Genomic DNA, 144,179 nt, shown 5'->3' on the forward strand with positions numbered 1-144,179 from the left:
GCCCCCTTACAACTTGGTGGCTTACTTCTTCAAGGCCAGCAGGAGAATCTCTATTTTCAGGGAAAGTCTAGGCTCATCTCTTCATTTTTGCCATATAATGTAACATAATCAGGGGTGATAGCCCATTACCTTTGCCATGTTGTATTGCTTTGCCCCTACCATGGGGAGGGGATTGTGCAAGAGTGTGACTCACGGAGGATCACCTTCAGGTGTGGCTGACACACCTGTGTGGTCATCCTTCCTGGATCTGCTCTTTGCAAGCTTTCGATTTCTTTCCAGTTCCCTTCTTTCCATACCTGGAACCCAGCACCATCACCATCACCAGGACCAGCACCATCTCACCATTGCGATGGTTGCTCCCGACGGAAAAAAGTACCAACGCCACGAATGTCTTGACTCTTACATTTTTGGACATTTAAAGAGAGAAGCTCAAAGGGATAGCTTTTAGTGGGAGAGCATCAAATAATCTGCCAACCCAGGAAAGAGGGCCAGAAGTCCAAAATCAGGTTTGGATCCTTCTGGAGGCTCTGAGGGAGAATCCACCCTACGCCCCTCTCCTAGCCTCTGGTGTGGCTGGCAACCCTTGGCGTTCCTTGGCTTGTAGACACATCACTTCAGTCTCTGCCTCTGTCTTCACATCACCTTCTCCCCTGTGTCTCTGTTTCTCAAATCTACCTCTGCCTTTCTCTTATAAGGACACCTTCTGTTGAATTTAGGATCCAGCCTAGATCCAGGATGATCTCATCTTGAGATCCTTAACTTAATTACATCTGCAAAGATTCTTTTCAAATAAGGTTGCATTCATGGGTTCTGGACTTGGGCATATCTTTTTGGGGACCACTGTTCAACCCACTACTACTATATATATATATATAATATATATATATATATATATATATAATATTTTTCTTCGTGTTCCAAGATAGTGCCTAGCTCTTTGATGCACCAGATGCATATGTGTATGTAGATATATTTTATACTTCTAAGGCAACGTGACTAGAAGTAACAAGGCCCCCATTTCTGTTCCCAGCTTTACAATATATTAGATGCTGACCCTGGACTCCAAATGCAACTTCCTGCACCTTAATACACCTTTCTGAAAAGTGAAGTCTCTAGGTTATACTTCCCTTGTCATAAAGAATCCTTTCACTGTTGGAAGTCATTGGAACAGGCTGCTTTTAAAACCCTCTCTGTGATAGGAAGGAAGTGTGTTTGAAAATGCTTTGAGCTGAGGACTCAGCCTGGTGTCGACTGAGCCAAATTAAATGATGGGGTCATTCCCAGTGATCTCTGAGGACTTTTCCAGCTCATTTATTAAATAAATAATTTGTATGAGGATTAGAAGTCACAGCCTTTGCTTTTATTTCCAACGCTAACTTTCCAGAGTAAATTTTAGCAAGCTCCAAGCTGTCATTTACTACAAACAGCTTCCATTCCCACCATCTGAATTGGGAAGGCTGGACCCTGGATGCCAGGAAGTCCAGGGCTCTGGGGACAACTGACAGAGGACACAAGCCCCCGGCAGGTGAGACGCGAGACCCCCAGGAGGCTCTAGATCACAGAAGAGAGGAGAACGGAGGAGGCAGTGTTGCACGAAACTGCATGTTGTTTCAGAAATTAATATGTTTTATGGAAAAGCAACACCCAAAAATGTAGAAACTAGAGTAGAGTGAGAAGAAAACCCTTGAAATGATGAGAATAAGATTACATAAATCAGATGTGTGTGTGTGTGTGTGAGTAGATACACAGAATTTGGTAGAAGTAAGAACAAATGCAAAATGATCTGTGTTATTTCAAAAGGGGAAAACTTGGGAAAGTTGTAGCTAGAACTATCCCTTAAAGTTAGAGATTTAAAGGCTATTTTAGGATTGACTTAGTATAATGTTTTAGTGACACAGGAAAGTAATTGATCATATTTAAGTAAAATCAGATTAGAACAATCAATTATGCTTTCAATGCCCGTTTCCTATCTGTAAGCTTGGCACGTACTGCTGCTAAATCTACCTGAACAGAATAAACACGATCGATTGAAGCTCCATTTTGGCAAACATGTTGTGTATATGTCTGCCTCAATATCTCTACCATTTTCCAGTGTTTAAGTAAAAATAACTTGTTTCCATAACTTGTAGCATTTATTCTGGCAGTGATACAGAACTCTTTAAAACAAACACTTGAGTGACAAACAAAGCAGAGGTCAAGAGCATGCAGTTGATGCAGTTTTGTTCAGTCCCTATCCTACTGACACAGAGACCACATCTTGAATTCTTAGTGTTAGGGTCCAGGCGCAATCCTGTTGGGTCTTTTACTTTTGCCTTAGAAAAAACTATGTCCCTGGACACAGATTACCCAAGCCACCGCAGTGTTCCCACTCAGCTGGGGTTGGATACACTCTTGGGAGAATGTCTGATTGGGCAACCATCCATCTCCATCGCCCAACAGAAATCCAGAGTCAACACGCTATTGATGGAGGATCTTCCATGTCTTCGCCCAAAGGAAAGGATGCAGGTTCACCCAGGATGAAACAAACAGCCAAAAGCAGATCCTGACAGCCAACTCAAGCTGTCAACTTGGCTGTGCCAGATCAATCTTATTGTTATTTTCAAAATACTGTTTTGAGTATCAGTTACATGCTAGGCACAGGGCTTCATGTGTCCTACATATTGCCTCAAAAGTAGATACTAACTTCCTAAGTTTAGTTTGGAAAGTGGAAACTGAGTGTCTGGGAGGCTAAGTTCCTTATTCACATGTGATAAGAGGCAGAAGGGATTCAAGACTGATCAATTCCAAAGTCTTTTCCTATTCAATACCAAAATAGTCACATTTTCAGATTTTAAAAGAAAAATGTGCTCTTGATCAGAAAATGATCTCAAATATTGACACAAGGGCTGAGAAATTCCTCTGATAAACAGTTTAAAATAAAAACTGAAAGTCAACTTATTTACTAGTGTGAAAAGTTAGCTGAGTACCTTTTAAATAAATTGAGCTTAGTGTACATGAAAATCGTCACTTTCTAGAATTACTACTCTATAACAGCTTTCCAGAGAGGTATCTCTGTAATTCAGTATCAGTTTAGGCTACAGTATTGTGCTAAGCACACAATTTCAATTATGTTGAGACACTTTAATGGGAATCTTTGGCAAACACATTTACAAATCTTTATAATGTAAATGGCAGCTGAAGGAGAAATCTTCTAAATCACACTGATGCTTAACTAGATTTGGTTCAGTTACATTTCATTGATTTTTATAGAGAATACCCATGACATGCTTCAAAGTTTTCATTTGGCAAACCACAAATAATCAAAGCACAGATCAGAGGACACCACGTGACATAAAGCCACCCACAATGGGCCACAGGGGGTAACACAAATGGAAACCCAGAGAAATTCCGACAAATACTGAACATAGACCATGCAAGGATGCAACAAACATTCCGTGGAAAGACATTTATTGGTTTTAAAGTCTTGCTTTTCAGAATCATTGTTTTTCTCATTAGGACAGTGCCTCTAGGTGGTTAGACTCATGCATTCACTCTCTTCCAATAGTCAACATTTCTTTCCTATTTATTTTATGTCACATGCAATTTTCCTCCTCTCCTTTTGAGGATCACAGACTAGGACAACTTTGGAAAGAGTACACCTCAAAGTCTCAGTGTGAATTGTGGTGACAGTCTGAAAGTTTACAGTAGCCCACGGTATATAGATCAGCATCCTACCATGGTCATAATGGCGACAACGTTCATGAAATAAAATCACACAAGCAGAGGAGGCAAGCAGGAATGAGACCATGCACATCAGGTTACAGCAGTTCTATTTTGGCTCAATTAGTGTCATCACCAGTGCTTGCTCAAGATCTAGAGATGCAAAGTGATTGTGTGTCTACAAAGTAGGACAGCCACCTAATTTACCTCCAGGAGAAGAAATGGGAAGCATCCTTCTTATTTTAACTCTGCAGGAGAAGCAGGGGTGAATCTGCAGTGAGAAGCAGTGCAGGAATTTATTCCCTCACTACATGCTGCCTTACTGACCCAAGAGGATGACCTTGGAGCCCAACCTTCCCAGTTCACTCTGCTATTTGTCTAGCCCTGCTCTGACCTTAAAAACAAAATCTTGCTTCCCCTTGGATCTACATTCTATTCAAATGTCTTGATCATGTCTCTGCCCAGCACACTTTTTGCTCCTGTGCTTCCTCTGGAACCAAGCTAACATTGCTTATTGCCTTCTTGGATGTCAACAGTGTTTATTTGGCTTTTCCAGTTCGTTGGCCACATCTTGAGACTCAGATGGCCCTGTGGTTGAATGATACTCAATGCTTAGTAAACTGGAGGCTGCAAAAATCAGAAAGATAAGGTAGAACATAGCATAAAGCTAAGGAATGGAGCTGTATATTATTTTAATGTCTTTGGAGAAAAAAAAATGGATTATGACCACATGGGCTGAGTTCCAAGCTCCTTGCTACAACTTTCCAAAGCAGTTTGGAGTGGAAACTCTGTCCTTTGCACCGACTTGCTTTTGGCAATAATGTTTCCCAGCCAGCTTGGAAGACAGACCTGTGGCTCTACTGACCCAACGGTGGGCTGAAAAGTGTGTGCTTGGATGTGGACCACATGAATTGCTGAACGGTCCATGGGAAGCATCATGGAGGATCAGAAAGCACCAAGAAGACAGGGACTTTGGCTTCGCCCCTCCAGTTTACTTTGGAAAAGCCACTCAACCTCTCTGGGCTTGTTTTCTCCAGTACAGAGTGTATAAAGTTAGACTAAGTGGCCTCTCAGATTCAATGGTTTTACCCTCACTCTAGTTGGGAAGCAAGTTCTGCCTTTTTAGGAAGCAAATTCCATTAAAATTTTGCATGCTGTTAGAAGGGTTCAGACAAAACTCTGAAACATAATTCTTAGGTAAGGGGCCAGCCCCACACACCACGTTAGGTTGTGAGGTTGGACTGTTTCTTGCCTCCTGAAATCAGATCTATAGACAGAGTTCCTGCAGGTAAGAAGGGGCAAGGAGCTGCCCAAGTCTCCCTTCCAGGGCCGGTGTGGTTGAAGACCATGTCCTCTACAAGGGCGTCCTCAGCCCCTCCCCATTTCCACACCTGTCCTTCTCCCTTCGTGCCCAGCCACAGCTCAAACCTGACTTACGCTGTGAAATATTCTCTGCTTATCAGTCAGAAAACCTCTGGGCTTGTACAGAAGACTGCACCTTCTGCAATGCGATTAAGCATTTAGTTATCTTTCATCTCGTTGCTTGTTCTTGTGCGTTATTCTTGTCTTATGAGTTCCTCCAGGGAAGGAGAGTGTCTTCAACTTCCACATTCCCTATATCTGAGTGAGTGGAGAGACGGTCGATAAGTTTGGTTGATTAAGTAGGGGGTTGCGGACAGAAAGCCAGTATACGATTACAAGGTCATTGTCTTTGAACCGTTGTAATTGTTCAATCTGAGCCTTTATCCAAGTGTGTTCTAACTAAAGCCTGCTGTAATATAATTTCCCAGTACTATAAAAACAACATGTGCAGTTCCTATGACAATCTTTGATTTCCCAAGCACTTTCCCTCATTGTTTTGGTCAATTCTCACGCTGACCTTGTAGGAGTTTACAGCCAGAGAACTGAGGCTCAGGGAGGTGGTGTGAGCTGCCAGAGTCACACAGACACCATAGGCGTCTGTCTTTCTATCCTGGGTCTTTTTCACTAGTCTACAGAGTTTCCTCTCAAAAGATGAGTTTGAATTTTGATAAATAAAGTAAACTTGGGAGCTGGAAAATTTAGGCATAAACTCTGTTTTTTCTGAGTAATGGGTTATAGAGATTGTGAGTGTTCTAGGTACTGTGTGAGTGTGTGTGTGTGTGTGTGGTGTGTGTGTGTGTGTGTGTGTGTGTGTGTGTAGGTGTGTACAGAACTGGAGTAATCACCTTGCTGCTCAGCTGGAACTTCCTAGAGCAGAAGCAATTGTCCACCTTCCGGAAAGCTAGCCAATAAAACACGTGCAGGTCTTACCCACAGTGGAGGGGACACCCAACAACAAGGGCAGCCAGGCCAGGAAAACCATTGGATGGGAAGGAGATTTGTGCTGATGGGAAGGAAGCACGTCTTCATATTTTTTTCTTCCTTTGGTTCCATGGCCTCTGGCTGGATCTGAGTTCATGCAGACAGGTGGGGTGTGGAGCTGGAGGGACATGGACATCGGTGCCCTTGTCTGATTACTCCCCTGCTGTCTGTCTGAAGAGGGATGGATTGCTCGGCCCCTGTGGGAACAGGACCCCAGCCAGCAGGCTCACTGGGTCCAGAGCGAGCCTCCCTCCCACCCCAGGCTCTGGAGGCAGGCGCCCATTTCAGAGGAGGGACGAGACTTGGTGGCAGGCAGGACCCACACGTGGTGGGGCACGGTGGCATGTCCACAGCCGGGCTCGGCTGTTTGACAATACCCCGTGTTTGCCTACAATGCCTCCAGCCACCAGGAAGAGAGTTCTTGCTTCCAACTAAAAGTTTAAGCAATAGTCAGGTTATAAATTATTCCCCACTGCTTTTAAAATGACAAATTATTACCAATTTAAATGAAAATGGTATTTCTTTCACTAAAGAATAGATTTCTTCTATAACTTCTAGTTTCTAACAAACCTAATGGAAATGCCACGTGAAAGAAATCAAATTCAAGGTGTACGGAGAGGTCGAAATGGAGCCAAATGTCTCCCTGCTGCTGTCGGCCGTCACTGAGTGCACCCTCAGATTGTAACATCTCCTGGCTGCACCTCGAGTAGGGCAGCCAAACATCTGTGGACAGGCTCTCCGACCAGCTCCAGTACACAGCACTGAAGTGACCCATCTTGGACATATAACTCCAAATATATATGTATGGCTCCCAAAAGAAAGTCACTTTTAATTTTCCATTAGACAAGGAAAATATCTGGAAAAAAATAAACTTGGGTGCTTTCCCTAGCAAGCTGTTTCTCTCCTAGCTCTTTAATACCCACAGTGTCATTCCATTACGACGAAGAGCACAAGGGTCCAAGACCATCCACTACACGTCAGGTTTCCAGGATGGAGAATTCTGCTGCGGAGGATCAGAGGAGTAAACACTGTAAGTTCATTGTCATCAAATTTCATGACTATTATTACTCGGAGGGAACATGAGCAGGAAGTCACGCATTCTCAATACACTGCCATTTCGGCTGGACAGAGCTGCCTGTGTACTTGGGGCAGATAAGAAAGTGGTAAAAAAGAAAAATAAAAGCAGCAATAAAGGGTAGATTTGGTGAATGGCCAATTGTGCTGGGAGTGGCCGAGCCCCATCCTTTGAGGCAAGGTCACTCAGATCTCTGACAACCTGGGAATAGGTCCCCAAGTACCCAAAACTGCCTGAAGAATTTTATATAATCAGCAAAGAAGAATTTTCTTCCTTCATAGTGGTAAAATAAAATGGGCAACATTTGGGTTTGGCTAAATCATCCCTTAATGATTCCAGTTAATTTCTAATTGTCCCCCTGGTCACTTCTGGGAACAATTTTAATCCACTGGCTTTTTGCAAAGACCAGGAGTTCCTAAAACTCGTTTCCTGTACCTTGCTGCAGAATGCTGCCGCAGTATTGGTAGTATTTGAGATACTAAATTTTTAAAATGGATTAAATATTTTAAAGGGAAGGATAGTCCACAATGACTGGATTCTTGAGGCAGTGTCTCAGGTATGCATGATTTTATTTCAAACATGTCCAATAAGATTTTCCACGTGGAATGAACATTTTACCTCTTTCCGCATATTATTATAAACAGTATTTCCTCATCTCACGGAGTTTCTTAGAAAGTTCTAAGTAACGTAACAGAAGAGAGAAATGAAACCGTGGGGAGATTAAATAACAGGAAGTTTATATCATGGCGAGGGGGCTCACGCATCCCAGCCTCAGGGGACACACTAGTGACTACTAGGTGAAGAAATAAACCCGGTCATGCAAATCGTCGTACGATCACTTGGTACCCTTTGGCAGCTCAGGCCTTCCCTGTCACTAGCACATAGAATAAAATGAGTCAGATGACTTCAGTGAATGGGAAATTGTCTTTGCTTTTGGTGGTGGGTTGACCAGTGGAGAGAAGACCGGAACACGATGCACTGTCGTAGGAGCATTTCAGAATATTGGAAGAGACTGTCCGCACCTGACCTCCGACGCTCTGAGCCCCAGGGAGCGTGCACTCGGCATCTGCACCGTCGTGGGCCCCGTTGTGGCCACAGCACCCCCTGCCTTTCATCTTAGGGCACTGGTTTCTCTGTGGACAGCCGCGCACCCAACATCAGCATGGAGAGCACACTGTAACCAAGTGGGCAGTTGTTGTTTTAAATCACTAGAACCTGGCAATATTCAATTTTTCTTTTCATGAGCCAAAAGTCATAGCACAAATGAGGTCTACATGTCATCACATGGGGCCACAGAAAGACACATGTCTTCAAGTTATGTTGACCTGCCAGGGAGAGAAACAGAGATACAAAGCACAGCAAACATGTACTGGCGATGCAGGGCGTTCTTATTAAATATGAACGGCGCCATTTACATGTAAATGGGTCGAGCAGCAGGCGTTGAGTTTCCTGCCTGCTCTTTGGAGCTGCTGTCATGGAAAGAAGCTAAGGGCGATGTGACTGGGGTTGGCGGAGGGGCAGGCGGGCTGGGAAATGTCACCATCTCAGCGTTTGTTCTAAAGTGACTTAGAGATGATCATTCATTTATAATCGAAACTTAATCCCGAACAGCGTTGGCTCCCTTGTGCTCTCTGTAAACACATCTGTTCATAAATAACTTAAACGTCTCCTTGGCATTCAGGATTCAGTTCCGGCTGGAGTAAAAAAGGATGGAGGATGCTCAGCGTTGAGAAGGAGATGTTGGGTATCTGTGTGTGTGGAGAGGCGGCTTTAGCGTCTAACACGCGTTGCAACCATCAGCCGTCAGAGACGGGAGGGGTGACCCAACCGTATTTTTCATGAGTCTTCACCAAACTCTTAAAGGTAGCTTCAGCTTCCTTGCGACTGAAGGACTTTTTTGATTTGCCGGCTTTTCTACAGATCCGCCCCTGTGTGAGAGGAAAAGAAAAACCAGGTTAGAACCCCAGCAGTAATCCTGTTCCCTGCCCTCTTTGTTAAAAACACACAAAGCTGTGGGAATTTCCGATGTCTGAGTCGATGTGATGTATTGGCCTGGACAGACATGGAATGCTACAGCTTTGGTACAAAACAGATGGAGCAGTCCAGTGGCCGGCAAACCTTTAGGGGAGGGGAGAGGAGAGGCACTCGGGGTGCTGTCTTCACAAACCCACAGATTGCCCCTCTGAACTCACTCATCCATCAGGCTGAAGAGCAACCTCTGCTCCAGTTCCCGAGATGGCGCTGGGAGGGCGAGCTTTATCAAAACAGCATAGACGGAGAACCAAGTGTGTTGTCCCTAAGGCAAAATATTGTTCTAACTTCCCTTCCCTCCCACTAGAGAATGCCTTTCATTATAACTTTCAGCTCCTCTTTGATAACAGTAGAGATATATATTTATACAGAGTTGTGCATATTTATATATTCACACACACATTTTAAAACTCTGACTTTTAAAATTCAAGTTCAGGAGCAATTAGCAAATTTCTTGTAAGTCATTCACTTGGGAGCCATTTCATGAGAAGACAGTGGAGCCATTTTCATGGAGGACGAAGGCTGGCCGTGAGTCCCGAGTGAGGGGGTAAAGGTGAGGGGCCAGTGCTTCCTTACACAATCCCGGGAGACTGGTGGGGGCCAGGGGAGAGTCCACTCCCCCTTGTAGTGACCAGAGTGTTCTGGTCTGAAGGATGGAGAATTTGGTCTGCAGTGGACAAGAGGGTCTGATTCATTTTAGGGTGGGCACAGAAGGCTCTAGACCACGAGAGAGAAGGAACCAGAAGACACTACTGATGTAACTGTGTCTCAGGCCACACCATCCTTCCAGAGAGCCTGGGAAATGAGATTTGTCTGGCATCAGAGGGAATAAGCAGACTGAAGACGACGAGGAGTTGGGCGGTGCCGGGCCCTCAGTCAGAGAGAGCTGTTGCGGCTCTCCCCATTCCAGCCGCAGTCATTCTTCATTACGCCTCCTGATGGCGGATCAGCTCAAACCTTCTCAGCCTCTCAGTACACTTCCTTGCACCTGCTTCCCTCAGCCTCTCCTGGAAGATCTGCTTGCCTTCCTGAGTGTCTCATGCATGCGTTTTGCAGAAACATCCCTGAAAGACCTGGCTGAGTTTCATCCACTAGCAGGCACATGCATACCATTCTCAACAATCTCCTACTGTTTACGGACTTTTACTAACAATTCTTTCTGAACGGGCCCACTGCATTCCCAGTATGTAATATTTCTGTTATAGTACACCTGCAGGCACGTGTCGTCTGTGTTGTGCGGTGACCTGAATCAGAAACAGGCCTCACCACCAGTGGCCTCGCTGGGCCACACTGCATACCTGTGCCCTTAGACAGGCACTGAGGGCCTCAGGTCTATGTGGTCATAGGCATGCAAGGTCCACCCAATCTTAGCTGTCTCTGATAACCCACTGATAATTCCTGGGGGAAGACAGCTGTACCGGCCTCTTACTTCTCAGGGAAAATGGTGCCTAGTCACTAGAAACTGGGAATGGAAGACCACTTTGTGTATTTAAATTCAGAGCATATGGTTCCTTTTCAATGACTCAGACCAATGCCCAGTTGAAGAGTCAGAACTCCAGGTTACTGTTGTGCTCTGACCCTCTGGACATCTCTCTGGCTGAACTTGTCCATCTGCCAATCAAGGGCAGTACCACTTCTTCTAATTTGCTGCGTGGTTCACATCAGATGAGCTGCTAAAAGGGCGAAGGGAGACTAGAAGAGAAGAAGACAGGAAACCGCCATTTACTGACTTCTAGAAACTTCCCTGTGTTTATCCAAGATATGATTCCTAGTTTTAATTTTATAACTTCCTGCTTTGCTTCGGTGGTGTAGTTATCCTTGATAAAAAATGACCACCAAAAGCTCATACATTTATAATCATTATCATCATGGGCTGAGATCAAAGTGCAAAGTTGCTTCATTAAACATATGCAAATACATCTTTGCAGGGATGTCAGCATCAATTTCTACATCAAGTAGGAGCAAATATCAAGGGCTATATTTTTTTGCACAAAACACAAATTCTAACCATCTCTATCATTCTTTTCTATAATACTAAAAATTTATGGTACGATTCCAGAATTCTGAGCTAAAAGCAGCCAGACAAATACAGGCTCACGATAATCTTGGAATAGTCTGTCCATTTTGGCATGAACATATACTTTGCCTATTCTTTGTGAAAGTCCCAATTGTTATAAAAAACAACAGACAAAACCCCATGAACAGACCATGTTTTGTTGCCTTTTCTTCCTGGGAAGAATTATGAACACAAAGCCTGAGCACTTGGTCAATTCAGCACCAGGAGACAGAGCCTGCTGTAAGCCCATCCGAGGTCTCATGCCTTCACTGCACTCAACTGGCCATTAAGAACTCTCCTCTCGTCTCCTGATCTTACACCCAATTTTACAGTTAACAAACATCTTTTCATAAACTGCCCGTCCTCCCCTGATTGGCTCTATAAATATCACCCAGTGAAACACTGGGCTTGAAAACCATCACTTACATTTTCTGGCTCTGCCAGGGTGGCTGGGCTGTTTTTGCTGAAATGCCCTCGAGGTGCCACTGCCCCAAGAAGGGAAGGATGGCTCCATCCATCCAGGGCCCCTGACTGTCTATGGCCATTCTGATGCTGAGCCGGCTCCCATTAGTCCTTCCAGGGCACAGTCTCCTGGAGTCTGGACATCAAGGAAACCTTCAGCCTAGCTCCTCTGACTCTGTATTTCCTCTATAAACTGGGAACGATACCTGCTTCACAGCATCATTATGAACATGGAAGAAGATATTGAATTTGGAAACACTTTGAGAATTTTAAAGTGTAAACAATTAATTAAGAACTGTTTTTCTTATTCTTATAGCATTCATATTTCTCCCTTGTCTGTTTCCACTTAACTAATAATCCAAGAGTTTCTTCTGGAGATCTTCTTTTGAGTAACTCATTTCTCCTAGAATACCTCTACTTGTATTTAATGCTAAAAGACCTGGATGTGACAATTTACTCAACTCACTGTGATAGCTCTGTGTTATCACCAAGAGTTTAGGTAAGTAACCAGTCTCTCTCTGGAGCCACAGATTGTAAACGTAGAGTTAGTTATGAGGAACTGGAGGATTTTGCCCTAACAACCTTAAGACTCTCACCATGACATTGATGTAGAAAGTGCTAATGAGATCGCCATCTGTCAAAGAAACCCATTAGTTGGTGGTTTGGTTTGACCTTTTTCTTTTCTTATGCCTTTTGGGGGCCAATACATTGAGTCAACATGAAGACATTTCCACACAGCTAATAAGAAACCCCAAACTCAAGTCCTCAGTTCAGTTGCCTGATCTCGCCTGGTTTTCATTACCCCAATGTGCACATTGAATTTCAGCCTGGCTTTGCAACTTCTGCATCGCTCATTCATTCATTTATTCAGTATGTTGGGCACTGGGTTTAAAAAGACACTGTGATCCCGGCCCCTGCCCACAGGGGCTTAGAGTCCACCGTGGGGAGATAACGGGGGTGCTGTAGCTGCTGAGACGGAAGGCGCGTATCAGGGTTTCTCAGCCTCAGCACTATTGACATCCTGGGCCAGATAATTCTTTGCTGTGTGATGGGTGGGGGAGGGCTGTCCTGTGCACTGTGGGATGTCTAGCAGCATCTCCGGCCTCCACCCACCAGATGCCAGCAGCACCACCCCCCCGAGTTATGACAACCAAATTGTCTCTGGGCATTGTCAAATGTCCCCTCAGACATAAAATCACCCCCAAATGAGAACCGCTGGTGTAGAGAATAAAGATGGCCTAGAGCAAGGAGTCAGTTCACTCTCTGCTTGTTTAGCAAACAATGCTACGTGTCTTCCCCGAGTTAGGAACTGTGCTGGCTCCTCAGACTGCAGGACTTTCTAAGGTGGATTCTGGTCCTCACAGAACTGACAGCTCAGAGGGGAGGATGGAGGCTACCATGGGGGAGAGGAAAAGAAAGAGCGAGGGAGGGGGTAGTGACCAGAATGATTTCTTCATCTAACGACACTTGAGCTGAGCCATGAAATATGGGGGGTAGGTGTTTACCAGCCCATGGTGGTGAGGATAACGGGTCCCAAAGCAGAGGCTGAAATATCCGGCTGTATTTAGAGAACAGTGGGCAGACACTTGGTGAAGTTGGAGCATGGAGCATGCGTGTGTCCGTGTGTGTGCTGGGGTGGGGGTGCAGAATTCAACAGACCTGGCTTCAAATCCCTGCTCCAACACTTCCTGGCTGTGTGACCTTGAGTGAATTACTTAACCTCTCTGAGTCTCAATTTCTTCATCTATAAAATAAGTATAATAATAGTATTATATGACACTGGATTTTTATAAGGATTTAATATGTTAAAACAGACAGGATGCTTGGCACCATGCCAGGCACAGGGTGAACACAATAAATAGGGCTTTTTAGTTTTTAAACTATTACAGAGGATCTTATCCTTTGGCAAAATTAGTTTCATTCTGTCCTCTTGAAAAAAAAGCACAAAATTTTCTGTCATTCCTGTGAATATTATGACTTGGTTTATCAGTCACAAAAATGTCTTCAGGCAAATCCAATATTTTGCATTTATGTGGCTAATTTCTCAGCCTTTTCAATAATGTCTATTTTAACAGGTTGACACAAATACATTCATTCTATATTTCTCACTCGATTAGATTGTTCTTCTTACTCCTTTTTTTTCTTTGCAAACATACTTCCATGGGATTTTTATGTTTCATTTGCCTATGAATTACAGGCTTTTGCTCGTTTAAAAGTAGTTAGAATTTCCAGACTCCTCATGTAAAGTTTTGCTGTTTCTTAACTCATTTCCTGGGCTGAATTACAGAGCTGCTACTTGTTTTCAAAGTCTTTGAAAGTGTAATTGTTAGTCTAAAACACTCAAAACCCTAACCCCTGCAATGCGGGTTTCAAATGTTTTAGATTTTCTCCGTAATACTGCTATTTGGAAGAGAAACTTAGAGGGAACGAGGCTCTGGGCTTGAAGAAGACAGACTTTGAAAGAAAATGTCTTTGAAAGAACGTCTTCTCAGAAAGACAGCAGTAATTCACCTTTCTTTTAAGGTCTAATGTTCAAAGCAGATCAACTTACAAGTTCTAGAGGAAATAAGACTCTACAACAGATGAGACTGCTTCAAAGAAACACGTTCCCCAATGAAAAACTGACGCTGAAGTCACAGACCAGCCAGGGAGGGACTTCAGCTGGATCTGGTCCAAGGAAGCATCAAACAGTAGAACAGCGGAAATGCACTGATTTAATTCTGCAGCCAGTACCACGGGCCTGAGAATGTGAGTGTGTGTCAGTGTGTGTGCATGCCTGTGTGCGCATGTGTGCATAAGTGCATGTTTGTGCGTGCATGTATGTGCGTGTTTGCATGCGCACACGTGTGCGCGCGTGTGTGGATGTGTGCGGCAGTGGTGGTGATGTTCAAACTGCAGGGAGAGACGGTGAAGTAATTTCCTGGAGCAAAGTGACCGCTGATGGAATCCAACAGGAACCTCGAGGGAAGCCTCAGGCCGTAGGAACCGGTTGGGAGGATGGTCAGTGTACAGTGGGAGACCCGCAGCCTGTCAAGGACTCCACCCCGCACCAGCCAAGGCAGGGGTGGGGGAGCGCCGAGGGGCTGGAGAGCAGAGAAGGGAAGGGGCAAGACGACGTGGTGGGAACATGCTGTCGGAGCAAACAAGCCCCAAGAAGCTCGTGTCGGGTGTTGTCAGAGTAAACGGCCACGAGATTGCCAGTTCCCCACCTGGCCTCTGCGGCAACAAAGAGCACGGTAACTGACCAAGTTCAACTCGTGTGGGCCAGTGGTCAGCGGAGGTGCAGCCATGTTCACACACACGATCTCGTTAAACCTTCACAGACAACGCTCCACTCGAGGTGGCTTTGGTCATCAAGGCTTGTCAGGAGAGTGGGCTTCCACTAATTGGCTTAGTCCCCACCAAACACAGCTGCCTCCCCCAGACCGCTGGGTGATGACCAGAGGCACCAAGAGGGGTGCGAGACCAAGGAGATATGGCATCCTGGGTGCGCCGGAGACGCAGAATCTGCCAGGGAAAGGCTTGTCCTAGCAGGGGTTGGAGGAAAACATGCTGGGCTTGGCTGGCTTGCCTCCAGGCGACCAGGATTTCCCAACCGGCAGAAGCTCAGGCCTCCCTGCTCCCTGCCCCTCTCCTCCAGCTGGGCATTCAGGTCCTTGTGTCCTCCGTGGGTTTAATCGGAAGCTCACGCCCAGGATGGCTTTGTTTGCTTCCATTACCTCAACATCCCTTAACAGACTCATTCACCCGCCATCCCCGCCTCCTGTGCCCCAGCTATTTGTAATTTAGTTCCTACGTCTTGTGGCTAGAAAAAAGTGTCAGGCAGATTCTGGAAATAATCAACTCAAATACTGAGATGGCTCAGAAACAATAAGCTAAATCTATCTTTCTTTTTTCTTTTTTTTTGGTGAGGAATATTGTCCCTGAGCTAACATCTGTTGCCAATCTTCCTCTTTTTGCTTGAGAAAGAGTGGCCCTGAGCTAACATCTGTGCCCATCTTCCTCTATTTTGTATGTGGGACGCCGCCACAGTATGGCTTGATGAGTGGTGTATAGGTCTGCACCCAGGATCCGAACTCGCAAACCCCAGGCTGCTGAAGGGGAGTGTGCCAGCTTAACCACTATGCCACCAGGCCGGCCCCATAAGTTTATCTTTCTTGAAGTTACACCATGAAGACATACCGTTTGTCTTATAAGTCTGAGATGGGTGCTAGTTCATGCCCAGGTCAAACACATAAAGGGTATTAGAAGAGCAAGTTTGAAGGAAGACGAGAACATTCCATGAGAACAAAAGACCCTGGGGACAGTGCACGAGTGGTGAGGGTCACGAGGGGCCACACTGCCATGTGACTGACTGAAACACCCCCATGGGTGGTTGTAGGTGGAGAAGACCACTCTCCTCCAGTTAGGGACCTGAGATGAAGCATACGAACATGAGTACATATAGATGGAATTTCTGCTGGAGACAAACACTGCCGCACCATTGACGTTTCTCTTTCATGGAATGTCCTCAGTCCATGTCCTCCTGTGTCTACAGGAGGTGGACAGAGCACCAGCAGGGGATGCGGTATCCTCAGAAAGACGGCTGGGTGGACCCTGGCAACACTGAGAAGGAACCTGTGACTCTCTCCCCATCGGAACACAATCTGTCACTCTACACATACCCTGGAGCATCACATCTGTGGTCTTCCCATTCTTAAAGATGAGCTTGGGTCTACCAAAGACGTTAATATGGAAGGGATTGTACACAACAGGTTAAACACATACTTGTTTCCACAGATACTGACAAGATTGTATGATGCTATAGACAAGGTTCAACCTATCACCCAATGATACAGAGAGGGTGGTGGCAGGCGTGGATGGGCACAGCAATGGGCGATCCAGTGCTCCCTCCCAGGAGTGGGGTAGACAAGTATGGAAACATCTGATATTTCTGCAGGAGCAAGTGTTCTCCAGATCAGAGAACCTCAATCTGGGCACTCTGGACATTTGGGCTGGATCATTCTTGGTGGTGGGGCTGTCCCGTGCATTGTAGGTTGTTAAGCAGCACCCCTGGCCTCCACCCACTAAATGCCAGTAGTAGCCCCATGCCAGTTGTGACAACCACAAATGTCTCCACCTACTGCCAATGTCCTCTGGGGGGCACAATCGCCCCTGTTGGGTGGTGCTGCTCTAGATCATGCAGGGAGCGTGCTGTGGGAGTGCAGATGGAGCTCCAAACCCAGCCTGGGGGCCAGACAGGCAGGGAAGACCTCCTGGAGGAGGTGGTTCAGGAGCTGGAGTTAAAAGACAAGTGGAATGAATGATTCAGGACACAGGAAGGGAGGCCAGCAGAAGCATAGGGAATATGTGTCTGTGCTCACCGGAGGAGACAGAGGGAGGAGGCAGTGATGGGAGGTGTATTAGTCCCTGGGGCTGCTGGAACAGAGTGCCATAGTGGGTGGCTTAAAACAACAGAAATTTATCTTCTGAAAGTTCTGGAGGCCAGAGACCAAAACCAAGGTGTGAGCAGGGCTGTGTCAAGAGGCTCAAGGGGAGAACATGTTCCACACCTCCCCAGGAGCTTCTGGAGTTTCGCTGGTAATTGTCAGCATCCCTTGGCTTGTAGATGCATCACCCTGATCTCTGCCTTCATGTTCACGTGGCCTTCTCCCTGTGTGGCTCTCATCTGTCCAAATTTCCCTCTTCTTACTGAGACACCGGTCATTGCATCAGGGCCCAGCCTAATCCAGGATGACCTCATCTTAACTTTGCATCTGCAAAGACCATATGTCCAAACAAGGACACATTCACAAGAGGGAGGAGGGTTAGGAATTCAATATATCTTCTAGGGGGGACACAACTTCCCCACAACCTCAGGAGGTGAGGTTGACAGAAGGGTCTTCAGCCCCCTCCTGCAGCACCTGGACCTCTCCTGGGGGTGGCAGAGCACCAGGTCAGGTTTTCTTCTAGAATGGGTCGCTTGGGAGGTGTTATGGCCAGTCAGGTATGGGGTGTTGACCAGTTAGGTTATTGTCCTCGTCGAGAGAAGACGGGGGAAGGCCCGGCCTGGGGCACAGGCAACAGGAGTGGAGAGAAAGGGGCTGAGTCCGCTGGAGGTGATGCCAATGCTGGCAGGGCTTGGGAGGGATCTGTCATTGCAGGTCAGGAGGCCTCGGCCACTCCGGGTTTCTGGCCCTGGAGGAAACCAGAACTTTAAAAACTCTTCTTGGCCTCATTTTTTAGCAATCTCTGCGTGCACGTACACACACACACACACACACACATTTGGTTCTTTAGAAAAGTACCACCTAGCTGTGAACAAGTCCTAAGGGAGTAACCTGTATTCCCCACAGATTTATTAAGTGCCTGCCGCCCAACAGGCCTCGTGTAGGACATTCCAGGCGAGACCAGGTGAGCAAGACGTGCAGGGCTTAACTCAGGAGCTTGGCGGCAGTGGTTGAATGAATGAATGAGTGAATGAATGAGTGCAATCGGCCAGATTCCAGCTCCCTCCCCTGGCAGGACCACTGACCAACTTTCCTATGGCATTGACACTCATCAGGGCAAAGTACAAGAATAATGCCCTGGGTGCACAGCCTTCACTCAAGAAGGAATGTTTCCTCAGTGGAACATTCTAGAATATTCCATTGAGAAATCTTATGTAACCACAGACTTTCTGTTACAGAATCTAAAATGTTTCCCCAATTATCAGGTAATAAACATACTCAGACATTTTCTCTTAAATTTGTGAAATGCTCAGGAAGACAAAGCCAGCATCAGTTTTGTATGAACTTGATAAGATTCAAGAGGAATTAAAGTGAAATCACTTCATGTAATATTACCATAAAAATCCTCAAGACACCGGCAGCACCAAATGCACAGTTCATGGATATTTTTGATGCTTGCAAGACACAAGAGTCCCTCCTCTCAACGTTGTACAAAAAATTCTAGCAATTATTCAATCTGTTTCGAGAATGATTTTATTTTCTTGGAAGAAACAAGCAGTGAAAAAGGAACTTTTTGCTAAAACTTTATATTATACCAGATAATCATTTCAATGTTATTTTTTTGGAGATTCCACTAACCCTTATACATCTGCTTCAGCGGCCGGGTCCCAGTGGGTCTCATTAGCCACACAGGAAGATGTTAAGTGACAGCTAGACATACTTATTAGAGGGACCCGTGGCAGCTCTGTGGGGTGCTTGCTGTGTCCCAGGCACTGTTCCCAGGACGGGGCTTGACCACACTCATTAAACCCTCCCTGAAGCCACACCAGGTGGGCTCCGCTATCATCAACCCCAATTAACAGAGGAGGAAACAGACACAGGGAAGTCAATAATGTGCTCGAGGTCACACGGGATTCCAGCACAGGACTAGAGGCCACGCTCTGAACCCCAAGGCCAGGCTGGCTCTAAGAACATGGGGAAGTGTCGAAGACGTAAGGAAACAAGATACTGACCATTCACTCCACAAAATGCTGCCTGCCTAGGCCTTCCCCCACCGGACATGGGGCGCCGCGGTCACTGAACCGCCTCTATCCCTCTGCACCCTCTTTTCAACATGGAGCTCTGGGCCTGCCATCCCATATTCACCAGAGTTTGTTTAATCCCTGAGCTGATCAGGGCACTGAATCTGCCTTCACCGCCAGGAGCCTGGTCCTTCCGCCACAGTGTGGGGACTCCGTGCCCTCCTCGACTCTGGCTCCTGTGTGATAGAGCAGGTGGGCTCCTCAGAGAGACACACAGTGACCCCCAGTCCTGCTCCCTCTGACGACCGGCAATCTGTGGTTTCCAGTTTTGCTAGACGCAGGATGCAAAAGGAAGCTGCTCTAACAGGCAAGCCAAGGACGCCGTATTCCACTTTCAGGGCTAAAACACTTCTTTAGCACAAAACAGCCACTGGTTCTGTGTTTTCTACTTAGGAGTTGATTCCAGCTGCCTCTGTGTGGGGTTCTGGAAAAGTCCGTGGAGCACACCCTCTGCCCCCGGTATCCTGGGCCAGCTCACGGACAACTCGTACGGTGGCACAGCTTCATTTACGTGAACACTTTCTTCCCTGGACCTGGCTCCATTTGGACAACCACGTGTTCACTGTATGAGCCTCAGCAACCCAGCCTTCCTGCTGCTCTGCGTCTGCCCTAAACTCAGTGAGGGATCTGCCAGAAACAGTGGTGTTTTCCTACCCAACTTGACCTCTTAGGTCAGAACCCAGGCCAACCTCTTTCCCTACACACTTGACCTTCATAGCACACCATAGTTTCCCTTCTTAGAACACATTTTGAAAGGACAAGAATCAAGCTTCTTTTCCACAGCACCCCACTGGAGCTTTCGTCCACCTGTTCATTCTTGGTGGCTTAATCCTCCTTGCAGCCCTCCTTTCTGGGGGTGGGACCCTGCTCATTCCGACCTGCGGCCACCCCACCCAATGCATGCCCCACGATGCTCGAGGCTGCCTCCGTCCAACCACGCAGCCTTGATTTGAGGATGGGACACTGGGGACTCAGAGCTGTCCTCCTGCGGCTGCATGTCAGAATGACAGAAGGGGTACCCCCGGGTGGGGGAGCTTTGTGGGTGAGGCCAGGTCTTCTCTCCTCCAGGGAGGGCAGAGACCCTGGACAGTTGGGAAGAAGTAGCAGAGCTGTTGGTTGACCAGGTCAACCAATAGAGAGCAGTCATGCTGACCAGGGTCACTCACTCCTGCAAGTGTCAACCCATGTGCGTGGGAGACAATCTCCCTCTGGGCAGATGCCCTTGGGTTTCCTGTGGATTTTACGGCCCTCCATAACGAGGTAATCTGGACTCTCTCCACTACCCACTCCCATGGACAGAAACAGTTCTGTGTTCACACGGACAGTCGTTTTGGCAACGCCATCAAAGGGGACTCCCAAGAAATGAGGGAGATCCAAGACTGTCACTAGAAACGGGGCAGGAATCAGCGCTGGGAATTAATCTGTCAGAAGAGAGGGCAGCCACGTTCCACCCTCTGCCTCTGCTAGCAGGGGCTTCATGAGTTTGACAAGATAATCCCAAACTGGGTTGTCCTGGAAAAATTACATCAAAAAGGAACCCAAGACTTTCACAGGCAAGGAAGGTAACACATGCTTTCACTCTTGAGACGGATTCTAGTTTCAGGAGGTGTGTCTGTCTTTGCGATTTAGGGTGACACTTCACAGCTTCACTGTCTTCCCCAAGCAGGACAACTTGTAATGACAGAGAACGTTCCCACCACGTGACTCAGTTGGCATGGGAACTTGCTAAGAGATGCTAAGGGAAATTCTGCAACACTCAATAAATAACGCTAATGAGATTTTGGAATCATTGGAAGTCTTGAGATATATTTTCTGGAAAAATTCAAACGTAAATATATTATGATTTGGGCACAAATTCTCTAAAATATGTACTACTTTTGAGAAGAGTGTTTTTGCTGTAAAAACATAGCAATAACAAAGACTCTGTGTGGATTATTTACTTTATCTCTTTACTGCTTTTTTGCTTTTTAATAAAGGAGTGGTGCTCATAAAGACGAGAAATTTTATTCCTGTCCCCTGGAGGTGCCCTCATGCCTGTCTTTCGCCTTGTTCTACTATGACAGGTCTGAGGAGAGGTCACAGTGTGACTTCAGCTTGGTGTTCTTTCTTGAAGTGCCGAGTAAAGATGGAACCCATTGTCACGGGGACATGGATGAAGCCTCCCAGAACAGCCCTGAATACTCAATTGGTTTCCAAAGAATCACGCAGATTTGGTCACCAGTCCACTCCATCTTTGGTTTTCATATGTCTTGTGTGTGGGCTCTGGAATTCACACGGTCAGCCACCACCTCAGTCCCAGATGTCAGTCCATCTCCTGCCAGACACTTCCACCAGGCCAGCCACTGCTGCCTCTGTGTGGACACTGCCAGGAGCAAACTCATCGCCTCTCTGCCCAAAGAGTTTCTCTTTGAACGAAGCCCACCCAACTTTCTAATCAACCATTTCTTCAAAGTCTGGGACATCACCAAGAGCCCTTCCCCTCAGCCAGGGAGGCCTGCTGGCAGGGGCCAGCCCCTCAGGTGTCGGAGTTGGGGGCGGTCATCAGCGGGGACTCCAGTCACATCTGTCCTGGGGGAGAGAAGGTGGGGCAGCTTCCTGCACGTCCCACCTTAGCCTATCACACCTGTAGCAAATCTCGGCAGCTGCCTCCAGTGTGAGGGCCGGGTGCACGGCTGAATCCATGAGCTTGGCCCAAGATGGCAGCTCCTCCTCTGTCAGTTTGACTGGGAGGGGGTCATGGCCTGGAACCAAGGTCTCTCTGTGAGGCCCAGTGAGGCCTGATGGGCGCACGGAGGTCAGCGTGGAGAAGCACAGGAGACGGGCAGATGCCAACTCAGTCTGAGGCAGAAGGCTGTGGGGGGCTAATCGGGGTGTATGGGAGGGTCTGCCGTCCTGGCCCTGCCCCCAGGGGAGTGGGACCCCCTCATGTGACCATGGGCCTTCAGCACAGAGTGAGCCGGTGGTCCCAGGGCTCCGGAGTGAGGCCACCCTGGTGAGGAGGGGTGGAGGTGGGAATTTCTGAGTCCCTGGAGTTGGGGTCACTGGTTTCTGTGGGGAAGAGATGTTCCCACCTCTCTACATCAGAGGGGGCCATGCCTGCCCTGTGCATGGCACATCATTTCTGTTGGCAATGTCTCCAGCGGAGACAATTTCGGTGTGCTTCTGCAGATCCAAAGTACGGTTTCCTGCTGAGGAAACCAATTAGCCAGTGGGCACCACTAACAGGACACGAAGGTAGGTCACCCCAAGTAATGAAAGGAGCCGGAAAGGTATCGCCAGGAGCACATCACACATTCACGGAGCACTTCGCTTCCTGTAGCACCTCCACACATAACAATCGTACATTTAGGATTGGGTTGTGTACACTGAGGAAGCTGCATGTGGCTCTGTAACTGTCCCCCCCAGAGTTTCCGTCACCTGGGGCCACCCCATCAGGAGCCAGCGCACGGCCATGCACACGCTCCTTTCCGAGGCAGGGCCGGGTAGGTGGCTCCGTGACCCCGACCGAGCCCAATGTCCTCTTACAATGGGATGCTTCCCCTGTGGGAAATTGGCCCTCCATGCGCTGAACAACTTTTAATAACTAACACCTCATAGTAAACTGAGCCCTGCTTGGTGCATTTGCCCTGAGGACACGATTTGGATTGGTTCATGCACTGGCTGCTGATGAGGCGCTAATGAGGTGCTGGGTGGTAGACACAGGAGGCACCGCTCTGCACAGAAGGGCGGCGCCCTCTCCTCTGGGCCAGCAGACTGCACACTGCTGGAGAGAAGAGAAGCAGAGGGGGAACCAGCTCCCCGAGACCTCCAGACACTCACTCAAGACCTGAGCAGGTTGTTCACCACCCAACTTCAAGGACCCCCAAGTGTTCTGGGCCATTTCAATGGGTGTGAGGTACTTGTCCTAACACAAGTAATACTAATGCACTTTACTTAAAAAACTAAGTGTGTTTCATAAAGTGTACATTCTGGCGGGTCTTTTGGTGAAATCCAGCCCCCATCAGAGAGGACGCTCTGGGAAGCCTGCTCATTTCCACACCATGAGCATGTGTCCATCACACGTCAGCATTTTGCTGCGGTGGCTGGAGTCTAGTGCTCCCTGTGTCTCGCCCCTGCCTCCTCTGGCTGCCCGCTCACTCCCACCCCTCCATCACACCCCACACCCTGCTTTCCTACCCTCCACCCTCTGCCTACACTGGTTTCTTATGAAATTAGGAGCTCTGAGCACTGAGTCCACCTGGCAGTGTGCTATGAGTAACTGGATAAAAGTAAAGAATTCCAACCATTTCAGGGGTCCCCACCATCATCTCACCTTCCCAGATTGGCTGGTGGTGTGCAAGCGATGATTCCAGTGTAGACGAAACCAACACACGCTTTTGCTGTTTGCCAAAAAATGCAGGGCAAAGATACGGCATAAAATAACTTAGTATTGAGAAAGCAAGGGGTGGGGATCTTTTTGGAAAACCTAGTGCTCTGTTAGCACAAAATAGTCTTAAGATTATAATCAAGAAAGGAAGTTGGCTCTAAATTCAAATTTTTAGTCTCTGATTGAAAAGCTTAGCAAATTGAGTGACTGATTTTGGCTGACCTAATAAAAATGAAAAAGTGATTTTCTATAAGCAACTGGTATGGCTATTATTACTTTTAGGTCATGACTTTGGGGATGTTCTGATTTCAACTCTTATTTGTATGAGGGTGTTGCTACAGAATCATTTCTTTTTGATTAAGTAAGAATTATAATAAGTAGAGAAAACAATTGAATCAGTGATTTTTATACACATCACTGGGAATCTTCAGACAATATATACTTTCTAGTACAATATAAGTAAAGCTTGTGCCAGTCACTGTTCTGAGGGCTTTACGTGTATAAACCTGCTCAACCCTCACCGGGGAGGGACTGCTGTAACCTCCCTTATGATGAGGAAACTGAGGCACAGAGGTCACTCAGCAGGTGGGCAGTGGAGCTGGAACCTGAACTCACACAGTTGGGTTCAAGACCATGCTCATAAGCGCTCCATTTTCCTAGAGAAAACAACAATGAGTGACTGAACTATAAATACTAGGTGGCCCACTCTAGTGGCCCACACTCAACTGTGCCTAGATTATCGGTAGGTGTGCACAATATTGGCACAATTTTTAAATGAGCATTTCACAATCATATTTAAATGCTAAATAAATTTTTAAACAAGATATTTAATTGTGCCAGTCCCTTAAAAAAAAAAAAAAAGATCACTTCATTTTATTTATTTATATCAGACTCTTAGGTCCTTCCCTAGCCTCATCCCCTCCCACCACATACCCCATCAGGATTATATTTGATTCATTTCATCGTTTCCCCAAATTAATTTTCCTCTTTCGTACAAGAGCACTGAACTCTGGAGCCCGAGGAAGAAGTCTTTCCCTTCCTCCAGTCCCTTCTGTGATGGTACTGACTTGGTGTTGCACGTGGGAGGGATCTTGCCTTTAATCAGAACGGTGTGAGCGCTGAGAAGAGCAGCCACAGACCCCGCGAGGATACCTGTGTAACACATCCTTGGTGCTGAATGAGCACGTTAAAGCACGACTGGCAGGCATTATAATGGAGATGAAACTGCCAGGCTTACTTCTGCGTCCTCGTGGGTTCCTTCTGCCTCACAACACTATGTAAGGGAGACACGTCTTACAGCTTGACTGTAATCCTTGCAAAGCTTGCTATAGTTTCGACATCATTGTCCAATGACCTTTCTCATTTGCATCTCGCTCCTTGGTGGGGAAGACAGAGCAACTGTCATCCACCCTGATACAGGAGCGGAAACTGATGCTGGTACGTGGGGAACATGGTCACCCTGCTAAGAAATGTGGAGTCAGGATTTGAACTGGAACACACCCAGATTCCTAAGCATTCCTTCCACATTATCCAAGATACTAAGTAGCTGCTTCCTAGAGTCTACCAAACCCCACAGATTTTGGGAATTTCAGGAGTGGGACCAAAATGAACCTCTAATTTATACATTATTAACTACATAATCTCCATATCAAGACTGCAGCATGCTGAGTCCAATTACTTTAGTTTTCTTTATTAAGATCAGGTTGGGTAACCATTTTGTCAATATAATTGTATACAATAACAATTAACGTAGCCAAGAAACCTCACTTAGCCACAGAGGGCCAAATGGTGCCTCTATAAAGACACAGCTTTGAAGAAAGAAATGAATTCTAGAGATAAGTTTGCACATATGATACAAATAAACAGCATGCTTTGCTGACACATGACTTTATTTAAATGATGAACTTGATAGTAAGCCTAAAAAAAATGATTTGAATTTGAATAAAAATATATTCTCAAGATACCTAAAATGTGATGAAAATTAAATGAAGCAACACATAAATAAAATATCTGATTAAAAAATATGAAATATTTCTAAGAATTCTTGGTTTCAAATTTTCTGGGAAGAAGGAGAATGCCTAATTGGCTGTCAGTTGCTAGGCTACTATAAATAAAGGAAATTATATTTCAATTTTGGATAGTTAATTTTAACCATGGATATAATGGATGGATCTACTCTATACGGCAAGTTCAGGTGAGTGATGGTTATTTATTTTATTCCCATAGTCATCTATTTTCACGTCTGTGAATTTAGGGCACAAACTTGAGGTGAAGAAAACCACTTCTCATTATGTGTCCTGGTGAAAACTCGAGGCTATGGGATCTTCACTCACTGTCTTGGGTACCTAGTCCTCATTGCAAGCATTGCACAGCACACATCCAGCGCCCAGGGGGTGTGAGGCATGCTTCCTGAGGAACGGATGAGGAATCTGGTAGAATTATCAGCACTGATCTGAAGGCTCCTTTATGTCCCAGCTAGAATTTCAAAGAAAAGGCAATATACATGTGTCGCCATTTCCCAAAACGTGTCCCTCAGGGTATTTTGCACATGTTAGCTCATCTAATCATCGCCCAGGAGGCGGACACATTCGTAATTATTCAAATGATCAAGTGGAGAATGAGGGGGCAGATAGCTTCTCAGGGGCAGTAGAGGTAATAAATGGCAGTGTCCCTCAACAATCCAGGCCTCTTCCTCGAGTTAGAATTGGAACCCTGCAATGCAAAATTTTGGGAAATGGTGCATTGTAGAACACGTGCCCGAACAGGCACAGGAAATATCTGCATAGTGTTGGCTCTAAGAATTTTTAATGTCTCTGCGTAAGGCAGGATATCCCAATTTTATTTGACCACATAATAACCTGTTCCCGCTACACCGCCCCCCGCGTGCACTAGTCACTAGTAACAGCTGAAGAACGAGTGCTCCGTGCTGGAGAGGTGACCCCCCATGATGTCACAGATTATGGCGGTGGACAGTACCCATTAGATCCCACGTGCACAGGCCAACATCATTTTAGCCCTGCAGGCTAACAACTTCAACCAGCACTCAAGTTCTGATCACAGCTTTCCAATAAGTATCTTTAATAAGGTAAATATTTTCAGAAAACTGGAATTTAAAAGTAAAAATCTTTCATTTTTACTGAAAACACTTCATGTAATGTGCTGTTACATTTGCAGTCAATAATTTTGTGGAGGGCCTATTGTGACAGGTGCTAATTAGATGTCAAAGGGAGTTAAGAAGTAAATTAGCAAAATGCCCTTTTCCTAGGAATGGAACAGTTAATCTCAGGTATATTTTGTAGTGATATTTTAAATGGTATAGGGACAACTTTTCAAATTAATTTTCTTGGCTTCATTATTTGATATTTACATTGGCTTGCATTGAGATTTAAATATACAAAAATCAAGCTTATTCAATCCTCATATTTGAAGTGGCAAAAACATTAGTTTTGTTCTGACTTTGTGTGCCTGCCTCTCGTGGTATTAAGCGTTTTTCTGTGCCACTGGAATGCAATATCCTGTTGACCTCATTATTTGTAGATGATAGAATCGCCTACACAGAAAATCCTAAAGGCTTAGCTATTTTTTTAAAACCACTCTTTTGAGGAATGATGGACACACAAAAAGCTGCACATATTTAATACATACAACTTGATAAGTTTAAGACGCAGCTGTTTTTGAGGAACTTGATGTGGTGGAGGGCGTGAGTGCTCCACAAATCGCCTGTGCTTTCTTATATGCCCTGTCTTCCCCGCAATTGGATTGTGGCCCTGTGGCTGGTTCCGGCCAGTGGACTGTGAGCAGAAGTGTTCTAGGGGCGGCAGGTAAGAGCTGATGAGCTCGCCCATTCCCATCACCTGTTACTGTGGACTCGGGCGCCACATGCTCCAGATGGGGAAGCTACAGGATGGAGAGGCGGCACCAAACCGCATCAGACCGTGGGCAAGAAGGACACGTTTATTGTGTTATGCTGAGATTTCAGGGTATGTTCTTTTGTGGAAACTCGAACTCACTACTATGAGTAAGATTCTTGACCAATAATTGAAAATTTACATGGAACACTGATGACCCACAAAGAGATAACAAAAGCAAAGAGGGGATGTTGCCGTCTCAGATGCTGGGCAGACTGAGAGGCCATTGTCCCAAAGACAGCGTACTGTTTCCATGGGAGCAGGCAGATGGATGAGTGGAACTGGAGAGAGAATCATATTTATATGGGTACTTGTACAGGATAAAATGGAAAAAACAATAAAAGGCAGTGGAGAAGGTCCAGGTGGTTCGGTAGATGCAGCTGAGGAAACCGTTCACTACGTGGAAAAGCTGGGCCTCTACCTAATGGCACACAAAGAAAACGTATTAGACTTAAAATGCAGAAAGTCAAGTTACAAAGCCAGTGGATGAAGATATGGGGACATATCTTGTGATCCAACGGTGAGGAAATGGTCTTCACATACAGCCCTTGTCATGAAAAGATACAGTAATGTAACAACTACAAAAATAAACACAATTTTTTCACTAAAGGATGAGAGAGACAGAGAGACTAATGGGCTGTGATTAACCTCTCTCTGCACTTGGGATAAAAAGAAAAAGTCACAATAAAAATGAGGTGTAAATTCACCTATATCTACATAAATATATTATGTATATATGAAAATTTGATAGTTTTCTTACGTGTCAATAATAGCTGTTTAGAAAATGTAATGAAAACCAGACCTCGTTGACACTATCAGCAAGTCCTCCATGCCCCTGTGGCGGCAGCCTCTACCCTGGTCCCAAGGATCCCCTTCCCGGTGTTCGCATCCCTGTGTGGTCCCCTCCCCTTGAGTGTGGGCGGGACCTGTTAGTTGCTTCTAATGAACAGGCCATGGCAGAAGCGATGGGATGGTATGTCTGAGATTAAGCTACAGAAAGACTGCAGCTTGTTTTGGGCACTCTCTCTTGTTCTCTCTCTGGGTCCCTCTGAGGGAAGCCAGTGGCCCTGTTGTGAGCTGCCCCACAGAAAGGCCCATGTGCAAGGAACTGGGGAGGCCTCCAGCCCTCACCTGCCAAGGAACCTAACGCTGCCAACACCACGTGAGGGATCTTGGAAGCAGATACTCCCCCATCAGGCCTTCAGATTCCTCTACTCATCTAAGCCCTCATCTCTAACGGGACTGTATTTGGAAATAGGGCCTTTAAAGAGGTAATTATGACTAAAGAGGTCCTTAGGGTGGGACCCTAATCCTATAGGTCTGGTGTCCTTATAGGAAGAGGAGATCAGGACACAGACACATGCAGAGGAAAGACCATGTGAGGACACAAGGAGAAGACAGCTGTCTGAAAGCCAAGGAGAGAGGTCTCAGGAGAAATCAACCCTTCCAGAATCTTGATCTTGGGCTTCAGCCTCCAGAACTGTGAGGAATAAAGTTCTGTTGTTGAAGCTGCCCAGTGTGTGGCACTGAGCTATGGCAGCATAAGCAAAGTAATAGAGATGCTGTACCTCAATAAAATAAGACGAAATACATAAGTTTAAAAGTAAGATCTGTTTTGCCAATGAGATTAGGAAGTACTAACTGGAGTAAGCCTGAGACTCCGGAGGAGGCTTCCAGCTCATGCTGTGGACACAAGTGTAACCTGGCAGAACCTTTAGGAAGGCAATTTGACAACAGGTATCCCATCAATATGTGGAGTGTCCACACCCTTCAGTAACCCACTTCTGGGAGTTCTCTTCCTGGTCACAGGCACAGGGGAGATGCTCAGGGCGGCCCGTGCAGGTTGTTTATAAGAGGGGAGTACTGCTCAGAGGACAGCTCAGCAATTCCTGGGTGCTCGACGGCCGTTTAAAGAGCGACCTTCATCTAGATCAGCTGACTGAAAGATGTCCACAGTGCGCTGGTGAGAAAAGATGTGCAAACTTAAGAACACCACAAAGAGCATGATCCCGTTACTGTGAAAACTGTTATACCAGTGTAATTGTGTCTGCGTGTGTCTGCGTGTGTGTTTGCATGTGTGCGTGTGTGTGTGTGTGGAAAAGCAGTTGTTACCTCCGGCAAGTGGAACCATGGAGCGCTTCATTCTCTACTTTGTACCTTCTGGTACTCCATGAATTTTGTACAATAAGCATGTACTACTTTTTATAATCAGAAAGAACTTTTTAAAATTTTCTGCATGATCACAAAGTCTATGCTTTTTCTGGCTCCTTCATGAGATACTGAACCATTGATACTCATGGTAAGAACTGAAAAAATTAATGATAATGACGATGATGATAAAAGCTATGCTATCATTATACAACTGGCTCACTGCAGGCCCTGACTTGAGTGGACCAACTGGAGACAGACAAAGACACACTCCCAGAACAGCCCTCTGGGGAGGACAGGGCTTCTGTGGGGCCCATCCCTGGTTCGGAGGACAGGATCATCACATCATCCTCTGTCTTCTAAGGACTTTCGAGTGGCTGGACTCAGTACTGGTGCACAGTAACGGATCTACAACTCGGGTCCCGGCCACAGCAGCTCCCTCATCATTTGCTGTGATGGCCATAGACCCATGCAGGGTTTTGCCTGAAGCTCTACCATAAAATGTCTCCTGTTTTCACTTTCATTGCAGAGGGCATTTGATTCCAACTCAATAATTGTTGTTAAATTAAACGGAATTAGAGCAATCTACTTCTCTAATAAATCATTATCATCATGAGGGCAGATCAAAGGTGGCAGTCATAGAGAAAATCCATTTGTTATTTTTCATTTAATTGGCTTTTTTGGGTTAAATGCATGTGGTGGAAGGAAAAAACCCCTACAGATCATTTTAATTATGATCCTGCGAAAGTCAGGGATGTCATCCTGAAATTAAAATGCAAATATCTATACTGTTTGAATAAGAAAATTATATAAATACTTTAAAGATACATTTTTAGTCTATGAAAAGCTTTGGATTATATGTATTAAGGACCAAGTTTTATGACATTTTGTTAGACTCTGATCTTTGTGAGGTTTATGGAAAAATCCCTCCACTCATGAAACATCTGAGGTCAGGTGGCCTCAGAGATCAAGTGTGGAAAAGATACTGAGAGTCAGCTGCCCAGCTTTGCATCTGGACATGCAGAAATAACATAATTGTGACTGAAGAGATGCAGGGAGGGCTCAGCCAGCGTTGCTGCCCTCTGCCTTGCTCTACAGGGTTCAAAGTTCCAAGAAGACTAGAGACACGAGGGATTGTGTAAGGTGGACTGGAGTGAACAAGAGGAGTCCAAGGAAGCTAGAAACAGAGGGGGATGGCTGTGCATCTAAATTCTTGTCCTCTGCCTGGAATCATCATGAAGGGCTGTCCTAGCCTGTTCTCCACCCTTTGTGGCAGACTGGGGGAGATATCTGGGGATATTTTAATACATTCCTCTACCTTTGAGTAAAACAAGAATGTATGCAAAGCGCAAATGGTGGAATAAAATTGTTCTCCCCAATAAACCTTGCGATGGATCTGACGTTATCACCAAATTCTCGTCGAGGGCTTCTTTCAGTTTGATCAACAAAATTACCAATTAAGAATTGTTTCTGATGTAACTATAAATTAAATGAGTAAAATTATGATAAAAATAGAATCGAGGGCTCTCAGAAAGCATTCTACATCTAAGTTTGGGAAGGACATCTAAAACGATAAAAATAACTTTCGATAAAGAAATGCATCAACTTGAGTGTATCAGCATAAAAACCAATCGCATTAAACATATTCCCTATAATTTCGACCTCAGTCGGTCCACTAGTGCAGCCTTCCAGGATCACCGGCTCTCAAGCTGTCCTTTGAAATAATCATCAACCAGCCAGCCCCTCTCCCTGTGGTCCACCTGGAACGTCTCCCCGCCTGCCCAACTCCACCCCCTCTGCACGGTGGCTTTGCCCGAAGTCCTCTTTCTTTGCAGGCCCCCAGGCAAATGCATGGAGCAGAGTGTCCCTTTTCTGGCCACCTACTCCCAGGGCTGAGATGACTGGGCCTCCCTGAGTGGGAAAGGTAGACCCAGAACCCTGGGTGAAGCGAGGAGGAAATAGGCTGAACCAGCGAGAAGCCACAGGACAGCTGACTAGGCCAGGGTGGACAGGGACATCTGAGACATGATGCAGGACAGAAAGGAGGGAAGGGAGTACTACCGCCAGCCTTGGACAACTTTGGAGAAGCAGCATGGGAGTAGGGGTGGGGAGGTTCTGGAGACTGTGAAAATGAAAAGTGGGACAAAGAATCATCAGGCACAGAGGAACAAAGAGGTGAAATGGAGGGAGAGCCACAGGAGATGGGTAGAGCCCCTGCTCACTGATTTTGATAAAAGCAGGGGTGGAGCCCACGGCAAACAAAGCCAGAAGAGATCCTTCAGGTGGAAAGGAAAAGGAAAGCATGAAAAAATAGAGGCAATTGTGATCATCAGGAAAAAGTGGAAAAAAAAGAGATTCTGGGAAAGCTAAGATAACGAAGAGACCTGGAAAACTTAAAGTTCGTGGATGGGAATGTGTCAATGCTGCAGGAGGGAAAGGGGGCTGAAGAGCTGGAGAAAAGTCTCGTTACTAATACAAGAGATCCGGAGGTAGCAAGGGCCAAGGGGCCAGGAGAAGGGGGTGGGGGTACAGACCCCAGGGCAGCAGCAGGAAGATGTGACATCTAAGATCAAAGTCACAAGAGGGAAAACTAACACGTGTTGTGAACGAAGGTTCTGCCAAGGGCTGAACTGTGTCCTCCCAAATACATATGTTGAAGTCCTGTGCTCTAGCACCTCAGAATGTGACTGTATTTGGAGATGGGTCTTTACAGAGGGAACGAAGGTACATGAGGTCATCAGGGTGGGTCCTGATCCAACAGGACTGGTGTCCTTATAAGAAGAGGAGATTAGGACACAGACAAGCAGAGGGAAGACCACGTGAGGGCACAGGGAGAAGATGGTCATCTACATGCCAAGGAGAGAGGCCTCAGAAGAAACCAACCCTGCCGACACCTTGATTTTGGACTTCCAGCCTCCAGAACTGTGGGAAATAAATTCCTGCTGTTTAAGCCACCCTGTCTGTGTGGTTCCTTGTGATTGCAGGAGCCCCCCAATAATCATACAGGCTAATATAGGCTCCAACAGTCACAGCCGAATGGAAGGAGGGAAGGGGAGGAGAGAGAAGGACAGGGTAGGGGGTGTGGAGGGGGAGAGAGAGAGAGATGGAGAGAGACTGAGAGGAGAGAATGAATTTACATGGTAGCACAGAAACCTCCACTCAGGGTAAGACCACAAAGAAACAAAAGAGAAGATATTTACAGAGAAGTTCTCCAAGTAACACCCTTCACGTTGCAATTACTCAACAAAATAAACCCCAAACCCTGGCATGCTGATTGATCATCTGAGGGCAGTGAGCAGGGTCCCTCACTCACTGTCTCTTGGACTCTAAACACAAGCCTCCGTCCGGTGTCTGCCCAGCGTTATTTTCTTACAAATATGATGATGGCATTTCAAGGGCACATGATTAAAAACAAAAACTCATAAAACCAATTCTTAAAACACCACGATCAATAAATTCAGTGTTTAGAGTAAAACAAAAATTTCAAATCGCGTGGGATGCACACAGTGCCGGGGATGAAATTATTTTGATACTCAGGGTCAACAAGAAATGTCTTTTGATCGAGTGTCTCTTTGTTGCTAAAAATGTCCACTTTCCTGACACCGCAATTGCAGTGCACTCAACACCCATAATCTTTCTTTGATGATTCATGATCCTGTGGTACCTGAAGGTCACCAACTCAATTTCATTCCACAATAGCTGTGGATTGCCTACTAGGTGCAAGGGCTGGGCTAGTCCCTAAGGGCCCATATGCCCCCTGGGAACTCCACTAAATTGCTCCCTCTGTGGGGAGGTGCTCCCTCTGTGGGGAGCATCCAGCCCAGCCCGGTGGGGAGAAACAGCATGGCTCCCATGAGGAAGCACATGCCACTGCTAGCTGGAAGCAGAGTGCTCTGGGGTTTGTACAGAGGAGGGAGCTCTCTTAGCCAGAACCTGGGCAAGAGGGAGAGCAGATGCTTCAAGGAGGACATGACCTGGAGATGGGCCTGGATGGATGGGTGGGATTCCAACAGGTGACTTGGCCTTGGGGTGCTGAACACTTCCCATGGTAGCTCACTGAATCCTCACAAGGACAGCAGGTGGAATCTTGTTTCAGTTTGCTGAAGAGGAAATAGGGAGGTGACAGAATGGGCAGACCCACTGCTGAGAGCTGGGTCTCCCTAGTCACAGTCAGAGTGCTCACCACCTTCCACCTCTCTGCCGTGTCCAGGGACTAGAGGCAGGCAGGGAGGGAGCACAAGGGAAGGATGGAGGAGAAGATGGGAGGATGAGGGAGCAGAGGGGAGGATGGAGAAACAGTGGGGAGGATGGGGGAGCAGAGGGGAGGATGGAGGAGCAGAGAGGAGGATGGAGGAGCAGAAGGGAGGATGGAGGAGCAGAGGGGACGATGGGGGAGCAGAGGGGAGGATGGGGGAGCAGAGGGGAGGATGAGGGAGCAGAAGGGAGGATGGGGGAGCAGAGGAGAGGATGGGGGAGCAGAGGGGAGGATGGAGGAGCAGAGGGGAGGATGGGGGAGCAGAGGGGAGGATGGGGGAGCAGAAGGGAGGATGAGGGAGCAGAGGGGAAGATGGGGGCGCAGAGCGGAGGATGGGGGAGCAGGGGGGGATGGGGGAGCAGAGGGGAGGATGGGGAGCAGAGGGGAGGATGGGGGAGCAGAAGGGAGGATGGGGGAGCAGAAGGGAGGATGAGGGAGCAGAGGGGAGGATGAGGGAGCAGAGGGGAGGATGGGGGAGCAGAAGGGAGGATGGGGGAGCAGAAGGGAGGATGGAGGAGCAGAGGGGAGGATGAGGGAGCAGAGGGGAGGATTGGGGAGCAGAGGGGAGGATGGGGGAGCAGAGGAGAGGATTGGGGAGCAGAGGGGAGGATGGAGGAGCAGAGGGGAGGATGAGGGAGCAGAGGGGAGGATTGGGGAGCAGAGGGGAGGATGGGGGAGCAGAAGGGAGGATGTGGGAGCAGAGGGGAGGATGTGGGAGCAGAGGGGAGGATGTGGGAGCAGAGGGGAGGATGTGGGAGCAGAGGGGAGGATGTGGGAGCAGAAGGGAGTATGGAGAAGCAGAAGGGAAGGCAGCCTTAGGGCCTGAACAGCAGAGGGAGACAGTTGGTAGTGAGCAGGGAGGTGATAAACACATACATGGGAAAGAAAAACGTATATTAGGTAAATACTCTGTCAGGGGAAAAATGAAAGATTTGAAAATAGGGAAATGACAAGTCAAGGTTCCATGTTCACTGAAGCCAATATGGGTTAAATCTGCAAGCATGAGTAGGGTTCCATGCCTACACTGGGAGCCGGTGTTTGGAGACCAGGTTCTTAGGCTCCTGCAGTGATTCCAAGCAGAGGTGAGCTGGGGGTCCTCCAGGTGCGGCATCCCTCCTCACCCCACACTGAGCTGCTGGGTCCCGCGTCCTGGAGGAGGGAGTAGTGGGCAGGAGAAGCATCACAGAGTGCCCCTTATGATGGAGTCAGAGTCTCCCACGGGCTCTGTGAGCGGAAGGCAAGGTGGAGAACACTGGGTCGTGAGACAGAGACTTGGTGCAAGTTATTTTTTGCTGAGTTCCTGGTTTTCTGTTACAAAGTTAAAATATTCACTCTTATTTAGACACAATCTAATTATTACCTGCCACTTCACCTTGCTCTGAAATTTCAATATGAATACCTGTTAAGAAAGAGTCTAAGAAAACTGAGAAAGCAGTCACATTTAAAAAGTGCCCCATTGTGGTGACCGCCCCTCACAGGTGGCACGTGAGGATGACACTATTAATCCATCAGAGGCGGGCCTTCTCATCAGGGCACTGGGCTAGGTGGCCCATCAGAGCTCTGAATGCCTGAGTGCACTTGGTTAAAATACCCAGAGCAGAAACAGCTGCACCCAATTCCAAACGAATCTCTATTTTTCAAACATCGTGAAGGCATTTACAGTCCGACGGGAGGTTATCTGAGGCACGTGTGTACTTAGTGCGTGCTGCGCAGCCCGCCAGTGAAGCCAGGGCAGAGGCGGCCTTTCCAGACCTGCCTGCAGGGCGGCACCCACTCTGACATCTACACAACCATCCCAGTCCAGCTCGAACTGAGACGGGCAGCCAGGCGCGGCCAAGAATCCTCACATGGGCAACAGTGAAATCAGCTACTTCTGATAAAGACCTTCAGAACCTCACAAAGAAACAAATAAATAAACAAACGGAGACGACATGAGCTGAAAAGTTCTACTGGAACTGACTGGGAGCCGGTCCCCATTCCTTTTCCACTGATGAAATGACTTACCACCTTGACTTTGGAATTTTGTCTCCTGCAGGATTTTAAATCTCTTGTAGCTTCATTGTTCCTATTGCAGAATTTAAAACCATGGTATATTATTAGAGAATTTACTTCGAATGGCAAGGGATTATGCCAAACATTATCGCAGCTCAGTAAATATCGCTGAAATCTGGGTTTACAGGAGAATGTGTGCACGATGTCTACTTTTTCCAACTCTGCTTAACTGTGATTCTACAAATTTGTTTAAAAAATACCTTAGAATATTCTGGAACAAAAATTCAGTTTAAAATTGCAGCACAAACGCTAAGCCTACCTGGGCTTTGGGGGATCCTCGGATCAAGGCCAGGCTCCTGGTCCCTAGGGGCCTCCAGGGCCTGAGGCCCAGGGACTGTGGGAGAAGGTAGTGGCCATGACACAAGCCAACAACTTTTGCAGTCTACACCAGCTTGGAAAAGTGGAGGGGGCGTCCCATCCAAGGCCCACACTGAGAAAATGCTATGCTCCTCTTCGTCTATTCAGGCTCTTTCTTTTCCCTTCCAATCACCACCAAACCTAAATTCTTTCCCCAGACTTTCTCTAGAATCACTGTATTATAAATTTAACATACGGAAGGGCTCGCCCCATGGCTTAGCAGTTAAGTGCGCGCGCTCTGCTACTGGCAGCCCAGGTTCAGATCCCGGGCGCGCACCAACACACCGCTTCTCCGGCCATGCTGAGGCCGCGTCCCACATACAGCAACTAGAAGGATGTGCAACTATGACATACAACTATCTACTGGGGCTTTGGGGGAAAACAAACAAACAAACAAAAAATATGGAATATGTTCAAGGTTGCAAGAAATAAGCTTTAAAGCTTAGAATGAAACCTTCTAGAATATTCTAAGGTATTTTCTAAAATGATACCTATATGTAAATATTGTGACTTACTGACTTAGAAGAATAGCAGAAACTAGTGAAACACATGAGACTGGCAGGAGATGAAGAAAATGAAGATTGGGTACAATGTAGCAATATTCACTGTAACTATGTAGAGAAAATAACATGAAAAGGAAAGGAAAATACTGAGTAGCAAATAAATGGATGATTTAGAGATTCACACTTCTGAAAGGCAAGATTACTTATGAAAAATTCTCCCTTCTTTTTGTCACTCACTCTAACTATGCTTGACTTATGACACTAGCTAATATCACTGCATTACTCTTGTTAAGACCAAACAACAAAATAACGGCTTTTCACTGTAGGACAAGGAGCTGGAAATGACAGAAGCATTTCTTGTGGCAGAGGTCTTAACATCGCCCTCAACATTTTGGGGCAACTTAATTTAATGGTACAGTATGCAAGTTTCCATTGAGTCTATGGGGATCGCCCCACAGGAATGCTGGATGAGGCTCACTCTGTCCTGAGTGCATGCTAAGTGAGGGCAGTCTCCTACTTTCTCAAGTCCTGTAACAAGCTCATTCTGTCCAGCCCTTCCTGGTGGACCGTCTTCTCCCTGATTAGTGGTCTCTCAAACTTGGATATGTGACTGCTCCTACTTGATGATGCTAAAAAACAAGACAATATAGAGGAAGAAGATGCCCCTCGGAATTCTTGCTGAGCCCCTAGTTCCTACTTGAGATGTACTGCTCTGGTTCAATCACATTACCCTTGGGAGCTGGAGAAAACGGGCACTTTCTTCGCCCCTTCTGTCTGCCAGCCCGTTGTGTTTCTCTCGCCTGAATGCCTCCCTGTCTTGGATTTCCAGAAAGTCATGCATATGGAAGTACTTTGTATACAGTAAAGCTGAATGCACATTACTCTGGGATCTGGGGTCTGTCTTGCTCTCACCAGCCCACCTCAATCACAGGTTCCTGGCTGGCATCTGCTGTCAGAACTCTCACTCCTTTCTCCATGCAGACCCATGCCTCTTAGGTCTGCTTGCTGGCTGCATCCTTCATACACCTCCTCCCACATTCGGGTTCTGAGTTCTGGACCACAGGCATCCTTCCTGGTTGGGTGCTGACCAAGACCCAGTTCTGAAGTCCCCGAGGGTCTTCTGGCCACAGGGACAGGGTGGGACCATCTACCCCTTTTCCAACAGGCCTGAAAGGGTTAAATGATGGTCACCTGCCCTTGTGCCATCTACTGGCTCCGTCAAGGGCAGCAAAGTCAAGTGCTGACCACCAGCTGCTGCAGAGCTGGCTGGGCTCATCCTTTCCAGCAAAACTGGGAGGGCCCTGGGGCTTACCTGAATGGGAAAACCAGCCAGCCTCGGAGACTCTAAACGGTATGCGGTTGGGACCAAGGTGCAGATTGAGGGCTTTTAGGATAGGGCGACTGAAATGATCTCAGTCAAAAGATTCAATGACAGCTAAATAATTAGTTTACAAGAGGGAAAAAGAGACATAAATAAACGTTGCAAGACAGTCTGAGCAATGCTGGGTAGAACTGTTTCTATTTGCTGACTATGACGCTGAAAACATTACCAACCTAAAGTGGTAGTTATGGCAACACCACTCAGGCCCATAAACTGATTTAGGTATTGTTATAGACTGCATTTCCATGCAGAAGATAACATCCCTTCTCAGAATGATACACACAGCAGGCTGAGAAACACAGGGGACAGGAGAATGTTTCATGTTTAATGATCTCAGAGGCTGAATTTCAGATTTCAATATTGCTAAACTACGGGAAAATCACTGAGAGTACAAGAAGAACAGCATAAAAATCCTGGAGGATCAGTGAACTGAATACCATTCCCTCTGCTTGTGAGAATGCTGATTCTACCCATTCAAGTCTGAAGAGTTGGAAAGAACCCTAGGGACATCTAGTCACTCTCCTATCAAGTGCAGGGAGCCCTACCCTAGATTCAGAGTCAATACTCAGGTCCCTAACTGACTGAGCAATTAAGAGAAGGTGAGCCAGGCGTGGGTGTTCCATTGTTGATTAGCCTCCAACTGTCATAATATCATATAATACCACAGAAGTTTCTGAGAAAATTCAATAATTCGTGCAGGTTGAATATTTCAACTAGATTTCTTTTGAATTCTACTAAAGAAAAGGCCTTTCCTAAAGGTATTAGGAAGGCAAAGGATAACTGAAGACAGTGAAATTCTCTTTCAACTGGTACTGAGGCAACTTGTGTTCCTTCTGGGTGACCTGTGATAACCGTTGGAGAACACAGTGTTTTATAACATTTTAAATTCGGCTTCTGAACCAGCTTTTCATCTTGAAACAAAATGGTAGCCAAAAAGTTTTCAAGCGGACATTGTATACTGTAATGAGGAAAGAATCTCAACAATATTTAATGCCTACCAAGGACATTGGGTGTGCATTTAGAGACAATAGAGGTAAATGTTTTAAATAATAATATTCTCCTAGATAATTTTCTTACTTAGCAGCAGCAAAGGAAATTAAGCTAATTTAGAGATATTACTAACAAATAGGATTCTTAAAAGAGTAAAGTTGTAAAGGTGAGGAAACAGCTATCAAATCTGTAGCTGTATCCAATTGTAGCATATCAAATCATGTATCAAATCACAGTCATTATCAGAAATCAACTCCTGATGATGCAAAATGACTTGATGATGGAATGCCAACAGAGGTAGTGACAAGAGTCCACAAGGAGAGGCAGTGGTTTTGAGGGGGTAAAAAGAAGCTTATCCTGTGATTTTTGTGAATATTTGTAAACTTATGGTTAAGTGTGAAATAATCTGAGCAAACTAGATGTCAGTATTGCCATGAGATACTAAAGGCTATGAAACCAGATCCCTCGTGTAATGGATGTTGAATGTATCCCTCATGTAACGGATGTTGAATGTAAGCCCCATTTTGGGTCTTTGATCGTACTTTTCTTGTGTATTTATTTCAATAAACATTCTACTTCTTTAAAAGACGGCACATCTATTGATCACCCCCTGTATGCAAGGCATTTGCGAACATCATGTCCTTTGAGCACCACGGTTCACCTGTGAAGTGGGTTATGCTCCTCATCTTCAGGTGAGGCACTTGAGGCTTGTGGAGTAGTTACCTGCCCAGCAGGGAAGCAGGCTCTGGAGGAGGGATGGTATTGGGGCCCTGCCCCTGCCTCCAGGCCCATGGCTTTATTCCAACCCCACTTAACAAGAGAATGACAGAACTGAGACAACTACTGGGCTCCTCAACCTGTTCCCAGTGGTTCTGGCCTTGAGCTGCACAATATGCTTTAAGATCTTTCCCAAGACCGCCATCGACACTTGGAGTTCTCAACCTGGGGCCCATGCCCCCCCAGCGTACATGAATTTAGATGGTAAAAGTGTCTATTTTCACTAACTCCCACCTGCAATTCAGCACTTTGTTTAAGTATGATTGAAAGTAACAAACCAGAGCAGTATTAGCAATACCTTCACTTTGTCACCAATAGAAATCCTAGATTTTTAAAAATCACATTACCGTTGTTGTGGACCTCCTGAAATGTCCTCAGAGCTTGTTACTACATCCAGCTAGGGGAGCTGTTGGATCAGCCTCTAGATCGTGATATTAAATATGTTAATTAAGACGTGCTTTTTAATTTCATATTTTAGTTCATCACGTTTTTTAAAAATGTGATAACTGTATTTAAGTATAATTACTTTCCTTTGAAATCCTGTGAATTTTATTTTGTGCATTTAAACACATTATTCTGAGGAGGGGTCCACAGGCGTCCCCAGATGCCAAAGGGCCATACAGTCCTCCAGGTGGCCTTGTGGGGTCAGAACTGGCAGGGAGGGATTCTGGGGTCTCCTGTTCCTCTCTGACTGATTTGTGAGAATAGCCAGCAAGAGACTTCCATCTCTCCTATCTATGAAAAAGGCAGATGCCAGGATCTCCTTTTAAATAAAATTACAAAAAAAAAAAAAAAATCATCCTAATTCAATCCAGCAGAGTTCAAACTCACTTTTTATTAGATTAGTTTTATTTATGAATTATAATAATTTCCTTTAAGCTTTATGAATTTTACTGATTGATCCTACAGTTAGAGAAACTGTCTTTTATGAGCTTTCGAAGATCATGTTTCATAATATACATTATAAAAGTGAAGAAAGGAAGAACAAGCAGGTCTATGTGTGGTGGGATCACAGTGGCCACCCAGAACCGCTCATCTGGTTAGTTTCAGGCATCTTCACATTGGATGAAGGTGCTTCCCGGAAGGACCCTAACCTGATATGATCTGCTTTCCCCAGGCCAAGCTGGAGAGGGACTCCAACCCTGGGGGAATGGTCTCCCACACTCGGCACAGGAAGCTTCAATGAGGAATAGTCCCCTTGCAAAGTGAGATTAAGGAAATTATGATTAATTTAGCATTTTGATGACTTTTAAAAAGTTAAATTTTAAAGGCTTATAATATTCAACTAGTTACAATTAATTAAAGCTTGTAACAAATTCAATTCCAGGTTTCCTCCATAATATTTCTACTATTCCCTGGCTGGGAAACAGAGTGGGGTAGGATATGTCTTTAATAGCGAAAGACCTCGACAAAGATTAATCCTTGCAGCAATTAATATTTATTTTGTGCAATTACATACAATTCCTGACTAGTGTCTCCTGGGAAGCAAAACAGGAACCCAGCCTGACACTCAAAAATTGCCCTTAATTCATAAATATTGGTAAGCAGAAATAATTGTTTTAATAATTATGTGCACAAAATAGCCAACTTTATAAAATAGTAATAGCTGCTGTTTATTATAACCATTATATAATAAATTCTGTAATTCCACATTCTGACTTTGTGGGAATGTCTGATTTTCAAGATCCAAAAATGGAAAGCACCCCCTCAAACAATATTTTTCTGGAAATTTTTCCATCACTTCCTAAGTGAGCCGAACACATTTCAACTTTAAGTGTAATCTGATCTATTATAAGATAGTGTTTCCTTATCTCTCTCATCAAAGAACTCTTAATAAAAAAAATCTTGAGAATGCTTGCCAAATATTTTGATGGAGAATTAGTATTTATTTCACAGAAATTATTTTTAAAGTAGTAATTTATTCAATCTAAGTGGTTTTACCAATGCAACAATTATGTTCCAAAGCATTTCTTTCTTGAGTTATTTTCAGAACCTTTAAAATGCCTTTCCCTTTTGTGTATAGAAGAAATAAGGCAGCAATAATTATCTTTCTCTTACTGTTTGAAAGAAGTAAAACATTCTTGCATTTCGCACAATAGATACAATGAACTTATGGTGAATTTGGACCAATAAAGTTGTCCAACTTTGCTGATAATTCAGTACCATGTTTTCCATTGATGGATACATTATTGCTCCTTTGGGGATCAATTCTGAGTGTTGTAGCAAAGCCAAGCACAATATCATTTCAAAGACATCCTAAGGTCCACAGTTACTCATGGGGAACAACCAAGCTGCACGCACTCCTTGGTTGGGGGACTGCCACTTGCCAACTTGACAGCTCATTGGAACCAGGTGGCTCTGGCACTGGACTGCCTGGTGGCGACTCAGCTCTGCTCTTTATTAGCCACCTGCTTCAGTTTCCCCCTCTGTAAAATGGGAACAACAACAGCACTCATCTTATAGGCTGTTGCAAGGATTTAATCAAATGACTCACAGAAAACATTCTACAGAGAAGCTGGCCCATCGAAAGCTCCTGATACACATTCACAGTCTTACTGTATTGCAAAGAGGGGCAAAGCGAAGGGGACGGGGTGTCTGCTCAGATAAGCAAATCACGTGACAAACACATTTATTTGGGGGACACAATGTGCTGGGCATTGTGTGAGGGGAAGGGGAAATACAGTTGTAAAAATGTAAATACAGTCTAACAGGATATGCATAGAAATGAATGTTTTCCAGAAAATTCAGAGGTGGTTCAGAGGAGGGAGCCATTGCTTTACTGCAGGAGTGGTTGAGGGGCCCTTTGCAGAGGAGTTTTTGCATCTCAGCGGGATTTTGAAGGATGGCCCAGGGCTTGCCTGGTGAATGGCAGGTGGGAGCCAGGTGAGGAAGAGGGCCTTCCAGGTGGGGGTAGACCTGTGAGCTAAGGAAGGGTGGACAGATGGACCTCCGTGGGGGCCATGGCAGGGCGGGGGAGCACTACGGGTGGGCAGTGCTCGGCAGCTTGGGCTGTATTCTGTAATGGTCACAACCAAGGGTATGAGAAAGCCAGGTCTGTGTTTTAGAGGAATCAGGAAGATGGCAGCAGGGAGGATGGGAAGGGGAGAGAGAGACTGGATGGCGGCATTGCAGGAATGCAAGCAGGAAGTAACAAGCGTCTAATGAGGCAGGAACACAGGGTGGAGAGGAAAACTAGGCTTGAGAACACAAAAGGAAGAGTCACAGTTAATCACGCTTCCTGACCACTCCGAGACCTGCCGGGTGAGGAAGGCACAAGTCCAGGCCACCTCTCCAGGCTCCCGCAGCCACGCCCTGCCCTGGTCCAATCCTTTACCACCTGACTGGCCCCTAATCTGCTTCCTCCCCCAACTTCCTCAATTTGGGGTTCTTGATCCTCCCGCCCAGCTTGCTTCCCCCAGCCTCCCAGGGTAGCCGGCTGGGGAGAGATGACCAGGAGGCGGACTGGGGATGACACACAGCATGGGGAAAGTCACCCCAGGAACGCCAAGAGCAAAGCAGCCACAGCGTCCAAGTCATGGTAGACCCTCAGCAGATGAGCGCCGGAGGAATAAATGAAGGACTGAAGTGTTTGACAATGAGGAAAAAACAAACAATTAAACCTTTTCCTAGTTTGCTGACTTGCTGGTAGGAAAGCGCAGATGTTGCTGGAAATATTTCTGCCATTACGACAACTCCTTTGTGTGTTTTGGGAAATGCCTGATCTATTCATTTATTAGCAATGAAGCGATGTTCAGAAAAACAGGCTGGCTCTCAACGTCAGGGTCAAGTCTCACTCACCCTTAAGCAGGGGGCTTCCTCTAGGAACTCTACAGAGAAGTCCCGAAGACCCTGCTGACCCCAGGGCCCCACCTCTCCCATGCCCCCACGGGCACACGCAGGCCACTGTCAGCTGTCAGGTCCATGTATATTCAACAAATGGGCATTTGCCCCAATATTAAGCAAGATATAATCTCGAATCTGCCTGGCATGCCAAAGACAAATACAAGTGGGTTTTGCATTATCCTTACTAGGTAGTCTGTTCTGCGTGGCAGGCACCTTATGAGTATCTTATTCACCACTGTGCGCCTAGTCAGTGCCTGGTATACTGCAGGTACTCAACACCTGCTGTGTGAATGAGTTAATTATCCACCCTTCTGGGTGGCCGCTAAACCCAAGCCCTCACACATTGTCTAATCCAGGGGTGAGTGAACTGTCTTGAGCCCATTTCCTTTTTCAGAGTTCACACTCTATCTTGGTCTATGCATGCTGTCAGGGGATGAAGGATTTGGTTTCATCATAGCCTTCTCTACAAACAGAGGGCTTCCAGGGGGCTCTGTCAAGTTGACAGAAGACAGTGATTCCAATCAAGGTGGGTGGGGGAGAAGGACCGGGGGGCGATTACACCCACCACCATCTGAGGCTTGCTGCCGTACTGCTGGTGGGACGATGCAGCCCAGATGGGCGGACGTGGAAAAGATGAGCAATTACAGGTCCAAGGCGATTTTTTCAACCCTGGCCATGCGTCCATTAGAATCATGTAGGAACTTTTCCAACAAGCCTCTACTAGGACCAGACCCTAGACCCATGAAATCTGCATCTCCAAGGGTAGGACCCTGGCAGTGGAACAACTTAAATGCTCCCCAGGGCATTTGACTTACCAGTGGGGCTGAGAACCACTGGCAGAGAGGAAAGGAGCTACACCTGTCACCCACTCTCCTCCCCTTGACCTTATTAACACAGCAAAAAACTAGGATTCGGGAGATTTGAAATGTGGCTGAAAGAACCCACTATTAGTGGCTGCTTTTTAAAAAAATAAATGCGAAAGCCATTTCAGCTGGTTCCTTAGCTGACCCCAAAGTGGTCCTACTGAGGCTGCCTTCCTTCTAAACCTGGATTCACACGTGCCTGTTCCTGGGGATGAGGAAGGGCATGCTGGGTTCGGGGTCTCAGGCTTTAAAATGATCTTCAACTTATTGTTCATGTCAACACTTTCCATTATAAAAATCCCAAAAAACTGTGCTATCCCTCAAAAAAAACCCAAAACCCACCATACCCCTTAATATAAATCAGAAAAACAAACAGAAATGCATTTACATCCCCTTACTGCAAGTTCGAATTCTCAAAAGTTGGCAACTCAGGGTAAAGTAAGTCGCTACTATTATTAACCGTCCCATCAGCCATGGGACGAGCGCACAGGCCAGGGAGCTGTGGGAGCCTGCCAAGTTGGCATGGGACTATTTTTAGGATGCAGAGTCCTGTCTGCGTCCTCCTGGTCGCCCTACTTGGTATCAGAACAAGCTATTTTTTCTCCAGTCAAACCCATGGACATCTCAAGCTGCAGAGTCACCCTGGGTGGGTAATTGTCTCCGTCACCTACACCCGGCACAGGGCAAAACGACACAGTGACTCCTAAGAACCCTCACAAATCCACTCTCCTCAGGTGAGTCACACATGTCACCTTCCCCTGGTTATCACAGTTTACAGTGTTGGTTCTCCCAGCTTCTGTCATCCCTCTATCCCCAGCTGCACTCAGGGTTGGCCATCCTGGGCCTCCTCAGTGTGGTCCTGTGTTCACACCAACTGGCTTTATTTACATTACTTTGCAAACCAGCGACAGACTCTAGAGAGACGAGGGGCTCAACTGGTTAAGAAATTCCTGTTTGGGCTGGTTATGAGCTGCCTCATGACCCTACACAATTCATCTGTTGGAGTCCTACAGCCAGTCCCTCAGAAGGTGACTATATTTGGAGACAGGGTCTTTACAGAGGTAACCAAGTTAAACTGAGGTCATTGGGGGCGGTGCCCTATCCAATATGACCTGTGTCCATGCAAGAAGAGGAGATTGGGACACAGACACGCACAGAGCGAAGACCATGTGAAGACAGGGAGACAACTGCCGTCTACAGCCCAGGAGAGAGGCCTGGAACAGATTCTCCCCCACACCGTCAGAGGACCCAACTCTACCGTCACCTTGATCTCAGACTTCTGCCTCCAGAGCTGTGAGACAGCAAATGCCTGTTGTTTAAGCCCCCAAGTCTGTAGGTTCTTTGCAGCCCTAGCAAACTCATATGGGGCTTTTAATGTTGTGTCAATTATAACAGTTCAGAAGCCAATAAACTTTAGGAACCCATAGGGCTGTCACCTGCATCACTGTTTCTGATAAGACCTGGTGATTTCGCAGTCATCAGTAAAAGGCCGTTTCTAGGCCTCATTCTTTGGAAGAAGTTCTGAAGACGGGCTTTGTGTGTGTGTGTGTGTGTGTGCGCGCGCGCACGCGCGTGTGTGTGCACGATTCTCAGGGACACCCATGGGGCAGAACCCTTTAAGCCCTAAAGTCGATCTCAGAGATGTACTTGATCATCAAACAAAGCTGATCCACAGAGCCCTTTACTTTTTCATCACATTCCGACAAGTGGCGACATCTCCCAGTTTCCTTTATTCCAGAATCCCAGAAACCAGCGTTGTCAGGCCAACATAACATAGCTTACCAATTTTTAATTCAAACACTAAGATCTGAGGATGTTTTAGTCCTGTGTTTCTCAGTCTTCTGCTGACAGCTGGCTGTGTATCTGATCTCTGCGGACACAAACGATTCTCATGCAGGCCACACTTAACAGACGACTGCCTGGACACAGCCAGGTGCTCAGATAGCCCTGGGCTTGACTTTGCCACTCCTGACGGCTGCGGGCTGGTTTTCAGAGCCGTGCCGCTCAGTGCTAGATTCGAACATGAAGTTGTATTAATTCACCTGACTGCGTGGAGCTGCAGGTTCCTCACGTGGACAGTGGCTATCGACATAGAACCAAGTGAGCTGAAACAGCCTAAGTGCTCATCTTGCCCAGAGCTCGGCACAGAGCAAACAGTCAATGGGTGCTGCTGCTGCCATGGTTACTAGCATTGTCTTCGTGCTGGCTGGGTCATGTGGTTGGCTGTGGGGGGACAGAGGAGGAGTGAGGAACTGTCCTTCAAGTGCCATCTGGTTCCCTGCCCCTGACCATGTCTAACTAATTAAAAGAGGACAGACAGGAGGTAAACTGATGTGGAAACAGAACCCGGAGCTAGTGCACCCTTGAGTGGCTTGTTGGGATCCTTCTGCTCACACAACTGCAAGAAGAGGGTGTGTGTCCAGTCATCCAATTGTCCCAGGCTCCAACCCCGGAGTAGGAGTCAGCAATCTCCGAGGCTCTTCCCGGGCAGGGCCCTCCAGTGTCGGTGCTAGTTTGTCCAGGCTTACAGAGTTTCTACTCTGAAATCTCTGCAAACGGACTTCTGCACCTCGGGCCACCTGCTGGGTGCAAGGACTGTGTTGACACTCTTGTTGACTTTAGTTTCAAGACCTACGTCTTTCAGCTTTTGACTGTCAAAAATCCTGTACAGGAGCTAAGGATTGTCTTCTTTTGGTTCAGTAGATGATAAGGGACATAAATAATGGTCTCAACTTTTAACATTTTCAGCAGTTCATTTTAAAAGCACAGTAATTTTCATCCAATTGCAGAGAACCAAAGGAGTTACCTAAAATGTCTCCATTTAGTCAAAAGAGGACTTAGTAATAGATAATAGACCAATAGGCAAGGCACGTATGTTGCTACCTCTACATAGAATATATCATACAAGAAACCGATGTTAATTTAATTTAAAGCAACCACAATCCATAAAGCAGCACATAAGATTTTGATAATATGAGCCAACAGTCAGAAAAAGCCCTCACAAAATGACTGAATTTATCATATCAAGCCATAAACCCAAACTTTTAATTTTGTACACAAAACTTTTAAGCAGATCTTTTCTTAATATTACCAGTGAAATCCTTAAAAGTATTTTACGATTCCTCTAAAAGTATAGAAACAAAATCAACTTAGTATATCCCCAGTTCAGAAAGTTAAGCTGAGCAGTTATGAAAGGGGAAAACGAGCCTTTTCTTACTTTGTCACTTAAGGAAAACGAATCCTAAAGAAGTGCCAGCAGATGAAGGAATGGAACTAGATGGAACAATTCTTTTAAAGTAATTATTGATTTGGTAGCAGTCTCTGTTCTCTTTGAATACCTAATCAGATATTTTGATTGCTTTCCCAAAGCCTCTGACCTTTAACTATGGAAATAATTTGGTAAGTACAGTATGTGCAATGAACAGTCTGTAGGTAGGGAATTCACAAAAGACGGAAGGCCACAGTCAGGCCCAGGTGCCTGAAACACTATTGGAATCCTGTCGTGCATGGAATCCTGAAACACTGATGACTATTCATGTCCCCTATTGTTACATGGCATTTTGAATAGTTCACATGTATCCTACATTACTCTCTTTTGGTTGCTGAAGTCAGCATGGAAAAGGCAAAGAAACTGAATTGATATTTTTAAAAGTTGCCAAGTTCTCACCTTCATTTCAAATATTTTTCATACTAGAATTTAGTATAGGTAATATAACACAAGATGCTCAGCGGAGGGCGCTGGATTCAATTAAGATTTTGAAATTAATAAATAAAAATGTTGATAATTACTGTCAACAGTGAAGTCTTTAACTTGCCAACCGTATGCAAGACGCTCAATTTGACTACAAAGAAAAGGAATACATACACGAGGACCTGCCTATTTTAACAAAGTACATGGGCACCAATAGAAATATTATTCATAGCATTAATGCCAACATGGAAAATATCTAATTTACTGAGACATCTCTCTTAAAAAAAAACTTCCTTACTTCTCACTTGAAATCTTTACTTTGCTGCATCTTTTAAAATGCAGGGCTGTGGCCCAGGCGACCTCTAGGATCTCTTCCAAACCTAAAATGTTACAATTCTGTGATGCCATAAGGAAAAAGACATTCTTCTTCCCTGATCCCCAAAATCATCTTCACTGTGAAGAATGAAAGAAAGTCAGAAACTGTTCCAGAGAGTTCTGATTAGCAATGATTTAAGAAACAAATACAAAGGCATTTCTGTATAATATTCTTCCACATCATTTGTATAAATTCTGTTTGAAAAATAAACTAAGACCCCCTCCCACCTCCGTGGCTTGTATCAAATCATAGGCACCTGACATCAGAGCCAGGATGGAACCATAGGATTCATAACGGACCCTGATGTTACAGCGTTAAACCTCACCCAGTGAAAGATGTCTTTCCAGAGCTGTTACAGCCTTCCTATCCCAATTCAAGACAGAAGTAGAACAGAAACCCCAGAAGAGAGAGATGAGCAGGACAGTCACAGGGCTAGCCTTGGTCACAGCAGACCTAGGTCAGGAATTAAGTGCCCTTCTCCACTGGAGTTAAAATGCTATCTGCTTGGAATCCCAGGGGTTCCACCTCTAGAGAAGCCAGCAGAACAAGCATTATTTGATTAGTGTGAAAGATGCTGCAGTGAAAGGGACAGAGGCAGGTGAGAGAGACTGATCGTTTCTGATATGCCTGGCATAGGAAGATCAAATCGAGGTCACTTAGTGTCTCCTAAACAAAACAATGATTCTTTGTAAATCTAAGGGCCCATATAAAAATATGCTTATTAAGTAATGCTTAATATTGATTCTGGAAAACATCGACCAACTTGAACGTGATCAAGAGCACGTGATGTGGGAAGATAAAACCATTATGCCCTTGTCTGCAGTCAGGTGGGAACATACTTCAGATGATTCATTCATTTTCTGCTCTCAAGTTCTCTGGGATTTCTTTTAGGTAAAGCCGCCACCTGGTACAATAGGTAAGAAGACTCAGGTGTCAAGCTCACCCCTTATTTCAGTATTTTGTTAAAAATCTTTAGCCCTGATAAAGGATTCAACCCCTGGGGGCATGAGGAAACCAAAGGAAGAAACAGGTCTGAGAGAGACCAAGATCTTGAACATCTACCCCAGAGGTCAGGTCCTGGAAGGGGGCAGGTACCAGGCATTTCCTTGACAGAGTCTGGCCTTATCACTTAAGGAACCACTCAAACCACACCTCTGCCTCTCCAGTGAAATTTCTCAAGAGCAAAATTTTCACCTTTGCACTAGATGCTGTTTAAAGAGAGAGCAGAGCAGGGCAGCAGATTCACCCGCAGGCTGCTGGCCCTCTGCAGAGCACCCCACCGGCAGAGCACCCACCTGAGACATCTGGGGAGGAAACCTTTGTGTGTGTGTGTGGGGGGGGGGGGGGAAGTGATAAACTAGGCTGGACATTTAGATCCTGAGGTACAGGTAAAGTTCCACTTTCACAGAGATTATGGGGACAGTACTGGGGAGAAGCAGACTAGGGGGAGAGGGAGAGGAGAGTCAGGGAGACTGAGGGGTGGAGAGGGAGGGGGAGAGAGGGGAGATGGTGGAGGGCGAAGGAGGGGTGGATAGAAGAATGGAGAAGGGGATAAAAGACAGAAGGTAGAGGGGACGGGAGGGCAAGAGGGGTGACAGAGGAGGGGGTGCGGGGGGAAGGAATAGAGGGGAAGGGAGAGGAGGATATGGGGGACCGCAGGAGAGAGTGAGCAAGTGAGAGACCAGTGGAGACGGCCCAGGTGGTGGTGGTGGTGGGGAGGGGACCGGAGAGACGGGATGGAAAGTATGAGAGGAAGAAAACGCTTAGGAAAAAGAAGCAGAGGCTCTGGGAACCTCTCCCCGCTGGAGGCAGGTTTAGAAAGCGCCCCGAGCGCGCACGACCAGCCCGGCCGGGAGCGAGACGGATCCAGCCGCCAGCCCGACGCGGGTGGGACCCCGGGCCGCGCGCCCCCAGGCCCCTCTCCGCTTACCTGGCCCTTGACCAGGCTGGCGGCGAACTGGCGCATGACGGCCTCCACGGTGTAGGCGCTGGACCAGCCGCGCGGCGTGAGCAGCTCCATGCAGATGGCGCCGCCGTCCAGCACGTAGCCGTTCTCCAGGCGCGGGCTGAGCACCCGCATGAAGGGCGGCGAGAAGGGGAAGTTGTCGGGGAAGGTGAGGTTGAGCAGGATGAACTCGGTGTTGGTCTCCTTCATGTCCTGCCACAGCACCGAGTCCTTGTCCACCTGGTGCAGCTTCACGTTCCAGTCGAAGAGGCTCTCGTCCACCAGCTCCACGGAGATGAAGCGGTCGCTGAGGCGCGCGATGTCCTGCAGCTCCTTCATGAGCCGCCGGCTGCGCACCTGCGTGCAGTGCTGCTGGCGCGCCGCGGGCACCAGGCTGCCGCCCGCCGCCGCCGCCGCCGCCCCCGCCGGGCCCGGCCCCGCCCTGGCGCCCGCCGCCCGCTCCCGGGGGCCCCCGGCGCCCGCCGCCCCCGCCGCCCCCGCCGCCGGCTGCGGCGGCTTGTCGCGCGGGGCCAGCTCCGGCGCGCGCTTACCCTTGCCCTTGCCGGGCCCGGGGCTCGCGTCGCCCGCGCCCCCGGGGGGGTGCTGCTGCTGGGGCTTGTGGCCGCCGCTCTTGGCGCCGCCCTTGCCGCGCAGCGACGCGCTCTGCTGGCCGCCGCCGCCGCGGTGGTTGTGGTGGTGCTTGGGGTCCTCGGTGTCCCGGTTGTGCAGGCGGATGAGCCCGATTTTGCGGAGCAGAGTGGCCATTTTAGGCTCGGTGCCGGCGGGGCGCTCCCCTCGGCTCCTGCCCCCGGAGCCCGAGAGCCGGGGCGCGAGGGGCGCGGGGCGGCGACGACGGGCGACCACTCAGCGGGGCGCGGCGCAGGCCACCCCAGGCGCCGGCGGCCGTGGCGCAGCGGAGCGGGCAGCACGCGCGCTCGCCGGCCGCTGTGTCGCCGCTGTCATATGACGGGGCCCGCTCTGGCTCGGGCTCCAACCGCCCGGGGAGGGGACGCGGCGCGGCTGGCCGTCCCCGGTCTGGTCCCTGGGCGCAGCCCCCGGAGCCCGGTGTCCACGGTCCTTTGTGCGCGGCCGCAGTCGAGCTGGCCTCGAGTCCGAGTGCCGCGCCGGGGCGCGCAGAGCTGCCCGCAGCGCTCCGGAGGCAGCGAGGTGGCCGCTGGCTCGCGCCGTGTGCTCCCGGCGGGCCGTGCTGCGCTGGCGGCTACCGCGGGGCCCCGGCCGCTGCCGCTCCCGTCGCCGCCGCCGCTGCGGCTGCTGACATTGCAGAGGCGGCTGCTCGGTCTGAGCCGAGCGCGGCGCGGAGGGGGCGGCCCTGCCGGCCGGGGATAGGGTTGGGGGGGGGGGAGCGGGGCGGAGCCGCAGGCTTGCCTGCGCCGTGCCGCCCCCGCCGCCCGCCCGCCGCCCGGCTCCCGCGGCGACACGCGCACGGCCGCTGGGGGGAGACAACAGCGCGCGCCGGGCCGGCAGGGCGTGGGGCTGCGGGGTGGCCGCGCGGGCCCGACCAGCCCGCAGAAGCCAGGTCGAGGGTGGGGACTAGCGGAAGAAGGGGCGTGAGCGGACGCGCGCAAATGGGGTCTCAGAGGCTCCGGTCCTTCTGCCCGCGACCTGGGCTCGCTGCATCCCGGGGACCAAGCCTCCGACCTCACTTAACCTTGTTAGAACAATCCGGAGGGGAAGGGATGCGGAGGAAGCGTGGAAAGCAACCGGTTTATTGATTCCCTCGGACCAGACGGAGCCCAATGTCCCACACAGCAGTCCTGGGCCGGCGGGGAGTAGGGGGGATAGGGTGGCCAGGGACTAGGGGACCAGCGCCGAGATCGCTTTCAAAAAGACCGATCAAAGAATCAGGGCCGGAGAGGAGGATGCGGGCAGCGTGCCCGCTGCCAACTCCCTAAAGAATAGCTCCCTCGCATCACGACTTTAAATGGTGAACGCCACACGAATTCACCCCCTCTATCCCGGCAGGGCTACTCTCCTGTCTGCCACGCCAGAGGGTCCCTGCATTTCGAGAAAGGGTCCCCGGAGGAGAGGACCGCCGAGCACTGGCTTGCGAGTCGTTTCCAAAAGGCTGCAGGGAGACGCGTCCAACGCCGGCGCCCGCGGGTGCTCCTGGCGGGGCGGGCCCCTCTGCGGCCCCCGGAGCCCGAGGCACCAGCGGCTGACCGCGCGGAAGAGGAGGGGATCCTCCTTCGACCTGGACGCTTTCATCTCTCCCCTCCCTTTCTGCCTTTACCCATTGAAACTTACTTTTATCATGTGAAATTTCAAGCAAAGAGTGTGTTCAGAGCCCCGGAAGCTGGAAGAACCTGGGAACGGGTGAAGCTTCGGTGTTCACAGGCAGCGCGCTGCCATGCACGTTCTAGAGCGTGTGGCCGAACCGTGCAGCGGTGAGAGGCTGTGACGAAGGCTGAAACACAGGAAATACTACCCCGCAAACTTAAATGGCTAACTCGTGTTCCCATGTTCCCGGTTTGGCTTTCAACTTGGGGAGCCTCCAAGCGTATCAGCAGAGCGTGTTCATTCTGATGCCCTCATGATGGTTTTTTTTTTAAACTCCTTTACCATTTTCACTTTTTCCAAAGTATTAAAAATTTTCACTGTGAAAAATAACTCTTTGGGCCTCTTTGTAGACGAGTACAGACCTAATGGGCCTGGGGTTCCCTTATCTGGGGTTGTCTACCAGGAGAGGGAGGTGTCAGCATAATCCTCACTAGCTTGTGGCAAATGAGGAGGAGTTGCCTGCGCCCAGGGACACCGCCCCCTGGAGAGACGACTATATACAAGCATGCACATCGGTGGAGGCTGTTTTCACAAGTGGGCGGAACTGGGCAGCTCAGTGGCCCAGGCAAGACCAGGGGTGGTGACCAGTTCTCAGCTGCAAGTGACTGAAGGTCTGTTTGTCCTGGTCTCCTGGGCTTCTCTGGTGACCCCTATCTTCTATCCAACTCTGGTTTTTAAAGACAGGTTGAGAAAGAAGATGACAATGTCTGTCTGTCAAGTACTGGGAGTTCATTTAACCTACAGGAAGAGAGGGTACGAAAGGGCTGACAGGTGACATTGATGGGGATAGTCAGGCATTATAGGCCCTCTCATTTCACGGCCACAGAAGCCCTCTCAGATTTTATCTGACCCATTTTATTCATGAAGAAACTGAGTTTCAAAGAGGCTCAGCAGCTGGCCCAGCTCAGCCATGTGCCCCAACCCACACTCCGGTGCCTGTGCCTCCAGGCCCTGTGCCCCAGGCAGCACACTGCGTTCCCAGGCCTCTGACCTGGTTAGGGGCACAGCCCCGGTCTCAGAGGAGACAAAGCCTCTACTGGTGTGTTGTCATCGCCATAGAACCAGTGGACCTCGGGCAAGGCCTCAGAGAAACATTTCCTCCCTGAAGCAGGATGTCATCCCGTGTGGTTGGGAGTGGTTTTACCCAGATCCCAGCTGTCTGTTGGCCTTTTTTTTTTTTTTTTGTGAGGAAGATCAGCCCTGAGCTAACATCCACACCAATCCTCCTCTTTTTTTGCTGAGGAAGACTGGCTCTGAGCTAACATCTATTGTTGGCCTTTATTTTTGAATGGAATTATTGCTAGGGTGAACATATAATTTATTGTCTGAATGCGGATATTTTTTGAGAGTGAAAGGACCACAATTAGTATTGATGCTGGGACACGAGGCCAAAGCAAGTGTGACCGACACATGAGATGGTACCCGTCTTATTGTTATCTACCTCTCGCACCTATAGCATCTCTGATCAGCTCTTCAAAGGGCTAAAGTGAGATGTTTGTTAAAAATTCGAAACAACCTAAATTTACAACAAGAGGGGAAGTGTTAAGTAAATTATACCTAGTCCACTTGATATTGTGCAGCAATAACTTTAGAGTTATGACGATTATATAGCAAGATGAAAATATTTATGATCTACATAATAATTTTAAGTGAGAAAGCAGAGTGCAAAATTATATCCACACTGTAGCTACAACAACATACAACTGTGCATAGGGAAAAAGACTAGAAGGAGAAAAATTTAAATGGTAACAATTATGATGTTAGTACAAGTAGGTATTCTCAACTTACTCCATCCTCAAGTCTCCAGTCTGCATTCAAACATTTGCTTCAGTGACAGGATGGTAGAGGTAGAGGTGGGGAGGAGGGCCTGTGTGGTTTGTAACTCTCCCTCCTTCTCCTATCCCAGAAGATTCTAGAAAGTTCCACTTCACCAGAGGGATGAATGGATACCTACCCAGTCCAGCAATGTGTAGAGGTTACATTTTGTTGATATAGTTATTCTCTTTTATTTGATTTTCAAATATTTTGAGAAGGAATATACTGTAGATATAATGAAAAAAATTGTCAGCAAATTAAAAAAAATTAGCTTATTGAAGATTAAGTTTACAACATTGGAACAGATGAATTGAGAGCATTTAGTTAAATAAAATAATCTCTAAGGACAGCTGTGGGTCTCTAGCTCCTCCTCCATTCACAAGTAGTGTTGGAGTGGGGAGAGGAATGGTTAGGGAATGTCTGCAGAGAGAGCCTGCGCCAATCTACCATGAAAGGAAGAAAGGGAGAGAGGAAGGGAAGCTGCTTATCACAATCTGTCCATCACCTGGGAATTGCGTTGTACCTGCCAATGACTCTCCCATGAGTGTTTGAATCAGTGGTCCCAGGGGCCAGCTGTCTCCAGTCGCAGCTTTTATGAAGATGTGCAGAATTGAGGTTTGCCCATTGATTCTTTGCCTCAAAGGACAGTATCCCAATTTTTCCAGTCAGTCCTATTTCTTCATGAGCCCCATCTTATAAAGTCACCAAGGCATCAACCAGACCACCTCTGTTACCTGCCCCCAATTCATACACACTGTTTATTCTCTTGAACAAGATGTTGAGATCACTATCAACATTAAAAAAGCATTTTCTGCTAGAAGAATTCACTGCAAGCCAGCATAGTGTGGATCTCTGATGTCAGCAGGTCACATGACCTATTCCGCCATTGATTTATCCATCGTCAAAGCTAACACTTAGGTGGCTCTTGCCATATCTCAAGTGCTATCTCAAGCATCTTATATACATATATATATAAATCCACTTAATCTTCATAGCAACTCGATTAAGTAGGTACCATGTTCATCCCCACTTTATAGATGAGTAAACCGAGGCACAGAGAAATTAAGTAACTGGTCCAAAGTAATGCAGTGAACAGTCAGCAGAGCCAGGATGCAAACCCAGACAGACAGCTTTGGCTCCAGATGGTGCTGTAACCATTGCTCCGTGAGCACCTACTGCACACAGTCACTGTGGAGCAGTGAAGGCACTCCTGCTCCCCTGGAAGCCGGGGCTCTCAGGAGGACATCTTTATCACCCTCTGAGTGCTCCACAGAAAGTTGCTCCAGCAGTCGCTAAAGGAAAGAGCTTCAGGACATCCTGGAACTAAAGGAATTTAGGTTCTGCTAAAGGAACACTCCATACTCACCTTTGTGTTTGTTCACAGTGTACAATAGATACACATTTTTGCTGTCATTGTTTTATTGAAAACTCAACCCTTCAATTTACAGCACAGACCTCTGAAGTCACAGCAGTCAGGGTCTTGTCCAAAGTCACACAGGAGGTTGTAGGAGAGGGACCCTGGGACCCCAGTCCTGATGCCTCATCCAAGGCTACCCTCTCTGTGCCACATTCCACAGGCTCTCAAGCCTTTATGGGAGTGAGAACAGGAGAGAAGGAAGAGCGAGGAGAAGGGGGTGAGAAGAGAGAGGGGAGGAAGGGCAGGAGCATGCAGCCAGCACTGCCAATCAGAAATAGATGGCGGAGGACTTTTATCATGCTTTTCGTCCACTAGCACTTCAGTACACCCTCCCTCTGTTTGCAGAATTGTCCTCCTGTGGCTGATTGGATTTCCCAGAGACGGCCATGCCAATATAGGGATCCCATCCCACATGTTCTTATTACTTGACTGTCGCTCCTATCATGGTGAGGTGCACTCTGCGATCCCTCCTGTTGAGTCGGAGTGGGCGAGGGCTGTGACTGCTCCCGTTGGTGGAGTAGGAACAAGCAATAAAGCCATGTCGCTTGCAAGGCTGGGTCATAAAAAGACAGGGCTCTGACTGCTTTCTGTCAGGATGCTTGCCTGGGGGACACAGCCTCCATGTTGTGAGGAAGTCCAAGCCACATTGGAGAGGCCATATATGTGGGTGTCCAGCCCTCAGCCCAGCTAAGGTCTTTGCAGACAGCCGACACACACAGACATGTGAGTGAATGTGTCTGCTGATGATTCTGGTCCCCAGGCTTTGAAGCTTCCAGCAGAGGCCCCAGACATTGGGGTGAGAAAGAAGCCATCCCCACTGTGCCCTGACTGAATCCCCCGCCCAAAGAAACTGTGAGAGAAAAGAAAGAGCATCAGTTATGGAGACCGTCACGTTTTGGAGCAATTTATCATGCGACAATAGGTAACTAATACAGCTTCCTATGATTCTCACCTCCCTGAAGTGAGAAACTCACTTTCCCAGACTCTCTTGCAGCCAGGCACAGGCATGTGACCTGGTCTCAGCCAATCGGATGCAGAGCAGAATTTAGGTTAGGAGATGGAGCCCAATGGGGGTTCGTCCTGGTGAGTGGACCTGTGACCCAGCTTTCAGAAGCAGTAACCACTCCTCGAGGGGCTTCGGAGCTCAGGATTGATGGTTCCATCTACAGTGCTTGTCCCATGGCCGGAGCAGGAGGGTCTCCCTGGGGGTGTTTCAGTGGTATAATTTGAGTGTCATTCAGCCCATGTAGCCTCCAAATCAAATGTCTGACCATTCTGGAGATTCTTCAAGGGACATCTATGCATTCCTTTTTGGTTGATGAACTCCATTGTTGGTAAGCAAGAACTCTGACGTATACAACTTCTATCCAGTTTAGATTGGCTCTGCTGGAAATAGTGCCTGCACAGAGCATGGGCTCTGTGAGTGTCCTCCGTTACTTACTACCCATCATTTCCTCTCTTATGGGGCCCTCACCCTGCCATTAGTTCTCAAAGCCTTCATTCCACTGACCACTCTTGTTTGCTGTTTTCCATCCAAACCTAACTTAGGATGGCAGGAGAGTTTTATCTCCTCACCAGCTTGGATCAGTAGAAGCTTCCAGTGGTGCTGTGTTGAGAAGGATTGGTGTTGGGCTTAGAGGAGAGTGTGGTCTTCAGTGAAGGACGTCTGCTGTAGGTGCTGGGCAAGTGGCCGTCCACATACCAGGCTGTCTGTGATTTAACTTCAAGGATCCTGGAAGAAAACACCTTGGTTAAACTAATTCATATGAAATTTTAAGTAACGTATAATTCCCTAGGAGTATTTCTATTTTAAAATAATATGTCTCAGGCCGGCCCGGTAGCTTAGCGGTTAAGTGCATGCGCTCAGCTACTGGCAGCCTGGGTTCGGATCCCCGGCGCGCACCGACGCACCTCTTCTCCGGCCATGCTGAGGCCGCGTCCCACATACAGCAACTAGAAGGATGTGCAACTATGACATACAACTATCTACTGGGACTTAGGGGGAAAAAAAAAGGAGGAGGATTGGCAATAGATGTTAGCTCAGAGCCGGTCTTCCTCAGCAAAAAGAGGAGGATTAGCATGGATGTTAGCTCAGGGCTGATCTTCCTCACACACACACACAAAATAAATAAATAAATAAATAAAAATAAAATAATAGTCTTGTGTTAGTTAGAGAACTGGTGAGGTTGCTTGAACAAAAAGTAATCTAGAGGCTCCAATAAGAAGTTTATTTCCCCTGCCTGTAATGGGATGGGGCAGTTACCACATGGGACGGGGCAGTTAACACGTCTTCCATGGTGGCTTCAGTTGCTGCCTTTTGCTGATCCCGGAAATGACTGTAATTAAATGCCCCAGAAGTTACATACACCACCTTTGCTCATATCCCGTTCCACACCCAGCTCCACAGCAGCCTGGGGAGTGCAGTCTTTTTCTAATAGTGGATGCCACCTTAAATTCACTAGAAAGAAACAGGGAGCTATGGACTGTGGGGGTCAGTTAGAAGTCTTTACCACATGTACTTTCCTAGCAGATTTTTAAAAGCTCAGTTTAGGAGAGTAAAACTGTAAAATGAAGGATTTCAAATCATGCATGCGATCTTTGTTAGGTGTTTCCTCTAGCCTGCACCCGAGCAATTCTCCAGTCTGCCCTTCAGATTGGGACACAGGTTTCCGCCGGTAAAAATTAACACTGTCTTACAATTCCTTTGGAGTATAAGCTCTCTCCTCTTGAGTCAGACATGGCATTTGTCCCCTTGGGGTGAGCTGGTCTCTGGTTTGGTGTAAAGGAGGAGCGGTGGGTGAGTGTTGAGGAGAACAGGCCTTCCTTTGCAAGGCAACTTCCTTGGGTAAGATTAGAAGGGGATCTTTAGGCAAAAGAAGGCTAGCATCTCATTCAGGAGAGGAGAGACTACTTCTGCTGGTAAGGGATGCTCAAGGTGTTTTAGGGTTGTAGGTTCTCAAAGTTTTCTGAGTCAACCCAAATGGACTCTTTTCAATTGTCAGGGTGCTACTTGCTCCTAATCGATGCTGTCTCACATCAGAGGGTTGGCAAGGCTGTGAATTCAATGTGCTTTATAATTCTGCAGCCTCAAGAATTGAATTTCAGGACTGATTTTCAGCTGTTGCATCCTGCAGCTCTAAGAGTTAGGATAGGCTTTTAGGACCACTATGGCATGTTCTGCCTGCTCTGACTCTTCTTGAGCCAAGAGTTTCACTCTCAGAGCTTGTTTTCCTTCTGCAAGCTCTCCGCTACACTCAGAAGCAGCCCATCCTGTGTCTTCCCACTGTCCTCATCATTCCGACCATAATGGTCAAGTACAGCAACTCCTTGCTCTCCCAAAGCTTTCCTTTCAGTATGTCCTCCATCTCAGGCAACCACAGGTGGTAACAGTTACAGAATAGCGATGCTGCTGCTTTACACTAACCACTGATTTTCCATTTCCACTGGCACTGAGACCATTACTGTGCTCAAGGTCAAAGCCGTTAGATCATCATCTCAATCTTTGAACCTACTCCTGTCCCCAAGCTCTGTATTAGTTAGGGTCCAATCAGAAACCCAGAGACATGCTAAGGGTTTCAACAGAAGAGATTTAATTCAGATAATTTCTTACAAAGGTGATGAAATGTTTGGGAAACAAAAGAAGAAATGTGGGAGTTGAAGAAGCTAAAAGAAAGAGGGGTATTCCCCTGAGGTCTTAGCTGCTAACCTCCCTGAGCCAGTATGCAGGAGCCTCCACATGGAGCTGCTGTCAGCGTTGGAGTGGCTGGAGAGGGCTCTCCCCACGACTGCCTCCATCTACAGCTGCTTCCCCTCTGCTGCCACTGCAGCCACTGCCAGGAGCTAGCGGATCATCATAACTCCCGTGTTAATTCCTGACCTCCAAGCCAGGTGGTCCAATCCAACCATAGGTCAGTTGGTGGACTACCTGGAGGGCCCATGTCAACTGTCACTGTGGCAATCTCTGGGTCCCTCTTGGGCTATACTTAGCTTTTTGAACGGAGAAGAAAGGACCCGAGGTGGCTTTCGTAATTACGGAATATAGATTTTCTCTGGCAGTTGCAGGAATGCTTGGGCAATGATGTGAGTCATGCATTCTTTTCTGAAGAAGAAACTGCTTGGTCCTAAAGAGATTTCCAGAGATAATAATCTCATTTTTCCTGTCGTTTTCATCTTTGCTTGAGGCAAAGACAGTTACTTTCTGGTTGTGTGGAAGTGTGAAATGACAGCTGATATTGTGTGTCAAGGTGGCATCTCTATTCAATGCTACCTTAAATATTAGGTCTAAATATAGGTCCAAATATAGTATTCCGAGAAAGGAAAGTCAATTCTGCTTCCTGGCACAGCTGAGGGGTGGTGAGTGAAATATTATAATTAGTTGAAACCAAGAACATGTATTATATTTATCTTACGCATTTTCAAGGCATTAGAATATAATGGAATCTTCTGAACCTTTTTGCTATTTATCTTACCAGCAGTATATGACAGTAAATGTCTTATTGCTCTCATGTCAGCTTTGAAAAACAATTAAAAATAAACTCTGCAAGTTTGGTACTGAAAAATAGTATCTTATTTTCAAAATTATTTTAAATAGAGGATTAATTTACATGCAGTGAAATTCACAGATCTTAATTGCACAACTCAGTGGGTTTTGAAAATTGTATGCATCCGTTTAACTTACACCCCAATCACGATATGGAATATGGCCGTCATGCGGGAAAGTTCCCCTATGTTCCTTTCTGGTTAAGCCTGCCCAGTCCCTCCACCAGGGGCACCCACTGTTCTGATTTCTGTCACCATAAAGTAGTTTTGCTTGATTTTGAACTTTATATGAATGAAATTATACAGTATGTACTCTTTTATATCTGGCTTCTATCAATAAATAATCAATATATGATCTCAAGTTGATATTCATCCATGTCATGTGTGTTGGAAGTTTGTATTGGGCAGTAGTAGTCATTGCATAGATATACCACAATCTGTTTATCCATCTTCCTGCCGAAGGACATTTGGGTTGCTTCCAGTTTTGAATATTGTGTGTATAGCTTCTATGCATGTTCATGCACAAGTCTTTCTGGACATATGTTTTCTCTTCTCTCGGGTAGATGACAAGGAACAGAATGGCTGCGTCAAAGATTGGGCATATGTTTAACTCTACAAGAAACTTCTAAACTCTTTTCCAAATTAATTGTACCATTTTATACTCCCAGCAGCATAACTGCTAGAAAACAAGAAAGAGGACTGTCAGCAGAGGTGAGGATCTACAGAATCCCTGAAAGACAATGGCAGATTGGAGCAGATGGTCAGAGAACGTAGCCCAGGGAAGCCTTAGCATGAGAGTTCTGCCACAGAGGTTGGAGCTATTTCAGAGTGCACAGAGATCAAGAACAGGATGAGGACTCCAGATAGCCACCAAGGGACCCTGCCTGTGCCAGCAACGGGCCATCTTGGAAGATGCACCCAAACTTAGGAGAAAGCGTGGGTGCAGCTGAAGACCCCAGGGTGCACTGGAAGCTGCTCACCTGGATGACCACTCCTTGGGGAAGCGGGCCCCTTACCCTCAATCGTGGAAGACAAGAACTTCAGAGTTAGCCTCCCGCAGCGGGTGAGCAGGGATTCCTGAGCCGTCACATGTTCACAGAGAATGAAACATCACCAAACGTTGGAGGAAGAACAACCTTAACCAAAGAGCTAACATCTGAGGAAACGAAGCTAGAACAAAAAAGGAGATTTTAATATATACAACAAATATCTTCAAGGCGGTGTGAGATAAAATTTAGTCTGTTCTCTTCCAGTGGATGGCCTTTCTGAATGCATTCTTACTGAATGATTGCAGATGTGCATAAACGAATTAATCCAGGAGTGAGTATTTAAATAGAAAAGCCCGTGTCCTGATCAAAGCAATCCCCACCAGTAATGCTGCCCTGTGAGAGATGTATTTGTGCAGACTTCCTTGTGTAGAAATGGGGCACTCAGGCAGGGAGGGGCAGCGGTCTCACGTAGCGGGCATTTTGTTGTGGTGGTGGTGATGTGGCCCCCACTGTTACGTACTTTCTTTCTTTCTAAGCGGGAGATTCTCAGTGCGTCTCAGCTTGGGCAGCTGCCCCGGAAAACCCCACATTGCTTGGAGGGATATGACTGCATGGACAGGCGCTGTGCCGGGGAGACCCCGCTGCTGACTGCCCCACGCTGGAGTGAGTCGTGACCACTCTTTGGCAGCCAAGACCATGGCAGTGCCCCAGGAGCTCTGAGCTCAGATGTTTTCCCGGAGGCCCTGACGTGGGCTTTAGGGAGGGCTTTATCTTTACTGCGTGATAGAGCCTCCTCAGGCAGACAAATCAGCCCATAGGAGAGCCCGACACGGAATTCTTTCAAATATGCAGAAAGGGCTAGGGATGGAGAGCAATACACTAAATTCCAGCTTAATTTAGTGTCAATGTTACCTAGGGAAAATAGGTGGGAAAAGCCAGTGTCCAACATGGTGGCAATGTTGATGGAACGCAGAGGCCATAAGTAAGGTATGTGGCTGTTATTGTCCTATGGTGATTTTAGAATCTGATATTATTCCGAAGTGCAAGAGTGTTTGTCTAATTGGATGAAAGCAAGATCTTGGGGGGATGGTGCTGGTGGTTCGAGACATTAAATATTTATTTCAGAGGCAAATGCTACTTTTGTATTGCCGCTGCTGACTCTGAGTTGCTTCTATACCTGTAAACCCATATTTGGGTTTCATTTTGTCCTTTATCTTGTTAAAAAATATAAATTTTAGTTATAAACATTTCTGCAAGAGATGTGTGTCTCTTAGGCACATGGGATATGTGAGGGGGCTGTAAAATACACACGCACAATGACAAGAGCAATCTATAGTAATTCATGAGAAGTAAATGGACCCTTTTGGAAACTGTCTACAGTGTCCCATTTTCATGTCTGAAAAGGTGGTGTAGTTTAGTACACACGAATATCGTGACGATCCTTTTCTCTTTGCCTCAGACTTGCATCTTTTTGTTGAAGCCAGCTCATGAGTCAACCAACAACAGCAGACGGCCTGTTTGTAGTTCTGTGTGCCCGCAGCAGAGAGAGTGTGGCTTTCCCGTCTGATCTCGGTCACTGTACCCCACAGGACTCCCTGGCACTTGCTGCGATGTGACACTTGCTGGTTTAAGTCGCCTCCCAGCTCCTCCAGTGTTTCTTGTCTTCGCATAAATGGCTCAGGCAGCACTAACCGTTTCTGCCCAGTGGGCAGGTGACTGGTGTGTGAACATCCAGAGTAAAGTATTGCTTAACCCCAAAAGGGTTAAAGGTTTACACAACAATGCTTATCTTCCTAGGCGCAGGGCACTGTGATATTTTATTTGTCCTGTCCTTATCCAGTCTAGTCTAGTTTATTATTTCCTTTTTTAGAAAATGCTAAATCGACTTCACTCCATCCTAATCAGCTTTGTCTTGCAATATTAAAATTCTTTCCCACATCATCTTCTACTAGTGCAATATAACTCCCTCTTTTCCCCCCACACCATCGAATACTTGTTTCTATGAAACATTTTATAGGTAGGAAAGCATTATTTAGAGCTGTAGGTGGAACACTCAATATGAAGCCATCTTTTAAAGAAAGAGAATGATCCTCTGCAATCTTGGGAGTAACCAACTCTAAGTTATTCCTAAAACGGCGAGAACTCTCCCTTCCCTCCTCCGTGGGGTGTGGCCAAGCCCGGAGGCCACCCCATCCCAACCGGCCCAGTGCACCCCAGCCTCAGTGGCAGAACAGCCAAAACCTTCATTGCTGCTCTTTGCATTCACAAGTGGCTGGGGAGTGAAAGCTCATAAGACTTCCCTCTGAATCCATCACTTTGCAATCTCATCTTTTCTGAGAAAATATTCTATTTTTTTAGTGCCATTTTTTCATCTAGGCGGCAATATTTCTCTGGAAAAGAGATTTTATTCAGAGTTAGCTTCTGCAGAATAAAAAATTAGGCAATTTAAAAAGATAGATATTACTTCCTCCAAACAGATAACTTAAACAGATAAGCCATGAGTTGTACACATATATATATTTTTTTAAAGCAATTACCATCTGCCTGATAGAGAAGAATAACTCTGTTGGAATTGAGGTTTATTGTGTAGCTTTATAATTAGGATGCCTCTGAATAGAATAATATCCTTATCAGAATTCATGAAGAACATCTTCTAATATTTCCCTTTTATTTTCAAACTCATTATATAAACAATGTTTTGGTTTTTGGAGACAGGAATTTAGAATGTAGAATGTTGTCTTGCAGGGCAGAGCATTTTTTTTTTTCTTTTTTTGTGAGGAAGATCAGCCCTGAGCTAACATCCATGCGAATCCTCCTCTTTTTGCCGAAGACTGGCTCTGAGCTAACATCTATTGCCAATCCTCCTTCTTTTTTTCCCCTAAAGCCCCAGTAGATAGTTGTACGTCGTAGTTGCACGTCCTTCTAGTTGCTGTATGTGGGATGCAGCCTCAGCATGGCCGGAGAAGTGGTGTGTCGGTGCAGGCCCAGGATCCGAACCCCGGCCACCAGTAGCGGAGCGCGCGCACTTAACTGGTAAGCCACGGGGCCGCCCTGCATTTCTAAGAATATATTTAGATGTTTTGAGAGGTGCAGGAACCATGCAAGCTGAGATGTGAGTCCTTTTCAACTGATGTTGGTCATTTGACTCACATGATGTGTAAGTGTTGAACTACCTGCCCAGTCCCAGCACCAGGACCAGTTCTGGGCTACCTGAGAAGCAGGTGGTATCCAGCTGTCATCTCCGCCTTGTGGCCCCCATTGTCCCCTCCCTCCTGCCAAGGTCCTCCATGCACTCAGTTTGGCCTGTCCCCCACCCCACCTTCCTCATGTTCTCTGTGCTTGAAAACGACCTCTCCTTCACCTGAGGCTCACCCCTCCCCGACTCGCCCTTGGCTCACCTTCCTCAGTTACTGGTGGCCCCCTGGGAGTGCCAGTGATTTGTCGACATGAGCATGGGTTAGGATAAGGGGAATGCTGTATCCTGCTTCACCCCACGACACACGTTCACAATTTTCTCCTGTTATGGGCTGAATTGTGTCCTCCCCCCATTTACATTCCTGAGGGTTGAAGTCCTAACCCCCAGGACCTCAGAATGTGACTGTGTTTGGAAATAGGGTCTTTACAGAGGTAATTAAGGTAAAATGAGGTCATTAGTGTGGGCCCTAATCCAATACAATGGGTGTCCTTATAATGAGATTAGGACACAGACATGCACAGAGACAAGACCATGTGAAGGCGCAAGAAGAAGACGATCGTCTACATGCCCAGGAGAGAGGCCTCAGGAGAAACTAGCCCTGCCCACACCTTTCTAGCCTCCAGAACTGTGAGAAAATGGTGCTTTGTTACAGCAGCCCTAGTAAACTAATACACCCACTGGAAGAAGTCTGTTGACCCGGAAGAGCCTGCGTTTGTGCAATGCACAGGGGGATACCTGAGCAGGGTTCCTTGCCTACTCTAGACGGCCTTCCAGCTGGTTTGGGAAGCACTGTGCCACCAAGACTGACTTTTAAGTCTGCTAGAGCACAAATCGTATTTGTCCTTAAAAGACAGTTATGTGCACTGATTAGGTGCCCAGACTGCCACATGGTGGCCTTTTAAACCTCAATATATGGCATTATTTCCTGGCCATTCATTGCGTGCCTTCTCTCACAACCCCTCAGGCACACACTTGAGCCCCACTCCCAGAGGGCTCACCTGTTTTCTGTTCCTCTGGTCCCACTAGGAGCTTTCCTTTGGGCTCATCCCAGGATGTGGTGCTGGAGCTCTGGGTGAGACCCTAGATGGGACCTGGGATGGGAGGGGACAGGGGAGGAGGGGAGCAGAGCTGAGTGCCACAGGACTGCCTTCATCCCTTTATTTGAAAGCACATCATTTTAATAGATGGTTTGGCTTGTTCTTTTCTCCAAGTGGGTTATGAGCTGCCTGTCATCAGGGACCTCACCTTTTCCTCTTCTGTAGCCCTCAACACCCAGCAGAACACCTGGCACCTGTACTGTACCCAGTGTGATAAAAACCCCACCCAGTGAGACAAGACCCCTCCCCTGACCCCTGCACTGTTATTAAAGAGTGGGGGCTCAAGCCCCAAGGGCTCTGTAAGAGAAGGAAGGGGGGAAGGCAAGAACAGGGAGAGGAGTGTCCCAGCTGACCTGAGGCTGGCACCTGTGAGATGGAGAGACTGGCACCTGTGAGGTGGAGAGGGCTGGCACCTGTAAGGTGGAGAGGCTGGCACCTGTGGGGGGTGGAGAGACTGGAGAGGCTGGTACCTGTGGGGGTGGAGAGACTGGAGAGGCTGGCACCTGTGGGGTGGAGAGGCTGGCACCTGTGGGGTGGAGAGGCTGGCACCTTTTGGGGGTGGCACCTTTGGGGGCCAGGAGCTGCTTGCTCCCCCATCTTCCAGCTGGACGAGCCTCAAAAGCACATCTAGTCTGACTCTGTATTTCAGAGGCAGGCTCCTAAGTGGCAATGCCTCATGGAGAGGCTTCACAGAAGGAGACAAAAGCAGTTCCATGGGCCTCTGGTTAGCTGCGGTGTCCCTGAGCCTCTGGCCGCATCAGGCTTGGCTGGGATCCGCAGTCTCCCACACGTCTCGGCCCACCCTCCAGCCTGGGAACCTCTCCAAGTGAATGTAGGAGCGAATGATGAGCCAGCTCAGGCGTGGAACGAAGGCGAGCTATTTTTAAAAGTAATACACAAAAGCTGTGCCTGTGACATAGTCTGTGTGTGAAGCGGAAAATGTGATCTGTTTTGTGACGATTTACAAACGTCACCGAGTCTGAGGTCACTAGGCCCTTTTTTAAAGGTCTAAGATTTGCTGAATGTTATAAAATAGTAAAACTTGTAAGTATTTAGATTTGGGACTAGTATTAAAATATCCAGATTTGAAAATAGTGTTAAACCAGAAATACATAAATGGAGAAAGTCTTAAAACTATGCCTGAAAATATGACAAGTAATATTCAGAGATTTCCTTGAATTTGTGGCTGAGATGTGTTTTTGGATTCCTAAATTAACTAGGCAACGCCCTGCCACTCCTGAGCTGAATTCATCCACTATCAGTTTAATTTCTCTTCCCTTCCTTCCTTCCTGCCTCCCTCCCTTCCTGCCTCCCTCCCTTCCTGCCTCCCTCTCCCTTCCTTCCTCCCTCCCTCCCTCCCTCCCTCCCTTCCTTCCTTCCTTCCTTCCTCCCTCCCTCCCCACCTCCCCCCCCCCCTCCTTCCTTCCCTCTCTCTTTCTTTCTCTCAGCTAAGATCACTAAAGGTAGAAATTGTCAAGCCTGGAAAAATCCGTGACCCATTCGATTGGATTTTGTCTTTGACCAGAGCAACAAGAATTTCAGATTAACTCAACAAGAATTGTTGATTGACTACTGAGGAAGAGTCACAGGATTAGGCCTAGTCTCAAGGTAGTTTCTGGAAGGATATGATTGTCCTTTCTGATGTCAGTTTCAGAAATGTGCCCCAAACAGCCTACTTTCACATAAGAATGCCATTAATAATGTTATTAATGAATTTATATAGCATCTTGTGAGGCTGCATTTATTCTTAGCTTGTACTAACTTTCATGAATATTGAATTCATAAGTTTACTCCAACCGTGTGAGGCGACACTTATTTTAGGAAACTTGTTTCCTCATTGATAAAATAAGGATAATATCTACCTCCCAATGAATGTGATGAGTGTTAGATATAATAAATTTTCCAAAATTCCCAGCACATATTAGCCACTCAATAAATATTTGTAGACCACCCCTGAGTGATCTAAAAGACATCGATAATGCTCTTTAGCTTTATTTTCATTTCAGATGTCTAAAGCTTCATTGATTCAACCCAGAGTTTTTCAGCTTTGAAACTATTAACATCTTGGGCCAAATAATTCTTTGACATGGGGCTGTCCTGTGCATTCTAGGACGTTTAGCAGCATCCGTGGCCTCCACCCACTAGAGGCCAGTAGCACCCCGTACCTCAGTTGTGATGACTAAAAATGTCTCCAGTCCTTGCCAAGTGTCCTCTGGGGGCAAAATCACCCCTGCTTGAGAACCACTGCTTTAACCTAAAAGGATTGAGTGTCTAGTTATGGAACTTCAGGCACCTAACAAGTCTGGCGATTTCTCCAGACTCCACACATACGGCTCCCTACCTTGTCCTATGTTGGCCTGTCTTTGCCAAGAGAGGAATAGATGCTTAGCACAGAAAAGAGACACTGCCAGAACTACTTTGCAACTGAATAGCATTAAGTTAGAAATTTGGGTAAAGGCATGTGGTTTTGAGGCTATGACTACCCCCAAAGAAGATAATTGATACTGAGAATTTGCTGCATCCTTAATTCCTCTGACCATTCAATTGTAGTCTGCTTCCAGAGAAATGTTGCAATAATTTTATAAACTGTAGTTGTATCAAACACGATATCCTTTATAGTGCTTCTGTATTACGAATGTCATTTGATTCAAGATATATGTCTGTATATCAATAGCTCCCTCCAGCCAGCCAGCCAGCCACCATCCATTCACCATCCTTTCATTCATGCATGCATGCATCCATCCATCCACCAACCATCCATCTTTCCATCCAACTGTCAAAGACGTTTAGGTGCAATCTAAAGACAAAAGGCTAAGCATGTCTTAGTCAAGTGCAGAGAGACTTTAGGGTCTCTAATATAATATATTTTTAAAGATTTTATATATGTACACATATAAATATAATTATATTATACTATAAGCATATAATATAATTATAATATAAAATTATTATGATGGTTATTATATAATAATTAAGTATAATACAAATACAGATAATTATATTTAAATGTAAATAGTTATAATATGCAATATATAATATATTATACAATATTATTTATATACATATACATACCTATATGTTGTTATAAATGATATAATTAAAATAAGATACTCTAGGTATATGCTCCTCAGTAAAGTGGCATTAGGCATAGAACTTGCATATGTTAGGAAGAAGAAAGATACAATTCCTGTTTTCAAGGACATTTTAATCCAGTGGAGCATAGCATATGAATTAACATATCGTATTTTTAATAAGACTAGTTTAATATAAGAGCATTATGAAATCTATATTTTCTTGTGAAGTCAAGAGATGGGTCAGTAATAGGGAGGCTGCTATCTTCCTTATGAAAACTTACTTCTCTTTGTTCTTGGAGTCAGTGGTTTCATTGTGCTGAGCCTCAGTTTACTCAGTTATAAGTTCCTTTCATTTCTGTCTGTTCTTGGAAGTTTTTGTTAAATCTTATTCCATGAAGAATGTGGGACTCCTACATTGGTTGATATCCACTCACTTATTCCTACTTTCCTTCATTACTTACACATTTTCAAAATTATTTCTTAATCTCTTGCTTGTCTGAAGGAGTTTTTCCTACTGTGTGAATGTTTGAGTCCAGTGGGTTGAATTTGGTGAGATGTTGCTTGTCTGAAGCCTGATAAATAACATGTCATTTAACTAGGGTTTCTACTGCACAAAGAATGAGCAAGTTGACGAGTTTCAGCACTGCCAATGACCAAAGCTCACTCAACGTAACAGCTACACTTACAGATGGCTTTATTAGAAACCCCTTTTACTCACCAATTCCCATTTTCACAAGTGGTGGCCTATGTCTGCCACTCTCCATATTTGATCTAATTCCAGAGTCAAATTACTCTTGGTTTATTTGAGTCAAATGAGGTCTGCTGATACGCAGTTTTACAGGTGTGAAAAATATAGTGTTCACTTTTCAACCAGTATTTCCCCTTTCCTATCAAATGATGAATCCCATCAAATCGAAATTTAACAGGAGAGTAACCTTCGTGTTGACATACTCAGAATCAGCAGATCAGGCTTAAAACTCTTCCTCTTAACCTGAGGAAGCCACATAAAGCTTTTTCATTTGTGGGAAATCAAAATTGGCCACCCTGAAATTTGTCTCTTTACCTTGATTATTTTCTCTGATGGACATTTGACCTCCCCCAACTGCCTAAAGAATTTAACATAGAATACCTGTTTCAGGAAGGAGCCACTACCATATGATGGCTGTAATATAATGTAAAATATATGTTACAATAGGAAAGGCACCAACAAGCCCCTCTTATCAAAAACTCTGTCTGCCAGGCCACATTCTCTAGGTGGCCCTGCAAAGAGTTGCCAGACAAACATTTACATTTATAAGGGAAATCTCCATTTGTAAAGGTATCTCCCTCTCTGTACTGGGAAGTGCGGGGGGATGACCTCATCTCTAGAAACTTATCATTGTGGAAGGTGAGGCCTTAAATCTGCATAATAACCTTACTCTTGTTTACTGTGCTTTTCTGGTAATCTCCCATGACTGACTCCTCCCCACCCCCAACATCCTCTTTTGTCTTTAGCTGAAGATAGTATTTAAGATGAGAATCTCTGCCATTTTGTTAAGAAACTCAGTTTCCCTGGCTTCTCCCATGTATACATGTTATTAAACTTGGTATTATTTTCTCCTGCTAACCTGTCTTTTAATTATTTAGCCAGCCATAATAACCTTAAGGGAAAGGGCGGGGGGGATTCTCCCTCTTCCACAATACATTCATTCATTCAATGAATGAACATTTCTTAAATGTGATAAAGACTGTTGTAGGCTTTTATAATTAAAGAAAAGAATAGGATGTAACACTGGGATTTAAGGGGTTTATATTTGGGTTCAGCCGTTCTCAACCTGGCTACATGCAGACTCACCGGGACAGGTGTGGGGCTGTCTTGGGAAAAATGGATGCCAGCCCCCTAAGGGCCAATTAAGTAGAACCTCTTGGGTAGGGCTCAGATACGGGTAATTTGAAAATCTCCCCAGGGGTAATGTGTAGCGGGGTTGGGATTGCTGGCCTGGTCAGCCAGGCTAAACAATCTTTCACTGTGCTGAGTGATCTAGCAGAGGTGGGGCATGCTGCCTGGAGGAGGAGGCCAGATTCCACCTGGCAGAGCAGAGGGGTCATGACTCACAGGCATGCTGGAACTCATCATCCTTGTGAGCGGCAGCCTTTCCAACACCTTTCCTGCTTGTCCTCGAGTTAGGCGAGCCTATCCACTGTGGAGCTGTGGACAGTGCCTTAAATGGCCAGTGGGGCCGACTGAGTGGCTGGAGCAAAGTGTGGTCCCATGTGGACAGTGCTCTCCTCCAGGGCCGTTCACTGGCTCTGAAACCCCAAGGGCAATTCAGTGGGCATGGGGCAGGTTCTGAGAGGGATGACCTGTGTCACTTGGAACAACAATCCTGTGAAATGTGGGTGCTGGTTGTGTCCCCAAGGGTCACTCCCTGTCTATACTCCGGGCCTTGGTGGTGAGTCAGGCACAATCACCCTAGATGACATCAGAGGGTTTCCTACAGGATTCGTGCACCCGGCTGGGACAGGGCAGGGAGCTAACCACTACTGCCCCATGATCACGGACTCCAGGCGGGAATTCCACTGAGAAACAGGGCTGCAGAGACAGCAGTCTCTGGTCACTGTTTAGAAGCCTGCTTAGAAAAAAAATTAATCAGAACTCCCTCCTTCCTCTGTTTTGTCCTATAGATTCAAATGATTAATGGCTATCAAGAAGATTGATAGATACACACCTGTTCTATAAAATTAACCCTTTCTAGGACACTAGAGGTTCCAAAGTATTCCAAAGGGGGCCTAGTGGGATGGAGAAGCATCACTGTAGATAACTATATGTTTCTGGTGTTAAAGGTTTTGTCTGTTTTCTAAGTGGCTTTCTCTTAGTCCCTCCTTGGCCCTCAAAGTGTGAGTCCAGATTCATTTTCATGGTCCACATAACCTCTCCCCAGTGTATGCTTTTTTTTTAGTGGAAGAAGTTGGGCCAGCAGCTGAACAATAACTCAGGGAGTCTGCTGAAGGAGAGACGAGGCAGCTGGCCAGCTGTGATAGAAGTGGGCACGGGCCTGCTGGCTGGCACCCACACTCCTCCCCCAGTGAGCTGGGCAGCCTCTGCCCTGTGCTGGTCTGTGCCATGGTCCCGGGTACCCGTCCGCCCTTTGAATGAGCGTGCTCATTCAAGTCCCGCTCTGGATAAAACAGGGGGGCAGGGATTGGTGGGAATATGTGTTTTGACCATAAAACTGACAAAATCATCCATTTTCAAAAGAGCATTTTTTTTGGTCTAAAATGAACTCAGCTTTTTACCACTAGCAAAATTTCTCTAGGGTGAATTTTAGTTAAGTGGTCTGTGCCTCACCACTGGACCCTGGCTGAATCATAGCATGGCAGGTGATTGACTAAAAGAAGGTGTGTTAGTCTCCTGGGGCTGCTGTAGCGAAGTACCACAAATGGGGGGCTTAAAAATAGCAATTCATTCTCTCACAGTTCTGGAGGGCAGATGTATGAAATCAAGGTGTCGGCAGGGCTGTGCTCCCTCTGGAACTCCAGGTAGACTCCTTCCCTGCCTCCTCCTGGCTTCTAGCGGCTCTGGCAGTCCTCGGCGTTCCTACGTTTGTGGCTGCATGGCTCTGTCATCACGTGGTGACCTCCCTGTGTCTCTGTCTTCACATGGCATTTGCTTTTCTTATAAGGACACTACTCTTCGAGTTAGGACTCACCCTAATGGCTTCCTCTTAACTTGAATACATCTATAAAAGAACCTGTTTACAAATAAGGTCACATTCACAGGTCCCGGGGCAAGGACTTCAACATGTCATTTTGGGGGGCACAATTCAATCCACGACAGAAGGTAAGAGAAAATAAAATAGCATGCTTGTATAAATGGTGGCAAACAATAAGTGAAATAGTAAAAAGGAGGTGGTGACAGTGGTGAACACAATCTTGGGGGACCAGGACGGGGCCCTTTGTTATATTCATACGCTGACTATCAGAAGCCTTGTACTTGCTACTGCTGCTCCAGGAAACACATTCCAGTTCCCAAGAGAGTGGTTTTCCATTTGTCAGTATGGTGTTATGTCACGGACACACTTTACACTGACAGAGTTTGAACGTCTTGATTGGTGGGACAGAGTACACTGTCCGCCTTCCAAGTCAAGTTTTGGCTAGACTGGGGGTGGAACTGGGTCAAGGTGAGCCGCAGAAACAGTGAAGGAGGAAGGATGACCTCATCTGGAATTTTCACTTCAGCCACATGCTTCAAAGTCAGGGTCCGGAACCACGCGGATACCCCGGGACCCCATTCATCTGCGGTCCTTGTGACAGTGCCCATTGTCCTGGGAGTTGTCCTCACGAGACAACAGCGTGAATTTACCCCCTGGACTTGTGCAACGCTACTTCCTGTTTCAAAGGCAAGAAATTCTGTATTTAGAAAAAAAAGGAAACAAACATCAGACAAGGTTCTCCAATACCGTAACAACAAGACTTAGAAAAATAACTACAAAGCTGAAAGGATGTACTTGTCTCCTAAATTGAAAACACAAAATCGTGGCAGCGAGTTTCCTGATGACACGTTTGTGACACGTATTTCTGGTTTTCTCTTGGGTAGCTGTAGCCTCTTAGATACTTATAAGAGCTAAATTAAAGCTAATGTACTTTAATTACAGGGATAAAGAGAAGCAATCGAAAGTGGCAGGTCAGACTGGGAAAGGGCATGGCCTTTAGAATCGGTCAGACCCAGTTTTCAGCCTCATTCTACCACACTCAGCAGTGTGAATGGATCAAATCATTTAAACGTCCTCTCAGTTACTTCCTACAAGTGGGAGTAACTTTGTGGAGGGGTTAACTCCGGGAATGAGTACAAAGGACTTTGCACGATGCCTGGTGCTTAGTAGGCCCTCAGCAAATGCATTTATCAAGGAACAAAGCAATGAAAGCAATGTTTTACGGGTTGAATTATGTCCTCCCAAAAAGATATGTTGAAGTGCTAACCTCCTGTACCTCAGAATGTGACCTTATTTAGAGATAGGGTCTTCACAGAGGTAATCAAGTTAGAGTGAGGTATGTTATTCAGCTCCGGCTGCTATAATAAATTACCGTGAACTGAGGTGCCTTAAACCACAAGCGTGTATTTCTCACAGTTTTGAAGGCTGGGAAGTCCAAGATCAAGGTGTCAGCAGATTCGGTGTCTAGTTCAGACCTGCTTGCAGATGGCCTTCTTCTTATTGTGTCCTCACATGGCAGAGAGCAGAGAGAGAAAGCAAGCTCTCTCTTGTCTCTTCTTATAAGGGCACTAAACCCATCATGGGGCTCCACCCACATGATCTAAGCACCTCCCAAAGGCCTACCTCCTGATACCATCACATTGGGGATTTAGGCTTCAACATATGAATTGTGGGGCACACAAACATTTTGTCCATAGTATGAGGTCATCAGGACGGGTTCTAATCCAATACTACTGGTGTCCTCTTAAAAAGAGGAAATTTGGATTCTGAGACAGGCAAACACAGAGAGATAAGATGGCCATCGAAAAGCCTTGGAAGCCTGGAACAAGACTCTTCCCCAGCACCTTCTGAGGGAGCACACCCTGCTGACACCTTGATCTAGGACTTCTGTGAGCAACGTATTTCTGCTGTTTAAGTCACCTGGTTTTGGGTACTTTGCTACTGCAGCCACAGGAAACCCATCCACAGGGGTCGGGGCACCACAAAAGCAGGGGTCAGTGCACAGAGTTAGCTCATGTCAGACAGGTTGGGGGCTGTTCCTACTGTGCGATCCACACAATGCCCAGCACCAGGTGAGCATCACTCCCACAAACGCCACGGCACTGAAGCACCAGTGAGGACCAACATTCAATGAGAAGGGAAGGCACCTTCAAAGGGAAGACAGCTTTTTTAGCAGCTGCCTTGGTACTTCTTTCTCTATTTTTATTAGTTAGTTCTGTAAAAACACTAGAACATCTTGAAGATTGGGAAAGCATTCGAGTGCAGCATAGCCACTGAAAAATCCCCCAAAAGAAGAGTTTTGAGGGCATCTGTGACATCACGTGCTGTAACAATGTATAATTACACGAGCTGTTATTAATTGTGAACCGTGAAGCTGGAGGAACACGTGCTTGGGTAGGCTCGGTCTCCCACTGGTGCAATTACCCACCTCTCCGTCGGTTGACATTGAATTTACAGGGCAATGTCACCTGGGCTCTTGCCAGCAAATTTAATATGAGACTCGTCAGAAAACATGCCAAGGTGACAGAGTCAGCCTCAAAAAGAACACTCATCTTATTTGCCACCTGAAATTTTATTTGCACTATGATGTGATAAGATTGATTGTTCAATTTTAATGAACGCCTACTGGAAAGGTAATGATTACTTATTTCCTTCCTTTCTACTTTCCTCCATGACTTTCTTTTGGTCTCTTTAATATAACTATTTATATACTTCAGCTAATAATGATTGGCTTAGCTGAATGAGTCTGGAGTTTGAAAACATTGTAACCACTGAGAACCTGAATCCCTGGGCCAGGGAAGGGTCATGCTTGGGGGAAGGAGGCTGTCCTGAGTGTTGCAGGATGTTTAGCAGCATCCCTGCCCCCTATCCACTGATGCCAGCAGCAACCTTCACCCTCAGTAGTGACAACCAAAAGTGTCCTCAGATGTTGCCAAGTACCCCTCGGGTGGGAGGCAACATTGCTCCCTGTTGGGAACAGCTGGGTTATTGGAAGAGGATGATGCAAGGATGGAGGAGTAAGGTCAAATCTGAGTGACCTCTTTGGTGCTGATACACGATACCCAATGCTGGAGTACGGAGGAAATCAAGAATGCTTATCTCCGGGCAGCTCCGCTTTCTGAGGTCAGTCATCGTGCTTCTTTTCCCAGGTCTGCGTGATGAAATCACATACAGACATGGAGTGATGATAAAGCAGAAATGAGAGCTGAATTAGTCTGCTCAGGCTGCTGTAATAAAATACCACAGATAGGGGGCTTAAACAACACAAATGTATTTTCTCACAATTCTGGAGGCTGGAAGTCTGAGATCCAAGTTGGTTTCTGGTGAGAGCTCTCTCTTCGGCTTGCAGATGGCGCCTTCTTGCTGTGCGAGCATCTGTGGTGTCTCTTCCTCTTCTTAAAGGACACCAGTCCTATTGGACTAGGGCCCCACCCTTATGACCTCGTTTAACCTTAATTATCTCCTTAAAGGCCCCATCTCCAAATACAGTCACAGTGGAGGCTAGTGCTTTGACCCATGAATTTTGAGGGACACAATTCATACACACACCATAACAAATGCTAAGATTGTAATTCTGTCCAGAAATTTCCAAGATAGAGTCAATCACAGGGAATCAGGAGAAAGAGCCCCCCTCCTCTTTAAATAACCTCTGCTCTTTCTAGTGCCCTCCCTCCCCCATGGTAACATTTATTGATGTCTCGTCGGGGGCTCCCTGACTCCCCAAACTGTGGCATGTTCCCTGCTTTGTGTTTGCTCATCTTGAGCAAAAGCAACCCAATACAGAACGAACCGAAACAGAACAGTGCCACCAGGCCGTGCGGCCGGCCCTTCTGAAATGGCAGCACCCCTTCGGCCCCTGCTTTTAAGCTCCCCTGTCTGGTGTTGAATGTCACACGTACCTCTCGATTTCATATGTAGCACATTCCGCCTTTTGGGAGGAGCCTGCCAGGATGGGAGAAAGGACACACGCTCTGTGGAGTAGGAGGAACAGCTCTCTTTTATTCCATGACTGTGCCAGCCACTGGGCCAAGCCCTGGGGATGTGAGAGGGAGCCACCCAGCTGGCTGTGCCCTCAACCAACAGAGAGGAATCAAATCACCCGGAAATCAAGGCTGCAGACTCTTGAGTGACAGGGAGAAAAGGTCTACAGAGTTCGGAGGCCCTTGACCAGGGGCTTCGTCTACTTTGGGGGAAGTCAGAGAGGGCTTCCTGGAGGAAGTGACAGTTGAGCAGAGATACTTTTAAGTAAGAATTTGCAGGGTTGTTTTAGAAATTTAAGTGGAGGCCTTGATTTCCTCTGGGTGATTCACATCCACCAGGGCACTTTAATTACAATGAAACTGGCTATGTTAAAATGCAATTTGGGATTATCTATTTTAAGGATTTTAATAAAATTGCCATAATTGTGGATGCCTCTGAATACAAACAGGGACCACTAAGGGGAAGAGATGAATCTCTCCACTCTCCTCACAGAAGCAAGAATGCAGAGAATGGACGAGCTTTGCTAGAGAGGTCAGGCAGGGAGGCTGATGTCACGAAGGCATTTCTCACAGGGGTCTTAGGTGTGCTGTGACCCAAGGTCCCAGGACAGGTGCAAGAACTGGAGGCTCATCTAAAATCACACTCAGGAGAGGTGGTCTGTGAGCAACTAAGACCCAAACCATCTCAAACTACCATGAAGAGTAAATTGCACTTTGAACCCAGGTGGTTCTGGTGGGATTTCCCATTCTGACACCCAATTCCAATGCTTGGGGCTTTCCCCACACCACCAAGTATTTCTGCGACACCAGCTGGGTGTCCTACAACTCAACTCAATTCTGACACTATCTGTCTGGAGTTAGAGCCCGATCCCACAGGTTAAAGACTCATCCTACGAGACTGCCCTCCTCCCACTTCAGATGCCAGCCTCGAGTCCAGGTTGTCATCTGTGCTTCTGACTGAACCGCTACAGATCGGACATTCCAACGACCCCCTCCTTGGGTTTGATAAATTTTCTAGAGTGGCTCACAGAACTTGGAGAAACATTTCACTTACTAGATTGCCAGTTTGTTATAAAAGGATATAACTCGGGAACAGCCAGATGGACGAGATGCACAGGGCCAGGAATGGGGAAAGGGTGCAGAGCTTCCGTGCTCTCTCCTAGAGCCCCACTCTCCCTGTACCTCCACGTGTTCACCAACCTGGAACTCTCTAACCCCTGTCCTTTTGGGTTTTTATGGAGGCGTCATCATATAGGCATGACTGATAAATCATCAACCATTGGTGATTGATTCCATCTTCAGTCCTTCTCCCTTCCCAGGAGGTCAGGCGGTGGGACTGAAAGTTCTAACCCTCCTATCACAGGGTTGGTTCTCCTGGCAACCAGCCCCCATCCTTAGGTGCTCCCAAAAGTCATCCATTAACATAAAAAAAGACACTTTTATTGCTCTCTTCACAGGAAATTCACAGGGCTTTAGGAGCTCCGTGCCAGCGATGGGCCAAGACCAAACATATATCTCTTATTATAAATCACAATGTCACAACACCCCAATCCCACTTCTGAGATCATTCAAGGTGTTGTTGGGAGAAGAGAAATTCTACCCAGACGAGATGGGGCCTGGGTTCTTAGCACTTGATTCTTAATCCTGGTTGCACATTAGAATTACCTGAGAAATAATAATAATAATAAAAAAATAAAAACAATTAAGTTGGAATCTCTGAGACCTCCCCAGATGATTCTCATGTTCAGCCAGAGCAGTAAACTCTGTTCTAGAACAATCCTTCTGGGAAAAATGAGTTTTTTGGACCTGAAAAACAGAGCAGCAATCCTGCAGTGCACCGAAGTCAGGGAAGGACCCAGGCTCAGAGCTTCTGGGTTGTTCCCGACCAGCACGTGTCCAACTTTGTTGCCCACTAGAATCACCCAAGTGGTTTTGAAAATCCCAGTATCCACGCCACACCCCATATCCATGGAATCATAAGCTCTGGTGATCAAGATGTCAGTCTTTTTCTTTTTTTTTTTTTTTTTTTAATGTGTAGCCAAGTTTGAGAATCAGAGTTGTAGACAGGGGTTCTTACAGGAGAGCGTGCATCAGAGTGACCCAGAGGGCGTGTTAACTCACAAGTCACTGCCCCCATCTCCTTCAGTGGGTCTGGGGGAGGGGTGAGAATGTGCATTTCTAACACTTCCCAGGTGACGCTGCTGTTGCTGGCATGTCCTTGGAGAACCTCATTCTAGGTCAAGCTAAACCTCTGGTCTCTTCACCTGGCTGCTAGCTGGTTCTGACTGGCCCCGACAAAGGAGCCCAGAATCACCCTAGTGGAAAAATGTCCACAATGCCCCAGACCTGGCAGATGTAAGGGCAGTGCTCCTGCTGCGAGGAGTGAAGTCGAGCTCTTGCTGTGGCTGCAGGGGAAGTGCTCCCGTGGCCCCTGGTTAGTGGCTCCTGGGTGGTTTCAATCTGTCCTAACTGACCTTGGCTGTGGGCTGTGACTGATGAGCGGCCAGAGCCAACAGAACATCAAAAAGATGACCACCTTCCAGTCACTGGACCCAGCACCACCAGCGCAAGAGGAGAGGTCAAGCTTTTGAGAATCAGAATGATTTACTCTGGATGCTCATTGCTGATGACATTTTCCCCCCAACCCTCTGGACATGCCTCCGAAAATTAAGTAAGGGTTAAGTTACTCAGGATAAGAAGTAGAGATAAATTATTCAGCCGGTTAGTTTGACATTTTAAAAGGTATTTATAAAAATGATCATTTCTCAAGAAAATAAAAATAGGGAGAAACTCGAAATTGGCAGTTCTAGCAGAAGGAGATAATGTATTCGGAAGACATTTTCGGGGTTTCCTTACAACGTAGTTTGGGTTTATTCACCGTTCTTTCTCCTCACTGACATTCAGCTGTTCCTCAGGCAAGATTCCCCAATCCTAAAAGTCTTTTTTCACCTTGTCAATTAAAAAAAAATGCTTATTTGTTCGTTGTTATGTCCACATCCACATCGGCTGTTTCCAGGGGGGGTTGGCTCCCTTCGGCTTTCCCCTGGCACTGGGCAGTGGAGGAGGAAGTGCTGGCATCTGAGTGTTCCACGTGTGGGTGTTTCGTGGCATTACACCGGAAGTTATGTGGCACCACACAAATGGGAGAACTTTTTTTAGCTCTCAATTCAAGTAGGAAGTGACTCTTCTCCCTAAAGAAATTTAAATCCCCTCCGTCTCTCCCTCCCTCCTGACCCATGCCTGGTTGCAGTCTATCAAGGACATAGCCAATGAAAACGTTCATCCTTCAGGGGCACTGCAGACAGAATGCCCAGGGTAGAAGAGAGGCTTGTAGCACTATGTGGTTCCTTATCGTGGTGCATAAGTGAAGGGCGAGAGCCCCCAAGGCCAACAGGCGTAGGGCCGCTGGGCAGCAGCACCATCTGAGCCAGTCCAGCCCTTGTGTGGCCAGAAGAACATGAGTCTTATAAGCCAGGACCCAATTGGACACTGTCCATCCTGATTTGGGGCTGTAGTTGGTTCTTTAGGGATTCTTTTTTTTAAAAATCTTTATTGGATACCTCTACAGCAAATATCTTCTCTCCTGTGATTTGCCTATTGATTCTCTTAATGGTGTCTTTTTTTTTTTTTTGCTGAGGAAGACAAGCCCTAAGCTAACATCTATTGCCAATCCTCCTCCTTTTTTTTTTCCCCTTTTTCTCCCCCAAAGCCCCAGTAGGTAGTTGTATGTCATAGTTGCACATCCTTCTAGTTGCTGTATGTGGGATGCCACCTCAGCATGGCTGTACAAGCGATGCATTGGTGTGCGCCTGGGATCCGAACCTGGGCTGCCAGTAGCGGACCGTGCACACTTAACTGCTAAGGCATGGAGGTGGCCCCTCTTGAGGGATTCTTATCAGAATCCACACTATTTCATCCCCAATTGGCTGTGAGCGGTAAGTATAGTCCATTAACACACTTCTGATGGCATGTGGGCAACATCCTCAACAGATACTTGGATTGGTTCATAAAGACCCAGGTTAAGGAGTCCCTTTGGGTGTTGTTAAACATGGATGCCTTACCTGGGTTGCTCCTGCTTGACTCTTATGCCCAAGTTGGTTTGCTGGGACAGCCTAATGTCACCGTCTCTCTGTGCTACACATTATCCTGCAGGTCCACGTGCACCTGGAAGACAGGTATGATAGGCTGACTGCTACACTCACAGGACCTGCCTGGTCATTGTGTCAGCTTCTCCCTTTCCTTTGCCAGGACATCACTATTCCATACTCTAATGAGGATATTGCAAAGCACCAACCAGAGCCTTTTTCTTTCATGAACTTTTTATTTTGGAATAATTTTAGATTTACAGGAAAGTTGCAAACGTAGCACAGAGAGTTCCCACACAGGGTCACGCAGGGCTGGCACACGTAAGTTAAGACACCAAGAAGGAGCACCTTCCTAAATTGGCCCCCTAGGTGCTTTGCTGGCAATCTCCTGGCCCCAGCCTGGTTCCCATATACCCATCACCCAGTTTCCCCCAATGTTAACATCTACATGACCATGGTGCACCTGCCAGGACTAGGAGATTAACACTGCTGCATTACTGTTGAACAAACCCCAACTTTGTCTGGATGTCTCTAGTTTCTCCCTCATGCCCTTTTTTTGGTCCAGATTCCCACCCAGGGCAGAACGTTGCATTTAGTTGTCATGTCTCCTCAGGATCCTCTGGCCTGTGATGGTTTCTCAGTCTTTCGTTGTTGTTTTTCATGACCTTGCCAGTTTTGAGGAATGCTGCTCAGGTATTCTGTAGAATGTCCATCAGTTTGGTTTCTCTGAGGTTTTTCTCATGTTTACACTGGGGTTCTAGGGATTTTTTGGAAGGAATACCAGGGAAAGGTGAAGGTCCCTTCGTATAGCATCATATCAGGGGCACATGCTATGGACACGACATCACTGGGCACGATAACCTGACCATTTGGTTCAGGTGGAATCAGACAGGTTTCTCCACTGCAACATTACTCTCTCTTCCTCCCACACTCTGTCCTTTGGAAGCGAGCCATGAAGTCGAGTCCACACTCAAGGGGGTCAGGGGCAGTGTTAAGCTCCACTTGCTGGAGGCAGAGGCATTGACATATACAATTTGGAATTCTTCCAATTAGGGCGTTTTTGAGAGGTGGGCCAAGCGTTCCCTGAACTTACCCCTTTGCAAATGACAAATGACAAAAACATCAGTGGCTCTGACAGCTCTCGTTTGATGATGCTGACGGCTACTGCTGATACTGGTGTTTGGTGTCCAGGGCGCGAGTGCTGTGGGGCTGGTCTAGCAATTGTGCTGACGGAACTCCTTGTCAGGGGCAAGAGGGGGCTGTGTGCATCTGAGCAGATGGCCTGTTGACCTCGCATCTTTTGGAGAGCTGCACTGACCTCTCCGTTGGTAAGGTTCTGTCCCAGAGACCCACCACAAGACTGGGGAATTGGGAATCTCCATGACAACACATAGACAGTCGTAATTAACGGAGACGTCACAAGACAGTTTCCTCAGTGAAGGTGGAACTGACAACCTCCTCTCTCAAGGCTATAATTAAAGAAGCAGTTGAGAACTGGTGTCTTTCCAATCCTGAATATTCAAACTTATCTGCCACAAACATATTGTTAAACTCCCTCTTAGGTCTTGTTGTCCCTTTCAGATGCCTGCTTGCCTGGATCATTGATTATGTCTTTATTCTTGAGCACTTTACTAACGGAGCCTGATGTCTTTAAAGGGCTATCCAGGTCTTATGGGGTATGATAGTTCAAGCCCAGTTAATGTCTTTGTCAATTATTTGTTATGCTGTTATAATTCAGTGTTCAGTGGGAAAAATCTCATTGAAAACCCAACCTTTTTAGGTGCATTTTTTCCTATTAGGTTTTTGCATGGAAATATCAACAGTGTTATCAAGAACTGGCCTGGGGTCTGGAAGTTTAATTGAGCTCTGCCCCAGGGAGCCTAGGATTTTGTTTCTCTGATTTGAAATCTCTGGATGCAGCAGCTTATACTTGCGGTATTCACCTATTGTTGAATCTGTCCATGGAAGAGGAAGCGCTTTCTACCCTCATGGGATCCATGTAGCCATAGCTGTACCCATAAGCTCTTGAAGGGGAAAAGAAAATCAGGCTGGTGTAATTGAGAGGATCAGCCCAGGGCTGAGATGCCCTTTCCTCTCTTTCCTCTTTAGGGCAAGGCAGTGACATCCCAAAGACAGGAGGCAGGATTTGTGCATCCACGCTGCTCAAAGCTGGCGACGTTGTGGGCATTCCATCGTCAGATCACAATCATAAGCCAACATGGCGGCTCTGTTCACTCCTGCTTACTCAACACTGATGGTCTGGGTTGACTTTTTTTTCCTCAAGTCAGCTTTCTCTGGAATTGGAGTATGGAGAGGAATCCATTTTATACCTGGTCCTTCAAAATCCTCAAAGGGGCCACCCTGATTGGGGAGAAGAAATAAACTTTGGCAGTTACAGAGTCTGAGGGGTGTCTTCATTTCATCCCTGGATCTCTTTTTTACTCCCTTTACCCATTTGATCTGGGTGTTGACGTGTTCCTCTGCCCCCCTCACCACCACTGTTATTGCTTTGTCCTGGGCACAGAATGGCCCAGAGCCCTGTGGGTCCTGAAGGGTTGGTGGGTGCAGGGCTGTGCCAACCCAGCTGACAGGGCAGGCAGAGCCTGAGGGCTCGGGGATCTGTGCTCCAATTATATTCACGCCTTCACCTGAAAACACACACCCTTCTTTTTGTCTGACCACCGGCTCATTCCCAAGAGTTTTCTGGGCTGATGTTAAAATAAATACTCTTTTCTTTTCAGACCCTACTTCTAAAACAGAATCCTGTGAACGCAGAATGAAATTAAGTCTGGGGAGAGATATCCGACACAGAGAGAGAATGGAGGCCGTTCCTCTTTGTTCTCACTGCCGGCTCCCGCCTGACTTTGCTGCATGTCGTCATGTGGAATCAGGTCACTGCCCAAGCGGCAGCTGGCTTTGTTTAACCTGTGTTTTTCCAGGGAAGCTTTTGGCTTAGAAGGGACATTCCTGGGGCCACTGGAATTGTGAGGGGGCAGGAGGCCAGAGGCCAGAATGCCTCTGTGGGAGTGTCCTTGCTGAGAAGCAGAGGTGACCACAGCTATGCGACCTCGAGGGGAAGGCGCCCAGTCCTGGGGCGTGGGGCCTTGCCTGTGAATTATGTCCGTGTATTTCTGCAAGTCAGCTGTCACATGATCAACTTGGAGGATGACTGACACCAGCTGCCTAATGCCCGGGACTCTGTCAAGGAGGAATCGGGCTTATACAAAGATTCCTGGCTCACAGTGCTGGTGCCACAAAAATAAGTCACCACATCAATTGCAAAGAGCTGATAGGAATGTTCATGGGTTGTGCATGAGGTTCTTTATTGAACTTACTTATTTAAACGAGATTATCCATCTGTATTACGAAACTGGATGTGTGTATTTGCACTTCTAGTATTTATAATTCAACGTCAACATCATACTTCAGGATAAAATATGACCCTGGGTACAGAAAGACTGAAGTTTATGTGAGTTCTTTTAAAAGTGTTTTCATGTACTTCTCACCAAGACATGCTGAGTTTCCAACTTTTGTGGGACCCGAAATACATTCAGCACACTGGTAAAGAGCTCCACAGGCTTCAGCGAAAAGCTCTGCTCCTGGAGCCCGAGAGGACATTTTAAATGGCTTGTTCTCAAACTACATACCACAGAGAAAACATTTTTATTTGTGACATAGAAATGTGGAAAGTAGGGGCTAGGACAATCCCTAGGGGTCTTCGTCAAGTGCCTCATGTCCCAAATGAGCGACCCAAAGCTTGGAGGAGGGCCAGTGACCCACAGAGGCCACCACGAACGGGGTGAGGGTGGGCATTGGAGTGGAGAATGTGGCAGTGGCGACACGTTCACTGTTAGTGCAGGGAGATGCAGGCCTCTGCTGGCCTCAGAAATAACATCTGGATGGTTTGAACCCCCACCTCCATCCCCCAACCCCTGTTATTCTCAAAGCTCCTTTTCTTATATATAGAAATTTCCCTCTCACAGTTTGTCAATATCTAGTTACTTCCTAAGAATGCTGGGCAGAAATAAGTCAGACAGGACAGTCAAAAGATCCTTTATCACAAGCAGCTCTTATCACCACATTCAGCTGATACAGTCCTGCTTGCAAACACCTGTATCAAAATGGGACAATGGGAAGGTGCTTGATTAACACAAACAGGACCTTATGTGTGTGTCCCAGTTGGTCTGGTAAACAAATATTTATCATTGAGATTCTGCATCCTGATGAACATTTATTTAAAACTTACTAAAATTGTCAAGTTATTTGTAGAACAAATGCCTCATGTAAATGTGTACTATATAGTTCCGTTAAAACACTCCAAAGAAAAGGTGATCTCCCCAAATTAAATTAAAACCTGGAAGCATCATCTTTGGTTTCCCTACTGAATTTCACTGCAAACCAAATAGAGGAAAGTTGGTAATAAAATACTAGGAAAAAAATTTTTTGAGTACACATAAAGTTTTGGAATCCAGAGAAGATTCTTGAGAAAAGGGTGTGAGAACAAGTTCCGAAAGTAGCTGGTTTGAGGAACTTCGCATCTTTAAGATCTTAAGAAGCACTCGAAGGAGCTTATCATTACCAGAATATTAAAAATCATTAATTAGGATAGAGCCACATGTCTCCTTTATAAGCATGTTGATCACACAGAGATGTCCTGGCCATTCATAGGTCTGTTTTTTTTTTTAATGGCCCGTGTGTATCTGGAATGAACAGTCTTGGGGAATGTGTCAGCCAGTATTCATCCACGCATCTGGATTCTTGTGGTTTGAAACCCATGAGACTGGCTTGTGGACCTAGTTCTGCTGGTCACGTGGCACAGTGAGTGGAAAAGTACCAGACTGGGTAGCCCCAGTCCATGGCTCTTCTGGCCTTTGCCATTTAGCTCGCTGTGTGAATTTGGTGAAGCTACTTCTATGTTCTGTTTTTTGCCCATAAAATGGATCACCTCTAAGGCTTCTTAGAAGTCTTAGAACATATTCAAATCTCTGACTCCTCTTCAGATCCTTCTTCATCAGTACTGAGAGCTCCATGAAGAGTGTTGGAGAACCATTTGGCTTCCAAAAATCCACCTACACGTTTAGACACTAATGGTTAGAATGGATTTATGCAAATGTGCCCAGGAGTATCTTCCCTGCCAACTGGAATACTAAGCTCACATTTCTCAGATAATTTTGATATTTTGCAGGGTCTGTCGGGATTTAAACTATCCAAAATTTCTGGTACCAGGACTTATGTTCACATATAAACCCACTAGAAACATATCCCAGCCAATATGTTGGCCAATCCAAACTAGCAAAACTGAAGCCAGACCCAGGTCTTCTCACTCCAACCTGCGTCCTTCTTCTGTTCTCTCCACCAGCTGGTTGTGTGACCTTCCACACTGCACTTTACACAATTCCTTATGCTTCAGTTTCCTCATCTCTAAAATTAGAACTTAAATCAGTGACTACTAAGGCACTTCCACCTTTAAAATTGCGCACCAGCAAGTAAAGCTATCCGGTTTCACCCATAATTCGAGGTGTGTTGATGTAAAGAAGCAAAGGAAAGCCACGAGTAGTAGAAACACGCATTTGAGGACAGACCACATCCCCGTTTTGATACGACTGAAGAGTTCTGTTTCATTTGTGTTCAAACCTTTCCATGCCGGAAAGCACTGTGGGTTTTATACTCATCAGAGATGTCATAGAAACTTCAGCTTCATCACGACCTAAGAAGGCCAGACCTGTTTTCAGTCTGAGTTTAAATTCCACTGGCTTTGTTGGCATCACAGAAATATCTGACTTGATTCCCTTGTTCCTTACACGAAGGGACTTTGACATGATTGCAGGATATGCTATATTTCTCTAAGGATCGAACATTCCTCTGTCTCCCAGGAAGAGTATCCAGTCCCCAGGAATTTATTTCCTAGCAAAAACAGCAACAACAACAACAGAAAATTCAAACAATTCCCATAAATTTATCCACCTCTCTTTCTCCAAAGTAGAATTATTTTCTGAAGACATTCAGTGAAACTTCTGGGGAGAACTCAGGTAGCTAGTTGTGGGAACTGGTTTCCCAAGAAACACCCTCTCTTTCTTGCACTTAGGGGCCCTAGAGCATAATGGCTGCCTCCTACCACCCCCAGCCAAGTGAGGTGAACAAGCTCCACCTACACATACTGAGCTTACAGGCAATTTTGTACTTAGTTGAGAATGGGTAAGAGGAGACCAATTGATAAGGAGAGCCCTGCAGGGGACTACCAAGACCAAGATCTATGAACAGAAAAAGAAGGAAAAAGGAAAGGAAATATACTAAAGCTAACAGAGCTAATACAGGGAAGGAAAGAATACTTTTGTAGGAAACGAAAAAACCCTGCTATGTTGTATTCCCAGAGATTCAAAATATATTGCTTCTACTAAGCAATATAGAAAAGGGAGAAAAGGGAGCAACAAGAGAATAAGAGAAAGCTGTTGAAATAACAGATAATTGCTGAAATTAAAAAAAAAATCAGTGAAAGGGTGGAAGATAAAATAGAGACAATCTCCCAGACAGGAGAATAACAGCAAAAGAGACAGAATATATAGGAGAAAAAAAAGACGACCTGGAGGAACAATGTATGGCGGTCCAATATGTGACTAATAGAAGTCAATAAGAGAAAATAGAGTGGAAGCAATCATAGAAAAAAGAGAGATTGAGAACTTTCCAGAATTAAAGGACAAAAGCGTTCAGATTGAAAAAGCCCACCAAGTTCTCAGTGCCATGAACAAGAAGACCTAGGCCCAGAGACATTCCTGAGGAATTTCAGAAAACTGGGGATGCAGAAAGGCTCTTTCTGGAAGTAAGAATCGATTTGAAATAAGATCTCTTGTTATTCACAGTGGATTCTACAGACGATGGGGTGGCATCTTCAAAGTTTTGAAGGAAAAAGACTTTGAACCAAGATTTCTCTACCCAGTCAAACTATCAAAGTATAAAGTTTGAAGGTAGGATGAAAAACATTTCCATGTGTAAAAATTCAAAAATTTTGTTTACCAATATTCTTTCACTGAAAGTTACTTAAGTTTGTATTGAAGCCAAGCAAGAAAGAGGAAGACAGGGGGTCCAGGAGACAGCAGGTCCTCCCCAGGAGGAGGGAAGCTCCAGGATGAGGGGTGTGTCCTGGAAAGCAGTCTGAGGCTAGGAATGGGAGGATAGGGAGCTCTTAGAGGATGCTTCCAGGGGAAAGGAGGACTTGACTGAGAAGAACAAATACTGGAGAGTTTGAAAAAAAAGAAGAAGAAAAAAGGATCTGAAGGCAAATCCTTAAAAGGCATTAGAAACTCCAGGAAAAGCAATAAACAGTATAATAAAAGATATGAAATCAAAGCACACTATCTGGATGTGCATAAACATATTTTCATAGTCTTAGGAAGACAACCACTGTTGGTTGCTTTATGACATTTGGAACCACCCTCTAGATGAAGCATGAAGAGTTCATTGGGCAAGAGGCCAGTAGCTCATACATTTGAGAGTCAGTGTGTATGGTTTATACCTGATGGAATAAGAAGTAAGAGAGCATTACTCAAAGTTACAAGTGATCCAATAGGAAAACTAAAAATAGTGATGTACTTGGTTGGGAGCAGTGGTGGAGTACAATTAAGCTAAACCCTCATATCTCAAAGCACAAAATCAATATATAATGCCTAAATTGACAAAGAAAGTGATGCCAATAGAAGCAATACATTGTGTAGCAATATGGCAGTAACCACCAGAAGAAGTGACAAGGGGAGGGTTTGGGAAGCCTGGGGCAGAGGTCTGCTGCTCTTTGTGAGTCCTCCCACACTATCTGAGATTTGTATTATTCTACTGTATTATTGGATAGAAATTGTAAAAATGTATACAATAAATTAAAAAACAACAAAGAGACCTTTACCAGGCTGCCTGGGCTGGGTAGGGGATCAGATGTGGGATCCTCTGCTCTATACTAGAGAATCTGCTCTGGGCCCAGCTCTGGGTTCTGCATTCCAAGCCCTGGACGTCTCTACCCCCTCCCATCCCCTCACTGGCAAGTTCCCTGTCTTTCCTGCCTACACCCCAGGGAGGCAGGCTGCCCTCAGCTTTGCAAGGGACCATTAATCCCTGGGTCCAGGATTCTGATCTTCACATCCCAACACAGCTTTTCTCAGAGACGCCGGCCCTTCATCCTACTTTGATTTCTAGATGTCCAAGGGGCCTATTGACTGAGTTTGTCACTCTTGCTGTTGAGTGAAGGAAAAACTAAAGTATTCTTCATGCAAGTGTGTGTAGTGGCTCTCTCTGCATCCTATCCACACACGTATACACACACAGTTGCACAATTCACATCTATACACACTCACACTCCACACACATTCACACTCACAGGCACTCACACACTTGCACATTCACACATTCATATATATACATATTCACACACATACACTCTCACACAGTTCACATATATATACTTTCACACTCATGCACACATTCACACATGTACACACACACACACCACATGCTGGAGCATCCCCCGGGTCCCCCAGGACATGACCCGAGGGGACTTTCCTGAGTTGTGTCTGCGTAAGCTGACACCAGGGCTCACTGGAGCACCTGCGTGCAGTAATTAATCAGCTGTGCATCTTACAACCTCAGCACTTAACGGTGAGGTTCTGGCACGTCTGTGGGTGCAACACCACTGTTGCCACCCAGAGGGATCTCATAAAGAAAGAAGATGGCACAGAGAAAAGAGAATATAGGAATGAGGACAAGGAGCTGCAGCAAGCAATAATAAAAGGAAAAATGGATTTGGAAATTAATTACAGTAACATATGTAAAAATGCCTGCCATAGACTGGTTTGTTAATACTTGTTAGCTTAAAAAAAAGGTCCCTGTCCCCAATTTAGCCTCTATAAATAGTGCTAAACTTTGGGAATGTGTTAATTCACTCTCTCAAGGAATGAGAATTCACATGCTATTTGGAAAGTATGGAGTTTTAAAAGCCAGCAATGTTTACAGAAGCCTCGATAAAATATATACCCTAGAATAGATTATTGATCAGAGTGGTTTATGTGTTAAGTGCAAAAGTCCTTTGGGAATTTAGTGGCTGGGCATTTCTTAGTTCAATTTACTGTCATGATTATGAAAAAATAAGGTTATTTATACTTTTAATCAGAACCAAAGCTGGATAATTTCTGTGATGATTATGCTTGTGAGATATATTAGACTCAGATCAACAGACTGGAGATTAACATGTAGGGAGTAAAGCCTGAGAAATCACAGCTCTTGGGTGATGATGCTCTGGCTGTGCATATACATACATAATTCAGCATAGCAGACACCACGAATAGGCCTGTAACACTATTTGTAGGATAGTTTTTTTAGCAGTTTTACGTGGTTAACAGATTATTAGACCTCTATCTAAGATCTAGAGAAGCTATGGTGTTGAAACGGCACAACACCTAATTCTTTTCACCACTAAGGCAACAACCGCCGCCTGTTTAAAAGGCATTAGGGGGATGCAATGTCACATGTGGGGAGGGGACGCCGTGACCCACCTTCAGTGCCTTGGGCATGCCCAGTCCCACTCGTAGGAGGTAGGTAGCAGAGGACAGCAGGAGGGCTTGTGTCGGTGGTCTCCTTGAAGGCCGGCTCGTTTCCAGTCATTTCTCCTGCTGTATGGCAAAGAATTATTTCAGGTGAAGAGAATGGGTTTAAGTGATAGGAGTAAAAGTTGTGCAAGACAAAAAAAAAAACAGTTAATGAACATCTGAACCTGAACAAATCCTGCACTCAGTCACAGCCTTGCTGTTCTCGATAACAGGTAAGTCGGTGCAAAATCCCACCTCGCCTGGGATCATTAAAATCTGATTGTTGTTGGTGCAACATCAGATGTCCACACACTCAAGCCTCCTAGATAGACATTCCAAGCTGAATGTTCCGGCGTGGAACGCCTGTTGCTCATGGAATTCTAAAATACTTTCTGAAGACCTCACTTCCTAGAATTCCAGATGTGGTAACAAGAACACGGATGTTCAGGTCTTGGGGTTAGCAGGGAAGGAACTCAGGACAGACTCCAGACATCCTATGTGGTTTTGATAGGAATGTGCTAGTTTTTCATGGCTACCATAACAAATTACCACAAATTTGGTGGCTTAAAACAATGGAGATTTATTTTCTCACAGTTCTGGAAGCTGTAAGTCTGAAATCAAGGTGTGTGAAGGCTCTAGGGAAGGATTGTTCCTGCCTCTTCCAGCTTCTGGAGGCTTCAAGTGTTCCTTGGCTTATGGCCACATCACTGCCATCTCTGCCTATGTCCTCACATGGCCTTCTCCCCATGTGTGTCTCTTCTCTTCGTCTTTTATAAGGACACTTGTCATTGGATTTAGGGTTCACGCAGGATGATCTCCTCATCTCCAAATCCTTAATTTAATTGTATCTGTGAAGGTTCTTTTTTTCCAAATTAGGTCACATTCACAGGTTCCAGGGGCTAGGACAATGGATATATTTTGGGGGCTACCATTCAACCCACCACAAAGATTATCTGAGTGAAACAGGAAAGTTGTGAGGTAGAATCTCCTGGTGGTGTCTGAGCTGTTCTGTCAATGGGCAGCACTGCATCTTAGGAATTAGACCCTGGAGCCACTGTCTGTGCTCCATCTCAGCCTGGGACCTCCCCCGGCCATGAACCTGGGGCAGGCTATTTAGCCTTCTCTGCCTTTGTCCTTCCTCTGACAAATGCAGAAAACAGTAATACCTATAATGGTAAGGTTGTTGTGAGTAATCAAGGAATTAATATGTGTGAAGTGATTACAAGACAGCCCAGCCTGTGCCAACTCTACAGACTGCTAGTTTCACTGTTAACCACCCAGGATGTGGGTGTTTGCTCTCTATGATGAGCAGAGTCCAAAACCTCAGCAAGACCTTTCGAGAGTGGCAAGCTGCATCCCCTCCAGGCCTGGCCACTGCTCCCACGCCACGTGATGCTGGAGAAGACCCCCAGCTGCCCCTACAAAGTCACGCATCTCCATCCTTGTTCTTCCCTGTGGTCAGCCCGTCTCTGTGTCCTCCTGTTTGAGACAGTCCCCTCTCTCGCCGCTCTGGCTCCTCCTGCTCCTGTGTCACCTCGAACATCTCAGATGCTCCTTCTCTTGTCCCCTTGCAGGCGCCTCTTTCTGCCCTTCTTTGCACATTGCAGACCTTCCAGGTTCCCGTCCTGGGCCCTTGGAGTCTCACTCCATACTCTCTCCCTTGACGATCTCACCCCGTACACGACATTAATGGCCTGTAATTCTCGTGTCTCCCAAACCCTCTCTCCGCGACTCTGTCATGACCTTGACACTCAGCACCAGGCCATCCACTCAGCTGCCTGATGGGCATTTCCACTTGGACATCCTGTAAGCACCTCAACCTAAAAACCAACACACCACGATCCCTTGATTTCTTCTTCTTGAATCTTCTGTCGTGTTTCACCCTTCCACTCTCTGCCAGGTATTCAAGCCAGAATCACGGAGTCATGTGCAACTCCTCTCTAGTTCTCTTGTTCAACGATTCCCACCCCTGAACATTCTCACAGCCGCCCTCCCTCCCTTTAGTCACACTCTTCATCATTTCTCACACGGACTCGTGCAGTAGCCGGGACCACTGTGCACTGTGGACGAGCTCATGTTCACCCTGGTCATCCCCTCAGAGGGGCGTGGGCGTAGGCAAAGGTCCCTGTGGTTGGGTCATTCCCCCTCACAGCACTCGTCCCTGAGCCTGCTGGATAGAACCCACTGTCTTCATCCAAAACCCTGGTGTGGCCCTAGACCTGTGTCAGCATTTAGTTTTTTTGGTTTTATAAAATAGCATGGATGTGATGGTTAATTATATATGTCAACTTGGCCAGGCCATAGTACATAGATATTTGGTCAAACACTATTCCAGATGGTTCTGTGAAACTATCTTTTAGATGAGATTAACGTTTAAATCAATAGACTTTGAGTACAGCAGTTCAAGCCCATAATGTGGGTGGGCCTGATCCAAAAGGTTGAAGGCCTTAGGAGAAAAAGACCAAGTTCTTTCAAGAGAGGGAATTCTGCCAGCAGAGGGCCTTTGAACTTGAACTGCAGCATCAACTCTTCCCTAGGTCTCCAGCCTATAGGCCTACCCACAGATTTTGGACTTGCTAGCTCCTGCAATCACGTAAGCCAGTTCCTTAAAATAAACTACCTATCTGTTTATCTGCCTATCTATCATCTATCTATCTATCTATCTATCTATCTATCTATCTATCTATCTATCTATCTATCCTCTATCTATCTATCCTCTATCTATCTATCCTCTATCTATCTACCTATCTATCTATCTATCTATCTATCTATCTATCTATCTATCTATCTATCTATCATTATCTATCTATCATCTTTCTATCTAGCTTTCTGTCTGTCTGTCTATCTATCTATCTATCTATCTATCTATCTATCTATCTATCTATCATCTATCCATCCATCCATCCATCCATCCATCCATCCATCCATCCATCCATCCATCCTATTGGTTCTGTTTCTCCAGAGAACCCTGACTAATACAAAGGTTACAATGGTGCAAACATAGGATATTATTTGTAGGTCTGGGGCAACCCCTGGGAATCAAATTCATTCCCCATTTTTTAAGAGAAATGTATAAATACACAAGTTCAGCAATGTAAAAAAAGACTATAAGTGGCCCTCTCAGTTCAGAGTCTGCTGCAGAATGAGATGGCCACACCCCTAGGGTTTCAGGCACGCTGGGGTTTGGGATTGTGCATGAAGGAATGTGGAGCAGCATTCCTAGCTCACAGGTGATCCTCAGGACATCTTTGCCATGCAGCCTGATGCCAGTTTTCAGAGGGAAACACCGAGAGTCAGAGAGGTCTCCTTGCCTTGGGTCCTAACTAGCAGGTGACAGAGGGCGGTTCCAGGGCCTGTGGTCTCCCTTGCCTGCTGCTGCCTCAGGGCTGCGGCAAGGATATCCTCTCACAGTTTGGATGTTATCTCACAAAAGACTCCCCAGTCCTGCTGATAAGAAGAGTCTATTAGCTCAGAGGTAAGGGGTGTTACATGTGGACACTGTGATGCACGTTTCTTCTGTCCTACTTACTGCTGCGAGTTCAGAGTGGGGAGACTATATCATGTATCATCCAATCTGGGGCATTTCCATCTGGGACAAATACTCAACCGAATGAGATCGGGTACAACCGGGTTAAATGGGGCTCTCCTGGACAAACAGGAAGGTATGGTCCTTCCAACTTAGGGAGCATTAACCAGAATGCAGAGTCCCAGGAGAAAGGGGTGGACAGTACCCCAGGTAGATGTTGCAACAGTGAATAATGATTGGATTATTGTTCCCAATCTTTCGCTCATAATGGGATAATGCATCCCTCTCACCATCACGTATCTTACAGTACAGATCCTGGGGGGAGTGTGCATCCCACCTCATGGGGCTTGGCTGGGCCATGTGACATGCTTCAGTCACTGGGATGTGTGTGGCCAGACATTTGCCGTGACTGAGCAGAGGCTTTGCATGCGATCCTGTAGTTTGGCTCAGGCCCTGTAGCTGCTGCCTTTCACCATAGGGACAGCACGTTCCAGAATGAGTTACCCTTTCAGCCTGGGTTCTGGAAAGAGAAGACCTGAGTGGTGCCAAGCTGAGCTGAAAGGAGCCAAGTGAAGCTGAGTCATGGTCGTCCCCTGCCTCCACCTTGTGTCTCATAAGCAGGAGATAACTGTTTATGGTGCAAGCCCTTGAGATGTTGAGGCTGCTTGTTGTCATAGCAAAAGCTGACAAATACAAATAATTTTGTTGGAAATCTTGTCTTTTCCATGGTTTGTTAGTTTTTCTTTGTCCTGGGTAGACTCTTTGTCAGTGATCGCATGTGTGTAATGAGGGGTTGACTGATGTCATGCATCACGCTCTCAAATTCTCCAGTTCTAGACTCTGTGTTTCTTACAGATGCCAGTGCATACAAGGTGCAAAAGTAGGTATCGTCTTAGTTATGTCCTCTTGGTGGGGACCTCGTCTCTGCTAGAGTTCTCTCTCTCCTCTTCTCTGCTAAAGTGATTGAATGCAGGGAGCTTGGCGCGTAGAAATCTAAGGAAGGGCTGCGGGAAGAGTCTCTAGGGTGAAGTCTCAGAACCAGCTCCTGAGCACCAGAAGCCCCCGCTCTGTCTTGCTGGGGAAGGTTAGGCCACCGCAGCACATGCAGATGGACCTGGGAGCCCACAGCCCCAACACCCTGCCTCCTCCGCTCAGGCGGGCCCAGCAGCAGGGAGGCCCACAGGCACGCCGCCTTTCCCCCCAGTGGACCCAATTTCAAATCCCTGTCTTGTGTGCGTGCTTCTCGTGGGTGGGACTTGGTCTCCTGCAGGGAAATCTAGGAATTGTAATTCCAGATTTCTAGCCTCTGCGTGAGAGAGGGGCTGCAGCGGTCAGTGAGTATCTGCACAGATGTTGATCTCATTTCTCTTGCTCTCTGTATTTATTCCTCTCACTTTCTTGTTCTCTTTCTTTCTCTATATGTGATGTTGTAACTGTAAATTTAGAGGGCACCTTGAGATGCAAAGTGAAGTTCCCCTCTCCTTCTATGCACATGTGAAGCATCTTGGATTAGCAAGGCTCTGGCAGTGTTTCTCAAGAAGGCACTATTGGCGTTTGGGGGAAAAACTCTTCATCGTGTGGGACAGTCTCACGGTGTTTAGCATCTCTAGTCTCCCACCTACGATGCACCCATAACATTCCCAGGGTAGCAGAATACTGGCCCCCGCAAAATGTCCTAATCTCTGGAACTTGTGAGTATGTTAGGTTATGTGGTACTGCGAACTAAGGTAGCAGGTGGGAATAAAGTTGCTAATCAATGGACCTTACAACAGAGAGAGTATCCTGGCTTATCCAGACGGGCTCAATGTAATCACAAGGGTCCTTATAAGTGAAAGAGGGAGGCAGGGAAGGAGATGTGAGGACCGAAGCAGAGGTCAGAGTAATGCAACTGCTGGCTTTAAAGATGGAGGAAGGGCCGTGATCTGAAGAATGTGGACGGCCTCTAGAAGCTGGAAAAGGCGAGGGAACAAATACTCCCCTGGAGCCCCCAGAAGGAACACAGCCCTGCTGACACTTTGATTTCAACCCTGTAAAATTCATTTCAGAGTTCTGACCTCCAGAACCTCAGAGTACAAGTTTGTGTTGTTTTAAGGCACTGTGTTTGCAGCTATAGAAGACTACAACAGGTCCCCAGGCATTGTGACAACCACGAACACCCTACCACATTTCCAAACAACACCTGGGTGAGTGGCAACCCTGGTAAAGAACCATTTTATTCGGTGTTGAGAAGGTACAGAAGCAGGGGAAAGTGGAATTCTAGCCTCCCGTTGCTGCCCTTCATTCAATTCTTCCTCTTCTGAGCAGCTGCAAACCGCCTTGAAAGTAGCTCCTTCTCTCCTCATTCCCATGCCTCCCTCATGCCTTTCTCTCTTCTTGACACATGCGTTGCTTCTCCTTCTGCTAGTGGATTTCTCCCCAGATCAGGTGCAGAGTGAAATGTGGATATCCCATGCCTCTGCTTCCCCACTAGCACCAAAGACAAGGCTCCTTTTCCTTTAGAGAGTTATTCTTCTGGGGAAGCAGCGGTGAGAATAATGAACTTGAAGACTTTGAAAGATCACATAGTTTTTAGTTGTAACTGTTCCTTTGACTCTCTAGACACTTACTTTCCAAGAGTCAAGGGAGATGACCAGTAGCATAAACTCAAACAACAAATATCATTGTGTGCCAACTCTTTGCTAGGCCTGTGAATGCCAACACAGGTACCACGCGCGTCTCCGAGCCTCACCTGGAGAACACAGGTCCATATCCTATTCCACTACCTGGTTAGCTCACCTGCACTGATGCTGGATCTCAGGCCTCCTTCTCCAGGCTCCTCCCTGGTCCCAGTGTATTTCTGGGGTTTCTAGGGAGCATTCTACGTGCACTGGCAAATCCTCTGTAGCTGCCACTTGGCCCACCTGCACCGAGCAGGGATGACACCACTTATACTTCTTCCCCACTGTAGTATAAATTACCAGGGACAGGAACTCTTGTAGACGTTTTCCCCAAAAGTTTTCTCCTTTGCCCTAGGGTAAAAAATGAGAATATGGTAAAAATAAATGCGGTCAGCCCTCTGTACCCATGGGTTCCGCATTCACGGATTCAACCGACAGCAAATGGAAAGGCCTGTGATGGTTGCATCAGTACTGAATATGTACAGACTTTTCTTCTTGTCATTATTCCCAAACAATACACTATAACAATTTTTTACATGGCATTTACATTCTATTAGGTGCTCTAAGTAATCTAGAGATGATTTAAAATATGCAGGAGGATGTGCATAGGTTATATGCGATCCATTTTATCTCAGGGACTTGAGTATTCTTGGGTTTCGGTATCCACAGGGGTCCTGAAACCAATCTTCCTCCAATACCAAGGGATGACTGTAAAGAATTCCACATCTGTGCCTCCCCGCTCATGATGGTTAATTTTTTGTTTTTTGCTTGAGGAAGATTGTCTCTGAGCTAACATCTGTACCAATCTTCCTCTATTTTGTATATGGGATGCTGCCACAGCATGGATTGATGAGGGGTGTGTAGGTACGAACCCTGGATCTGAACCTATGAACCCCAGGCCTCCAAAGCAGAGAGCACGGACCCAACCACTACACCACTGGGCCAGCCCCTCATGGTGGTTAATTTTATGCGTCAACTTGACTGGGCTAAGGGATGCCCAGACAGCTGGTAAAACACTATTTCTGGGTGTGTCTGGGAGGGTGTTTCCAGGAGAGATTAGCATTTGAATCCATATACTCAGTAAAGAAGATCACCCTCACCAATGTGGGTGGGCATCATCCGGTCCACTGAGGGCCTGAGGAGAACAGAAAGGTGGAGGAAGGGCGAATTTGTTCTGTTTGCTTGAGACATGCATCTTCTGCCCTCGGACATCAGCATTTCTGATTCTCAGCCCTTCGGACTCGGATTGAATTACCTACCAGCTGGGCCTCCAGCTTGCAGATGGCAGATCACGGGACGGCTCAGCCTCCACAATTGCATGAGCCAGTTCCTATAATAAATCTCTTTCTGTATGTCTATACATATCCTACATTTCTCTGGAGAACCCTGACTGATACACCCCCTCACCCCGGGGGCTTACTGCCTGATGGACGTGCAAGTTGGGTCTCTGGGCATCATGACTATCCAGTTCTCCCCTCCTCCAGCTCTGACCACAGGTAAAATTCCAGGCCCTCCTCCCTTCCAGCAGGGAGTTGAACAAAGTTACTTGTGGGAGTCAGCATACACTGTGTGATCTGCCAAGGCCCTTAGATTCCAGCCACATGTCACCACTTATCCCCGGCATCCCTCAGGGGCAAGCATTTAATAAACAGGAATTGATGAGAGTAATCCCAAAGGTGTCCTCTGCCAACAGCCTGCTCAAATGAGTCATCCTGGCCAGTCTTTGTGCTGGGCTGAGGCTTCAGAGGAACCTTTTATTAGTGTTGGAAGAGCTGTTGAGGATCTGGAAGGAAGGGACAGAAAGCCCTTGTTTGGGTATGCTAATAGAGTCCCATCAGGAACTAAAGGCCAAGGGAAGTCTCGGAAGCAGCATTTCAACAGTTAAAGTATTGGGTTTTCAGGTAAACAAATACTAGAGGTGTTATTTCTCTGTTCATTCATTCATTCAATAAACATTTGTTGAGCATCTTCACTGTGCTAATCACTGTAGAACAAAAATATAAATGACGGTTTCTATCCTTGAGAAGATCACAAGAGAGATACCTAAACAGTTGCCTACACTATAGTATGATATGTTCTATAATAATAGTTACAGATATTGAGTGCTTACCATGGGCAAACGACTTGCCCAATATCACACAAGTGGTAAATGGTGGAGCGATGATTCAAACCGACATGAGTTAGTGCAAAGCTAGGATGTTGTAACAAAGAGACCCAAATTTCATAACAATAACTAACAAGTATACGGTGGGTACAATATTCTAAGTGTTTTACATTTATTACTTCATTTAATTCTCACAACAAGCTGAGGTGTCGTGTGTACGCTTAATCTCCCCAACGCAGTGATGAGAACTCTGAGGCACAGGGAAGTTAAGAGACTTGCCCAAGGTTATACAGCTATTAAGTGGCAGAGCTGGGATTTGAACTCAGGAAGTGAGCCCCCAGATTCCTGCTATAACCACGATGCCACACTACCCTAACTGTCCTAAAAATATTAACTTTTTTTCCTCTCACTAAACAGTTCCAAGGTCAGTAGCCCACTTTGGTGGGATAGCTCTGCTTCCCATGGGAGCATTCCAGGACCCATGTTCCTTCTAAGTTGTTGGTCCTCCATCCTCAAAGGTTCCAATGTCTGATACAGTAGCCACTGGAAACGTAATTAATTTACGTGAATTAAATAAATTAAAATATGATTTAAAACTCAGTTCCTTAGTTGCACTAGCCACATTTCAAGTATCCAGTGGCTACCATATTGGCCAGCACAGATCTAGATCTTTCTATCCTCTCAGAAAGTTCTACTAGACAGTCATTGCTATATCCAGGTCCAGCCAGAGAGATGAGGGAAGTGAGCATGGAGAAGACCCAGGAGATGAGTTAAGTCCCAGACCCAGATCTGGCACACATCACTTCTGCTCACATTTCTTAATGCCAAGGCCACAGGTAACTTCAAGTGAGCCTGGGCCATGTGGACTGGCCAGGTAGCCATGGGCCTGGTTTCACTTCCATTTATATAGAAGAAGAAAAAGCAGGTTTTATTGAGATTCAAGCAGTCTCCATCACATGCATCTGCCTGAAGGTGGAGCCTGTTCTTTTAGCCTCTAGCTGATCCACTACCTCTGCAGGTAGGAACAGGTAACAGATGCACCAGAGCTCTGATCAGGGAGTTAAGATTCTACCTGAGGCAGTAGGGGAAAGCTGCACTGAAATGGATGAGTGGGTTCCCCAAGTACAGACAAAAGTGTGCAAGAGGACTTCCCAGCAGAGGGAGGAAACCAGCAAAGGTAAGGAGGCAGGGATGGCAAAAGTCCAGCCAGCCCCTAGGTGAGGGTCAGTGGGAGGCAGTTTTAGGCCACTGGTAAGGACTTGGAATTCATTCTGAGGACTGGAAACTCTCAAATGGGAGATGAGGGCTGTAGCCTAACTTCCTGGAGTACGAGCAATTTCAGACTACGCATTCCACTCCTCTGAGGGTCTCACAGCCTCTTCCAGGGGCACATGCACCTGCTCCCCTCATCCTGCCCCACCCAGAGAACTGGGGTATTGTAATAGAGCAAGTACATGGGGCATGTGAGTGGGGTCATGCAGAGAGTAAGACTGAAAAATCTCTGCTGCAGACAACTGGATGATGTCAGAAGAATTTAGGTTGAGGTATGATGTAATCAATGCATTTTTGGAAGAAAGAGCCAGTTTATGGTACAAGAAGAAAAGCTTGGCTTTGTGCATTTGGGAATGAGCCATTAGAAGAGACCCACATTTGTCAAATGCCTTCCACATTCCAGGTGCCATGCTAGATGCTTCACACATTTATAGACATTACCTTTATTTCCAGGAGGAGAAACCAAAATGGCCCAAAGTCATATAGCAAAGACCATGCTTGAGCTCCATTTTTAGAAAGTCAGGAAGACATGAGAAATGCCATTTGGGACCATTGAGGGTCCAGTGCAGTTATGAGTCATTTGGTGGGAAAGTGTGATGGTGTCGGTCTCAAAGCTTGTCACTTATGAACTATGCAGAACACATGTAGCATTTGTTTATATTTTTAAAACACTCAACTTTTTGGCTTAACAAGTTCAGTGAATTCAATATTTCTTATTGTAGAAGCAAAAGTCCCCTCACTGTTTATTGAGGTAAGAGTACAGACTTGGAAGCCCAACGGTCCCAGGATCCAATGTCACCTCTGCACCAACCAGTTGTGTGGTCTTGGCGAGGCACCTACCTTTTTAAGCTTCAATTTTCTCACTAAAGGTGGGGAGTAATCATATCTTGCCTGGAGGGTTGTTTCGACATTATGTTTAATATATGTAAAGTATCCAGGGCAATGCTTGGTTCTGAGCAGGCTGACAATAAACGGCCATGATTATGATTACGATTTGTCCTAATGTAGTGCCATGAAAACGCACCTCTCAGATCTCCAACTGCAGAGGCTGGAATGGGCCAAGGGTCAATGTTCTACTCTGAAATCTATTGCAGGTTTTGATCTCGTGGGCAGCTTCCAGACAATGACTAAGGCAGGGATACTAAGGCATGTCCATCCTGAGAGACCTGGGCCTTTGCTGGTGAGGGATTTAGGTTTGAGGATGCTGTAGTGGTCTCACCAGACTCTCCTTAGAACTGCACTATAGTCTAAGACGCTTCTAGCTTGCCGCCTTTCTTCCTCCCTCCCTCCGTCCCTGCTTCCTTCCTTCTTTCTTTCTCTTGGAGTCAGACCTGAATCTTGGTCTGATGAATCTTTCAACATTTTATGTTTTTTTCCTTACTTTCTCTCACAAATATTTTCCCTAAAAAATTTCTTGCATGTTTAATCCCATCCTGAGATCTGCTTCTCAGAGGACGTGGACTAGCACAACTAAGGTCACTTCCTAGAAGGTTAAGGAAGTTAACACTAGTTCTGGTGTCCTGAGCTTTAATAACTTTGTCTGTTCAAACTTATATAGACCTTGCACATGTCTCCTCTTAGCTTCCATCTTCCATACTGAAGAGTTTTAATCTATTTTTACTTAGTTTTCTGTCAAAGGCTGCTTCCTATTTGCTTATTTCAGGTGCTCTTTGCTGGACAGCATCCTGGGTATCTGTCTTTCTTGATCAGAACCAGAAGCAGGTGTTCCAGCTCCACGTGCACCATGATTTCCTGCAAGGTAAGGCTTTGTTTTCTGGATCATCACAATTAGAAGAGCATAGTTGAGCACAGCTTGTTTCTCTTTGGAGTGTTTAAGACAAGTTAGACTTCAACTGAACATCACTAATTTTCCCACAGGGCTATGAGATATCAGGACTTAAGCAGTGTACTGAAGGAACCAGTAGGGTGAAAATCAGCATCAAGTCTAAAAAGTTTACATTTCTGTGTTAGTGTATATGTGTGTATACTTTGTGAAGAGTTAGATGTCTCACCTTATTATCTCTGTTTCTATAATGCTACTCCGTCCTCTCTTGAATTTGTGACAAACTTTGCATAAAAACTTGATAGTGAAAGTCCACTGCACACTTCACTTCCTGATCAGTTCACATGCCAATCTGCAGGCTATACGAGCGTAGTCTCATCTTGTTGCTTTTTAAATCTTGTCACAGGTTCATTACACAGAATTCCAGGTAGAACCACAAACGTTGCATATACAAGAAACTAGAAGAGAAGAGAAATCTTACTGTTTCTCAATACTTATTAGGATTAAAACAAGATACAATTTATAATTTTTATTGCACAAGTCATGCACTTTCGTTGATATGTGAGCCTAACAGAATGAACTGTAAATATAATTTATGTGAACATTCATGTGCCAGTGTGGCACTCGTGGGAAAAACAATATTAGCATCCTCTACCAGCTGGAATTATTCTGCCTGCCAATTCTATATACAGGGAAACTTTTTTGGCTTATATTTGACCATGTATGGTGCAAATTATAGTAACTTCCTCTTAGGGTTATGAGGAGTAAATGAGATAATCTATATAAAATGCTCAATAAAATGCTAGATATTGTCATCAGTATGATCATGACCATCATCATCATCATCATCAAAGCAACAGAGCTGCAAATCTTCCCTTCTGCTAGAACTGCTAATGTGCTGAGAATCCACAAATTGAAAAGCAGAACCCAGCTGTTTTGCCCTCTTGGTAGGCTAGTTACATTTTTTAAACTTAAGCTGAATCTGGTTCTCAGAATAAATTAGAATGAGTGGCAAAAAATGTTCCAAATGGCATCACTAAGGGCCATGAGTGCTGATGGAGCAATAATAATGTGAATGAAAAACAGAAAAAAAAAAAAACAAAAAAAAAACAGCTTCTCGATTCTAAGGTCATGCAGTATTAGAAGTTAGGAAATTTCCCAGTGGAAAATCCTGTCGACTTCAGAGCACAGGCCACACAGTCTGCTGTCAGCAGAGCTCTGCAGGTTCTCTGCAGGCAGTGTCCTAACAGGGACACCCTCTGACTTGCTGGGGTTTTCCAGCCTAATTTCATTTACATGTGCAGCCTGGGGTGTTTAAATTCTAGAATGTTTCTCACAAACAAATCATCAGTATTTAGGATGCTAAGTAAACGGAAAACAGCCACTATTTAGCTGCTTAAGGAGAAGAAGGGAGAATTTCAATGTAGGTTTCAGTGGGTTCGAAAAGCTGTTGGTTTCAGCAGAGAACAATAGTCAGTGGAGCAATAATTTTGGACAACTGGGAGATAAGTGCTTTTGAAATGCTTTAAAACTCCTGTGTACTCAATGGATCTCAATGGCTCCATCTGAGATGGTTTCAAAAGCTATGCTTTAAAACCTTGCGTTTCTCTTCTCACTCTAGACAATGCAAATAGGAGCAGAGAGGAAGGAGAAAGTTCATGGAAATGAAAATGGGGGCTGATGACCAATCACAAATCACAGAAATGTAGGGACTGATACCATAATTGTACTGAATTGGCCCTGAATTAACTATCCCTCAGTCATAATACAGAGAGAAAGAGCTAGTGTTCCTGAACAAAAGAGGAAGGTTACGGGTTGAATTGTGTCCCTCTAAAAAACATATGTTGCAATCCTAACTCCCAGTACTTCAGAATGTGACTTTATTTGGAAACAGGGTCTTTGAAGATGTAATCAAGTTGAAATGAGGTCATTAGGGTGGCCGTAATCCAGTATGACTGGTGGCCTTATAAAAAGGGGAAATTTGGACACAGACATGCACACGGGGAGAACGCTACGTGAACATGAAGGCAGAGATGGGGTGATTCTTCCAGAAGCCAATGAATGCCAAAGATTGCCAGCAAATTACCAGAAGCTAGGAGAGAGGCCTGTACCACATTCTCCTCACAGCCTCAGAAGGAACCAACCCTGCTGACACCTTGGTCTCAGACTTCTGGCCCTCAGGACTGTGAGACAGTAAGCATCTGTTGTTTAAGCCCCCAGTCTGTGGGACTTGGTCACAGCAGCCCTTGCAGGCTAATACAAAGGGTAACATGATCACAGACCCAGGGTGACTATTATTAGGAAAGCCGAAACTGCCAGTGTAGAACATCTCCATGTAACCTTTTCTGCAGCCAAAGCTGCTCTTAGAAACTGGCCCTCTCACGGGCTATGTATGCAAGTACAGGAGGAGGCAGAACCAACTCACTAAGTACTAAAAAACACCAGGAGAGGGGCAGGGCAGAGGGGGCCATAAGTCAAAACTGCAGAAGCACTCATTTCTCCTAACTATTTGGAAAGCAAGTGGCTGCCAAGCTCTACCCCACAGGAAAGGATGACTTCCTGGGGAGTTACATCCATAGCAGAAAAACAGGCAACATTTGGTTTCTTTCTGCTGCTTCCTTTGTCTCCTTTTCCCTTAGCCTTCAAATAATCAAACACTGTTTACTGAGCTAGTTCACATATGTTTGGGACTCTGGGGGATGTGTAAGTTTAGATTCCTGTCCTCAAAACGCCTAAAATATAACTTGGAAGCTAAGATATAAAATACCCAAGAATTTTAAGATGGGTCCAGGGACACATAGAGGTTCAATGTCAATGAAGGTGGACGATAGGGAGGACCTGAATGAATGACAGCCTGCTGCCCCTTCCAGGACTGTCTCTACACTGGCCTGTGTTCCAGTGCAGTACCCAAAAGTTGGGCCACAGTTCTGGCTGTGTTCACGACTTCAGTGAAAATATTTCTAAAGTTTCATTGTTAAGTCCGACGCCTTCTGTACATTTTTAGTAGCTATCTTTTATTAGGTTTAGGAAGTTTCTTTCTATTCTTAGTGTTCTCAGAGGTTTCTTTTAAAAAACAAATCATTAATCATTAATGGGGTTGAATTCATCAAATGTCTATTTTTTTAAGTCTACTTGAAATGTTTTTCTCCTTTAAGCCTAATGGACTTAGTTATATAATAGATTTTATGATATTTAACCATTCATGTAGTCCTAGGAAAAGCCCAACAGATCATTATTTTTTTTTCAGTGTGATGTGTGACAGGTTGTATTTTCCGAAAATGGCTTCAACCAGACCTCCCATTTTACCTGTTCTTCCATCAATGTGACTTCTTACTTCTTCCATTGGGTTGGGTTTATGTCCCCTCCCGGGAACCTAAATGTGCCATGGCTATGGTGGAAATGATGTGACAGGACTTCAGAGGCTAGTGCGTAATGGGTAATACAGTTTCTACCTGATTCTCTTGAGCTATGTGCTCCTGAAACCCAGCCACTATGAAGTGAGGGAGCCCCAATAGCCTGGAGAGACACTCACATGGAGGGGAACCATGGTCTCCAGCCTACAGTCCAGCTGAACTTCCAGTTCACATCCACTCCCAACATGATGACCATGTGAGTGAGCCATCTTTAAGGCAGATCCTCCAGCCCCAGTCAAGCCACCCCAGCTGATGTGACATGGAGCAGAGGCAGGCTGTGAATGCCATGCATAGCCCACATGGCAGACTTGTGAGCAAAATGGAGGATGGTGGTTGTTTTAAGCTACGAAGTTTTGGGGACGTTTGTTACGCAGCAATAGGTAGCTGACACATGATAATTGATTCAGTTTGCTAACATTTTATTCAGGACTTTTGCATTTACTTTCAGAAGGAAGACTGGCCTATATTTTCTTTTCTTTTCTTTTTTGTTTTTTGCACTGTCCTTGTCATCTGTTTTTCATATCAAAATTATACAACCCTTTAAAAATGAGCTAGGATGTGTTTTTTCTTTTTCTAGTCTCTGAAAGGGTCTAAGTTTGAAATTATTTTTGCTTTGCTGTTCAATTAAGAAAACCAAACTAATGTAAAAAGCTCTCAGAGCTTGATGTCTTTCATTTCTTTGAAAGAGATTTTTGTTTACTGGCCAGTTTATTGAAAGGTTAGGATCTATTCTGATTTCCTATTATTTCTTAAGTTAATTTTTGGTAGTTTCTTAGAAAATTGTCCACATCCTCCGAGCTTTCAAAATGTTAACATACAAGTGTCACTGTAACTGAATTATGTTCCCTCATTCATTTATAATATTGTTTATTCTCTCCCTCTCCTTGCCCCCCGATGGGACTTGCCAGAAGATGTCTATTTGATTCATCTTTTCAACAATCAGTGTTTCTTTACTGTTCATATTTCTAGCTTCTAATGAAATCAGAAAGAAAACTAATGAAGTAGTTTTCATTTTCATCACTATCTGTCTTTATCTTTATCACTCCTTTCTATATATTTTTTTTGTGCTTGAGATTTCTCTCTTTTTAAAAAATTTTTTTTACTTTTTGAGTTGAAACCCTAGCTTATTATTTCCAGGCTATTTTCCCTCAAAGTATCACTTTAGAAGCAAAGCAAAAGTTTGATAAATGCTTGCTGTTCAGTTCCAAATATTTTACAATTTTCCCTTTAACTAGGCTGACCATGCAATGTATCCACCAAACAGAGACACCTTTGATAGTGAGAGAAAGGGAGTGTTATTAACTACTCAAGGATGACAGGCATCAACTGGGTCTTGCCCACACTAATTCAGACATATGTACACCCACGAATTATTTCTAAGAGTGTGTTTGTGTTTTCAAATGTGTGTGTGTGTGTGTGTGTGTGTGTGTACAAAGTAACATCATTGATTTCTATTGTAACTACATTGAGGTCAGAAAACCCGGTCTACTTCGCAGAATTTGGAATTGGCTGAAACTTCCTTTGTGGTCTGGTGAATGGTCAAATTTTTATAAATATTCCATGTGTGCTTGGAAACAATCTTTTCTTCAGGGTTCACTGTTTCTCATGGATCACGTTTATTAATCATATTATTCAAATCTTCCACGTTCTTCATATATTTTTTTATCCACTTTGTTTATTGCTTTCTGATAGAGGTAGTCTAAATTTCCTGGTATAATTACAGATTTTGAATTTTCCCTCATAATTTGTTAGTTTTTGTGCTAGATATCATAAGACTATGTTGTTTGTTGTTTAGAGGTTAATATTAGTATATCCTCTTGGTGGTGTCTTCCCTTTATCATTTAAAGTCTCTTACATTTCTATTCATTTTTAACTTTATCCGTTTCAACAGCTTTCATTTGGTTGCCTGTCAAAGCTTATTCTATCCTATCCCTTTATTTCAACCTTTCTGTATGCTTGTTTTATGTGTGCCTTTGAAAAAAACTTTGCTAGATTAAAACAATAGCAACAGCAAAACAAAATACTTCCAATCTGAGAGAGCCTCTCTTTCAAGCAAGTAGTTAAATCTGTTTACATTTATTATGATCACTAACATATTCGTCTTTAATCCTTTCACTATTTTGTGCTTTTTATTTTCCAAGCTTGTTCTTCGCTTCACCTCTCCCTTTTTCTTGCCTTCTATTGTATTGATTGTGTTTTTCTTATTCCCTTCTCCTCTCTACTAGTTTTGGAATTATATATTCTAGCAAAGAGATATCCTTAAGATTTTAAAGTAAATACTTAACAAAGGCTAATTTCCATCAGTATCTATTTATTTCTTACGAAATTGAGGACTGTTAACTCCATATCCTGACCTCTCCCCAACCATCTTTTTTTTTCTTTAGTCATGTATTTTGTTTCCACCTTGTTTTAAAATTCCCCTGAAGGGAGGGAGGAGGGTGAAAGGGATAATTCGGTACATGTGTGTGGTGATGGGTTGTAATTAGTATTTTGGTGGTAAACATGATGTAATCTATGCAGAAATAGAAGTATAATGATGTACACCTGAAATTTTTACAATGTTATAAACCAATATTACTGCAATAAACAAAAAATTAAAAAAAAAAATTCCCCTGAAGTTCATTGTTGTTAAATCAGGAGGGAACTTTTTTTATCTACCATTTCTGCGTATTCAGAATGGGAACAGAGGCTTCCCATGCTGCTCAGTCCACCACATCGACTGCAGTCCCCGATTCAGTAAGTTTGACAAATCACTTACCTTCTCTGGGTTTTCATTTCTGGTCACAGCTCGGAGAGGCTTCAGAAATCATCTAGAAAAGGAGCTCCCTCATTTTCCCTAAGACTCTGGGAATTGAAAATACAGATGATGAATATTATGATACTTAGTAAAAGAAGAAATCACTGCGGCTTGAAGAATCCAGATAGGCTATTGTAGGAACAAACATGGGTTAGTCCTAGAAGAATGGGCAGAAAGTTTCTTAAGCACAACAGTGATGTGGTCAAAATGGAATTTTAGTAAGATCAATGAACAGCAGTTTACTAACAGCTCTGTGTTGTAGGAGGGATTATTCTTCATAGATAGGGAAACCCCACAGGGTACTGTTTTATTAGTGTTGGCATGTGAAGCAGCAAGGGCCTGATCTAGGAAGGCAGCAGGAATTAGGGGAAGAAGAGCTGAATGGGAGATGGTTAGAAGCAAGAGCTAGAGGAGGTGAGTGCTAATTACACCAGAGAGGAAAGAAAGGACGCCAGAGCTGACCTCAAGGATTCCAACAAAGGGGCAGGGAGGCTGCCTTTATTGGTCCCTTCATGTAAACTTTGAGATTTTCACCTAGGTGGGTGTTTTCCAAGACACTGCATTATATGGAGCATGAAGGGGACTGAGACTTCTGGTGGTACCGGCAGCAGTTAGTAATAGAAGGCCTCAATTGTGACACGGGGCTTTCTGTCACCGTGAGTTGTCCTGGCTGCTAATTCATTCATTCGGGGCTGGCAAATCACTGCTGGCCAAGTCATAGGTCTGAAGCTCAGCCTAAGCTGCCTTTCAGGGTCAGGGCAAAGGCTGGGTGGCTCCAAGAGGGCCTGGCTGAGGGAGAGGCCAGCCTCTGGAGGAGCAGGTGGGGGGCTAGCGTGGGAATGAGAAGCTGAGCAAGCCCTTTTCCCTCAGGCGGTTGCACCTGTGTGTAAAAAATGCAGGAATGGACGGACAGTCTCCAAGATCTTAAAGATGGCTTATGTTGGGGACGTGGGATTTCAGGTGTCTTTTCCTCTTTCTTCATTATATTCTTTTCTGTATTGTTCCAATTATTTACAATGAGTACCTGTAATTCGTATATTCAGGAAAAAAACGTCATTTTCATCGTGGGGACAAGATACTCTTTCCAAGCACTGCCTGCTTGCTTCCCCCTGTACCGGTATTATCTCCTGTAACCCCAGGTAGCTGTCAAGAATTATTACCCGGATTTTAAGGACGAGAACAGAGGTTCAGAGCTAGAGAACTTGCCCAGGGCCAGTGGAGGCAGAGCAGGGTCTCGCAGGTCCCCACCGCTGGCTCTTTGGGGCCCTCAGAGCAAGCAGGCGAGACCTGCAGACCAAGAGCTGGCGGTCCGCTCTCCTGGACGGCTGAGGGCTGCTGGGGCGGGGCCGAGCTGACGCCAGCCCCGCCCCGAACTCAAGCCCCGCCCCCAGGTGTTGCTCCAGGGTCCGGACCACGCCCCCTAGGCCAGCCCCGCCTCACCGTTCAGGCCCCGCCACCCGTTCCAGAGGAAACGGAAGTGGCGGCGGGCCCGAGCGGAAGCAGGAAGCGGCGGAGCAGGATCGCTCCCGTGGCGGTGCTGGCTTCGGAGCCATGGCGGAGAAGTTCGACCACCTGGAGGAGCACTTGGAGAAGTTCGTGGAGAACATCCGGCAGCTCGGCATCATCGTCAGCGACTTCCAGCCCAGCAGTCAGGCCGGGCTCAACCAGAAGCTGTGAGTGGCGGCCCGAGTGCGCCGGCGTCTCCCCGGGGTTGGCCGGGCAGCGTCTGCCGGGGAGCCGGGATGGGGGAGCCGGGATGAGGGAGCCGGGATGGGGAGCCGGGATGGGGAGCCGGGGTCAGAGAGCCGGGGTCGGGGAGCCGGGATGGGGGAGCCGGGATGGGGGAGCCGGGATGGGGAGCTCGGATGGGGAGCAGGATGGGGGGCCGGGGTCGGGGAGCCGGGATGGGGAGTCAGGGCAGGGCCGAGAGCCGCAGCCTCTCCCCCGCCTCCTCTGGGCCTGGCCCCCCGGTCCCCTCCCATCCACTCCAGGCGCTCTGAGGGCGGGATCGAAGCTGCCGCCTGTTGCCCTCCCGCCTCCTTCCCGCTTTGTCTTGCTGGGACCTTTTTTTGAGGGCCCATTTGGAGACGTTATCATGACCGGACAATACAGTTTCCGTTTCTGGGGCCCCATCAGTGAGAGTCCTGCTTCATTATCTGAGCCTCTCCCCGAGCTCGTGTGACCCCCTCCCAGCGTTTCCTCCAGAGCCCTTCTGGGGAGTTCAGCCCCTGTCCCCAGAGGGGAGGCGGGCTTCAGCGGGAGTGGCTAAAGTGGGCCCCAGGAAGGCGAGGGCTCCAAAACCTGTTGCTGTAGGCCTGAATGTGGAGCAGTTGGGGGAGGGTGGTGGTGACAAAGGCCACAGAACATTTATTATTTTTTGTGGCAACAGCCTATGGTGGCTATGGTTTTAGGCCCTGGGATGGACAGAAGGTAAACACACAAATAGAATGCTCTGGGGAGGGGCTCACAAGCTTTATAGGGGACATGACATACAAACATAATTGCGTGACCAGTGCTGTGCAACTAGCCAGGTGGTCTAGGAAGGCTCCGGAGGGGAGCTGAAATTAAACCAGGCAGCGACGGCTTTGTTCCCCCCAGACTGAGGATGGATTCTTAGCTGGAGTCCACTGCTCCATATGTTCCCTGAAATCGCACACAAAATCACATGCACATCAGGGTAATTGTTTTTGAGAGAAGGTTGGTATTTTTCATCAGCTTCTCAAAGGGGTTGGTCCCTGCCCCTCAGTATTGGCAATTTCTAGTTTAGAAAGAAAACCAACAAATATCTGAGGGTATTCTATAACTCCAAAGCTTTCCGAGGAATTCTGTGGCTAACCAAAGAGCTGTGAGCTGTGTGTAACCTGTGCATGTGTGAGGAGCACCTGTGTGGAGCCCTGATTGCCAGGTGGGTGGTGCTAATGTTGGCACCTGAATTAACCAAATACTCTCGTTGTTGCTTTTTCCTGCAGGAATTTTATCGTTACTGGCTTACAGGATATTGATAAGTGCAGGCAGCAACTTCATGATATTACTGTACCTTTAGAAGTTTTTGAGTAAGTACCATTCTTGATATTCATTTGGGTATAATTCTTGTTTAATTGTGGTGTAATGACCCCCTCAACCCCCAGAATTTTTTTTTTTCCTTGGTGAGGAAGATTAGCCCTGAGCGCACATCTGTTGCCAATCCTCCTCTTTTTGCTGAGGAAGATTGGCCCTGGGCTAACATCCATGCCCATCTTCCTCTACTTTATGTGTGGGATGCCTGCCATAGCATGGCTTGATAAGCGCTGTGTAGGTATGCACCTTGGATCCGAACCTGCAAACCCTGGGTCGCCGAAGCAGAGCACATGAACTTAACCACTACACCACCGGGCTGGCCTCTCAACCCCCAGTATTTAAGTGTCTGCCATGTGGCAGGCATGGCCTAGGTGCTGGGGATATGCCAGTGAAGACGACAGAAATACTTGCTCTTGTGGAGCCTATGTCTAATGGGATTAAAAAGTTAAAAAAAAACAGCCCTCAATATTGTATTGTTGAAAAAGAGTTAGATGTGAATAAATGCTTATTAAATATGTGAAAAACACCATAAGCCCTCAGAGTCCTGCTTAGACAAGGACAGCCACATAACTTCCTTTTTTTCTTGAGAAGTAAAAAGTCTTACATGGGCTATATTATAAATTAAAAAAAAATAATAATTACAGCCAGAAACGACCTGAGAAGTAATCTGGTCTGGTGTCTCACAGACTGCCCTGGGCACGCTGGGTCTGGGAGATGAGAATATCTGCTCTGTTGAGACAAAAAAAAAAGATTCTTAGGCCAAGTTTGGGGAGGCTGTTCCCTGTCTTCCACCGGGGACTTATGTGCACCTGTCGCAGTCACGGTCGAGAGAAAGCCTCCAGGAAATACACTTAGTTTTTTGTCAATCCAGGTTTTATCACACCTGGATTGACAGGTGAAAGAACTGATGAGTAGCTGCAGTGGGTTGTTTAGCTGGTCAGTGTCAGAGTTGAGACTAAAATCCTGGACTTGTCCTCCTTGACCGGGGCCATTTCTCTGTGCCAAGCAGCCTCTCCCTCCCGGAGCTGGCTTGGCACAGCAAGAGAATTCTAGTACTTTTTGCAGTAAAACTGAAAATGTAAATCACTAGATTTTCTTGAACAATAAAGGGAAAAGTTGTCGTTGTTCACGTCCAGGAAGCTCAGAGGTACAAATCCTAGTACAACACAGCTCAGCGGCTGTGCTCAAAGACAGGACACAGAGACAGCAGTGTTTGGGGTCTCGGCTCTGTTCTCACCTGCTGGCCGTGGTGTCGCGTGTTCTCTGCCTGTTCTCAGCCCCACTGAGTTCTCCGGCCTCACGTGGGAGGGCAGGTCTCGTGCGTGTTACGGCTCCAGGCTCCTGGATGTGGGCTGCCTGCCTGTGCAGTGCAGGAATGTGGAGGCTGATTTGCCTTCACTGCAGTGTCCTCATATGCTGTTCTGGTTGTGAGTGTACAGATGGATATATTGACAGATGCCAAGTTACTACTCGAGTCTTCGAAGTGGGGCGAGTTACAGCAGGACGGATGGGAAAGATGACGTAAGGACAGCGGGCAGTGAAACCTCGGCCCACACAGCCTGCCGGGGGCAGAAGGGCCGTCGAGATTCATGTGGGGTATCAGGAATGAGGCGGCGCGTGAGCGCAAGTAAGCAGCAGATGCGGAAAGTTTATTGCAGATTGTCGGTGGATTTGCACGAGGTAGGAATTTCCAGGTCCACGGTGGGCTTTGCAGCACACACGTTCAGACACTGACTGTGTCTGCAGCGATCAAAAGGTCAACCTTGGCCCTTCTATCCGTTGCTTGGGGTTGGTGTGCTGGCAGAAGTGGAAGCCGACTCTTGGGTCTTAGAGGAAGAGCCAGTCCGAGTGATGTTGCTCTTGAAACCAGTTTATTTGACACTTGAGCCTGTCAGGTTTTTTTTTTTCCTAGAAATGGATGGATTTTGTTTAAAATTAACCATACTTTTGCTTCTTTCATTCCATCATTTCAAAAACATTGCAATAAAATGGAATTTCTAGAACTTGTGATTTATTATTTTTTTGCTGTCATAATGAAAGACCAGTTTTTATGCCATTAACTGTAACTTAACGGTGTCTAATTTGAAGTGATTATGTATCCTCTGCTTCAGTAAAAAAAGAATTAATTTGATTTAGGGTGGTGGCGGTAGTTTTTGTTTCTTTGTAATAATTCAATTTAGGTCTTCAGGGTACAGAAGTAGTCAGGTGGCCTATTGGTAAAATACGTGGATATTCATCTAGGCAATATGCTTAATGAAATCTTGGGGATAATGGAGACATTTTAGGTACAAGTGTTGAAAATGTCAAGAAGCAGTTTTATAACTGTTTAGAAATATTTGGAGAGACTCTCTCTTAAATTTCAGTTACTTAGGTGTATTTGGTACAATGTTAGTCGGAGTCCCTCCCCCTTTTTAAAGCTTGGATCGGTTTGTAAAATAATCTTGGGGCAGGCAGCGATGGGGCTCTCCTGCTCTCAGCGCCCGCTCCTTCCCCTCCAGCAGCCCGAGGCTCCTCCACAGAGGGTTTACCAAGTGAGGGGGTGGACCTGGAATGGAGGCTGCATCTTGGTGGGCTCCCCCGTGTCGCTCAGGCTGAAGCCCTGGCCCACGCTTAGTTCTCTCTTGTCAGGAGCTGCCTGACCTTAAGGGTTGCCTTGAGGATCAAAAGATAGTGGCCATAAAGCCTTTTAAAAGCACACATGCTGGGACCGGCCCGTGGCTTAACGGTTAAGTGCGCACGCTCCGCTGCTGGTGGCCCAGGTTCGGATCCCGGGCGCGCACCATCGCACCGCTTCTCAGGCCATGCTGAGGCCATGTCCCACATGCAGGAACTAGAAGGATGTGCAGCTATGACATACAACTATCTACTGGGGCTTTGGGGGGAAAAAAATTAAAAAAAAAACAAAAAACTTAAAAGCACACATGCTAAAAATGTAGTATGGCTGTGAAGCTTGCTTGGTTTGTAAGTGATCATTACTTGATTTCATGAGTTATTCATATTATTAGAAGTAATATGAGATCAAATTATGTATATTTGTGTAAATGAGAGAATCTTGATTCACTTGGTTTTTGACACAGTTTTGTGTAAACAGGGCCATGTGAAGTCGTGTATGGCTACCTTTTTTTCCCCCATAAGAAGACTGTGAGAATAGGTGTCACCCGTGAGAATGTTAATTGAGATGTTTCATGTTTCCAGATATATAGATCAAGGTCGAAACCCCCAACTCTACACCAAAGAGTGCCTGGAGAGGGCTCTAGCAAAAAATGAGCAAGTTAAAGGCAAGATTGACACGATGAAGGTAAGGCTCTTATAAGAATGTCAGAACACAAGGAGCTACAAAGCTGTTCTGCTGATAGACTTTGTCATTCTTTTCTGTACTTGGTAAAACATCAGCTATTTCATAACATTACATGGTGGAGATTATGAATTGTGTAATAGGTAGTAAATAAAGTTAAATATCAATGAGCCATGTGGTAGCATAGAAAATGTAACAAAGTGGTAGCCTTACTTTTAGGAGAGTCCAGGTTAATTTTTGTGATTGTTAGTTGTCATTGGCTAACTGTGATTGTTTTCGTTTTTAAGACTTCAGTATCTCAAGTTTGCACATTGATGCTTTCTGATTCCTTCTGTTAGGCCTTTTCCTGTAATTATGGTTCTCTGGTTTAGAGGATTCTTGAGTCTTGATTCTCTTCTCTTTCTCCAGTGATGTCTCCAGCTTCTGACTCCAGTCTCCTTCGTACCACATCCCCAGTCATGCAGTTCTCTGCAGAGAACTTACTCTTTGTTTACTTTGATGAGATCTAAAAAACTCTCTGCCTCTTGAACATGAAATATGTACAGATCTTCCTCGAATTAATGATTAGGTTATGTCCCATCATAAGTTGAAAACAGTATAAGGCAGAAATGCATTTAATACACCTAACCTACTGAATGAACGTCTTAGCTTACCCTAGCCTAGCCTGCCTTAAGGTGCTCAGGACGTTAGTCTACAGTTGGGCAAAATCGTTTCACACAATGCTTGTTTTATAATGAAGTGTTGAAGATCTCACGTGATTTATTGAATCCTGTACTGAAAGTGAGAAACAGGACAGTTGTACGGATACAGCATGGCTGTCAGTGTATCGGTTGTTCACCCTCGTTGCGGGGCTGACTGGGAGCTGAGCTCGCTGACGCCGCCCAGCATCATGAGAGAGGATCAGACCGCATATCACTAGCCTGGGAAAAGATCAAAATTCAAAATTCGAAGTATGGTTTCTGCTGAATGCATTTTGCTTTCACACCATCATAATGTTGAACAGTCGTAATGTTGAACCATCATAAGTCAGGGACTGTCTGTAGTCTTTTTTCTTACTTACATTGACTCAAATGTGGTTCAGATTGGGGGAATTTGTGGTTTTTCTCTTCACTGGAGGGTGCCCTCCCTTTAACGGCCTCCCATTTCTGTTGGCCTCAGACAGGGAGCTCTGCTGCCTCTCTGCCCCTAGACTTCATTCCAGTGGCCACAATGACCTTGTTTCTGTTTCTGGAATTCACCAAACCCCTCTCCTTCCTCTTGTCTTCATGCCGCGTCCTCTGTCTGGAACTCTGTGCCTTCTCTTGGCACACGCACACTGACTGTCCTTTGGGCTCAGCACATCTCACCACCTCAGTGAGGCCTTGCAGACCAGCCTTTCCTAAGTTCTTTCCTTGAGAGCACTGATGAGGAGTCACTTTTCTCTTTTCTTTTTCTCTATTTGTTCTGTCTCCTCTGCTGTGGCTTAAGCTCCCAGATCTCAGGGGGCACAAGTGTTCTGTGCCTGCGGATGCCCAGCGCCCACAGGTGTGCCCAGTCATTGTCTGATGTGTGCAGGGACGGCCACACAGTGACCTCTTAGGGCTCAGAGGTCGCTCTGGCCGAGTACAAGTAGCCAGGGGAGCCGCTCAGTCAGAACGACAGTGATGTGCCTGTCATGTGCTGCCCTGGGGACGTAGGGCTTCTCAGCATCCCTTCTGGTGATTGTACTGATGATAGGGAGCGTGTCCTGGAGCTGGCGGTTGCTGTGATTGTTAGTGTGGTGCCCACAGCTTCATTTCTGATTTGGGATTGAGTTGCTGTTGGACTCAGCGTCACCCTTAGGACATAATACAGCTTTTAATGAACAGCAAACTGGGATCGTTTTGGCTGTTCTGTGAGTGAGTTGTATTGTCCAGTGGAAGTCCCCTCTCTGTGAGCAGAGTCGTGGTTCGTGTGTGATATGCTCCTGTTCGTCCCCACTTCCGTTCACCTCCAGTGCCTTTGGGCAGTGCAGAGGTTTATCTTCAGTTTGCATCTGTTGCCGCTTGGTCATTTTCTCTTGTCTGAGAGCTGTGCAAGTCTCACGGCCCAGTTCTGTGGCCTTTGTTTGCCCAGTGGGCCGTGTATTTGAACTCCCAAAAGTTATATCTTAAATAGTTACCGTAGTGTTAGAGTGCAGCTCTCCTTTGAGAGTGTGCTTTTAACTTCTGTAAGTATATCTTCATGCTTAAATCCACAGTGTTTCTTTTTAGTATAGTTTGTAAGAAAAGGTTATGAGATGCTGGCAGATATTTAGCTGCTTTTAAGATTGGATTAAAACAAATGTGATGCTGATAAGTCAGATCGAGAAGCCGTGGCGTGTGGAGGAGACAGGTTTCCAGGTGCTCTGAAAGCTTTGATGGAGCTGTTTGCACACAGTGCGTTTGATGTGGTTTGAGTTAATAATTGCTTAATTAAATATTTGACGATTTCGATTACTTAGGTGTGCTGTTTGCAAACATCATTTCCACCTGTGTGGCTAGCTCCTTACAAGAGGGGCTTTTTTAATTTGAAGCCAGAGGGAAGAAGTTGTATTTGAATGTGTATTCCTCTTTCAGGTAGTTCTCGCTGTACCTGTAACGTAATTGCGAACACTTATTTTCATCTGGTTTGCTGAGTATCCCATTTCTGGGAGGTGAGCAGGCCGCAGAGGAACATGCCTGCTCGCGAGAAGGGAAAGCTCGGTTGCCGTCTTTTGAGTTTGAGGCTTTGGGGGCCGAGGTCGTCTTTAACTTGGGTGATGGATCTGAAAGATATTTTCACAATGTTTATTTTTCTTCTTAGAAATTTAAAAGCCTGTTGATTCAAGAGCTTTCTAAAGTATTTCCAGAAGACATGGCTAAGTATCGAAGCATCCGAGGGGAGGACCACCCCCCTGCCTAACTTCATCCTCTCTCTGTCTGAAGACCCTCCTAGCCCCGTGTGGATCGCCGTGACCCTCAGGCAGCCTGTGACTGTGAGCGGCGCCAGTGCCGCTGCTCTGGGCCCGTCCTCCAGCCACCCTGTCCTCGTCACTGGACTCGGGGGCTGGCGGGGCCTGGGGGGCTGGTGGGGCTGTGCCGCCAGCTCTCCTCTCTGTTCCTGATGTGCGTCTGTTTGATCCTCAAGTTTTCAGATGGCTGGTGATCGCACATCGTTGAGTGCGATGCGTTTGATTCTCCACGGCAAAGTAGTGTTGGGATTATTAACTATGATAGGTAAACGGAAAGCTGTTAAAAGTTCTACCTAATAGTTTTCTTTTTATGTACTCTTTCTGTTCCATTTTATTATGAAGTCAAAGCCGAAAAAAAAAAATTAAAAATAAAAAAACTGGTTTAATATGAGAATTACTTTAAATTGGTTTTGTATTTTATATTTTCAAGGATAGTGCATAGAGAATGTGTTCACTGTGTTTACGTGGATTTCAATTAGACCTAAGCATATAATAAAGTTTTTAAGTACTTATATGACTTATTCCGAGTAATTATTTTTAGAACATTTTTACAGTATAGTACAGTGTATCTTGTAAACAGTCACATATGAATATGTGAGTAATATTCATAAAATTTGTTCTCCAGGTGTTGAGGCAGGAGAAGCTAAAGCAGAATGCAGAGATCTGGTTTCCCTGTGACCTGTGTCACGGAGGATGTGACAAACACAGAAGAAGGCAGATGTGTTGACACTTGATGAAAGCTCGCAGTCCCATGTGTGTCAGCCTGCAGTGTGCTGACGGATTGCGTGGGACTTCTGATCTCGGGCATGTTCTGACTCAGCAGGTCCAGGCAATGTGTCTGTGATCTCTGGTTGCACTTGGAGTTGCACGCAGGCCCGAGTGCAGCGTTTCTCAGGGGTCATCAGCAGACCACCTGCATCAGAATGACCAGACTCATTTATTACATCTGCAGACCACCTGCATCAGAATGACCAGATTCATTTATTAGCAAGGTGGGCCCCATTCAGACCTTGCTGGGGCATTAGGCTGGGGTCCAGGACCCTGCATTGTTGATTTGCTTCCCCAGTGATTCTGGACTGGCTTAGATCTGAGAACCTCCATCTCATCGTGTGTAACAGTGTAGTGTGTGGGCTTCAGTGTCTGTGTCACATGAGGCTGCAGGTGTGGTTTAGTGAAGGGAGGGCAGAGTCCAGCCTTCAGCATTCTCTGCTGACCCACTTCTGCTGGGATGGGGGACCTTGTGTGTGCCCCCAAGGGAGTCTTATTTGCTAGGAGTTGGGGACCAGGTCCCTTAGGAATACTTCCTCTTTGTTAGCAGTTCTCTTCTTTCCAAAACTGCTCCAGAGACGAACACCATCCCGGCGACACGGTTACTTCTAGATGAGGATGCCCCCAGTCCAGAAGGTCCTGGGGGCAGCGGTTGCTCTCCTGGCTTGGTTTTCCTGCCTCTAACTACCCTAACTGTTAGCTGCTGCCAAGGGCCCCTGTGAGGGGCATGGCTCACTGAGCCCTTCCCAGATGCCATTCTCATGAGTCAACTCGTTGGTCCTCACCAGTCCCCTGAGCTGTAGGAACTGTTATCGTCTTTACGTTACAGAGCCGCAGACTGGGGCACTGGGGTGCTGAAGAGCGTGCCCAGAGTCCCACAGCGAACGTGTAACAGCTGCAGTTAAACACAGGCCGACTTGGTCCAGAGCGCCTGTTCTCAGCACTACATTACATTGCTTCGGTAAAAGACATCATTTTGCAGTTGAGACAGTAGCCCAATTGCTCTAGACCATCACTCTCCGTCTTAAAACATTGTCTTGACTCCCAGGGTTAGGTCTACTCCTCCTCAGGCTTGAAAGGTATATTTCCATTCGCCTCTGCGTTGATGCCTGGTGGGTCCAAAGGTGTCCATAATTCCCATCTCTGGGTTCTGAAACACCAGAATGTAGCTGGCGGAGGAGCACTGTTCTGCATATCCTGGGCCTGGGAATCGTGGGCGGCCTTGGGCCATTTGATATGGGTACCTGACCTTGGGAAGAATGGGCCGCCATCAATTAGTGGAGGTGCTTGTCTGGTAGTGAATGATTATGCAAGGCCCCACAGCATGGTGGGTCTGCTGACTTGGGCCCAGCAGGGGCTAATGTAGCTGCAACAGATGTCACTCTGGAACATTCACTGATCTCCTTTTCAGTACAAGTTCGTGTATATGGGTGGACGGCCTTGGAGCTCTTAAACAACTCTCCTAAGTGTGTTTGCGGTCGCCACCACAGTGGATCCCCAAAGAATGAATAGGTATTACGGCACACGAGGCTGTGACATCATGTTACCGTCTCCCTAAGTTCCTGGCTTGGTCTCCATTTTCCACTGTACCTGTCATCATTGCAAGTGCCAATCACTTTCAAGTCCTCTTTAGGTTACTGAGCAATCTTCTTAGCTCAGAACGGACACTGTGTTACTTTTGTGAGTTCAAAGGAGCATTGAAGGGTCCCCAGCAGCCTTCTTGTGAACTCACGATGAAGGCCTGATATTGGTTGTAACTTTCCACTGTCTTTTAGACTTCTTCACCGGAAGATCCAAGACTGCACCTCAGACTCAGCATACACACAGCTGAACTCACTCTCCTGCCCTTGGCCCTTTGACCCCTCCTCTCAAGGGCCTCATTTCAGTTAAAACAATAATTATCGGAGTCATCCTGGAGCAATAGCAAATGTTTTGATTGGCTGCTGCTCTCTACGTCGCCCCTACTCATTGCCACCCATTTGGTTGCCAATTCCTCCTGCGAATTTGAACTCTTCTCCTCTTCCCCCTTCCTCAAAACACAGATCAACCCACCCACCCACCCACCCACCTGAAAGCCCAGTGATTTTCAAATCACAGCTACATCGCTGTCCCACCACGAGGCAGGTCCTGCTGCAGACGTGGGGCCTGAGCTCCAAGTCACTCTTCTGGGTTATCTACACTGCCTCTGTGGTTAAGAAAACAGAAATGAAGCCCCACCTTTATGCAGAAGTAGAATGTCACTTTATCTCTTTGGGTTCACAATCAGATGTGTTCATTACAGAAAACTCAGGAAAATGTTGCTAAGAAAAGCACCACTGTTGCTGCCCTCATTGTTAGTATTGTGTCTTTATCCGCCTGGACATTTTTGTCCACACACACAAACAAACAAATTTAGAATTATTCCTATGAACTTGAGTTGGTAACCTGCTTTTTTAAAAAACGATACCATGAAAATCTGGGCATCAGTCAACTTCCTCCTATATAATAATTTCTAATGCTTAGTGTTCCTTTAATGTATTAACAGCGGACACTTATTTGTTGTGATTTATACACCAGACACGGTTTAAGCACTTTACGTGTGTTGGCTCAGTCCCCACTGTAAGCCAGTGGGGTGGTTTACAGATGAGGAGCCTGAGGCACAGAGAGGTTGGGTAACATGCTTAGGTCACCCAGCCAACAAGGGTTGGAGCTGGGCTGGCACCCACACAGTCACAGGTCCCGCTCGGCCCTCCTGCCTCTGCCACTCAGCTCGTCAATCCCTGTTCTGTGTCTACATGGTATCTATCTATCTACCAGGAAATAATTATCTCTGTTCATACCCTTTCCTCCACTTGTCCAATTATTATTCAGAATAAGTTCCTGGAAGTGGAATCATGGGATTTGCACATGTTTAGGATTGTGATACTCCTTTTCTGTTGCCCACAAGCCCTGAAATAACCAGGTGTTAGTTACAAAGGCAGATGTTCATCTATGGGGAATATCAGTAATGTCCCCAGATAATTCTTCGTTACGTTCTTATCAAATAAAATACTATATGTGAATGCCTTGTTGAAGCGTTACTATCATTAATGACGATGCAGATGCTGGCTGCTAACAAGGTCACGTGGTGACCCTGCACAGCCAGGTGAGCCCGCTCTGCTCCCTTTCTCTCACCTCTGCAGAACTGAGCCATCCGTCCAAGTGACAGAGTGCCGTTGATCCAGAGGGACTGACAGAACGTATAGCCCTTGATTCTTTAAAGAGTCGGGTGTGTGAGGGGGCAGGTGTCCTTTTTAAGTGCTACAAACCTAAGAAGTTACAAAGGAAAAGATGGATATATTTGGCTATATAAATGTTAAAAAACCCCAAGCTACATAAAGATTAAAAAAACCTTCTAATGTAAGGTTAAAAAGCATCATAAACTCAAAAGACAAAAAACTAGGGAAAATACTTATTATACATATGACAAAGAGCTATCTGCTGTGCAGAAAGCTCTCACACAAATAAGGAAAAAAGCATCGTAGAAGAACAGACAGGTGTTCATGTTACGTTGTTTATAACGGGGGAAAAAAAGCAAAGAAAAAAGGCAAAAGTTGAATGTTCATCAACAATAGCTTAGGTAAATTATGGTTTATTCATTTGGTGGAGTACTATGCAATGATTAAAAAATGAAAGAATGAAGATCTGTATGCATTGATAGAGCAAGATCAAGATAACCTTAATTAAAAGACAAGTTTGTTCAATAGATGTTAATTAAGGGTGCACAGCGATCTAAGCAATACACAAATCTGACTGAGAGTTTCTCCAAGGCCCTCTGCCCACTAGCTGAAAATGCTGATTCTAGGCCCCATTCCACCAGGGCTGCTGCACTAGAATCCTCTCTTCCCTTGACTTCTAAATGCTCCACTTGAGCATTCAATGTTAGTTCCTCTGGGCGCTGGCTCTCCTTGTACCCCTTCTCTGGGCAAGCTTGTCTGTCTCTTCGCTCCAGTTACAATCTTGTGCCAAGATTCCCAGGTTTGTATCCTGGCCCACACGTCTTTCCTAAGTGAGTCCTACACGTCCGTAACTCAACTTCCTGCTTCTTTCCACTTGGCCCCCAACTGCCTCCAGTATAACATCCTTGAGGCTGGACTCAACATCTTTCGCACCCAAACGTCTCCCCTCAGCAAGGGGCACCTCCTTCTCTCCAGGTGCTTCATCCTCGCCCCCTTTCCCTCCCTTGACACTTCTGCCCTTGTGTGGAAGCCGTCACCGAGCCTGCTAAATGCCCCATCTCCTGGCTGTTTTCACTCCAGCCACACTAGTCTTTGGCTTTCCCCACCTAGCACACATGTGCCTTCGCACGTACCTTCCCTCAAGTGTCACCTCTTTCCCTGGCCACATGTACTTATCCTTCAGATTGCGATGTAGAGGCACTTCCATAGCTTGCCTTCTCTGAGACCTCGGCCAGCACTGGTGTGTTTGTTTCTCTCCTTTGACATTCGGTAAGTATCAAAGATGCTGAGAGTTACAGAGGAAATCTTAACCTTCAAGTTTGCAATCTCCCTAAGAGCCTGGATCACACCAGCCTGTTCATTCCTACGCCCTAGGACTTACTACAGCGCCTGACATATAATGGGTGCTTATTAGTCACTGAACAATTAGTGAGCAGTCAAACTATGTGACACAAGCAAGTCTAGGTATTTGAGGAATCATGCACAGATCTAGCAGTGGCCGAGAGAAATGGCACAAAGTGATTTTGTGACAGGGCGGAAGTCAAGTGTCACAATTGCATTGGACCCTGGAAAGGACAGTTCTCTCCCCACAGGAGGAAAGTTCTGGGTGTTGCCCAGACCCCACATCCATACTCTAACTTTAACAGTAGGTAGAGCTCACGAGACTAAGAAAATGGTCAGGCACCATCAAAAGCAGTTCTGGTCGGCTGGCTGTGAGCTCAGTAGCTGAATGGGGATGGGTGTGAAGTGGTGTTCCCAGACCACCCAGCATACTCCAACACCGGAAGAGACCTGGGTCCCAAATGGCCTTGCACTGCCTTTTATTCCCTCTGTCCTTAGCCTAATTGGGATCTGTTGAGAGTAGGCTGTTTGCAGGGCCCTCTGGTCCATTAGCTTTGCCTTTGCTGGGGTCTTGCCCGGCTGAGCTGATGTCCTTTGATTGGTATGGTGGGGCTTTCTCATGTCCGCCTCTTTCCTTTCCAGGGCCTCAGCACAGCCTCTGGCCAAGTTGCAGTTGTCTCCAAAAAGATCCAGATATGTGATAACTATTTCCTACTGTTATAGAAAGAGTGTTGCTTGCCCTCAAAGGGTACAGCCATATGTTCATTTTATTTGGCTCTAAAATACTCTGCATCCAATTTATTGTAGTTTCTAGGAATCTATTCTAATACCATTTTGGTCCAGAGCTATACTAAGTACAGAATAACCTTATTACATGGCATGCATTATCGTTGGATTATTGCATCCCAAAACTAGATTTCATTGATTTTTAACAAAAATATTTAAATGTTCATACTTATGTTTCTTAGATAAAAATGAAAAAGCAAATAGTTCTGTATTAAGGTAAGGGTGAAACCATTGTGACAAAACCAAAATAAAGATAAGATAGAAGATGATTTCTCTTACCCATAGCCTGACTGGTTTAGATTGGCAGGGTGTCCGTATTCAACAAGGCCATCGACTACCACGCTGGGAGCTGCCCTACAGAGAGGCCCATGTGGCAAGAGACTGTAGTCTCTGGCCAAAAGCCAGTGGACCTGAATCCCACCATAGCCATGTGCATGAGTTTGGAAGTGGACCCTTCCCCATGGAGCCTTGGATGACGGGCCTGGCCAACACCTTGACTACAGCCTGGTAGAGACCCTGGGCCAGAGATACCCAGCTAAGCCCTGCCTGGATTCCTGATCCACAGACTCTTTGAGACAATAAGTTTTTGTTGTTTTAAGCCCCTAATTTTAGGGATAATTTGTTACCTAGCAATGGCTAACTAATACGCTATTTAATGAGAGATAGATGTATAGGAAAAAAAGAAAGGAGAAAAGAAAAGACAGAGGTCATTCCTGTTATTTCTTTTTGCATAACACCCAATTCCTCACCCCTCCCTCCCCCAGACCCCCCAAAGAAACCTTAGTGGCCCAAAATAACAACCATCACTTATTTGCTCAGGACTCTGATTTCGACAGGGCTCAGTGGGGACAGCTTGTGCACCCCAGAACCCTCACCTGAGGCAGCTCATCTCAGGCTAGAGGGTCCACTTCCAAGGTGGCTCACACACATGGCTCGCAAGGTGGTGCTGGCTGTGGCTGGGAGCTGGGGCTGTTGGCTGGATCCTCGGTTCACCTCCACTTGCCATTTCTTAGTGGTGAGGTTGGGCTTCTCACGGTGTGGATGCTGGCTTCTGACAGGGAGGGTCCCAAGAGTGATGGATCCAAAAGGACACACCCCAGTGTGCAAGTTCCTGCTCACGTCTTGCTGGTTGATGTCCCCTTGGCCAAAGCTAGCCCCGAGACAAGGGCACGAGTTCTGGGAGGTGTGGTTCATCAAAGCAACCAGCAGCAGCAGAGGCAATATGTCTAATGAAATACCTAAAGTTCTGTTTATTGTATAAGACGTACATGACTGTATTATTTGCAATTAGATCATTCATCTGTACTGAGAAGCCCTTTAGAAAAAATCCAGCCATGTGACTTCATTCTTAACGTTATAGCAGCAATTAGCTAAGTATAAAGCTCTTGAGCAACGTCTTTATGTTCAGTGCTCCTCTCACTTTACTCTCACTGTCATGTTTCCCACTCCCTATTTCCAGATTTCCTTTATTACACTCTCTCTTCATGATTATCTCTTACACCCTTGACCCATCATATCCAGCTGTGGTTGGCAGAATAATGGCCCGCAAAGACATCTACCTCTTAATCCCTGGAGTCCATGACTGTTACCTTACACAGCTAAGGGGACTTTGCAGATTGAGGTAAAGTTCTTGAGATGTGAGGTTATCCTGGATGATCCAGGTGGGCCCAATGTCATCACCATGGTCTTTACAAGAGGACGCAGCATGAAGGAGATGTGAGGACGGAAGCAGAAGGGAGAGAATGAGACAGACAGACAGACAGACAATTAGATGCTACACTGTGCCTCTGGGCTTGAAGACGGAGGAAGGGGCCATGAGCTGAGGTGTGCATGTGGCCTCTAGAAGCTGAAAATACAAGGAAACAGATTCTTCCCTAGATACGCCAAAAGCAAAGCAGCCCTACAGATACCTTGATTTTAGGACTTCTGACCTCCAGAGCTGTAAGATAATAAATTTGTGTTGTTAAGTGTGTGGTAATTTGTTACAGCAGCAACAGGAAACTAATACCCCAACTGAGCAAACAGATGAGGTAAAGAATATGGGATAGCAGAGGCCATCTGTTCATTGACCTTTGAAGATGTGATGATCATATTTACTATTTATAGTTGCAGTTTAATTGTCATAGCTATGAAATCATCATCCTGGAAAAATCTTTCAGAGGAGATATTGGAAATATAACAGACATATCCTAAGACCTAATTTCTGTTCTGATGTCTGGGAGAATTTTCTTCGCTCTCTCATCAGAAGTCAAGGAGAGCGGAGGGTTCTCCTGAGGCCGGACAATGGCCATCAGGAGCCCTCTGAGTAGGAAGGGACAGCTGAGAGTAACACAGTCTCCAGAATTCCTGACTGCTGCCTGCCTGAGATTCCTGGGGCTGCCGTGACAAAGTGCCACAAACTGGGGGGCTCAAAACGATACAAATTTATCTTATGGTTCTGGAGACCAGAAGTCTGAAATGAAGATGTTGGCAGGGCCATACTCCCTCTGAAGACTCTAGGAGAGGATCTTTCCTGCCTCTTCCAGGTTCTGGGGGATCCAGGTGTCCGTGAGGCCGCGGCACTCCAGTCTCTGCCTCTGTCTCACACGGCCTTCTTCTCTTCTCCATGTGTCTCTCCTCTGTGTCTCTTATAATGGTGTGTATTGCTGGACTTAGGGCCCACCTGGACACTCCAGGATGATCTCATCCTGAGAATCTTAATTGCATCTGCAAAGATGCTTTTTCTAAACAAGGTCACATTTACAGGGTGCCAGTGGACAAATTTTTGGGGAGGCCACCATTCACCCATGGCTCTTCCCTTTCAGGTGGGTCTGGGCATCAAGGCCCTGGCCTTGCTGGCTCAGGACCAGCCTTCCTAGGGTCAAGTCTTATTCTGGGGCTGCCAGGTCCATTCTCCCAGATCAGCCTAGAGCCCAGCCGCTGTCCATTGCACATGTCTGTGCCCCTCTTCCTCGTGGAGACCCGTCATGAGTTGAGAGTTTAAGACTGAGGGCTGGTGAAAACACTAACATGTTGTGTGCATTCATGTAGATAGAGACAGAAGTGATATTTTTCTTCTTCTTTGTCCCATAAGATCCTTTTCTGCTTTCTGAAAGAAAAAAGTTAACTTTTACAAAAAGAAAAAAAAGACAAAGCCTTCTGGCTCAGTAATAAGGAAGAAATATTGTGACAGTGGAAGTTACAAAGCCGAGAAAGTAGGAATCCTTGCAGACAGCCTTAAGGCACACACACAGTTCAGTAAATCCTCATTAGAGCAAATGTGCCGCGGGCGGGGCAGGCTGAGACGTGCAGGATAACCTGCACTGCGTGCCAGGCAGCTGGACACCAGCAGTGGCTGTCACAGGACCTTTGGGAGCTCTGGGAGGGAGGTTCACGGAGGGCGTTCAGGGTCTCCGCGGCAAATGCTCGCATCGGCGCCTCCGAGAGCAAAGGTGACGTGTGATCAGCACTGCTCTTCCTCATTTGATCTGCGGGGCGTTTGTGCCTTCCTCCCGAGCTGGTGAGTGCAGGCTCTCTCTGGTCGCGCATCATGCACAAGGTCCGACTTGTCGTCTATGTGAACACCATTTCACAAACAATCATTTAAAATGGCGTGTTTCTTTTTGGTAAGTGCACTGCGAACACGAGGACAGGTCATGCTCACAACCATGCTGGAGATATAGATGGAAGCCAGTTCTCATTAGGTGGCTGTCTGCCGTGTCGTTGTTATTTCGCACAGACCAGGTGCTTTACTCCTGTATTCGCATACCTGCAGAGTGCATCCTTCCTGACGGGCTGTTGGAGGGAGAGCCCCCAGCAGGAACGAGCTGGGTCATGAGCAGACTAAATGGCGTACGGAATCTGTCAGGAAGCTGATTTCCAGTCCAGGTGCTCTGAAGCAGACAGGGCTTTATTACTGAATCTACATGATAGCAACCTACAGTACCAATGGGGCAGAAACCTGGAATTTCAGGAGTTGGCTGATCGGCCCCCTGAAGAGTCGAGAGCCTTATTGTAAGCAGGCACTTACTGATGCATTCAGGCTGGACCTAACAGCCCTTCACACCCCGCAGAGGGCACTGGGGGCAGCCCCAGCCAGGCTCCAGGGCCCACATGCCCCCTCGCTCAGCCCACGGGCGTGGTGATGCCCTGTGCTTCTTGCTGGATCACCACTTCTCCCTTTACACTTCCTGACGTAATTTGGGGGCTGCCCATTTACCTTACCCAGGCCTTGTGCCTGAGGCCTGATGAGACGGCAGCTCCAAGTGGTGCCCAGTGGTGCGGATCCTGCACTGATGCTGAGAGGGCAGCCTGGGGTCAAGGCAGGGCATGGAGAAGGGCAGGGCTTCAGGCTTCATGGTAGGGCCCCGTGTGACCAGTTACTAGCTGTGTAGCCTGGAGTCTACAGACTGGGCGGCTTAAACAACAGACATTTACTTCTGGAAGCTGGAAGTCCAATATCAAGTTGTCGACAGGTTTGGTTTTTCCCGAGACTTCTCTTTGGCTTATAGATGGCCGTCCTCGCCCTGTGGCCTCACATGGTCTTTTCTCTGTGTGAGCCCACTCCTGGTGTCTGTTCTTCTTCTTATAAGGACACCAGTCATACTGGATCAGAGCCCTGCTCTTATGACCTCCTTTACCCTAATCACTACCCTGAAGTCCCCACCTCCAAACCGAGTCATGTTGGGGGTTAGGGCCTCAACACGTTAATTTTGAGTGGACACACTCAGTTCATAGCAGGGGACAACAGCCACTCAGGGTTGTTAGGAGGAAAGAATGAGGTTACACGTCATCATAAGAAGAGGAAGAGACACCAGGAGCGCCCAAAGGGAGGCCTCCCCAGGAACCGACCCGGCTGCCGCCCTGACCTTGGACTTCCAGCCTCCAGAGCTGTGAGCAATAAATAGCTGTCGTTTAAGCCGCCCCGTCTGTGGGACTTTGTTATGCGGCCTGAGCTGACCAAGACACATATGGTTACTCTCTGCAGCACTTGGAGCATTTTACGCCTTCAATCAATCAGTTGATCAATAATGATAGTCAATAAGGGGTTGCTTTATTATTTCTCTCTTAATTTTACTGAGTCTCATTGCTAGTCTTGCTTCCCAGAGCAACTGTCTGATTTTCTTGGCTCCTGACACATCTGCCCAGCGGGGTGCTCAGCACTGGTCGGAGGAGGTAGGGAGGAGGGTGGCGATGTTGCGACACCTCCACGCACAGGTAAGCCAATGTGCGGGTCATCTGCTATGTTCTTTTAAACTTTTCCTGCCAAGACATGAAATCCAAGACAGATTGGCACTCCTGCGAAGTGGGCACAGACCGATTGGGGTCAGAGGAGCAGTCTCCTTTGCCATTTTTATGGCGGAGCCATTAGGATAATGAAGTGGGCAGGGGGGCCAGCCCCACTCTGCAGCTGAACACGCACAGGCTGAGGAAACAAGGGATATGCTGACACAGTGTTTATTCCTGGCTTTATTTATAGCACCGTCTGGTGCAGAATCAGAAATCAGCAACGTGGCAGATAGGTGGGACCAGCCCCGTGTGTCCCCACGCTCAGGCTTTCTGCACACGGCCCTTTGTTTTTGCTCAGTCCCTGCCCCCTGCTCGGCTCTGCATTTGACCAGTTTGCCATCCGCTCCTGTGCTCAGCTTTTTTTCAAATTTCTTGGGGAATAGTAGTCCCATTTGAGCTAAGATTTTTCACAATGATTCAGAAGCATTTATTTTTTTCTGCTATCTTTGAAATTTTGAAGTCTTCTAGAGGTGAGCATAATCTTATGTAGGATAATAGCATCAATAATACTTTAAAATTTAAACAGTTTTAGGTAGCCTACCTCGCTTGATAATTTAAATATACATTGGAAATAATTATATATGTATGTATGTGTGTGTGTAATTTGATTACATTCATTTTGTGACAATTTCATCTTATTACAATCATTGTTGGTCTTCATCTACGGTTTCATGTAGGTTGGCTGCAAATTAGGAAAGCCTCAACTAGCAGTGAGTTAAAAAAGATAGGGGTTAGTTTTTCTTCTTTGGGAAGCAATTCGAAGCTGTCTGCTCAAACGGCTGTAGCCTCTTACAGGCATCAACCAGGACCCATGCTGATCTGCCTTTCTCCTCTGCCATTTTAGCAAGTGGCTTTGTCTTCACATCACAAGATGGCTGCTGCACTTCCGGGCATCATGGCTATATCCCAGCCAGGGAGAACATAGAAGAAGAAGGCCAAAGGGTGATGGGCAAAAGTATTTCTCCTGTGGAGGCTTTGCCATTTTATTCTAGAAAGGCTTTCTTCCTCAGCGACTTTGGCCTGCATCTCATTGGCCAGAATAGTGTTCATGCCACCCCTAGTTGCAGAGGAGGTGGAGTGATCTAGATCTTAGCTTTTACAGCCTGTAGAGCAGAAGCAGGCAAGAAGGGACTGGAGAGGGGAGTTGTCAGGCAACCTACAGGGCCTGCTCTGGCACAATCAGAATAAATACAGACCTGGATTCCCACATACTGGATGCTGACATTGGTCCTTTCCTGCAGAAACTTACTTGTAGAGGTAACTTAAGGCTAAAACTTTAAATTTCATATAAGAAAATTTAGATCCTAGATGCAGCATTGTGAGTTTTTCCAATTTAGTTTATTTGGCGAGTATGTGGGGTCTTTCACATTAAGAGCCCAAAGGTACAAGGTACAACGATGCGTTACATCCCATCGTCTAGACAGAGTTTGGAACAAGAAGGGTCAAGGTGCAGGGCCTTCCACAGGCTCACTCTGGCAACATTGGGAAATAAAATCGATGATAAAGATTCTTGAGCAGAGATGGAATTCGTGGCCGACTTCTCCTTGTGTCCCAGGGCAGCAGATGAGTGACATCATCAAGTCTCAGGTCCACACCACTGCCTCCCCAAACTGGTTTCACCTTTGCCCCTGCCTGTGTCGCCCCAAGTCAGGAGGTCCAGATGCTGCTGCAGCCGAGTACACCAGCCGGCTAGAAAAACAGGAAGGGTTTTGGCCCCAGTCCTCGAGGTGGGATGATTCCTGAGTATCAAGCTGGAAGAGCCTGGGAAGCACAGTAGCTCTAAAATGCTTCCTGCAGCAGTGCTGGGTGGATGGGTGGGGGGAGCCAGGGTCTAGGAGTCGGGAGGACAGCAGTGCCCATCTTCCTGCACTGGCCTCAGCACCAGGGTTTGTATCGGCATCAAGCTCTTTAGAGCATCACAATTTCTCAACTTCTCCCTCCACCTGCTGTCTTCTCTTCCTACCTTTCTCTTCCTCCTGCCCTTTCCTTCTCGGGGCTGGGGAGGTGAGGGGTGCACAGTCCCAGGGCCCGCAACCCTCCTGCCTCCTCTTTCCTTCTCCATCTCGTCTCTCCCACTCTTCCTCTTGAAAATGCCCTGAGCTGTGTCTGTGTCCTTCTCAGCTGCCCTCCCACAAAGGACTGAGTTTGAGATGCACTCAGGATGAAGAAGAGATTGGTCCTATTCGTGCCTGCCCTTTCTTTCATGCACTCTCCGTGTGCCATCCCAATCAACCCTGCGAGGACACTTATTTGTCTGTGGCAATAAATCGGGGGAAGATGCACATATTTTAAGGTGCCCTCTAGGCAGCCTGTTTGTGCCGTGGTGTTTGTTAATTCACGAGCATGTGCAAGCTGGAGTGTCAGCGTCCCGAAGGGATGTTAACACAGTTGTCCACTGATTTCATCAAAAGAAGCAGCTGGGGCCCTGGGAGAGGCTGAGTTATGAAACTAAGGCACAAAGCAAAACACAGGCTGGGCCTTTTATGTAAACTCTTGTCTGACTCCTTTAGGTCTGAGCCATGAGTGAGAATCGAATGCTGGTCCTCAGATGTGAATCGTGCCCCACTGTGAAACTCATTGTGTTGCAGGAGCAAATGGAGGCCATTATCATTACCATTATTAATAACCATTTATTCACTGTCCTCAGTGTGCAACCAAAAATCTTACTCAGCACGCAGCACTGCAGCCTTCCTGTGTGTATAATAGGGCTTAAACAGAATTGATTTTGACCTGCTTTTTACTGCATTTCTTGTTAAGCTTCAAGTCTTTTGTTTGTACAAATGTTATCTTACGCAGCAAGCAAAAACAGATAGTAGACTTAACACTGCTGTTTCATGTGCTTGTTTTCCAGGGTGAAAAATGCAAACAGTACGGTGCGTACAGTGCGTTCCCGCCCCCAGCCCCCTCCTTATTAACTACATAGATCCTTCCAGGCAAACCAGAAATTCCCTAAGCGTATATTCAGGTTTATGCTTATGAAAATACAAATAGGATCATATGATACACGCTGTTCAGCATTTTACTTTTTTCACTTAAAACATCTCTGGAGCTCCTCTCGTGTCGGTAGGGGTAGGGCTGATTCAGGCTGGTGGGCCGCGCCCCGTCATGAGGAGGCGATGTAAGGTGCTCACCCAGTCTCCCTTCTGTGGCCTTTAGTCCTTCCTGCTCTGCTCTTGCAAACGATGCCACAGGACACGCCGTTGTTCAATATTGTCCACAATTTCTGAGGATATCCCTTGAGATTAATTTCCTGAAGTGAAATTGCATGAATTTAGATTTTGATAATTATTGCCAAATTGCTCTCCAAAGAGGGCCCCGACCAGCCCTCCCCAAATAGTGCAGGGGAGCCCCGCAGTGTGACTGAGCTCTGTGTTGCTGAGCACTCGCCTCCCCAGCCCCTCTGCAGAGGTAAACCAACAAAGCTAGGAGTCTCGTGGGGGCCCTTCTGGAAATTGTGTATACATGCCGAGCCCACATGCGCGCTTACTCTCTCTCTTAATTCTCCTGTGTAGTTGTGAACATTTCCCAAAACTGGGACAAGGTCAGCGGGTCCCCAGAGGCGGGGAAGCCCCTGGGGAGGCACAGACCTCAGAGCGATGGCAGCGGTGAGTCAAGGCGTGGGCTGGAGAGGCCGACCGAGTGGCCCCCGGATCTGTGTGGTTCGGAGGACATGACTGGAACCGGGTGAAGGACTGCTCTGCATGTTCCTCTGGGCTCCATGCATGTGCTTGGCTGGTTGTTGCCAAGATCCTTGGAAGGTGTCAATACCTCCCTTCTTGTGCTTTCAAAGATTTCCCTGCATTCCTGGTGAGAAATAAAGTTTACATCCCAAACCAGGACCTCATACCTGAAGTTTCACAAAATGATACCTCCTTGTGCCATATGTGAGAACTTCAATCAGTCCCATCCTATCCCATCCCTCCCCTCCCCTCCTTTCTCTTCCCTTCCCTTCCCAGAAGCTGACAGTGATCCGCTGAACTGGTTCCACAGCCCATGGAGGGGCTGCCACCTGCTGTGGACAGTGACTCTGTGCTCCTGCGGTCCACTTGTGATCAAAGGGGCAGCCGAGATTTGAACTATAAATGTTTAAAAAATGGCCAAATAATATCTCATGACTCCATTACTATTTTTCTGTCCTCCTCTGTGTCCACCCCACCCTTCATTTGGGAGCTGCCCTTTGGCCTTCCTCTAGCCAGCTGGCCACAGTTGACCCATGGTGTGGAGCCATGCAGGCTCTGAAGGGAAGGAGACCCCGTGGGCTCAGAGTGATGCTCTGGGACCTTCTGGCTCCCTCCCCGACCTGTGTAATGTCTGCAAAGGGGGCTGTAGCAGAGACACCCGCAGCAGATGAGAAGAGGTTTCAATCCATTTAGGAGCTTTCTTTCCAGAAAGGCAGAGGGGGAAGGAAAGAAGGAAACTAACGTTTAGTGAGGATTACTGTCACAGCAACCTGAGTGGGAGGTGTTGCCATCCTGGCTTACCCATTCTGAAGCAGATCCAGGAAGGTTGAATCCCCACCCAAGGCCCTGGGGTAGCAGAACCAGCTTTGAGTCCAGGACATCTTGCTCCAGGTTAGAGAACTTGACGGCCCCTGTCCTCCCTGTGAACGCTGTTTTGGAGCAGACAGAAAAGGTGTGGCAGCTCAGATGCCATGGCTGTCCTTGGGAGCTACTGGTGTGGCTTTTGCCATCTGGTACATGCTGGTCAGGCTCTGGATGAGGCTTGAGGCTGTGGAACAGCACAGAACTACACCTGTGTGCGTGGCCTCATCAACACCTGAGTGACCAAGTGGGACCAAGGAACCAGGGAGCTCCCTGTTTCTTTTAGTGGGAAAACAAAATGGAACTAGTTGGTAACCATCCATTTGGAAAGGGAAAACTGCATGACAGGGAGACCTCATCTCACCAGATGGCTGCTTGCTTCTGAAGATGTTTTCTGAGGTCAGCAGCCCCACGGCCTCCTCGGGGCCCATGGCCCATCCCCTCCATGCCTGCTGTACAAGTCTCCTACCCTTGGTTTGGCCAATGGAGCACACGGGACCCACGACTAAGACTGACAAGGCTGAGATGCAAGAACTTAGCAAGAAGATCTCTGGGTCTGATGCGGAAATGTCATCTCTCAAGATCGCTACAAAGAGATATTTAAAAATTTTGTCCAGAGGTGAGCAATTCCCATCACAAAAAAGGAAGGTAAGGGAGATGGGATGGAGAGAGGGAGGGAGGGCAGGCAACTGCTTCCAGTTCCAGGCTGACTGTAGGGCCTCAACAGAGGCCAAATCCTGCCCTTACATTCCCAGGCCTTTGTGGGGAAAGAAGGCCTCCATATGGACCATGCTTCCATATGGACCACCTGCGAGCAAACTTCTCAGCTCCAGTCTCTTTCTTATCTGCCATGTTGATGATCGTATCTGAGATACTTTGAGATTTCCCTCTTGGCCACTTCAGCTTAGACTATGTGCCTTATCCAAAGGCTCCAATCAAGTCCTTAAATTTTGTTAGGTTTGATGGTAGAGCAAATGTTGTTAGAGTTTTCATTCTTCCTTGATTTCGATTATCAGTAGCCTTGACGTGGATCCCCCTTCCACCTTTATCTTCTGCCCAAACTGATTCATTGTCTCCTGGCTGTTGTCTCATCACCCAGGTTTAATATGTTAGAATTTGTCATAATCACCGGGATCCTGCAAATCCACGATTCCTCCTAGACTCCATATCTCCAGTAGGCAGGGATCCCTTTAGTTTTGAAGGAATCTGTTTTCAAAGCTTTGGAGTTATAAAGTCCAAGAGTCATTGGTACCAGGGCTGGACAGGACCTGGAGCCTTCAGGTCCCATCACGGTGCTGCTGGGATCCTTCTGCAGAGGCAGCACTGAGTGTCCACATGGCCTATCTGTGAACTCCCAACGGAAAGAGAACTCCTTCCGCAGGCCACCCCTGCCTTCCACCTCTGGACACTGGATTGTCAGAAAGTTATTTTGTATAGTGAACAAATTGTGTTTGCTGCAGCTTTCTTCTGTTAGTTTTATCTTGCTCTCTAAGGAGCAGGTTCCACATGTCTATTGATAGTTCCAACATAACATATTTTCGAGCATTCTCCGTAACTTTTCATTTGAATGAACTCCTATCTATCATCTGTCCGTCTATCTATCTATCTATCTATCTATCTATCTATCTATCTATCTATCTATCATCTATCTCTTTATCTCTCTATCCATCCATCCACTCACCCATCCATCCATCTATCTAATCATCTATCTGTCTATCTATCTATCTATCTATCTATCTATCTATCTATCTATCTATCTATCTATCCCTATCTATCTATCTATCTATCTATCTATCTATCTATCTATCTATCTATCTACCTCTATCTCTCTCTGGCAGACACACCCTAAGATGACCCTCAATGAGTCACACCCTTGTGTAATCTCCTCCCCTTGAGTATAGGTGGAACGGTGACTCCTAACCAACAGAGTATGACAAAGGAGAGGGTGTGTCTCTCCTGCTATATGACTCCATCTTAGCAGACTGGAGTGAAAGAGATTCTCCCTTCCACTGGCCTTGTAGATTCTCACAGCCATGTGAATGTTGTGACCTTCCTATGAACCTGGACCTGAGGCGACCTGCAGTGACAGCCTGTAGGAAGCCAGGCCCTCAACCGTACTGTGCAAGGAGATGAATTCTGGAGCCAGAGCTCTTAACCAGTATGGAATAAACACAATGAGTTAAGAAATAAGAGACCTGATTTTTGATTGTTGTTTACTTTGCTAATCAGAGTGTCAGACACTGGGCTGCACAAACTGTAGCAACACAGTCTTCATAAGCTCATATGGCAGGTAGGCAGCTCTGACTTTCTTCCCTTTGTTGGTGGGATTGGGGCCCCCCTGCATTCAAGGGCTGTGTTTCTGTGTCACAATAGCTGTGGTCTTGATAAAGAAGGAGAGTCCAACAGCTATCCCTGCTCTGCTGTCTGGTGCAGGAGCCTGGCCCCTGCACACTGCATTACTCCAGCTCTCTCACTGGTGGATCAAGCTATTGCTGCTGTGGTGGCTGAATGATGGCCCCCGAGATGTCCACATCCCAATCCCTAGAACCTGGGAATGTCATCTTATACGGCAAAAGGGACTCTGCAGATGAGATTAAGTTAACCGTCTTGAGATGGGGACACTATGCTGGATGATCTGGATGGATCCATTGTAACAACAAAGGTCCTTATAAAAGAAAGACAGAGACGGGAGATCAGAAGAGGAAGTTGGAAATGTGACAATGGAAGTAAGAGGTTGGAGTGATGCAAAGGAGGGGCTATGAGCCAGGGAACACAGGCAGCCCCCAGAAGCAGAAAAGACAAGGAAAGGAATTCTTCCCTGGAGCATCCAGAAGAAACCAGCCTTGTGGTACCTTGACTTTAGCCCAGTGAGGTTGATTTCAGAATTCTGGCCTCCAGCACTGGAAGAGAATAAATTTGTGTTGTTTCAAGCTACTAAGTGTGGGGTGATTTGTTACTGCAGCCACAGAAAACTAATACAGCTGCCCTTTATAAAGAGGATTACCTCTCCTGCCTATGGCCATGTGGCTTGCTGTGCTTCACTGTGGGGTGGGGGCTCTCCCGTTGACATAGGGCTTGGCCATGTGACTTGCTTTAGCCAATGAAGTATGAGCAGAGAGGAGATGGGGCTTGGCCATGTGACTTGCTTTAGCCAATGAAGTATGAGCAGAGAGGATAAGGGGCTTGGCCATGTGACTTGCTCTGGCCAATGAAGTGTGAGCAGTGGGGACGTGGGGCACTTCCAGGGCTCAGCAGAGCTCACATGGTGGTCATTGGCCAGTTCTTGCTTCCTTTCTCTGTCATGTGAACAGTGCATCTGCTCTTTAGCCCAGACCCGGGAATGATGGAGAAGTGGAGCAGAGCTGCAGCTGGCACATGGCCACCTGCATGAATGAGAAACAGTCCTTCCTTGTCACCCACTGAGATGGTTTGTCCCTGCACATAGCTTGGCTCCTGACTTGGGTTGGCCCACGGGCAGCTTTGGGATGAAGGTTGCAGCAGCCAAGGACTCTCTCCTGCTTCTCAGCTCCAGGAGGTGTCTCTGGACCCTCTGTTCTGCTTCTTGGCTCCAGGAGGTGTCTCTGAACCCTTCCTCCTGCTTCTCAGCTCCAGGAGGTGTCTCTGGCAGCAGCTGAGTGTTGGCTGTGGTTCCAGCTCCTGCCAGGCAGCCCTTCCTGAGGACCCAGCTTCCACCAGAAGGCCTAGCCTCTGGGCTCTGCTAACACCCACCTCTTCCTGGGATCCCTCTAGTCTTAGGGGGGCTCCTTCTGCTATTGCAAATCCTTGGATAGCCTCATAGCTTGGTTTCCAAACTCTTCTAACATCTTCATAACCAGTTTTTCATATTAAATTCCCTCTATTGAACTGCTTGGTATGTAGCTGAGTGAATTAAAAAGAAAAGAGAAAGCCTGTCAGCTATTAGCAAAGGAAGCAGAATACAGCGTGTTGATGTGTTGGGGTGGTGGTAGGGGAATATGAGAAGTGTTGGACTCACCAACTAATGAAATGCGATTTATAAATGCTTCATCCTCAAAAATGTTTGCTGAAATCCCTTATTTCTTCCTTAGACAAATACATGCGTGCACACACACACAAATGTGCATGCACATATCTGAGGTGCCTCTATCTGTGCTTCCTTGAGAACCGTTGTGAGGAAGCTTTAACCTAGCGACTCTGGATTGAAGAATGGAAGAAGAGGAAAAACTGCATGTTTGCAAAAATGGCTGCAATTATCCTCCTCCCTGTCTGCAATGTGACTTTGAAGCTCTTCCATCAAAGGATGCAGTCTGTTTCTCCACTCCTTGACTCTGGGCTGACCTCATGACTTGCTTTGACCAACAGAATGTGGCAGAGCTGCTGCTGTGTCAGTTCCAGGTGTGGGCTTCAAGGGGCCACATGTGCTTCTACTCTCTCTCTGAGAACCTTGCCTAGCCACCGTTGTGAACAAGTTAGGGCTAGTGTGCTAGAGGATGGGAGATCTGGTGGAGTAGAGTGAGCAGTCCAGCTGAGGACATCCTGGACCCAGGGCACCCCAGCAAAAGTAGCACGAGAGACCCCACAGGCACCTGGAGGGAGGGTGTGGGTCCAGGCAATGTGGTTCCTCCACCTGCTCAGCCCCGGCAGAGAACAACCACAGAAGAGAAGTCTCCCACAGAGGAGCTCTGCACCTCCCGTGCCTCCCTCACACGATAGAGACCCGGGGAATGTGCCATGGAGTGGGAGAGACTTGTTGTAGATCGAGTTGACCCACTTCCTGCACCTATAATGGGGAGCGATGAGAGAGCCTGCCTGGTGAGGCTTTTGAGGAGGCAGCGACGTGATATGGACCTATTTTGTGAACTCCCAGGGGTGAAAGATTGGGAAGTTGCCTTTCTCGTTATTTCATGCATTTGTCTGGATATTAGAATTTCCGTGAATGAAGATTAGTGCCCATTTTCTCCGTGTTTCTTTTCAGTGAACTCCAGAGACCTGTGTGCAGAACCTTGCTGCATCCTCAGCCTCTTCTCTGAAAGCTCTCTTTGCAGAAATCGGCCATCCTCAGAGGCCCTTCAAAGGGACGATGGTCTTTCTCTTGCTGTCCATGGTCCCCAGAGGAGTAGGGGCCCTCCTTGCTCCCCATAGCTTCTTCTCTAAGACTTCTCCTTCCTCCTCCTTCAAACCCGCAGCCCTTCTCCAGCACAGGTCCTGTTGCTGTCACCTCTGACCCACAGGTCCTCTCCTTCTTTCCCTGGGACTTTGGTCCTGGATCACGGTGTTCCCTCCATTGGCCACTTTTACGTCATTGGTCCCTTTGAGGATAACCCGTGGAATGCCTGGTCTCTGTTCTGTGACTTCCTCAAAGCTCTTATTAAACCCACCCACCTGCCCAGAGTGTCTGAACATTGCCGGAGAAAATTACACAACCGAGCTGATGCTCTTGCTTTAGATTCACAACCACCAGCCTCGGAAGGGCCTCAGTGCAGCCTGAAATTGGCTGTGTTGTCCTGGCAAATTTGCTGTCCCCCCTCTCTGAGGGCCTTTCCATGGGGGTTAGGCAGGCGGGCGTCTCTCTTTGTGGTTCTTAAACCTGGTGAAGCATTAGCATCACCTGATGGCCACCATCTTGACTCTCAGGCCCTACCTCCCAACCGTCTGCCTTGTTTGGTGCAGGTGGGGCCCAGGCACCATTAAGTCTTACTTTTTCTTTCTTTTTCCATTTCATTGAAGTGTAAGAGTATTACTTTCTTGCACCTGCTGTGACAAATTACCACACACATAGTGACTTAAAATAACAGGAATTTACTCTCTCACAGATTGAAATCAGGGTGTCAGCAGGGCAGAGCTCCCTCTGGAGGATCTAGTGGTGGATCCTTCCTGTCTCTTTCAGCTTCTAGCACCTTCGGACATCCTCAGCTTGTGGCAGCATCACTCCAATCTCTGCCTCTGTCTTCATGGCTTCCTCTGTCTGTCTGCCCTTTCTCTCTGTCATAAGGACATTCTCATTTTAGATTAAGACCCTACATGGATAAACCAGGATAAGAGCCTTAATTTAATTACATCTTTTTCCATATATGGTAATTTTCACTCTTTTGCCATCAGATTCTGGGAACTTGGCATATCTTTTTTTGGGACAAATAGACATACAGGAAAATGGATAAATCCTAAGCACATAGTTCAATGAATTGTCTCAAACAAACACACCCAGGAAACAGGATACAGACAAAGAAACAGAACTTCACAGACATCCCAGGGCCCCATGCCTCCTGTCAGTCATTTCTACCCGCTCAGGTGACCCACTGCCCCACCTCTGAACAGTCTGGTTTCCAATCAGACGTCCATGGAGTCATGTGTGTGCTCTTCTGTGTACACTTCTGTCACTCACCACCACATGTGTGATGTCATGCACAGTTGCACCTCGTTCATTCTCACTGTTGTGTAGCTTCCCATGTATGACTACACCACAGTTATTAATCCATTCTACTCTGAGTGGGCTTTGGGCCGTTTCTAGTTTTTTGCCACTACAAATGTGCTGCTATGATTACTAGGGGTTCACTTCTCTTGGTGCACACATGTGCTCATTGATGTGTGTGGATACCTAGGAGTAGGGGAGCTGGGCCAGAGGGAGGCATATTTTCAGTGTCCGTAGATGCTGTTCCCAAAGGGATGAGTGTACTCTTCCCAGTGGAGGACCAGATCCTCAGTGCTCACTCTGCCCACAGCTGCCTCTGTCACTTCAGTAGCCCTGGGTGTGCGTAGCACGAGAACATCAAGTTGTGATATGAGTGATGTCAACCATCTTTTCATCTGTGGGCCACATGGCTATCCTCTTCTGTGAAGTGTCTGTTGGAGCCTTTTGCCCATTTCCTTGAATTGGATTGTCTGGATTTCTTGGGTTTTCTTTCTGACATCTAGGAGTTCTTTTTTTCTACTCTGGATACAAGACCTTTATTGGAAATATGTCTTGTGAATATCTTTTTCCTCTCTGGGTTAACTTTGCCCTCTTTATGGTGTCTTTTGATGAACAAAAGTTCTTGGTTTTAATGTGGTACAATTTACCATTTTTTTCCCTTTATGGTTACTGCTTTTTTCCCTTCTCTCCTATTTCCTTCTTAAAGCTTTATTATTTTGCCTTTCAATTTAGATTTACAATCTATCTGGAATTAAATTTCCGAATGGTGTGAGGTAGGGACTGTATGTGTATGGATTATGCCTTGAATTTTGAATTCACCATTTGGGATTTCCTCCCTTTCTCTATCTTCCTGTATTCTGGGTTTTGGGGACTCTCTTTTTTCTTGTTTCCTAGGGCATGGCTTGTGTGGTGGTGAGAGCGCAGAGAGAGAAGGAGAGGAGACAAGATCTCGTAGCTATATTTCCTCCTCTAGCCTTTGCTTTTCCAGTCCAGCGTACCTGACTGCTACCCATCCCTTACTTCTGACCCTGGGGACCCACCTGCTCTTCATCCCTCAAAGCACCTCTGCAGCTTAATTCTGTCCAAATCCACATGCCACCCTCCTTCCCTGCCCCTCCACCCTGTCATCTCTTGCTGGAGTGCACCTCATGGTTGATGAGTACTCCTTGCCTCTGTCTCCCATCCCTGCTGGGGTTAGCTCATTATCCCAGACCCACCTCATTGCTGGCTGACATGCCAGTGATTCTGGTGGAATAGCTACACCTCCTCTCCATTCCTTCATTAGGACGCACAGTGCATTGCAGTGTAGTGCTTTCCTTACACAGAGGTCTGCAGCCTTTTCGGGACAAGGGCTGGGCCTTTCTCCTCTTGGCATCACTACATCTGTTTAATTGCACTAAGCTTGATTACTCTTCAGTACAACCCAAGTTGAGTTTTTCAAGAAATGTGGATGGTTTGTAATTCAGATCTGAAGTTCAAATTAGATCCACAAGGGCATGTGAAACCCTTTGGAAATGTGATTGTTGGCTACTGTATTTGTTGTTTCTGTTGGTATTTGGTCCCAGGTATGCCATAAGCTTCTGTGTTCCATGTTGTTTTGCTGAGAGGAACTCTGCATAGACCCACCCCCATCACCCCAGAGGCATCATTCCCAAGGTGACTAATGGGCCCAACAAACCCCCTGGTAAAGTACTGCACTTCAAGTTGAAGAGGTTACCAGCAGTTTGTGGGCTGGCTAAAGAGGCCACTGGCCACTCACAAGGCTCTTTCCATGGTTTTGGAGGAAACTGAGGGACTACAGCTGGGAGTGAGGAAGGTGCTGAGGGGCAGTGAGCTCCTCCTGACCCCCTGGTGCAGGGCAGGGTGGGGGTTCTGACTTCACTAGACTTGCCCCACACCACGTGTCACTGTTGGTGGCATTGTCCCTGCTCTGGGAAAAGGGGACATGACCTGTGATGCAGCCGGCCCTGAGAGAGGAGGTGGGGGACTATGCTGCCCAGAGATGCTCCACAGCACCCTGTGTAGCCAAAGATGCCCACAGGCCAGAAAGTCTTGCCACGAGGAGCTGGTGTGATTGATGGCCGTTTATGAGCATTTGTGCACGGGTGTGTTTACCGAGCCGGGGCAGCAGTGCTGCGAGAGCTCCCTGGTGTTTACCAAGTGATGCCCTCACGTGGATCGTGTGAAATGAAGCCCAGACAGAACAACAGCAACAGCGACAACTGCAGCAAGCCCCCTTTGCCCCTTTGTCAGAAGCTTTCAAATCCTGTCTCTTTCCACGTCCCCTTCCTTTCCCTCCACCAGTCGCTGATATTATTTCAGGGTTCTGACCATAGAAGGAAAATACTTTAATTTAGAGAAAACCAAATCCTAGGCCCAAGATTATCGCTTTTACAATACAATTATTGCTTTTTGGGGTGGCAGGTAATACTGTCAGTATTATTCTGAGACCAAAAATGAAGGTCAGTTAAACGAAGCTTATTAGAAGCTTGTTATTAAATAGTTCACATATGTCTTATTAATGAATTAAATAGTATTCTACTTTTATTAGCTGCCCATTTTGAAAAGTATAATGCTCTTTATCTCCCAAAGCACCTCCCCTGATTAACTCTTATTAATTCTTAACTGAAGCTACGTATAGAGACAACATCCCATACACAACTGCATAATGTGTGAGAAAAGAATCATTCATTTTCCTGGTACCTTTAACAATAAGACAAGTATGTGTAGGTACCAGATGAGTGAGGCCAAACTAGCTAGTTCTATTGAGCACTTTCTTTTCTAATGTTTTAACATACACACTGACTACTTCCTTTCTCTCACAATCTTTTATGCATTAACGGCCAATTGATAATATGATACCCCAAAATATGAATGTAAGGCAAATAAAGATAGAAGAATTAGCCAGAGGCTCCATTTTGCTGCAAGTGTGTCTCTATTTTAGAGAATCTGACTCGGCGCCTTTGCACGTTTTGAACAGCATCACTGTCACATCTTAGAACTCGTGTGCACTGTCCCCTGGTCTGTCCGGGGGACAGTCACGCCCACTGGCCTTGTCTCAGCTGTGTGAGGAGTGGTGTCCAGTGTGGGGGGTCAAACGGCACTGAGGTGAGGCTGACCTTCTGACATGGGTCCCTTTCGGCCACGTCTGCAACCTCCCCCTCTGCAGGAGACAGACAGTACCGTGTGGTTTCTCCCCGGGACAAGACCTTCTGAAGATAAAAATGAGGCAGAAACGTGTGCGACGTTCTGGCCTCAGGCCCCCTTGCTGGCCCCTCTGCTGACCATTCACCCACCTTCTCTTGCACTTAGCTTTGGGGAGACCGCATTAGAAGCCAGAGGGAGTTTTTTTTTTTTTTTTTGTGAGGAGATCAGCCCTGAGCTAACATCCGCCAATCCTCCTCCTTTTTTGCTGAGGAAGACGGCCCTGGGCTAACATCGGTGCCTATCTTCCTCCACTTTATATGGGACGCCGCCACAGCATGGCTTACCAAGCAGTGCGTCGGTGCGCGCCCGGGATCCGAACCAGCGAACCCCGGGCCGCCGCAGCGGAGCGCGCGCACTTAACCGCTTGCGCCACCGGGCTGGCCCCCAGAGGGAGTTTTTTATTCTCGTTAATCGTGTAAGCGGGTTTCCCACACCTGGAAGGATCCTCCGAGGGCACCACACCACACACAGAGCCAGGAGCGCTCCTCAACGCAAGGGTGCTGATGAACTACTTGGTAGAAAGGTCAGGGCCATTCAAGCTCGGATGGAAGGCGCTGCTGCCGCTGGCGATCATTCAGAAGGGAATGTTGGGCCTCTGTGAAATTATAACAGCAGTCCGCGGGAAAGTGGGATTCAGACGGTATAAAGTGGAAATCACCTTAGAGATTTCCCACCAAAGCCCACCTTCTATAGATAAGAAGACTGGAGACTGGTGAGATTAGAAGGGCTCAGAAGGCACAGAGCTGGGCCTGGAATCCAGGACTCCCGGGTCCCAACCCCCCAACCCTGGGGGTCTTTCTATGACACCAGTGGGCCCCTCTTTTCTAGAAGAGGTAGAGACCAGTTCCTGGCTTCAAAGACTGGTTCAGGCATGGGCCACCCCCGTCCTCCCCTAGGCTTTTGTTGCTCTGGTTCCGGGGTTGGGGGGAGCAGAGAAATTTCAATGAACATAGGGAAGCAGCCGCAGCCGCAGCTAGGATAACATCAGCGTCACCTGAGGCCTCTCTGCCCTGGCCCCCTTGCAGCTGGAAGCCTCAAAGCCACATGGAGCTGTTGCTGCTGCTCTGAGCCCCTCTCAGGGATGACAACCTCCGTCTCCTGCCCACCAGCCTGGCCACTGGCTAGAGCCCTCTTCTGCCACTGCCTCCTGAAGCCTGCCAAGCACCAAGACTGTAATGGGTTCGACTGTGTTCCCTAAAAAGATATGTTGAAGTCCTAATACCTGGTACCTGTGAATGTCACCTCATTTGGAAAGAGGGTCTTTGCAGAGGTAATCAAGTTAAGATAAGGTCACAGTGGATTAGAGTGGGCCCTAAATCCAATGACTGGTGCCCTTATAAGAAGAGAAAAGAGAGATACACAGGGAGAAGTCCACGTGAGAGTGGAGGTAGAGATTGGATTGATGCATCTACAAGCCAAGGACTGCTGGCAACACCAGGAGCTAAGAGAAAGG

At 46.6% G+C, this 144,179-nt stretch overlaps 2 protein-coding genes across 2 annotated transcripts; one reads left to right on the top strand and one right to left on the bottom strand.

Annotated features, from left to right (window-relative positions):
- Positions 1 to 7,669: 7,669 nt before the first annotated feature.
- UBE2QL1 (ubiquitin conjugating enzyme E2 Q family like 1) lies at positions 7,670 to 51,833 on the bottom strand. The gene is made up of 2 exons (XM_058564376.1): positions 50,617 to 51,833; positions 7,670 to 9,045 (listed from the first exon to the last, which is right to left on the bottom strand). Exons 1-2 carry the CDS (start codon positions 51,394 to 51,396, stop codon positions 8,914 to 8,916), a joined length of 912 nt encoding a protein of 303 aa, XP_058420359.1. The 5' UTR covers positions 51,397 to 51,833; the 3' UTR covers positions 7,670 to 8,913.
- A 57,595-nt stretch (positions 51,834 to 109,428) lies between these two features.
- MED10 (mediator complex subunit 10) lies at positions 109,429 to 117,742 on the top strand. The gene is made up of 4 exons (XM_058564377.1): positions 109,429 to 109,601; positions 110,898 to 110,981; positions 114,181 to 114,283; positions 117,083 to 117,742. The coding sequence occupies exons 1-4, from the start codon at positions 109,480 to 109,482 to the stop codon at positions 117,179 to 117,181; spliced, it is 408 nt and encodes a 135-aa protein (XP_058420360.1). The 5' UTR covers positions 109,429 to 109,479; the 3' UTR covers positions 117,182 to 117,742.
- Positions 117,743 to 144,179: the final 26,437 nt, after the last annotated feature.

Source organism: Diceros bicornis, chromosome 20 (assembly GCF_020826845.1).
Source record: "Diceros bicornis minor isolate mBicDic1 chromosome 20, mDicBic1.mat.cur, whole genome shotgun sequence".
NCBI lineage: Eukaryota > Metazoa > Chordata > Mammalia > Perissodactyla > Rhinocerotidae > Diceros > Diceros bicornis.

What these genes read in the sequence shown, in the direction of transcription:
- UBE2QL1 (XM_058564376.1), bottom strand. Translation starts at nt 51,396, where the DNA reads ATGGCCACTCTGCTCCGCAAAATCGGGCTCATCCGCCTGCACAACCGG. An exon ending in CCAGCCTGGTCAAGGGCCAG is followed by an intron (nt 9,046 to 50,616) that starts GTAAGCGGAGAG and finishes CCTCTCACACAG; the next exon opens with GGGCGGATCTGTAGAAAAGC.
- MED10 (XM_058564377.1), top strand. Translation starts at nt 109,480, where the DNA reads ATGGCGGAGAAGTTCGACCACCTGGAGGAGCACTTGGAGAAGTTCGTG. An exon ending in GTACCTTTAGAAGTTTTTGA is followed by an intron (nt 110,982 to 114,180) that starts GTAAGTACCATT and finishes TCATGTTTCCAG; the next exon opens with ATATATAGATCAAGGTCGAA. An exon ending in GCAAGATTGACACGATGAAG is followed by an intron (nt 114,284 to 117,082) that starts GTAAGGCTCTTA and finishes TTTTCTTCTTAG; the next exon opens with AAATTTAAAAGCCTGTTGAT.